The 115,000-nt window shown below is 37.5% G+C and overlaps 1 protein-coding gene and 1 long non-coding RNA gene across 5 annotated transcripts; one reads left to right on the top strand and one right to left on the bottom strand.

The window, feature by feature from the left end:
• Nucleotides 1–18,712: 18,712 nt before the first annotated feature.
• Nucleotides 18,713–19,164, bottom strand: LOC309476548. The gene is made up of 3 exons (XR_014198262.1): nucleotides 19,023–19,164; nucleotides 18,866–18,930; nucleotides 18,713–18,773 (listed from the first exon to the last, which is right to left on the bottom strand). It is a non-coding gene; the product is annotated as an uncharacterized lncRNA (long non-coding RNA).
• A 15,204-nt stretch (nucleotides 19,165–34,368) lies between these two features.
• Nucleotides 34,369–90,010, top strand: nr5a2 (nuclear receptor subfamily 5, group A, member 2). Of its 4 annotated transcripts, none has more exons than XM_082139850.1 (8): nucleotides 34,369–34,642; nucleotides 38,270–38,345; nucleotides 38,443–38,561; nucleotides 40,663–40,804; nucleotides 45,591–46,285; nucleotides 65,917–66,036; nucleotides 69,842–69,989; nucleotides 88,423–90,010. In XM_082139850.1, the coding sequence occupies exons 3-8, from the start codon at nucleotides 38,457–38,459 to the stop codon at nucleotides 88,668–88,670; spliced, it is 1,458 nt and encodes a 485-aa protein (XP_081995976.1). In that variant the 5' UTR covers nucleotides 34,369–34,642; nucleotides 38,270–38,345; nucleotides 38,443–38,456; the 3' UTR covers nucleotides 88,671–90,010. The 4 variants fall into 4 exon arrangements, with proteins under 4 accessions (XP_081995976.1, XP_081995973.1, XP_081995974.1 ...); XM_082139847.1 differs by lacking the exon at nucleotides 38,270–38,345 and adding an exon at nucleotides 36,228–36,350; XM_082139849.1 differs by lacking the exon at nucleotides 34,369–34,642 and adding an exon at nucleotides 36,322–36,350.
• The last annotated feature ends 24,990 nt before the right edge of the window (nucleotides 90,011–115,000 follow it).

The raw sequence follows: 115,000 nt of genomic DNA, 5'->3' as shown, positions 1-115,000 counted from the left end.
TCAAAATCATGTCTAACCCACTCCAAGTCTCCCGATATATACTGCACATCCTATCTTACTCGTGCTGCTGTTCACTTTTCATAAATCAACATAGATGGAAAAAAATAACAATAATATTTTAACAAATATGAAACTAAATGAGCTTATTTAATGGCTACAACACATATAGTAGGCCTATACAGACACTCTATTTGTACAAATTGCTGCACATTCATTTACTGCTTCTGAATTTTGCACACATAAGTTGAAAGGCATTTGTTTGTGCATAGTAAAACATATCTGCAACATTTATCAAGTTCACGGATATTGTGCGTGCATTTATTAATTATTATCATAATGAATAATGCAACAAGGACAAATCATGTAAACTGCCTTGTTTGTTTATTCAGAATGAAATGGATCGCAAATGGATCTGAAAGAAGAAACGTAAAAAATAAATAAAATAAAATAAAAATAAAACGTGAAAAATGATGAACACAGAAAATGAACTTTGGATGAACTTTGGATGGCCTAGGAGGAGTAGCCCTAGTAGGCTACAACTCTAATTTAATTCAACAAGGTTTTAGAATATAGAATATTTTTTAAACAAAATAAATATTTTTAAAGATTATTATCCCGGGCCGGTGTGATGCGTGCGAGTGGAGGAGCATGACACGTGACGTGTTGCATTTTGTAACACAAGTGCTGGATCAAGGGCCCGGGTCGGGTCGGGTCAAATTCGGGCTCGGGCAGAGAATCTAAACTCTGATTTATCTGATCCTGTCCATTAGCTTTGATCCATGTACGGCTTTTCAGAATGTCACCAAGTACAAATATTTGTAATAGTATGTAATTTTTCAGCACGAAAACTCTTGTTAGCTAGCTGGGAACAATGAAAAGGGTCCAGAGCAGCAAATGCAGTGAATGAAGTTCTTGTTCTCATGATTTATTTTTATGAATAAAAATGTTTCAAAACATCCCCCCCTCTGTTTTTTTCACAAATCGCACCCTGTATGTATGTATGTATGTATGTATATTAATTACATTCTTTTTTCTATACACACCATAAATTTCAATAGATTTTCTATAAATATCTATAGACAGGTATAAATATTTATAAATATTACATTTTCATTTACATTTTAATTTAATACATCTTCAACTAAATATTTGTAGTTATAAATAATTGTATAGGTTTTTTAGATATACATTTTTAACATAAATATAAAAAAAACTCACATGATTTTTAAATGAAAAAACATTCACTCTTTAGATCCAGCCCCCTTAATCCAATCACCTGTCATCAATCAACATATTAAATCCTCATTCATTCATTTCTTTCCGCTCTTATTAGTGTGTTATGCCTATTCCAGCAGATGATCTGCAGTGTTTTGGAGGGGGGTTGGGGACTTTGGTCTACAGATGAAAGGCCTGTTGCGGGGCATCGGTGGAGACGGAGGCTGGCCATCGCGTGTTTGGAGGGAGCAGTTGGGAGTCTGATGACAGAACGGTCTTTGGGAATTTAAGAGTATAGCTTGGAGTGCGCTTTTTCCCTTTGGACGACAGCTCCAGGAAGGAAGGGTTTTCTTTTCAAAGGCTGTGGCTTTATTTATATTACACATTTTCATCGAAGGGTGCTTTCAAAGGGAGATGGCTTTTTTTTTCAGTTCCCTGCGTTTGTGTTTTATCACTGACCATATGCTTGCTTCCGGAGAAGCGGCCCTTATTTCTTTAAAACTGATCTTCAAAATTCAGATCTTCATATATGGTACACATTGGCTCTCTCACGTACACACACACACTGAACAGTAAACACTGATTAGCTCTAGTCACAGATCTCCAAACAGCCCATCCGTCATTAGTCATTATTAGCCCAGGATGGCTAAATGATAAATTAGCTGTCATTCAAAAGAACCACATCATTTAGGACTGTATCATTCCTGACAAACAACAGTGTCAAGTGACCATTGGCCCCTCTGAGCGAATCACACTCCCTCTGGACGAAAGCGTTCAACAGGGCAAGGAAAAATCAAAGAGAGGGCGTTCACCTGTTCCTACCTGTCAGATAAATGAAGTGCAGAAAGAAAGCCCTGATAAGTTACTGTGCTTCAAATCACTGATGCCATCCTTTGTTGTCCTGCTAAGACTGATGAGCAGCAGTATGTAATTGAATCATGTAGCACATGTCAAAACAGGAAATGAGGTCAGAGGAAATGAGCAATTTCAGGAAGTCTGGTGACTACACTTCATCAGACATGCGACCGAGGTACAAAATACCAGCAACAAAAATGTACACTGTAAAAAATTATATGATCAATAAGTTATGACAACATATGTTTTTACATTGCTCATCAAAATCAAAATCACTTTTTTAAAATAAGTTATACAAGATTTTTTATACAAGATAAAAAAAATGTAAGTCGGTTTAATGTAATCTAAGTTAAAAGGACTTAAACATTCAAGTTGATTGTACTTAAAAATTTAAGGCAGCAACTTTTTTTTACAGTGTATTTTTATTTTAGGGTTATAATTGTACATATACATATTATATATCTAAATATATATAAAGCATATTATATATTTAAATAATATTTTTTTATTTATATATATATTTTTTATGTGATATTTAATATTAAAATTAATGTTTGTCCAACATTATTTTTGTTCTTCATCGGACATTCAACCGGGGTACAAAATGACTACCAGCAACAAAACTGTATTTTATTTTAGGATTTATGTATATAAAAACATTCAAATGTATATACTAAATACATTTTTTTTTGTTTTTTTTTACATTTATGTATATATTTAAAATTTTCATATATATATATATATATATATATATATATTTTTTTGAAATACTATAAATAATTTAGAAATAAAACATTTACATATTTAATATTAAAATATTTTTTGTCCAAATTCTTTATTATTGTGTTATTTTGCATTATTTTGAGGTTATAAATAAATATTTATTATATATTTAATGTATAGATTTATTTAGTGAATTTATATATATATATATATATATATATATATATATATATAAAAAGTGATATTAAATGATAAAACATTTAAATATTTTTTACATAAAACAAAAAAATTCTCCAGCAAAAAGTTTTTTTTCCAGCAGTTAAATTATTAGATTATTCTTCATCATATATCTAACTAGGGTACAAAAATAACATTTTCTCACAACTGCCAATGGCTGGTGAATTAATAAATATTTATTACTAGTCACAAAACTGCATTTTGCATTATTTTAGGAGTATGTAATTAAAAATGTAATTGTTTAAGTTATATATTAAATGTGAAATATATTTAATAAAAAAAAAAAGTATCCAACAAATTGAGATTTGTCTGAAAATGATTTAGCTATTTTTCTACACTTATACTTCTGTTGAAGGTCAATGTGCATGTGATCGTATAATATGAGATGACCTATAGTCTCCAAAAATTTCAAGAAAAACTTCCTAGATTAACTTTTAATGGTACATTCTCCACAGAGCCAAACGTTTTTGCAGCAAATGTTTTGAGTATGTCAGTAATTTGATTCACTTACATCAGCAATGGTATTATATTGCAGTTCCTAACAAATTACCAGCCAACTGGCTTTATTTACTCACCAAAGCCATTTTTGCTCGCATTTGGCGCTTGGGGAGTGTTAATTTCGGAGATGCATTTAATACTGTATAAAGTGTGAAAAACTCTCTGGACAGGATGATTGCACAGGAATCTTCATCCAGCTGGTATCTTTCACAACTGTGCCAGACAAGGGGTCAGTCTTTGCTCGGGCCTGTCCAATCCACTGAGGCGAACTAAAATGAAAGAAAAAGTTAGCTGTACTTTTAGAAAAGAGGATAACAATGCAACTTCAGACATCCCTCAGAAAAGTCTTTTCCCCTGCCATCAATTAATTACTTAGGAAAAGATGTCATTAGTAAGACTCTTGAGAAATCAAGGGCAACAAAACACTTTTTTTTTCTCTCCCGTCGTCGTGTTGTTCTTCCTGTCACTGCTTCATTAATTTTCTCGGGGTAAATCACGTCAAGAGTGTGCATGTGTAAGCTGTCAGGGTGTAGATGTATCTATTCATCACCTCGGGGAGCGTGTGTGTTCCTGAAGTGGGGCCCGTGGGTAATCTTGACGGGGCGGGGACGCAGGGGAGGTCCGGCACGCCTTGTAAACAAGATGCTAATGTCTGATAAGAAAAGCTCATGCCTAATGACAAATTGCTAATAACGGCAGGAGACTGCAGAGAGCGAGAAAGTGTATTGATTATCCTTATTACCCAAAGCATTCGTCTCGGGAGATGAACGGGTGAGGGAAGGGGAGGAGGGAAATTAGCCTCTTCCCCCGTTGACGGACTGATTGCTCTGGGGGCCCTGAATAGGACAAATGTGTTCACACTAAAACACAAAAACCTCAACCTTCTGCCTGCGGGACGAGGACGAAACAGACTAAAGATGATCAAGTGAAAATACCTTCTTGTTTTTGATCGCCTGTAGAGAAGATACCCTTGTTGAAAAGAAGTGCACTTGTAGAGTGTGTATCTTAAAGTCCCCCTGTGGTGAAAATCAAGTTTTTTATGTTTTTTATATATATATGTGGTATTTTTAATATGCTTTAAGACAAACCATGTGCAAATTCATAAGTCAACACCATTGCTGAGTATTTTCTCCTAACACTCCTTACACTAAACTGCATTTGAGTGTGTTGAAAGTTATAATGTTATTCTGTAACATTAGAATAACATACTGATCATATTCTAACATTTCATCATGTTGAGCTATATAACACTGATTAGTTTTATGTACATTTGCTCACCTCTACATTTGCGCGTCTCTGTCAAGTCGAAGTTTGTTGCGGACGTGGAGCTCTCGGCATCTCGAAAACGCCACGCTTGATCCTCGTTTTATTTCTCCTTTTGTCCCAAAGTCTGCTTGCCATGGTCCATAATGTTTGAATGAAACAACAACAGCGTGAGCGCTAATCCGCCTCGCTGCCCATTTAAGGTTTTCCAGGGAGTGACACGCTGCCAAGATGGCGACGGCCGGCTCCGCCCACTTTTGGGCTTCAAAAATGCCGCCAGACGTAATGCAGTTGTCCACGTCTGTCGCCATGGTTACTATGGCAGTACGAGTGGAAACCAGGGATAACGCGGATATTACGTCATTGACAGGCGACACTAAACAGGGACGAGACATTATTTAAAATTGGAATTTCTCTGAAATTAAAAATCTTTGGGAACTTTTGGGATATTGTAAGTACACAACTGCAGGAAATATATCACACTGTGCAAGTGATTTTTGGATATTTTATTACAAAACTCTTATATAAAACTGCAGTGAACCAAAAGCCCTATTCGCACTGGATTAGTATTACCTGGTGACCTCTAGTAATAATTGCGGATGTTGTCTGTGATCTTAATCCCGTGCGAATCGGCCATTTCTGTAATGTGTAAAGTAAACATTCCCCCGCAAATGACCAACCATATTTCGCCAAACAACGAGGTCCTGTGATAATATTAGTCCCGTGCGAATCGGCATCTCTGTGTTTTGGCGGGGTCGTATATAATTTTTTCAAGGTTTTTGTTTCCTGTGCACCTTTTTATCCATCTTTCGCGCAGAATGGCGTGTTTTGATAGTATTTTGGGTGCTAGGTCATATCGCTATAGGCTACCTACACCATACAACTATATGTCATTGTCATTTCTAAATCACACGAGGTCCCCGGATAATACTAATCCGGTGCGAATAGGGCTAAAGACAGTCTAAAAAACGCGGTTTGAAATCGCTGGTGTTTCTGACGTCACAAACTGCCTTGCAACCAACCACGTCAACGAGTGATCGTCAACGAGTGGATCTCTGAGCTGGTGCGAGTGAGTGGAGACGGGGCTAATTTGCATATTCATAGAACCACGTATACTAAATGAGGCAAGGATGTAGAGTTACAGTTAAACTATTTTAAGGCATGACAAAAACATTTTTCAAGGATTTTTTTTAAATTTTTTTTTATGTCATTTTGGTGATCAAAGATGAGTTTTAAGGGATAAAATGATTGACTACAGGAGGACTTTAACTTAATTAAGCATCTAAAAACGTTACATTCAATAAATATATTATTTTAAAGTATATTATTTGCATGATAAGTCCTCTTTTAAAAGTGTGCTAAAGTCTACTTCTTTGGGGGGTTTTTGCCGTCAGGAATCAAAGAGCGAGAGGTTTGGCTAATCCGTCTTGCCACATCTAAAAAAGCTTCACTTTCCCTGGGCCAGTTCCACTATTACTCATAAACCCTGGTTGGAAAATACTTTTAGTTAATGATGACCACCCTGAGAAGTCTTGGAGTCATAGTTTCAATAAATCGTGTGTTAACTTTCAGGTTTGGTGTTCTGGTGTGATTTGGTCACTCAACCACATCAAGTTTTGCAGGTATCTGCTGGAGATGGGAAAAATGCCTTTTTTGATGGTTAATCCACAATTAAATTTTTTTTTCCCTCTGAAGTGCTGACTTCTCCAGAGAGGACCGGAGAGGGCTGTCTAGGTCATCGTAGGACTGCCCGTCTAAGCAGCGCAAAAAAATGAGGTCACTCTTTTTTGCTGTTTCGTCAAAATCTGTTCCGGGGTCGAGTTGGAGACACGGGGATCCAAACCTGCTTTTGTTTCAGGGACACATATTGTGCGGGAAGACAAAGATGCAATAAAAGAAACTTATTTTTACAATTAAAATGATTAGTTAGGACAAGTTTAGTAATTTTTATCCAAGGCCTACATGACTGCTGTAATGTTCAATTGCAACTGTATTCATTTAAATTGGAACTGGCATGCTATTATCCATGTTAACAGTAATATAATATAATATAATATAATAAGCCATATAATATAATATTTATTTTATTAAGCCATTTAAGTAGCATAATTTTTTAGCAAATAGCCCCTTACTACATTGGCTACATGTGCTTATTTACATTAAGATGCAATGTTTTATTGTAACTTTTGTTTTTATTGTGACTTTATTAAGCTTTTCAACTGAAACTGGTATGATATGATCCATGTTTAGATTAGAATTTATTTGATGAAGTAGGCTAAGTTAAGTAGGCAGCAAGATATAGCCTAGTCCCTGAAATTTAGCTGCTTTTAGCTACGTGCTAATTCACATAAAGTTTCCTTTTCTTTTGTATTTATTAATCTTTTCATCATACCTTACTGACGACTTGTAGCCTATGTATTTTATTCGTGTTATTCAACATATTCAATTGAGATGACGTCTTCCGTTGAACAGCTTCCGTTTGTCTGGGATGTAGACTGTAATAATGGCTCCTAATCGATAACCATATTTGTCTTACAGTAAACGTGCTAAAGTATTTATGATTTATTTGATTCTCCGCTCCAAATAAAACAAAAGCGCCTGAACCGCGTCGAAGAGGTCAGCGTAATGAATAGCTTTATTGAAATCAATTGATAATGCTCGCCGCGAGAGAAAAGTAGTAATGGGCGCGCGAATCAATTCGACTGCATTATCACGCGACGCACTTTGCTGTTGGTCCGGCGGTGCGCGCATGCGCGTGGAGGGTCTCAGGTGGAGAGGCGCTCTAGTGAACAGATGTATTGTGATGCTGTGAGACAGATGTATTGTGATGTGCTGAAGGTCAGCCCTCATTGTGTGACGCTCCTGTAATAACGGGACTGAGTGACAGACAACGCGGCAGCTCGTGTCTATTTAGTCTCTGCGGCTCCACAGCAACAGTCCAATCAACCCCCACTACATGTCTCTCATTCATCACGACAAACGACTATAATTGTGCCCTACAGAGGGGATACCAAAGCGAAATTGTGAATTGTGAATATAGCCTTTAACATGGTTTACCATTGCATAGGCCTATGTATGCGTGACATGGGGGAACTTTGTGTGTTATTATAGGAAATAAATAGAAACATTTGCTTTTTTAGTTGTTATAGAACAAAATGTAAAAATTATTTAAAGAGGCCATCTGGGGTAAGTTGTCCTCCTAACTAAAGATTTACAGAATGTATTAATGACTATTGATATCATTCTTATGAATATTTATTAATATATTTTAAAGTGTCATTAATGTAAAACACTAAATCAACTATTCTGTTTAAAAATGAATTTTGACAATTTAGTTGAATAATTGAATAACCGATGTCAGACAAAGCAGAATCCCTGTAAAAATAGATTATCTTGTGACTTATTTAGGCATAAGCATATTTACATTTTGAATTGCCCATATTTTAATTGAAGATCATATAGCAATACTATGAAAGCAAATTAATGATTTCACTCAACTAACCTATAGGTTTTGATACAAGCGAAGATGTCTTAAATGTACATCATTCATGGAAATACTGAATAAAAAAACCCAAATTATTAAATGTAATAAATCCTACCCCAAAGGTCTAATTTTATTTTACTTCAAAATAAAAACTATAACTTTTACTCCACAAATACAAAAACATGAATGTGTCCACAAATCCCTTATTAAAAAAAAAAAAAAAAAAATCTTTGATATTCAACTGTAAGATGCACTGTTTTAGAAAATAGCACGTTGGATCCAGATGCAGTTTAAGAGTTTATTTAAACAAAACAACAGAGGTAAATCCAGGCAGAGAACACAAGATTCCAGGCAATGAACAAGATAATACCAGGGAACAACAGCAACTAAAAACAAACACGATATAATTGAGTAGGACAACACCAGACAAAGAGCATGAGAAACACTGGGTATTTATACACAGGACATAAGCTAAACAAGGTAACAAGGGGGCGTGGTAAATTGTCATGGGTTACACAAGGGTAACCAAGGGTTAGTACAAGACACACCTGGGGAGACTAATCAACATGAAAAACTACAAAGAACTACAAAACATGGCACCCGACAGGAAATAACAAAAGTCCTCACACAAGACAGGGGAACACACGCTGGGATCATGACATCAACATAATATAATGTCATACGCTATTTTCCAGATATACACAGTTAGATCAATTAACCTCAAAACTGCCTAAATCTCACAAATGTTGATATTCAGATGAAATGACTAAATTAAAAATAGCGTAGACATTCATCAAAAGTGCTGAGATGAGATTTTGTGTCATCTATGGTCAGGAGAAAAAATTAAGGTGGGTGGGTCATCTTGCCCCAGGGGGCATTTTACCCCAATTTACCCTATGTTTATATGTGTGTGTGTGTGTGTGTGTGTGTGTGTGTGTGTGTGTGTGTGTGTGTGTGTGTGTGTGTGTATGTGTGGCATAGAAATTGAATTATTTTAATCTGTTTAAGGATCTACCTTAATAATTATACTAAACATTTTATATATTCATGGTAGTTTTTTATATAATATAATATAATATAATATAATATAATATAATATAATATAATATAATATAATATAATATAATATAAAAGTAAGGAATAATTGATGACGACCATTTAATTATTAGAAAAATAATGCACACCTGAGGTGGTAATGCGGCCGTTACACCTCGGGTGTGGATTATTTTTCAATAATTCAACGGCCCGGAGTCAGTTATTCAGTTTATGCTATGGTTACCACACCTCAAAACATGTATTTCAAGACGTTTGTCAGGTTTTTGTCCTTAAAACGCTCTTGTGTGTGCGATTAATTTCTTACGCTTCTAATCCCAAGCCTACGTTGCTAATTCCAAAATGTAATTTTAGAGCTAAACGGAGGCTTCAGCCACTGATAGCAGTCTAATACAGTTATTATTGCAGTTAGAGAGAAAGAGAGAGAGAGAGAGAGAGAGCCTGGTGCATCTCTCAACAGTGTTCGCCAGCAGCGTCTCTACTAATAGTGAAACTGTAAGTATATCTGCTTCAAGAACAGCGCCGTAATTTACTCGCTAGAGAAAAATGCCATTTAGCTTTTAAGTTGTTAAACTATTTTACTGATAAAATCATCAGAGCAGCGCTGACAACATGTTTCTGTGCGAGTGTGTGTCCGTACTGTACTGTATGTGTGCGCGTTTGAGCGGAAGAAAGAGAGTACCTAACGTAATTTTGTGGTGAAAAACATGGAAATAATTTGTTGTTTTTATTGTTTACTATATTTGCTTGGTCAGTGTCATTGTGAGTTTTGGTTATTTTGTTGTTGTAGTCTGTAGGGACCTTTGAAATAACTGAAATCATTTGGCGAAGTGATATGGAACTATAATGTGGTCAAGACCTGCCTGGAACTACTTGCGTTTCCCTGAAAATAATTGCACACCTTAGAACGTTCGCCAACCAATCAGATTTAAGCATTCACCAGCCCCGTATTATAATATAATATAACATAATATAATAGATTGCAAAGACATTTTAAAACCATTTTTATTACTATGCACTGATGAATCATTGACAATTAGAACAGAAATGTGCACATTTCAAATAAATAGGGTGAGTCAACATGAAATCAAATCATGTTGACTTTAAGAACTCCCTCTATGACTTATAATAGAGCCAACTGTTTATTGTGCATTTAAAATAGCTTTTGAAGCCACTGTAAGGATAGGCTTTCCTTAGAAGAGACATTTCAGCGTCTGTTTGCAATCAGCAACACAAGTCACTTAAATCATGTGATGTCATCTCGCGTTGAAAGCGTTCAACACGTGGGAGGTATTGAGGCGGGAAACATGTTGAACAAGCGCCTTCCTCGCCGTGGTCTAGGAAATGTGGGAACAGGATGGGCAGCCGACCGCCCCATCAAAACACTGTGGTCAGCCACCACTTAAACTGCAGGCAGAAAATAAAGGAGGCCACGGGGAACGCTGGAGGTGGGGATGTGTTTAAATAAAGTATTTTCGATAAGTCGGTGAACGAGTAACGCGCCGGTGTTGTTGTTGAAACCATCCCAAGTCTGACCCTAAAACTTGGCCAGTCAAAGGCAATCACTTTCTCTCTTTTATTGACGCGGGTTTAGGGTTTTTCTCTCCTGTCGTCAAGCGTTACAGCCCACCACCACCGTCCAGCTGTGATATTAACTGAAAACGATTAAGGTGGGACCACACGGGACTTTGCGATGCGGAGATGAAAAAGGGCAGTATTTTTAGGAAATCCCTGCAGAGGATGTCGGGCGAAAGATTTACTTCATCGCTGTAAAGCACATTTAAGTGCCACCTATGAAGAAAATGATTTTGATATATATCATTTGTATCCAATTATGGAAAGGGAGATTTTTTGGCGACGCCATATTAATCATGACTCTCGTGAACGCTGAACAAAGCTTATAATGTTTCTCCTGTTTGCGAAAAAAAAAAATAATCTATGAGAGATCAGTGGCTTGACTTATTTTTGTATTTACCTGCTGATTCTCAATGTTCATCACAAGTATTATTTATAAATAATAAAATGAATAATAAATATAAGTAAAATAAATAATCATATATATATGTTAATGTTAATAATAAAAAATAATAATAATTACATTATTATAATTATCATATGGATTTTAAATAAAATGTACTCAAATAATACGGTAAGGTCAAATGTTCTACAGAAGGTCAAACTGAGGGAAACACTATTATCAATAAATATTAATACAAATATTGTATTGGTATAAACATGGTATAAATAGACTGAGACTAACAGGGTGATGGGACACAGGTGAATGTAGTCAGTGATAATGAGGTACAGGTGACTGTGATGAGTGATCAGAGATGATGAGTCCGGGCAGTGAGTATGGGAAATGTAGTCTGAGAGTGAACGTGAGTGTCTGATGTGGAGTGCCCTCTGGTGGCTCTCAAGGGCACTCCAGCTGGTGACCGTTACAGTACATATATTTGCAAACATTAATTAGATGCGATTACTCATGATTAATCGATTAGACAGCACTCATTTAAATTAATGTAGATATTATAAATTAATATAAATATTATAAAAAAATATATTAAATAAAAATAGACATGTCATACTATTATTATCAATAAATATTAATTTAAAAATAAAAATAATTGTTTTTATATTATTATTTTGTCGTACATTTAATAATATTTAAATATTCATATATTCACATTTATACATCTGAATCAATATATATATATATATATATATATATATATATAAAATAAAAATGTATCGTAAATATTACCCATTGCTTATATATTTGCAAATATAAAATTAAATATATATTTTTATTAATAAATGTAATTATAAATAAAATAATTAATTTATATTAATTTGAATATGAATTTAATAATAAATATTTAAAAACAATTACTAATCATTAAAGTATTATTAATAATTATACATTTTAAATAAAAATGTACTGAAATATATATAAAAAGCTGCTGCCTTAAATTTTTAAGTACAATCAACTTGGATGTTTAAGTCATTTCAACTTAAATGACATTAAACTGACTTAAAAATAATCTTGATTTGAATCTTGTATAACTTAATAAAACAGTTGAAAATTGCTTAACTTATTTTGATGAGTTGTCATAACTTATTAATCTTATTTTTTACAGTGTACAGTAAGGTCAAATGTTCACTGGGGACAAAGCATCCGTTCTGGTATGTCAAAAGTGAAGGGGACACTGAGGGAAATACTACTATTATCAATACATACATATATATATATATATATATATATACACTAAAGACCAGACTGACTTTGATTCTTGCTTCTGCACGCAAGTGTAACGCCAACAGATGTCTACAAACACAAGCTTCTTTCCTGCTTATGGTTGCTACGCGACACGTTCTGGCCTATCTGCTTCCTCTTTGGACTATGGCTCATTTCCGTACGACGGTGCAAAAATAGCCAAACCCTCTCCATGTTGTTTCTTCCTCTCTGCACTCCACGACATCGATCAAGCCTGTTCCTGGGCTTCCTATCTCTTCCTGTGGTCGACGAGAGTGAAGAACCAGGAGGCTTGACTTCGCCTTTGACCTCATTGGATTTTTACCCGCTGTTTCCTATGGAACTGAGGAGAATCTTCACTCCTTATTCACCTGTTAAGGCGAGGATTTCTTGTTTCATTTATCAGAAACTTTTCTCTTCTATAAGCTAGACTCTTTTGCTCGAGGGTAACACGACACCTTAAATACACCGTATAAGAACATCTGCCTCAGCACTCCTTCACATGAAATAGGTCCACGTGGGCCTCCTTTGCGTTTTTTTTTTTCAGACCTTTATTTTGAAACCGACTCCTGCCAAGTCTGTCTTGTTGTCTAAATGTGTTATTTCTCTGGTCTGATTAATGTCGTTCTCCACCACAAGATGATGTTTGAAACATGGTAATCAAGATGTAATCCCCAAATCCCTGTGTGGTCAACACGACTGAATCTGGAGTTTCTCATCGCTGGTTTTTCTGCATTTATTTCACTAGCCCTCTTGGAAAGGACGGGAGGCATGGAGCAGCGCCATGCCAGGTTCTGCAAACTGTGGCATATGCACTTTTTCCCAAGCCACAGCTAGACCGGTGCAGATTAATTTCCACTTCTATATTTTTACAGAAGGAGAAGTTAATAAACTACCGTAACCAGCTTCAGCACATACTGTATGGACAGAACCATGTAAAATATACATGCCTTTGTTATTGTAAGTGGCAGTGTTTTACTAAGCAACTTGTCCGTGATGGTTCTTGATCATCCAGGAATCTGAAATGATTCATTATTATTATCTAAATCTAGAAACAGTGAATGAAGGAAAATATCCCTTGAGGACTCCACACTGGTAACCATTTCAAACGTTTACACGACGTCACGCAAGGGTTATTTTTATCGGAAAACTACCCTGGCCATTTTTTTTTTTACGAGGTGCACATCTCCTCGAAGGAAGCATTGCTTCAGCTCTCATCTCAAGTATCTCCAGCGAACACAGTTGTTTGCCCTGTTGGTTTGCTCCACAGATATTTCCTGAGGAAAACAGACCCGTTTAAATTCGCTCTGAGGTTCAGACTCCTTTTCCCGTAAAACTCAACTTGTGCTGACAAAAAGAAAAATTCAGTTGCACTACAGATGCAGTTAGAAATGCAGTGGTATATGTGATATAAATATATTCTAGAATTTTAAAGCGGATGTATTCATTTACAACATAAATGTACTTTAATTTCAAATATATAGCCTAATAAAAATATTATATATACTTATATACTATAAGTCTCTCTGGAATACTTGATTTGAATTGGTATACTTGATTTAATACTTGATTCAAACTATATTTTCCAATAATGACCAGCTTGGTGTACATTATTCCTTTATTCCTTTTTTATTTTTTATAAAATTGTATTGTATTGTATTCCTTTTTTATAGTGGAAATATAATAATAATAAAAAACTTTATTAATTTTATTAAAGCTGCAGTCCGTAACTTTTTGGGGTTAAAAATTATACAAAATTAATTTTTGAGTAAGTACATAACCAGCCAGTGTTCAATATCTGCTTGCCTTAGCTCGATTCAAAACGGTAAGCTCGTAATAATGTTTTTAATTCCAGTGGTACTGGTGGATTTCTGCGGGAAATTGGAGCATGTCTTTGCGTCATTACGTCACATCTGTACACATAAAGAAGGAGTCTCGGCTAGTAGGCTATGAGTGTGTGAGGATGTTGGAGGTGGAGATTTATAGCCTTTTGCACTTGATATAATTAAACTTATCAATTTGATGGCGGATCCAGAAAGGTTCAAACGACAAGCAGTGACAACTGGAGATTCACCCGTTGTAAAATGCAAAAGACTTTGTACAGGCTACAGAAAAAAAGAGACTGCAACCGGCCCATGCGAAAACAAGGATAATATCGGAAGGGCATTAAATGTAGTCACGCTGATGTTGTTAACATTAACAATTTGAGAACAAAGTGTAATTTGCACGGTTTGACGTGATATGATAAGCGATCGTTAGATTTAATCAGCGCGATTTACCTCAATGCTTTTTTTCCCTTAGTTGGTCAGAACAAAAGTGAATGTTACTTACTTGTTCAGATTACATTTTCCGGTGAAAATTCTTATGTTGGTCATACTTCCAAAAAGTAGAATCTGTGATTGCGAATGCCAGGATCCACACCGGCGCGGCGACTGACAGCCGCACATTCTCCTCAAAACATTGGATTCATCCGCGCTGTGCCGTGCCGAGGCACAACCCACATAAAGTTGATAGTTCCGCGAATAACTGCAATTGCAGATTTCGAACAGAGATGGCGACAAAGAGGAAAAACTACGGACTGCAGCTTTAAAGGGGTGGTTGATTATGATTTCACATTTCTAACTTTAGTTAGTGTGTAATATTGCTGTTTGAGCATAAACAACATCTGCAAAGTTACAACGCTCAAAGTTCAAAGCAAAGGAAGATATTTGCTTTTAAAGAAATAGTTTTTTAAGGACTACAACTAACGGCTGGTTGGGACTACATAACATTCCTCCCGGGTTAGTGACATCACTAACCCTAAAATTGACATAAACCCCGCCCCCGGGAACACGCAAGCAACAAAGGTGGTGAGGCAGTGTTGAGAAGAGGAAGAGTTGTTGTAGTAGAGCACATTTGTGAGTCTGCTAAAGCTGTCGCATTCGTCTTTTCACATTTATTGCAATACAGTACGTAACACAAATGCAATAGCATGTCAGACTGTATGCATCTTACAACAGTTCCCACAAGAGCGATTTATAGATTATCATGACAGAATATGCTTATCAATGACTTGAGGATAGTTAACTCCACATCAGCTACATAAATTCATCAACTAACCATTCAGAAATGTCCTGTTGCATTCTACGTTGTCACTTCTTCTTGAGTCTCTCTATCATTGTCTGACTCCAGTTTAAACATAAAAGGCAGAACAGTTTCTGACATTTTAGTGCTTGTCTGTGTGAGATAATCTGAGGAGTGAACACACACACACACACACACAAGCTCTTGAAGCTCCGCCCTCTGTGCCGGGAGCAGCAGCTCATTTGCATTTAAAGGGACACACACAAAACAAAGTGTTTTTGCTCACCCTCAAAAAGGGACAATTTTAACATGCTATATAAAAATATCTGTGGGGTATTTTGAGCTAAAACTTCACACACACCTAAAAAGGGGCATTATACCACCACTTTAATAATAATAAAAACAACAACAATAATAATATGTAATAACAATATTATTAATAATATAAATAAAAAATAAATAATAAAGAAATATCACTTTTAATGTTGATTCTATAATTATTATATTTCTATTAATTTTAATTCATTTATATGTATTCCAAAATAATATATAAATAAATATGTTTATAATATTATTGTAACATAGTATTGTTAGATATAATATAAATACAAATAATAAATAATTTATAAATAAATAAAATAAATGATAAATAAGAAAAATGAAGAAATAGTATTTCCAAAAATTTGATTTGAATTAATTCATATAAAGTTTAAAATAATATAAATAAATATGTAATAATATATATATATATATATATATATATATATATATATATATATATTTATATTTATATATACACACACACTATTAAAAAATCAAAATAGTGGAAAATAAATAATAAATAAAAAGTAATGTGTAATAATATTATTAAATAATATGAATTTAATTTTAAAAGCGAATTCATAAAAATAATTTAGAAATAAATAAATAAAATATTACTTTAAATGCTGATTCTATAATAATAATAATAATAATTAGGCATATTATTTTTTTATTGTTATTATTATATTTATATTATCTTGATGATGATAATATAAATAATAATATAATTGATGATAATTAATTAATAATGTAATCAAAATGAAAATATAGTATTAATAATTATAATAATATGTAATAACAGACAATTTAAGAATAAGACAATTTATAAGAAATAAGTACTAAAGAAAAATGACTTTTAATGTAGAGTCTGTATTATTATATTCCCACGATTTTGATGTTTAATTAATTTATGTAATTAAAAAATCAAAATAGTGGAAATATAATAATACATCATGCAATAATATCATTCAATAAAAATAAAAAATCTATTTTAAAAAATGAAAACAAATGATAAAGAAATATGACTTGTAATGTTGATTCAAATGAATAGATGAAATAAAAATGTAGACACAATGCGAGCAGCTTGAGCAGTCAGCCGGGATGTTGTCTACAGTCGGAGCACTGATAGTCCCGGGATAAGAGGAGGACTTCTTGAAGAGGTGGAGAGCAGACTGAGAGGGCATCTTCCTCTCAGAAGATTCATCAATGTCTTTCCAAGCTCCAGAGAACGGACATGCTGCACTGTTAGACTTTTCAAGGGTTTTTTACAGTAACTTACTGGCAACACTGTTGCCAGTAAGTTACTGTAATTAAGAGTTACAGTACCAAACCGTATTTCAGTTTTGTGTAATACAGTGCATTACTGTAAAAACGAAGCTAATCAGTACAGTGCATTACTGTAAAAACTAAGCTAATCAGTACACTACTGTAATTATTTTTATTTGTACTAAATATAAATTAGATTTGATAATTTTGATATATGATTAATTGTATTTTTATCCTACATAAGTACTACTTTCATACAAACCAATTAGACAAAGTTATCACAAAATACCATTTTTTTATTTAAAACATTTCATATATATCACAAAATAAACATGCCAATGCTGGAAATGATGTGTGAAATTTTTACACATTAATGGGTAAGTTTAGAGACAACATTTTTTGTGTTAATGATTTTAACAAAGTAAATATGTCAGAGAGGTTAGCACAAAGATGTGTAAACGTGTTAAATTAACACATTATGTGCTGTCCTTCACTGCAAACATTTTTGAAAACATACATAAAATCATAAACAAAACATTAGCATTTGACTAAATGAATGTAGAGTCATTGGTTGTTTAGCTTATACAAGTATTATAATGAAATATCAACCATTACATTCATAAAACTGCAGAATATAAATACATTTTTAAGCATTCAAAAAGGAAATGTCCAAAACAGGACAAAACACAGTTCTTTTCACAATACAAGACACATAACCCCACCTTAAAAATAATTTCACTTATTTCCAAAAATGTGTTGGATTCATGTACACTGGGGCCAAAAGAAGTATTTAAGTGGCGTAATGTTTTTGAAAGAAGTCTCTTTGATGCTCAAGAAACATTTATTATTATTATCAATGTCTGACTGTCTACTCCATCTTTTCTACAGCATAGGAGTAAAAGTCATCATCAAAATAATCTTTAAAAAGCCAACACAATGTTTTTGTCCACCTTTGTGAATAAATGAACTTCTCCAAAGATTGGTTCCTGTTCAGAACTTGATTGACAACATCAGAGTGTTCCCTGGTCTGCATGCGTGCCCACAAACACAAATGTACTCAGTCCTTCAGAGGAGATCCCGGTTCCAAAACTATATGAGAGAGAGAGAGAGAGAGAGAGAGAGAGAGAGAGAGAGAGAGAGAGAATATTAGTGTCACATTATTTTTAACCTTTTTTGTTAATTTTTATTATTATTTTCACAAAAACTTAAGAATATATATTTGTAAACAGCTTTTGTCAATAAATAGCATACAAAATAACTAAATTCAATTATGCCAGATTAAATTTTAATACTTACAAATCCTAAATTCTGTCCAAAAATGCTGAGATGCATAGAAAGAAGTTGAACGACTGAAATAGATGATTTTAGCCCATTTCAGCTTGTCTGCAGTGAAGGAGTACCTGTTTGAGACAAATACACAGTAAGATACATGCAAGAAATCACTGTGTGATGATCGTTCTCCTTCCTACAGTAGTTAACCCACCTGTGCGCTGATATTAGGACCTTCCTAGTCAGGTGGAACTGCAATGGTAGAGTCGCTGGCTAATAAAATATAAAAATAATGCAAAAATATAAACTTAAGTTGTTTAGAATGCTAGATTTGGTCTTAGTGAGAGTTTTACTGCAGTGCTTACCTGGATACATTTAATCTGGTGAGACTGAACAAAGACAATGGTCCATCTTCTGATTGGTTCATTTGCTGTGTAATAAAGTTACACATAATGCAAAGGTCACTTATTTGATATAAAGTTAGCCAATTTTATAGAGATTTTATAAGATATTGTTAGCTACCTAGTCTGTACCAGTGGCTCAAAAGCAATTTTCACATAGTGTATGCTAATCATTTCAGCAAACTTCTCAAAATATATCACAAATGGGCTGGCCTACCTCTGGAATCTTGCTAAGTCACTGGCGCGAATTGGCGCTTTGTTGCAGTTGCCTTTAAACACAAAAATGGAAGTAAATATTAAATTCCATAAAATAAAAAAAACTATAATATGGTATAGTTTGCAAACTAATGCTAAAACTATAAAGGTTCTCATCAGTAGGCCAACATTAAGATATAAACAGAATTTCACATTAGTTTATTCACATTTATTGTTAATGTAAACGCGTTGCTCGTTGGCATATTTTAACTCGACAATTCAATAATCTAACAAAGTGTGTAAAATGAAACGTTAGCTCAGTTTACCATGGTAAAGTTCGTTACCGCCATGTTGACGACGAGTAACGTTAGGCTAACGTTAACGTAACATACGTTAAACTGGGCACAATCCTGTCAACATACACAGAATGTTTTTATTTTTTTTATTTTTTTTACCTTGCTTGCTGATCTCTCTCTCTCGGTGAAGTGAATTCCGTCTCTTCCCCTGGCCAGACACGAACGTCGCGATCCAACAAAAGAGAGACCCCATTACCTACACTGGATGTCTGTCTGACGCGACACGACAAATCCCAGACAGTGTAGTGATGCGCCGCGGCCGTTATATTTCAGACGTAGTCCGATACGAGTCCAAGCGCTCGCACTAGTTCTTACAAGGGATAAACAGGTTTGCATTTAAAGGTCCGGTCGCTTCAATGTGTCCAATATAGACAGCCTCTGGCTATTATAGCGTTGTAGACACGTGGTGTAAGGCAAAAATTAGGAAATAAAAAGCACGGTGGAATGGTGCCAGCCAGAGAGGCAGTTACGTCAAATACAGTAGTATACAGCAAATTTAAAAAATACAGTAAGTCTCTGTATGTGGTGTTAGACGTCACAGAAAATTCCCATGATGCAATTGGAATCACAGTTATTTACTGTAAAGAGAAATAGCAGTATAATACTGGGGGATTTAAAGTAAATAACTGTAGAAATTACAGAAAAGTCTAACAGTGTGACTTGTTTTATGTGGGAAGGGCTTGGCAGGCCAGAGGGGGCCTGCGGTCTGATTGTAAAACATGGAAGAGGAACATGTTAAACGTATTGATACAGCCATGTCAGGAAATCCCGTGACCCACCACCTCCTTAGTTTCCGCTCCAGTTTCCATTAACACAGGCCATTATAGTCGGGCTAGGTTTGCCTCGGTCGGAAAAATCAGTGCATTGCAGCCAGGTGAGCTTGGAAACAAAAATCCTAGTAAAAAAAACAAAAGAAGAATTTTTTTTATTCTTTAAAAGAAAACTAGCTTGAATCAAAATTCTAATAAATTAGCATATTTAATCAAATGGAGGAAATTTGAGTTTTAATATAGCTCTGAAGATCGAAGGGGGCAAAGTATCCTTCTGAACAGTGTGCTGCTATATAGTCCTCATCAATCAAAAGAGGTCAGACTGGAGACTATAGAGCCTTGATGAGAAGGAGAGAACCCGAAAGAAACCACTCTGAGCGCTGTACCTGTACTTCTAGAGTCTGCTAGAGTCAAGGTAAAGGGCCTATTACTGCACTGCCTATTTCTTGGACGTCACTTGATATCATACCTTTTGAAGGATGATTCAATTTGTTCTTCTTTCCTCTGCCCACCAGATCTGATTTCTAGTGCGATTTGCACCAAAAAAAAAGTTACTTTGATCCAACTGTGATATTCTCAGAAAGAAGTTCTCAAGACCAACAGTGAAAATGCTTTGAATTAGCATTTTTTATTAAATATTTTAATTGTAATATATTTATACATGTTATTAATGTTATTATGTGTATTTATAAACCTAAATTCTATATTACTTCTATATTATACTATATATTTTATTTTTTATTATATACTTTGCATATATATACACTATTTATACACATTAAATTTATAACTGAATGTAACAAATTATTTGTTATACTATATTTTTCTCTTATTTCATATATGTTGAATATAATGTACATTTTAAAAATAGAAATAAACATATAGGGAGGTCCAAAAGTCTGAGTGAAACCTGTGAAAATGCTTTTAATTCTTTGATTTGAATGTATTATTTAAGTTTCAATATATATCTCTGGCAAATCGATTAATTGTGATTAATCGCATCTAACATAAAAGTTTATATATGTGTGTATATCTATCTATCTATCTATCTATCTATATATATATACACACACACACACACACACACACACACACACAAACACAGAGAGACACGCACACACATATATATAATATATGATTTACACTCATATATAAGCACAAACATTTGTTAGATGTATATATATATATATATATATATATACCAATAGAGATTGTATTGAAGGCATAAAAACTGGAGTATTGAAAATGTATACAAATATATACATTTATGAATATCAGGATAAGAATTGTAATATGAAATGTGTTTGTTTTATGTTTTTTAAAAACCCTAACTGGCACTAGGCATCTGTAACTGTGCCGTGTCGTGCGATCACAGGAGGTCTGAGCATGCGGTCAAAGATTTTAAAGGGAGGATATCGGTGCGACCCTTGGGGGTCATGTACAGCTGAACAGGCTGTACCTTTTCCTGTTTGGAGCCATTTATCTTGTCTAGTGTTATCAGGGCATCGGCCGTGTCTGCGTCCTTTTTACTACACTTTTACCAAGTTTTACACGCAAACAAAATTTTAGGGTTCGACCACATACAGTACAACAACCGGGATCCAGAGCAACCGAAAGCTGCTCTTCCCAAAACAAGGGTCGAATGTCACTGGCTTTGATGGATAGGTTCCTATTGGTGTCCCATGGGTTACGGGGGGGGAAGAGCCGGGCCCCGGTCTCCTTAGATCTCTCAGCAGAGAGCCGAACACAATGGAGGACAACCCTCATGGAGTCTCGCTAGTCCGTACGGGTGCATGTGGCATTTGCAGGAAGCCAAGACTACAGGGTGTGGGGCCATGCTCTCTGCAAAGATCCGATTTCCACATTCTTCCCTTCTGCCACACCTAAGTCCTTAATTGTCTGGCCACAGACAAAGTATTTTGAGACCGCACCATCGCAAGCCAGCTTTTTATTCAGGACCTGGATGTTTCATTTGGGCCAGAACCAGAGGTTTGGTCGAGAACGGTCGGGTTGCGTGCAGCCGTTCTCAGGAGGAGGGAAAGAAAGAATGGGATTATTTGGGAATTCACGCCGGCGACCGAGAAGAATGTTGCGTGGAAGACGTATTCGTATTCATCTAGTCTGCAAATGAACAAACTAAATACACGGCATTTTCCACATTATCCCGATATTGATATCAATGTCAATTTCAAATGGATTGTGTAAGATGGTCTTTTCATATAAAACCCAAATCAATGCTTTGGTTACAACAGATAAAAAGATTATCAACGCCGCATACACCTTGCATGAGAAAGCCTTGTTGCTCAGCATTAGCAGCTTCCAATTCTTTTCCTTTCATGTCTTTTTCCCGCACCGCTTGTTTCTGATCAATAAAAGTCTATTTTCTCCCACACAAGGTTTCCCATTCAATACATCTGCCAGGGGTTTTAAAAACATAGAAGCATGATCCATTTATTATTGGCTGTTACCATGATCTATCTTCCCAGATTCCTGCCATTGAGAATGAGTTTTGTTTATTTTCTTTATACGCCCTTTATTGACTGCCATTGGTGGATGGCCGATCAATCATACCCTGCAAGACGTGCAATTCGCCAGCGCACACGCAGCCCGCCCTCATCGACCAATTAGAGCGGGTTTTGCATTAGTCCAACTTACGGCTGTTGGTTTATTTGTCGTTGATCACGTTTTACCAGTCCAGCTGCTTTATAATTCGGTCGAATGCATAATAAGGTATGACTGACAGAACTATATGATTGAATATTTCATCAGGTATAATTTGCTGACCCAAATGACCAGGTCAATATATATGTGTCAGAATGGCTGATTTCAATGGGAGTCAATAGTGACCAAATATGCTGTGTTGCTTTTGGGACCTCCTACGCTCTATCAGTAGGTTGTCTTTGTGATTGGCAAGTTTAACATATTTCAATGAATCATTTTGTTTAAAAACACTGTAATTTGCATTGATTTATTAAATGGATGTTTCATTAGACTCCACAATTTTTTGTACAAGTATCATTTATACAGAAAATGGCGTAACACGCACAAAAAAAAGGATGACTTAGGGGTACCTACATAGGATTTGTAGTTGTAATGTTAGCATGCTAATAAGCAAGAGAAATCTGAGAACTCTGTTTCCACCTCAAAGTAAATTACGACAATATTTTTTGTAATTGTGACTTATTCTTGAGACTTTATGTCTTACAATTTCAAGTGTATTTTGTAATTGTGACTTTTTATTTCACAATTACCCTTTCTTTTGATTGTGTTTTTTCTTCTTCTTTTTTTCTTGGAATTGCAACTTTTTCCAATAATTGTGACCCAAAGACCCGCACCCTTTAGTTACTGTTGCTACGTCCGACAAGTCATAGCGCTCTCAATTCAACACAGTGAAAATACATTGCGGAGCAGAGAGGACACTGATAATGTGCCGACAGACAGGACAGACCAGGTTACTCTTGATATGAAACCAAGTCTCAACTTCCAAATGTTGTGACTTTTTAAAGAAATGTAAATAATAATTACTGTTTTATGGCTATTTAATGTGTCATGACAGATCGCTGTAGTGCCTCAGTTAAAGCTGCTCGTGAACCGATCTTATCTTCCTTTCTATTTAATTTATAGCATCAAATAAACATGAATGAACACAAGAAGCACTGTTGTTTACCGTGAAAAAACGTCAGTACATATCATTTTTCAAGTTCAAGTCCACCGATGTTAATCTACTAACTCTCCTGACTGCTTTGTTGGACAAAATGGCAGATTTGGCGGATTATAATTGGTCAGATCGCCTGTCAATCAAAGTCCCTGCGAAGGTTGAGAGAAAACATAACCAGTTAAGTTACAGCGAAGTGATTGAACTGAGTTCGTCGGACACAACTATTTTCCTCAGTCATTTGTCTTGTCACAACACAAGGATTTTGCATAGATTAAAAATAAACCTTAATTAGAAATTAAACCTTAATAAAAACTAAGTTGGTTTGTGTGGAACCACAAACTGATTCTTTTATTCAGCAAAGATGCATTAAATTGATCAAAAGGACAGTAAAGACATTTATAATGTTACAAAATATGACATTGCGGGTGACATTGTTGAATTACAATAATTTCTGTGTAATTCACTTTAAAGTAAATCTGACATGTTTGGTTTTTTTAATTGAGCTACGTCTTCTCATTATGATTACTTAATAGAAATATAATAGTCTCATTCCCCCACTTCTTGGTTTTGACGTCACTTGCAAATAGGTGTATTGATTCGGTGAAAATATTCAGAAACGTGCATCTCCCGAATGTGCTTCGCAGAAGGTTCCTGGCGGTCAGCAGAAAGAATCGGGAGCGTTTTGTCCCTGTGATAAATGGAGCGCTCTGACAGGTCACTTCTCCCCCCCTCAACCCTCCCCGAACGCCACAATTTGTTCCCTACAGAGGGCGGGAGACGAATCTCTGCGGGTGACAGATTTATTGGTATCCACATGAGGCAAAACACCTCAAAGTCCCTGTAAAGGCCCCCGGACCACTGCGGAGAGAGATTGAACTCCCATTTATATCCAGTTGGATTCCAGTAAAATATTTCATGTTTCATCAGGGTCGCAACGAAGACCTGGAAGCCTGGATTTCGAGAAGAACAACATTTATTTTCGCACTAGGGCGACGAGCGCCTTTGAAGGGACTATTAAAATATTCACACTGGTTTTCCTGGTGTGGAGGATTTCTGGGTGTCTGGAGGAGCTGGAAGTCATTTTTTATTGGCCGCTGGTGCTCAAAACATGAATCAGGGGCCGCTTTGCATGTGCGACGGCCCACTTCTGAGTTCACAGGTGTCCCGGCCGCAGAATCCACCTCGGAGAATGGCTCTAATTAACGGTGGTGCGGCTCTCTTGGACAGAAAGGACATGGGTGGTCCACCTCACGTTTACCTCAATCTGTTCCCACCAGCCGTGCTACTCCAAAAATATACAACGTTTTGGACCAGGTTACCCGAGTCTGCCAAGCATCTCCCTTTAAGCCCAATTTACATTCAGGACCCCTGAAATACTCCGTCCAAACTTCCGTCAAACCCAGACTTCTTTGGGGAGACCACATCTCAATCTGCTGTCAGGAATTGAATCTGAGGGAGGGGAAAATGTGATTGTTTTCTTCGTAGGCCCAAATTGAAGACGCATGTTTGATTCGGGAAACCTTCCAGATCTAGGCGAACGGGTCGGCTGCCAAACAGGAAGAAGAGGCTGTACAGAGAAGGAAGAAATAAGAGCAATCTTCAACGCAATGCTTTGCCCGCTTGAGCCAAAACAAATACAATCTCACGGACCTTAATGACATGATGTCAATTGTGCGGCTCTTCAGAATGAAGACTTGAGAACATGATACGCTTTACTTTAAATAAGCATTTGAGGTTTCTGTCAGAGCCAATTGGAAAATGAGTATCTTTTGTTTACAAGTACATATTCCATGGCACGTAATGTTTAAAAAGAGATTCAAATCATTTAATCTGCTTGTAATGTATGTTATTAGATGTTATAGTGAGTTAAACTGGTCTATTAAAGGAATATAATGGGTTCAATACACTGTAAAAAAAACAAACTATTTTTAAGTACAATCTACTTGGATGTTTAAGTCATTTCAACTTAAATTACGTTAAACTGGCCGAAAAAAAATTGTTGAATCTTGTATAACATAAAAGAGTTATTGCTTAACTTATTTTGATGAGTTAAAGCAATGTAAATCATACATGACTCCAAAGTTTTTTATATAACTTTAAGAAACAAACTCACAATTATTGGAAGTGAAGTTGCCATTTTGAAAAACAAAAGTCGCCATTGAAAGAAATCGTAATAATGAGATATAAGCATAACATTACAAGAAATAAAGTTGGGAAAAATTATAATATTTGAAGTCTCAACTGTTAAATATAGTCACAATTACGAGAATTAAAGTCGCAATTGATAATAGGCTTAATAGCTCGTAACTCTTGCAGTCTTAAAACCACTGTAAAATATGGATTTCAACAGCTTTAGAGCTCAAATAATACACAAGTTTTAACAGTAGAATGATGTAAGTGCTTTGATAAAATCATAACCTTCACATTTATGCTTTAAAATCCTCCAAAAATGGGCCCCTTTCATTTTTAGTATACAGTGATTATTTATTTATTTGACAAAAATGTTGTTTTCAGCATTTATATATCAGCAACTATTATATATCATAGTTAACTGTTTTTGAAACCATTAGGAAAGTGAAAAGAAAATTGTGGATTTCCCTATAGTGCATAAACACATACATTCATAACTTACAGCCGTTAACACCTCTGGTAACGAGCCATGCTCTGTCCCGAGACAAACACGAGACATTATGAGTCTCTCAACATCTCCCTTGCGTCTCAGAGGTTTACAGTAAGCGCTGTGATGCAAATCTCCCAGGGCTTTCCCGTCTCAAAGAAGCTCCCAGCCAGAGACATGTTATTCTAATGGGTTAATGATCGGCTCTCAAGTTAGAGTGCCATTAAACGCAGGGCAAACTGTATCTCTTTCTGTCTAACACACAAGCACACACACACACTCAATCTACCCTGGGAAGAGTGTAGAGGGCTAATTGATGAAGATTCTTCCCTATCAAAACGGCCCACCATCATAAATGCCATTCCAGTGTGTCGCGCTGTTCAAACAGTGGCCCTGTGTTAATGGTTAGGTAGAAGTATTTGCTCTGCATTAGTCGGTACCTGAGCCGGCACAATAGTGACCCTTGATGATTGAGGAAGCAGACAAAAAGAGGATGACTAAATGGGTCTGAGTGCAACAGAAAGTCCTACCGCCGCTTGTCTCTCAGGAAAAGGTCAGCAAACATTTCAGCAGGTTAGACACCAATCATTCCTTGATGGCAAGATTGAGATTACGGCCTACTTTTGCTTGAATTAAGAAATAAGAATTTATAAAGAAATAAATGCAATTTTATTTAACTAAAATCGCTTTAGACAAATATGGCGTCTATTTTAGCAGAGTCAAACAAAACCTGGACTGGAGTTTGAAAGAAAATGGAATGGATATGCAAATAAACACAATTTGTTTTTCATACATTCCTTCTTTTAACGAAGATGCAAAGAATGTTCAGGCCTATACAATACAATAAATATTGTGTTTGGCGTTTAATGGTTAATAAAAACAAAATAATAAATAAATAAATAAAAAATGCCATTCATTTTCCATATACAATGGAAGTCAAGGGTACATTTTTGGAGGATTTAAAAGCATATTAAAAAACTTGCATTTAGTCTTCTGTGAATTTTTTTTTAACTTTTATTATTATTATAATTTCAATGGTTTTAGAGTTTACAGTGTTCCATTGTAATTGTGAGGTAAAACTGGTTATAACTTTTAAAATGTTGTACAATATCTTTATACACAGAAAAGATTAGTAAGGTTATTAGTTTTTAAATATCATGTTAAAACTCATATTGTTTATGTCTTGGGGCTATATATTGAAATGGTGAGTATTTTAACATTTACAAATTGGCCCCATTCACTTCCATTGCAAGTGTCTCACTGTAACCCAGATTTTTGCTTTTATAAGTTGTGAATATGAAAAAAATATAAGCAATCACATTTTCAGCGCATAAAATCTCAAGTTTTTTGATTGGTTTTAAATAAAATAAAACCCTATTGTTAGTTTAACTCAAAAAAGTAAGTTACCTGGTTGCCTTAAAATGTTGAGTTCATTGAAATTAAAAAGTTTAGTTAATACAATGAAGGAGATTGGTTTCAACAACAGAAAATATGGATGAAAATATATTTTTTTTTACAATGTGGCTACCACAAAGTTTTTCTATCTTGCACAGTGTGAGCTGTTAGCAGTATAAGAAAAAGTTAAAATATTATTAAATGTGAAAAATATTAATAACACATTTTCATTAAAATTATATTTTATTAATCAAATTTGATAAGTGCCAATTGCTTCCTTCCACTAGAAGATTCCGCAACCAGAACTATCTACTTTATAAACTATTTTAAAAAGCAGTTTATACATGCCTTAATAGATTCTCAATACAATCAACATGAAGTGCTAACGAGGAACCAAATAATGCTCAAATTCGTGTTGCGTCCAACTCCTGAAGCCTCGTAAGAGGGCACGTCTTGCCACCTTCCCAGCCTGATATATTGATCCTGGGCTGTTATGTGCAATTAGCTTTTATTAGACCTTACAGTTGACACAAGCAGATATCATTGAAAATGACAGAATGGATTTACAATATTGGCAGGGTGATAATTGCCCTTCTAGGGCTGCGCAAGTCCTTGGGAGGCAACAAAAAAGGAATATCTTAATGTTTCCCTGATGTGAATTGAGGAGACTTAAGAGGCTTCTAGTAGCTTCCTATCAGTTCTGAGTCATTAGCGGAGTGCTGGATCGGGCTATTGTGAGGATGTAAGATGAGGCTTTCGTGCTCCGTCGGCTCAGGTTTTCCGTTCTGCTCTGCTAGGCGAGGGGTGGGTGTACGGAGGGCTATTGCCCTGCGCAGGGGTCAGGTAGAGGCGACGGGGCGGCCTGTCAGAGGAGCTCATTCAGCTATGATTTAAAACAAACATGGTGGTGTTCAGCAAATTGAAAAGGATTTGGCCTGTTGAGTTTAAGGGGTTATTACAAATAAATAACTGTTAAAAGCTTTATTTATTTCAATCTTATTTATTTATTTTATATTTAAACAATGTTATTTGCATAAATCTTTATCGTATTTTTGCAACTTTTTTCAAAATGGAAAATACAGCAAGGACAGAAGATAATGGGGAACTGACTGGACATATGGGTCTGATTCGAACCTGGTTTATTTTGCGCTGTATATAATGAAGCGATATACAGCGCGCTCCGCTTTTTTTTGTAATCGCGGTTTTGAACGATTACGTAATCGTGGCATCCGTACTCGTAATCGCGATTAGAAATTCGATTAATTGTGCAGCCCTAACACACACACACACACACAGATATAAATATATATATATACACATATTATGTAACCAAAAACGTTTCTGTTAGATGCGATTAATCGCGATTAATCGTTTTGGCAGCAATAAAAATATAATATTACTAATACATTTCATATATTAAAAAAAGCTACATTTTTCACTAAAATGTTATTTTATTCATCAAATTCATTAAGCTCAAACTCAACTGTGAAATGTGACGAAATGTGAGCCCGATTCGAACCTAGATTTCCCACGTGTCAGCTCAAAACGCCTCAAATGTAAAAATGAATAGAATGTTTGCCATGTCAAATGTATAATTTTTGCTTTGCTATACTCATCGTCCCCTTTCGACATTTCAAGCATGTTTTTTTTTTCATATTTACAACCATAATGTTATACTTTCAGACATTCAGCTAAGATAATAACAGAGCGAGGACTGAAAATAATGGGGGAGGGGAGGCATGACTGGAAATGTGGGCCCGATTCGATCCTGGATTTCCCACATGAGCACCAAAACTCAATGTGTCAGCTCAAAATGCCTTCAAATGTTAAAACGTTCAAAACATACTTCATCCATTTACTGAAGAGTGTGATACAATCCTCATAATTTGCTTTCAACGTTCCAAACACACATTTGCAGCCATATTGAGACCTCTATCAATTTCTGACTCAACTCTAGTTGAGCAGGATCAAACCCGATTTCCCATGTTGTCGTTTAGAAAGTGTCAAACTGTGTTTTGTTTGCCTCTCGTGTGCTTTGTTTTGGTTTTCGTGGCGTCCGCAAACACCTGACAGAACCGCGAGTACTATTGTTCCACGAAGCTCTTGAAAATAGAAGCATATAGGAAGCAATGAACAATGACTGTTGCTTGACCCGCTAATGGATCCAGCAGCTTGTTTTCTCTCGTTTTTCTCTTCCTCTGCCAGAGAAGACGAGGAGAGAAACCGAAGAAAACATATGGGGTTTAATTAAACACGGACAGTACAGATCCGATCGGACGGGAGCTGACATTCCTTTTGCTGGGAACATGCGTGCTGCAGGGGTACAGTGCAGGAATGCTAATGCAAACACGTCGTAGGTAGAAACACGAAACAAACACGATAAGCGGACCGTATGACTCAGAGATGCCGTGGCACACATCCCAGCCCTTTCCCAGGCTCCGGGCGCTGTTTACTCTCCCAACAATGCCCGACAACACTCGCTCTCAGTCTCGACTCTCATCTCGGCCATCCCCTTGTTCTTACTGTTCATTGATGACAGCCACAGAAGGTCAACAAAACGACACACACACACTCGTTTCAATCATCTAACACTACACAAAACAAAGCGTTAGCACTGTCACAGCCAGGAAATATCTACCGAATCCCAACATCCCACGCCCTTTGGCTTTTTTTCCATCATCTCCCCATGTAGGTGCATTTCAACGGCTTTGAAGCGGAAGCGTGAGAACATGCTCATCGCATTTTACGCTTCAAATGTCAACATTATATCACACGTAAGGTTTTTAGACACTATTACAACTACTTATCGACAGGGGTTCGGATGGAGCAGCGCATCAAGTAATGACCCATCAGTTGACGAGCTTTGTTGTCTTGTACAATGAAAGACAGAAATACAAGTGGGAGAACAAAAGGAAATAGTTTTCACTAGCAATCATGTCAAATTTTAACCTTGGAATACAATAGATTTATTAAACCATTATCTTGGTGAATTTGCACATTTCCGCTCTGATTTCAGGTTAAACAGAACTCTGATTGGTCGCTGAAAGCAAGTTAAAATTAGCCAAAAAAATGTAATAAACAAATATGGAACGGATATGTTGAACATTTTGAATGATAGTTGTCCCAAATCAGTGGAAATGGGTGGTTTGTTTGGGTGCAGATTCTGTGTGACCTCAGCACGTGTCCAGTGATACTGCCACAGATTTTTATCAGAAAAAGAAATGCGTCCCACCTCGTTTTTACTGAATTATAGAACCACATCATATTGGACAATGATTTTAATAGTACAATAAAATTTAAACATAGCAGCATAAGGCAGTGCTAGATGCCAAAGTCACCAATGTGACCAATAAAATTAACAATAATAATAATGCTATATATATATATATATATATATATAACCAGTTTTCTTAAGTATCCTCGCAAGCACAGTCTTGAATAAGTTAAATGAAATTTTGCAAGTCACCACATAATTTTAGCAGATATAAACATGTCTCATGACTTGAATAGATTATTAAGCATGTCTGGCAGTGCAAGATGCCGGTTTCATTAGCTCCTGAAGCCCTCTTCTCCACGATTGAAACCTTGACCCCAGCCCTGCTACACTTAACCATGTTTTATTCTGCTGTAAAGACCTCTGTGTTTAGTGCAGGGGTCCATCCAGCATCGTAAAACACGGCTGAAGGGAAAAAAGAGACCGGGGACAGGGGTTAAGTTGACAAATCCCCCAGCTTTGAGCCTCAGCGGGCCAGTAATCTCTCTGGTAAGCAAAGAGCTCTCAGGTACCCCTTGTGTTATCAGCGCACGTCCACTTATGGTAGTCAAGACGGCCTCACTCTGTTGTCTTCTCCCTTGTAGCTGCTGTGGGACAGTGACATGAGGGTCATTAGGTCCCCGCGCTTCAGTCAACAGCCCTGTGTTTGCCAGGCCACTTGTCCCGAGACTCTTTATCTTTTGTCGCCAAATTTAGACGGCATTGTTGCCCCTCAACTTGCACGAAATTGCTCTTTTGTGTAGAGCGCTGCAGATTAAGTGAAACCGAGAGAGAAAGAAAAAGAGAAACATTTTTAATTCTGAAGATTTAAATCTGTCTAAAGAGATCATATCTTCAGAAATTATAATTTTAGATAGATAGATAGATAGAGAGAGAGATAGCCTGTCTATCTATCTATCTATCTATCTATCTATCTATCTATCTATCTATCTATCTATCTATCTATCTATCTGTCTGTCTGTCTGTCTGTCTGTCAGTTTATCTATCTATCTATCTATCTGACAGACAGACAGACAGATAGATAGATAGATAGATAGATAGATAGATAGTTAGATGGATAGACAGACAGACAGACTGATAGATAGATAGATAGATAGATAGATAGATAGATAGATAGATAGATAGATAGATAGATAGATAGATAGACAGACAAACAGACAGACAGACAGACAATAGATAGATAGATAGACAGACAGACAGAGAGACAATAGATAGATAGATAGATAGATAGACAGACAGACAGACAGACAGAAAGACAATAGATATATAGATAAATAGATAAATAGACAGACAGATAGACAGATATATAGATAGACAGACAGACAGACAATAGATAGATAGATAGACAAATAGATAGATAGATAGATAGATAGATAGATAGATAGATAGATAGATAGATAGATAGACAGATAGACAGATATATAGATAGTTAGATAGACAGACAGACAGACAATAGATAGATAGATAGATAGATAGATAGATAGATAGATAGATAGATAGATAGATAGATAGATAGATAGACAGACAAATAGACAAATAGACAGACTGATAGATAGATAGATAGATAGATAGATAGATAGATAGATAGATAGATAGATAGATAGATAGATAGATAGATAGATAGATAGATAGATAGATAGATAGATAGATAGATAGATAGATAGATAGATAGATAGATAGATAGATAGATAGATAGATAGATAGACAGACAGACAGACAATATATAGATAGATAAATAGACAGACTGATAGATAGATAGATAGATAGATAGATAGATAGATAGATAGATAGATAGATAGATAGATAGATAGACAGATAGACAGATATATAGATAGTTAGATAGACAGACAGACAGACAATAGATAGATAGATAGATAGATAGATAGATAGATAGATAGATAGATAGATAGATAGATAGATAGATAGATAGATAGATAGCTAGATAGATAGATAGATAGATAGACAGACAGACAAATAGACAGACTGATAGATAGATAGATAGATAGATAGATAGATAGATAGATAGATAGACAGACAGACAATATATAGATAGATAAATAGACAGACTGATAGATAGATAGATAGATAGATAGATAGACAGACAGACAGACAGACAGACAGACAGACAGACAGAAAGAAAGACAATAGTTATATAGATAAATAGATAAATAGATATATAGATAGACAGACAGACAGACAGACAGACAGACAGACAGACAATAGACAGACAGACAGACAGACAGACAGAGATAGATAGATAGACAGACAGACAGACAGACAGACAGACAGACAGACAGACAGACGGACGATAGATAGATAGAGAGATAGATAGATAGACAGACAGACAGACAGACAGACAGACAGACAGACAGACAATAGACAGACAGACAGACAGACAGACAGGGATAGATAGATAGATAGATAGATAGATAGATAGATAGATAGATAGATAGATAGATAGATAGATAGATAGATAGATAGATAGATAGATAGATAGATAGATAGATAGATAGATAGACAGACAGACAGACAGACAGACAGACAGACAATAGATAGATAGACAGACAGACAGAGATAGATAGATAGATAGATAGATAGATAGATAGATAGATAGATAGATAGATAGATAATCTTTATATATAATATAATAAATATATAATATAATGTAGTATAATATAATCATGAATAATACAATTTATACTTTTCGATAAATAAATAAATTTAGGCCTCTATAAAATCACCTACAGTAGGCTACATGGAACATAATACATATAGGAAGTTTGTTTGCATTTCTATTTATTTACATCTGTGAGGAGGGGAGGGGCCTGTCTCTGACTACATCCTGGAACATCTCCAGGTAAATCTAAATGTCTTATCCCGCTGAACACGCGTGTCCGGCCTGATAGCCACACATCATATAAAACATGCTCGCTGCGTGCTGCTGTTCGGCAGAAGCAGTTCAAAGTTTGCGGCCCTGTATCAACCTGCGTTCTTTTGATCTTGCATTTTACCACCTGTCTTATTTCCATTCAGTCATTGCCTCGGACGGCAGTTCTAACTCTCTTCACCTCCGGTTAATCATTCCTTCAGTCCTATCTGGCCGCTCTGGCTTATCTATCTGTGTGTCACTTTATAACTGGCTCTTATCAATCTTGTCTAACTCCACGTGATCTGGGCAAACCTATCAACCTCAGAAGTTTTAATATTGTTGAGTAGGTGAGATATGCAGGTTTAGTGCAGGTCACGGTGAGGGGGGGATGAGGGGTGAGTGGCGTGTGTGAAAGTAAAGGGAGAGATGTCAAAAACACCTCGCGGAATCTGGATGAAGCTTATTGATGAAGCTTAAAAAGTTTGGAAGAATGGAGATGTCCTGTGGGATATAGTTGCTCAGGTGGATCACTTTTGCTAGAAATTCTGTCCTATGTCCACTAGTTCTGAGAGTGAATTAGGACAACGGGACTCCAGTAAACACTTGGGTAAGTAGTATATTTGTTATGATGGAATTGACAATATTCATTCATCTTCACTGTAATATTCAACAGATTTGAACAGAATATGGGCATGTGTGGGAGATCAAATGAAAGATTTGAACTGGCCAGATGTGTTATCTTCTGAACATGTTTATGATGTTTTATCATCATTCAGTGGTATTTAGATTTTATTTTTTTTATTTTTTTAAAAACCAGGATGTAGCGTGTTATATATCGCATTCGCATGCAATAACATAAACGGCAGTTTAGGCTTTTTATTGTGCTGTTTTGTTACTGATAAGCCGGCTGACAAGCGGAAAAGAAGCGGAATGTATTAGGCTAATAATAATAATTTTGAAGTAGCACTAAGATTTTGTTATTATAGGATAATAGCCTATTTAATATTACGTAATATGATTTTTTTTTTTAAATAGGAAAATATTTAAACTTTCATGAACGGTGAAATGTTTGAAATATAAAGGTGTGTGAGATCGAAAAAGGAAGGAAACTAAAAATCGAGTTTTTAACGGGTGTAAGAATGTGTGTGAGTTTGTGTTGATTGTCTGTAAATACTGCGTATATGTGCCAACTATTTTCGTTATTATGCCTATGTTATCATGTCATATGTTTTGTCTAAAGGATTTTTTATGATTTTATGAGCTGCATTGAATTAGTCTATTGACATGATAACATCACGCGCAGAACTCGCATTTTTAAAAAGCGTTTCTTTCATCATTTTGCCCACATTATTCGCCAAAATATTTTGGGCCCACATTAAAATACAATTTAAATGAAAAAAATATAAAATTACTAAATGTTTAAATAGCCTATATAAAATAAAACAAATGACAAAACTATTATTTTCATTGTGCAATTTCATACACAAGACATTTACTAGTATTTCTTGCTCTTTCTTTTTCAATAAATTCAACTTTAAAACGCCACAGAGCATTTAAAGAGCATGTTAATGCCATTAAGGAGGCTATGATCGCGAATAAATTAAAAAGTCAATTTTAGAACAAATTTTGTGTCATTTTGTCCTGCTTTCTATTACCGTTCCTCTGCATCAGTATTTTTTGTAATACACACAAATATTTCACCCTCCGGTACATCATCACATACCTCCCGGTGCTCCAGTTATCAGCGCTGCGTGTCTCGTAATGTTCAATTAGTTTAGTTTGCCTGTGTTTGCAAGTGAACAGAGAGCGGAGGCGCTGATTCTCGGGCTCGATTCTGATTGGACGAACGCGTGACGCCAGCGCACCGATATCAGCGCTGATTGGTCGACGTGGTGTCAGTGCGGCGTAACAAAGCAGCGAGGAGCCGTTTGAACTTCACAGATAGAGCGACACAGAGCGCGCGGAGGAGGGGCTCGTGCGAAGTTCCTGACAGTTCGCGCACTCCAGTTTAAAGACCAGCATCATAGTCGCTGCAAAGACCACCCGAATGAACTTACACAGCTTGTGAACAACTAGCAGAAAAAAAGAGGGGCAGTCGAACTCAAGCCGTCTAGTTGATCCACGCGCACAGGATTAGTTTCGGACGTTTGGACGGTGTTTTTGAGAATCTCTGGTGTTCCTCTCGCGCGCAGGCGGAGCGGCGCGTGCTCATCATCGGCTCAGCAGAGCTGTCATGCTGCCTAAAGTCGAGTCAGAATCTCTGGGACTCGCTCGATCGCATGGGGAACAGGGGCATATGCCTGGAAACATGCAAGGTAAGCGGCATAGATGTCAGATAATGTCCGCCATGCACCTTCCTTCACTCATGCACATAATATTACGCGCCTCACCAATGTCAGATATTTTACGAACATGCATTGCATTGCATGCCACACATATAACTTAAGTTTAGCATTAGAACTAAATATTTGCGTTTACTTTTACTATAAATTACTCGCACTTAAACCGCGTAAAGATACATTTGGAAACAAAGTAAATTGCAGTGCAACAGCAGAGCGTGAATTATTTTGAGCTTAGTGAACTCAGACAAACTCAACATGATCTGCATCACCTGCCAATGAATTTGCTCTTAGTATTTACAACAGAAGGGGGGGAAACGAAACCATAATAATGACTAGACAGAGCTAACATTAATCTGCTAGTCCAAAATAGGATAGCCTATGTCAAGCTGCACTTTTTAATAAAGGTTCCAGTTAGGACAGAATGGATTTAGAAAATCACATCTGAAGAACCAACCCATAATGCAACCAAAGAATCATACAGCAACTCGATTGTCTCGTAAAGAAGAAGGTTTTTTCTTTTTTTTTCTTCTTTTTTTTTTTTTTAAGAGCGTATTTACAGTCGTAGAAAACAAATTGTATCTCCACGGGCATATAAGTGTCTGGAACAGACCGATTATGCTCTGTTATTATACTCGATAAATATTTTTAAATAGGCTAGGAGAGAGATTAAATAAAAAAATTCCAGGTGAGATATTCGTGGAATGTTCTGTAGTTTAAGAGCTTTTTTAAAATATAATAATGTATTTTCAAATTCAAATATTTAAATGTTGTTCTATTCTATTTTACGTTGCTCGAGCACACGTCATAAAACAAAGCCAGCGTAAGCCGTTATGAATAACGATTTGTTTACAAATCAAGGAACGTGTCAGACCGGCGTGTTTCAGTCACATTTTAAAATTAAATAAAAAATATGGAATTATCGACGATATGAAAATGCTTCAGACGAAATGCTCGTGGAATTATTTATTTTACATAAATGCCAGCCGTTTAAAACACACACACACAAAAAAAGAACACTTGTTGCGCTTCTGCAAAAATACATTTTTGCACATATTGAACTCATGGGCATATTAGAATAATAATAATGAGTAATTATAAACGAATCCGTTCTGTTTTATAGCTTAAAGTTTTGCTTCACAGTAGCCTAGATGTTTCTTTTTTAAACGAAGTTGTCTTTTTTTCGACTGTCTTTTTTCCCATTCACATTTCGGTTGACGTCAGAAACACTATGTGGAAGCTGATGGTTCTATTTAGAAAGCTGCATGACTTCGTCCATGTTAATGCTAATTAAAAGATGAAGCTGAATTGAAATGAGAACATATTTATATCCTTTATAGAGAGAAGAATATTCTCAGATAGACAAAAGACATATATATGTTTTGTTTTGGTAGCACTACACAATACTCGTGTATTTACATGTTGTTTTGCTTTTATTCGCCTCGTGGCTAAACGTTCCACTCCAGCGCGAGACAGCAGCCTCTCTCTCGCGCTCCCTCACCAATTTACAAGCCATCATGAATATTAACCAGATCGAAACTGAAGTTTTGCCCTGTCTGCGACCAAGACCCGACTCAAAGCTTCGGCTATTTCCCAGAGACCCAAAACTGCATATACTTCCAGAAAATTCACTCTTAAGGCTAGGATTTTACAAAGCTCACCATTTGTGATTCCTCTACTTTTGTTACTTGTTTGCAAAACTGCAGGCTACACGTTGAAGGTATCGGAGATATATATAAAAAACTTAAAGGAACTATTAGAATATTTAAAATACAAATATGTGCTGTACACGCCTAAAAATAAAGGTTCTTCAAGCGTTCAGGAATATTTATCTGGGTTTTTGAGCTAGCTATATGGTTGTTTAGATATTTTAACAGCTCTTGACTTTTTTTTAGGTTCTTCAGATGAGTGTGCATGTTTTTGGGTTCTACTAGAAAAGTAACCCATCTTTTTAAGTGAACATTAAAAAAGGTTTCCTATAACATCACTTTTTAAAATAATTACAAAAACATATTGTGTAACTTGGATTCTGTGATCCCAGTACTCATGTTTTGATTGTGATTTTCAGCCCCCCACTTTAAAATGATGGACTACTCTTACGACGAAGACTTAGACGAAATGTGTCCAGTGTGTGGAGACAAGGTGTCCGGATATCACTACGGGTTACTGACCTGTGAGAGCTGTAAGGTGCGTAACATCAGCTGTTTTTAACTTCTCAACTGGTGGCTCGTCGTGACCTACAAACGGGTCCCGGGTCTGTTCTGATCAGGTGAAAAAGTGCAAATAAAAAACGCATCGATGTTTGAACGAACTATATCATTTTCCATTGTTAGAACAGCAAAATTAATTGCTTTGTCTGTTTTTAAACGAGAGAAGAAAACTCTTTCCATACCTTTTGTTGTTGACCTCAAAGGCCACTCAAGTGGTATTTTTAAGCAAATTCATCTGTTGACAATTGGCAATATGTTGAAAAATTGCAAAAAAATTGCCCTCGAAAACCATAATATTTATTATTTAACTTGATTTTAGGGACATATTTATATAAATATACAGCATAATATAATTGTAATGTGTTGGGTTTCCACTTGATGTCCAAAACCAGTACAACTGATCTAATGTGCTCCTGTTATTCATTTTTTAAACCAAGTTTGTAAAAGTCCTGTTTTTTTATTTATTATTAAAAACACAATTAATGTGGACTTTTCCGAGTTATTTATTAGCATTATTTGGGATGGTGTTATGCAGGCTGCATATTGAGTAAACAAAGAAAATGTTCTAAATGGATATTTTGGAAAACCCAGAGTCTTTGACACACACACACACACACACACACACACACACACACACACACACACACACACACACACACACACACACACACACACACACACACACACACACACACACACACTGTACTCTTAAAAATAAAGGTTCCAAAAGTGGGTTTTCACAGCAATGCTTTATTAGAACCATTTTTGGTTTTCCAAATAACCTTTTAACTTTTTTTTTTTTATGGCTAACTAAGCCATTTTTTAAACTAGTGTAAAGATCATTTTACCTTTTTCCACTATAAAGAACCTTTCGTGGAATAGAATGTTAAATGTTCTTCATGGAACCATCAACGTCAATAAAGAACCTTCATTTTTAAGAGTGAAGCACAACGTGAGAAAATGATTTGCCATTTAAAACCATCTTTTTGAGTTTTGACAAAGATGATATTATAATTTAAAAGAATTTAAATATAATTTAAAATTCCATTTATGATTTTAATATGCTATATTTAATATTTTTCTTACATATTTAATTTCAGGTTTGACTAGTCTACAACATTCAAGGTTAAACACTTTATGTTACAGCCATGTGTGTGTGTGTGTGTGTGTGTGTGTGTGTTATTTGAGTTCTGGCCAGTATTGATCCTTTTAGTTTTAAATGGGCCGGTCTCCCTACGGTGTTGATCAAGAATAAGTTAATGCCGTTCTTCGTTTGATTCTCTCCTGCCCTGAAAATGAATTCAGAACAGTTGCAGGTGGAATCTTGTAATCCTACGGCTGTAAATTATGGATATAATTTATTGGATTTTATTTTTTTTCAGTTTCTTTTTTGCTTCTGCAGTATGAATAATAGGATCAACAGGAATTTATTTGGTAGACATTTTGATGTTTGCATGCCCCTGATTGGATGTTCAAATGAAAATATATGCTTTAAAGAACAAAATTAGTCAAACGTGAAAAACGCTACCAAATCTGAGTTTCCTTTCGCACTGAAAGATCTTGTTTTCTTCTAGCTTTTATGGCTTGCACAGCCTCTGGTCATAATTACTCCAAGAGGAGCTCAAGGAGAGACGTAAAATATGTAGTATTAGTATGTCACAATGCTAAATGCGGGTGAAGGGGATCTTTATATTAGCCAGGATATCAAGCGGGTCACCTAAAGTATTTTGTACACTCTATGGTCGGCATCTCACATTTCTCAATCTGTTTCTATCCAGCCTCAGCCTGTATTTCTGTTTGCTCATGTCAAGTGTGTGTGTGGGTGCACATGTCAGTTTTTGTGTGGGTGTGTGTGTTTGTGTTTATCCAAGTGAGCATCGACTGCTGAGGGAGCGTTTCTCTGCCCGTGGCTCTACTTTTATACGTGTCTACTTGTGTGGCAGTGTGTAACACCTCTTTTTTTTCCTGTGTGAATGGAATTTTTTTCATACGTGTGTGTGGGTTGTCTGTGGCTGAATAGCACATTAACAAACACCGGAGGTCAGAAGTTTGACATCTTCATTCACCTCACTCTGCAGGGCTTCTTCAAGCGCACGGTGCAGAACAACAAGCGCTACACATGTATAGAGAACCAGAGCTGTCAAATAGACAAGACCCAGCGGAAACGCTGCCCCTACTGTCGCTTCCAGAAGTGCCTCACTGTCGGCATGAAACTGGAGGGTAAGAAGTCTTTTTAGTTCATCCATGCATTTCTTCCTCTAACTGAACACAGCTTTAGCTCTTTAAAGAGCATTTCTGTCATCACTTACTCACCCGCAAACCCGTAGGATGTTCTTTCTTCTGTGGAACACAAAAGGAAGGATGTTCTCACTGCTCTTTTCCATAAAAAAAAATATGACCAAAAAGGTATAACAATTTTTTTTTTTCTACATTACTTTATCTCATCAAAATAAGTTAAGCGATTTTCAAGTTAAACAAGATTCAACTCTTTTTTTTATTTATATAATGTAATTTAAGTTGAATTGACTTAAAAAGCCAAGTTGATTGTACTTAAAAATTTAAGGCAGTAATTTTTTTTTTTTTTTTTACCAAAAAAAAAGTGGTACATGTGAATTGTGCACTATATTCCAAGTCTTCGTACAGGAATAGACAAAAATATAAGTCATTATTCACTTTTTGGAGCTTGACAGGAAAAGAGCAGCGTGAACATTCTGCTAAACATCTTCTTTTGTGTCCACCTGAAGAAAGAATGTCAAACAGGTTGGAAATAACACATAACCAACTACCATCTAAGAGTTCTGCATGCTTACTACATGATTCTTTCCTCTTAGTATGTAGATGTACGACTGTTAATTGTTTAACTGCTGGAGGGCAGAATTTCTAGCAGTGTCGTTTTATAGCTAGCTGGCTTTGATTTGCTACCGCATGCTACCAACAGGATACAAGGCCCTCCAGCGCACTGTCAGGCCCGTCCAAAGAGATGAGCGCTCGCTAATACTCCCCACAGGCTTCTTCTGATTGCTAAGGAAAGCTGCAGAGATGGAAAATGTTAACCAAAATGCTGTTTTGAATACAAACCGCAGCAGTAAGCTTCATGCATATCACTTGAAAACAGAACTACTGCTAATGGAATTATATTTATTAGTATAAAAACGTGCATAATTGCAAAATTTTGTGATGCACTGATGGCAGTTTTAATTACATTTTACTTAAAATGTAATAATTTAAAGTTGTTTTTAATATAGAAAAAGAAACAATATATTAGTAACAATAATAACAATAAAAAAATAATAATCATATATGCCATTATTCAGGGGCGACAGGCCCCATGAATTTTTAGTGATGGACCATGACTTATGACATAATTTTGTCACAAAATTGATCATGTACTGTATGACATCATTTTTTTTTTTAAATAATAAAAATATTTAATATATGAAAGCTGGGCCCCCTGACTAATAGGTAAGCTATAAATTGTAAATATTATTATTATGTGTATTTTTTATTTTTTTATTTAAACAACTTCAAATTCTTAAATCTGCCATCAATTTTATGACAAAATGATTCATTAGTGATGGACTGCAATCCATGACTTATGACATAATTTTGTCATTAAATGAATGGCATTTTTAAGAATTGATGTATAATTTTTAAGAGTAATAAAGTATAGTTTTCCTATAAGTTTGGGATCCTGCGCACCATGAATTTTGTAGTGATGGACGTACCGGAAATAAATGCTTCAGTTTAAATCTTTCTTTATGTATTATCTGAAGCTTTCAGCAAACAGATTTGAGTGCAATACTCGCCATAATTGTGCGAGTAGCAAAACAAAACATTCATATCAGTGTGACACAGACAAGTGGCCTTCCATGTCTCCATGGAAGCTCCATTATCAATATAGATAAGGAAAGGCTGCTGTTTTAAAGCTCTCAAAAAAGCACGGGAGAGCGTGTTATGTCTTCCTGGGAAGGCCTGTAATTATCTTCCTTTATATATTTGTGGCTCAGTTTCAGATTAAGAAAGAGAATCCAACCTCTCTGACCATCATATAATCAGCATCGAGCTGAGGAAGTGAAAAGAAAGCTACATAGCCTTGCCTGTGTGCTTATTCATTCCATTCAAGCCCAATGTTGTGCACAGTGGAGCGTAAAATAGTTTAGATTTCATCAAGCGTCTGTTATCCATATTAAGCACCTTGATGAATCTGACAATCTGGCACGGCTTTACTGTGGATATTTACTCCACGCTTTGCATTGCGCACTTTGTCATTTTTTGGGGCTGAGACTCGTTTGCCATCTCCAGCCTCTGGTGGTGGCGGCAGCAAGCTGTCCCATTACTTATGCATAGGTATCATAGCTATTCATGTGTGCGCATGGAACGACGCACCTTTAGAGTAGAGCTCCGGCGGACATGACAAACTGTGTGTCAGGAGCCGGCCAAGGGAGGCATTCATATGCCTGTGATAGGACAGGGATTCTCGCCCAAGCAACGCTTAATATTCCTGTATATTAAACACACATAAATCAGACAATAAGCAGCGCTCGAATCTGCCCAGACGGGCCCCCGTCTATAGAGACGCAAAACACGCACAAACAAACAACATCTATGGACTGCCAATTCAAGTAAATTAGATCAGGCAACTGCTTTTATTACCAAGGCAATTGCTTTCCGCAAGCCATTTGAATAAGTCACAAATTGGTTTTATAACTCATGTGTACACATACACAGACTTGCTCGATTCAGGCTACAAACACATACAGAATAGATATACAAAACTCACACAGTTTACATAAAAGAAACAGGCTGTCTTCAAAAGAGAATACTAGCCTACTTCATACTGAATACTGAACAATGTATACTATCATTTATACAAATTGTAGTAGGTGCATTATTCTGCAATAAATTATTGTTCCAAAAAGTAGTATGCTATCTCATCATGTTTAATGTTGAAAATAAATGTTTATTTTGCATTTTGATCAAATTTCTAGTATACATCTTTGGAATCCCAATTAAATTCAATAACATTTTAATTGCTTCTGATATTGTTTTAGGTTAATTTATCACACTGTTGCTGAATTCAGAACAGAATACTAGTATACTACTTTTACCACATCTTTCTGTGGCAAAAATAGTAAGAGTAGTATGCAAGTATGCGGTTCTGAATTCAGCACAGGATTTTAAGGTCAAGATGAACGCATTGCATTGTGGGATATAGAGCATGCTATTCAGGGTAGTGTGCTTTTTTTGTAAATGTAGTAGGCCGTTCTTTGCACAAAGTATATACTACAACAATAGTAAGCGTGGTAAGGTAGTACGCTATTCCGAACATAGCCAGAAACACAGAATGTCATTATACGCATACTGAAAATTGTCTATAGTATAAGTATGCATACTAAATACTGCAACAAGTTAAAGTAGTATGCCGTTTCAAACAGCCATAAATGCATTGAAGGTTATGCATACTGTGCATAGTATGCATACTATATGCTGCAACAATAGAAGTAATATAGCAGTATGCTATTCTGAATATTAGAAGAAATGTAGTTCGTGATTGTATGCATACTATATACTGCAATAATAGTACAAGTATACAAGTTCAAACACAGAAGATCATTCTATGCATAAAGAAAATGTGCATACTGTGCATAGTATACATACTATACAGCAGCATTATTAGTAATATTGTAGTATGCTATTTTCAATATAACTAGAAATCCACATGCAAAGCAAATGTATTAGTTTATAGAAAATGTGCATACTATGGATAGTACACATACTATATACTGCAGCAATAGTAGTGTGGTACTATTATGAATACAGCCAGAAACACACAGAAATTCCCTTGTCTTGTGCCAAAAAAAATCTGTATGACATGCATGTAAATAACCTTGTTTAATTAGACGCTGTGAGAAAAAAATCTTATCAGAAGACAAAAAGGAAGAGGGGGATGGTGTCAGACAGTGTGTGTGGGGGGGTTGGGGTACGACATGCATTCATGATCTGAGTCGCAGGTCTAATTGTGATTTCCCATAAGGGCCGACTATTAGTTTCCAGATCATTAATTACCCTGTTGCTTGGGAATCATTAATAGTTAAACTTACCACAGTTTTTCTGATTGGATACATTTTTAACAACCACATCACCACAATATCACCACCCCCACCCCCCCAAAAAAGAAAAATCTCCTACCAAGTTGCCCAGGAATAATTCTCGGATGTTACGAGAGCTGTCAGCGGGATCACTCTGGCAACACTTTGCCTCCCCTCTCTCACCAGATCAATCAGATCACACACATAGTGACAACCACACACACACTCACCGCTGTGACAAAGACCATTAAAATCACTCCCAAGGCAGCTGTTGGACGGGGGGTTTTCTTTTAATTGTTTAATTTTTTTAAGATCCACCGTTCGTGAGATATTACGGCTTAACGAGCACGTTCACGCTGGTCAAGTCGCACGCGCGTCTACAAACGCATGCTCTCCGCATATGCTGTGTGTTTAACACCCTGCTGGATCCTCCAGCCATCCACCTGCCTACAACGTGGAGCATAAAAGAGGAATAATTAAGCATAAATAATTAACATGGGACCCAGCAGACGAAAGTGGAGTCTACTGCCCTGTGGCGGGGATCAGAGTCACTTCCGGGCAAAAGGCGCTCTCTTCATTTATTTGCCATAATGATGATCTCGTCCGCTTGACTTTGTCTCTCTTCAGTTTAATATTGAATCATTAGCACCGTTTCTCTCTAAATTGTGTCCTCTGGCTTGATTATGCTGAGTTCGCTCTAGGTCTGGCTTTGAAAAAACGGGTCAGTTCACAATTCAAATTCACACATGAAATTTACACCGATTGCTTGTTGCAAATAAGCAACTGCCCTAAAAGCGTGTGGCCAGTTTAATGGCTTCTCTGCTGTGGTATAGATCAATTTAGGCTGCGTACCAAACTTCAAAACTTCTTTCCGATGAATTAATACCCATCTCATGTTGTGTTTTACCTTTTATAAGCTGTGAGGGCCGATCGAATGAGAGGAGGTCGCAACAAGTTTGGCCCCATGTACAAACGAGACCGGGCACTCAAGCAACAGAAGAAAGCCTTGATCCGGGCCAATGGACTCAAGCTGGAGGCCATGACGCAAGCCATGCAAACCGTCCCAGCGGACCTCACCATTACCTCTGCCATTCAGAACATCCATTCGGCCTCCAAGGGGCTTCCACTGAGCCACCATCACCACCACCACCACCATCACCACCACCATAGCTCCACAAGCGCAGGCCTGCCACCTGCAGACTTTGACCGCAGCCCCTTCGTCACCTCGCCGGTCAGCATGGCCATGCCGCCGCACCCTGGAGGACTGCAGGGCTACCAGCCATACGGCCACTTCCAGAGCCGCACCATCAAGTCAGAGTACCCCGACCCCTACACAAGCTCGCCGGAGTCCCTCATGGGCTATCCGTACGTAGAAGCCTACACGGGTGGATCGCCGCCCAGCTTCCCTCACCTGGTGGTGGAGCTGCTCAAGTGCGAGCCGGACGAACCCCAGGTGCAAACCAAGATCCTAGCATACCTGCAGCAGGAGCAGGCCAGTCGAAGCAAGCACGAGAAACTCAACACTTTCGGCCTCATGTGCAAGATGGCCGACCAGACACTGTTCTCCATCGTAGAATGGGCCAGGAGCAGCATCTTCTTCCGGGAACTGAAGGTACGTGATGCTTTCGTTGGTCTGAAAAGAAAGTCAAGTTTGGTGGTCGTAAACTTGTCGTTGTGAATCAGCATGGATGTCTGTTGGCCTAAAATTCAGGACAAATCTGGGAAAATACCAGAATTAAGTTGTTCAACGAATAGTACTGCAGTTTAGTAACAATATGAGACTTAAGGACCGTTCAGACCAAGGGCGATAACTATAACGATAACAATAACCATAAAGTTTTAATAATCGCTCTTATTCTACGGGAACTATTACAGTAACGACACAGAGGAACTAAATTGTTGGAATCACTTTCAGAACTGATGAATGATTAAGAATATTGACAGCCAATCAGAATCTTTCCTCCTTTAAAGTGGCAGATGAGGTGTGGATGCTAATATACCTATCGTTATAGCTAGCATTTTTGGTGTGAACAGGAATTTACTCATCAAGTACACTTACACCGTGTCCTAACCAGATGTGACGTGACACCGCGACGTGATAAAAGGTATATTTTCCATGTTAATCAGAGTTTTTGTCCTAACCAGCCAATCGTGCCAAGCGTGGCGATACGCAATGATTCTATTTTAGAAACGGCAACATACAAACTATGTCAATGATAATCTCAGGCATTGGTTATGTGCTTTATTTAATGTTAAAGCATCTAATGAGCATTTGAATATCATTTTCAATGAAAGCGACAATGGATAATTCAGATCTTGAAAACAAATTTAAGGATTATTTAAGGTTCAAAGTGTCAACTCAATGTGAACAAAAATCTGTATTCTATGACAAAGTCTTTCAGTCACTCGGTATGTATTTTTTTATTATGTTAAAATTGTGTAATAGCTATTTACGAATTTGATTATATACTTATTCAGAGACTCCACCCACACGCCCTTCTGATTGGCTGTGATTTTTTGATAGATATTGTCATGTTGCGTAAGGTGTGGACAAACAAATTGCTTGTCGCTGGAATCTTATCGCATCACGTCTGGTTAGGGCACGTGTTATCATGTTTTTGATTAATCTTACTTACGGTATAAAGCATACATTTTTCTCAACACTACAGTGCACTAGTTGAAGTATTAATATGAATGAGAAAAATGTTCCACTTTGACAGGACAGCTAATTAGTTTTCCGTAAATAATGTCTCAAGGCTATTTGTGAGGACTTTTTGGGATGGCCTGAAAAATACATAGTGTATTTGTGTTAGTATTTCGAATGATGTATTGACACACTGATCTATAATTGACGATTTACTACACCAGCTGAAGAGGCCAGTCTGGTGTCATTCATTTTTTATTTTCACTTGTTTTAACCTTTTTTTCTCTATACACATCTGCCTGACAGAAATATTGATGGGATTGAGAAGACTGTGAGGGTTTTAGTAACTCGTGCATGTCTGCCTTTGTGAAAGATTTTGGTCGTGAGCATGCTGTATTTTACCCGCCCGTGACATGTTTTGATATGCCACTGGGAAATCTGACAGCACCCAATTCAAATCATTCATTTTGTGCTCGTACAGCTACAGGCACCTTATTGTTTTCCTCTCATTACATTCAACAGCTCATGAGATGGACTAGAATGCATTTATACTGAGGATTGACCATGACTACATTTGAAATATGTAGTAAATTCTGACGTTGTTGCGATACTGTCAAAATAATGTCATGTGAAATAGAAAATAAATACGGTCATACAGTACATTTCAGAGAACAATAACATTTTTGCTGTTTTCACACTTAACAAATTTGTTTTCATCAATCTTTATCCACCAATTTACCATCAATCAGATGTTACATTTTCTTAAAACTATTAGATTTACATATAAAACTTTGTGTGCACAGTTTTTCCCCCAACATAATTAAATTATGCTGTTTTCAAAGCCGAATGTTACGCTCTTCCCTGTGCTCTTACCTATAGAGCTTTATTATCCATTCTCGTGCTCTTTAGCTCAAGCATTGTATTCCCACTTTAGCGTGGATTAGCATTTGTGTGTGGCTAATTGCTGTCTGTATCATTTACCTTTAATTGTATTTGCACTTCACCTTTCGCCACGGTGGAGTAGCCTCCCCTTGATGTTATGACTACTTTCTCGCCCTGGCTAATTGTTTTGCACAATAGATGTTAAAAGAGACAAGGGCGTAGCTGTCGAATTTGACATTAGCAGTCGTAGTGTGGCGGTGAAGTTGTAATTAGCGCAGCTCTCATGTGCCCTCGCTAAATCATATGCTGGAGCGCTAACGGGAAAACCACAAACAAAAAAAAGGTAGCACTAGAAAGTCTGAACCCACTCCTGACTCTAATTAGCGAACACTTGTACAGCTATTGTTACCCACGGAGCTTTGTGATGCTGATAGAGGTTTATCCCACATAACGTTGTGGTTTTAACAAGCTTCATCTATCAAGAGCTCAAATAAAGCTGGAACATTAAGGCAAGAGATATATATTCAGATTTAATGACATAGAAATGGAGTAAATGGATGCTGTGAAAAGCCTCCCCTCATATTTATGTAGCTATATTTCCTAGAATGTGAATTTAGTGAGTTGTGGATTTCTCCAAAGGTGCTACAGATCAACATGCAAATAAGTGAAATCTACAATTTCAATTTCATTAGCATTAGCAATGCTACGCTAACAGTTTAGTATGGTTATACAGCGGCACATGTGTAAACAATTGCTGCTAGCATATGCTAGCATGTTCGTAGCACAAACACACTCACACTCCAGCTCATAGAAAGCTCATATATGTGTAGTACATCACCCAACAACACCACAGACATCAATAAATGCGTTATCTACAAGATTAATAGATAAAAAGATGTTTTGTGAATATTCTGTGAGTTAGTTAATGACAGAGCTGTGGTGGGTAGCATATAATAAACACAGGAAATACAAGTGAATATAAGGCTTGTCTGGGAGGGTGGTAGTCGGCTATAAATATATCTACATTTACTGTCCTATTATTAGCCTCGTAAGAACAAAAGAATTTCTCCCGTAATACAGCCCGGTGTGAAACGTCTGCCAAGTGTTTAAAGATTTAGTTTCCATAAGTTAGACTTGGTTACAGCTCTCATAAATATTTGGTCATGATGGGATCTCTGAAGAGAGCTCACTATTGTCTTCAGACACATGAAAAAAAACAAACAAAAAAACATGAGAGGAACATTCCGATAGCCATTTCTCACACTTTGGCGACAGTGAATCTATAAAATTTAGGGGAAGAGGAAGAGGTGAAAAATTAGCTTAGCTACCAACCGACCACAGACATGACATATTTTGCAAACTTTTTAAAGAAAACCTTTTACTTTTAACCCTGTAAAAGCCTGACATATGAAATAAACAGTTTTTGTTTTACTTTATTAAACTATGAGTATCATATTTGATACATCAAACTTTTTTCTTTCTTTTTTTTTACTTTATTGCCCATATTAAACATTGCTGGCAATTTATGATACAGAAACACTCTCTCGATGAGAAGTAAAAAAAAAAGAAAAAAGAAAGGGGGATACATCAAACTTTTCCTCCTTATATACAGTAGTATGATATAGGACAGGAGTATAAAAAAAATAAAAAAAATAAAAATTTCTATTACGCATGAAGTTTATTTACTTAATAATTTTAAGGCAATGGGTTTCCTCACTTTTTTTTAAGTTAAGTCAACTGAGGAAATAAGATGACATTCTGATAGCTTGTAATGTAAATCAGTTAGATCTTACAGTTTAACTCGCATAAAATACATATAAATATCAGTTGTCACTAATATGTCTTAGTTAGATGATATTTAAATGATTCGTTTTATGATCAAAGCTCTATAGTTTTTATTGTGGGGGCAAAACATATAATGCAATTCAATACAATGATGATCGAGAGATGTGACGTTCCTCAAAAGCCTGAAGTATCAGTTTTGATATTCACATTTTAACATGATTTTTCAACAAAAAAAAAGAAAAAAAATTATACATGTAGGTAATCAAGTACACCTAAGTTGTTTCAGTCCAGTAAGTGTTTATTTTGAAATATTACTAGAAATATACTATATTCTTACTTGATAAAAATCTGTGAAGATTTCACACCAAAAAGACATGTACCCTGACCTGAAGGTGGACGCTTTTAGAATTGTATCAAAAGGACGCTTAATTGACAAAAAAGTATAAACTATAATAGATCAGATGACAGAAGGCTTGTAGTAGATTGTGTACAACAGGTTTTTCAGCAAAGTTTTGATCAAGTTTAAAGGCCTTATCATTTTGAGTACAGTAGGCTTTATAGGGTTAATGAGCAAAATGGCAAGTAAAACTACACAGTAAAAAATGATATGATCAATAAGTTGACAACGTGTTTTTATGTGGCTTTAACTTTTTAAAGTTAAGCCATTTTCAACTTTTTTTTATAAGTTGTACAAGATTTTTTCAACTCATTTAATTTAAGTTGATATTACCTAAACATCCAAGTTGATTGTATTTAAAAATGTAAGGCAGCAATTTTTTTGTCTCCCAGATAGCTCGCTAAAGAAAGCAATGTTGTACATAAACTAATTGTTCTTTGTGTGTTATGAAAATGCTAAACTGCTGTTTTATGTGTGTGTTTGAAGGTGCGTGCCAGCAGCATCCCTGTTGTCTGGCTGGTTTGTCATGTAAGGGTGGGAGTCATGTTTAGGGGGTTGGGGGGGGAAACAGATGCAAGCTTCCCAGTGTTTGCATTGACAATATGAGCTGGTATGAAGCCGGTGTGCGTGCTTGTCCTCCCCTGGCTCTGTCCTTAGCTGCCCGGCCCATAACGTGGAGAGTGATTCACATCCATAGAGAGATCACCCTTTCATTGTGGACGGCGGGCTATTGTTTGACGGATAGGATGCGTGCACTTAGCTTTTCCTCAGCACACAATGGCATTAAAACGCACAGATTCACCGCAGGCTTAATCGTTCTTGTGAGGATTCCGCGTAATTCGTGCGTCTTACACAATGTTCTCGGGTAAACTTACTCACCGCTGATATTGTGCCACAAAGCGACCCCAAATGGACTGCCTTAAATTTAGTCCTCCGAGCTGATAAAAGTCAACCGTGCAAAACTTACAATACCCTGACATGTGGCGCCAATATTTATTTTTATTCTTTCACGGCTGCTCGGGGACACTTTTTTCTCTCTCTCTCTCCCTCGTTTCTCTCTCTCTCTCTCTCTCTCTCTCTCTCTCTCTCTCCCTACAGTGAATTGAATGACAATACCAGGCCTGCCATTAAGTAAAGCAGCACTGTATTAGGGCCTTGTTCTCCAGCCTGCACCCAGCCGTGAGGCTCGTGCTTATTGAAAAAGCAGCTGTGAGGGGAGAGAGGACAGGAGATAGGGGACGTTCTCTCACTCTCAGTGTTATAGTGTCTAGATCACTGAAGCTATGTTCAACTGCACTGGGCATTTTATACATTTTTACAGTATCACTGTAAAAAATTGTACTGCCTTAAATTTAAGTACAACCAACTTGGACGTTTAAGTCATTTCAACTTAAATTACATTAAACTGACTTAAAACACGAGTTGAATCTTGTATAACTTATAAAAAGTTGAAAATAGCTTAACTTATTTTGATGAGTTAAAGCAATGTAAAAACATGTTGTCATAATTTATTGATCATATCATTTTTTACAGTGTTCAAAATGGTATATAAAACATTATATTATGCAAATTATGTTACACAACATATTTGTATAATTTTTTTTTTTTTTTAAATGAAGCTTCTAAACTTCATAGTAAAACCGATTTAAATATGTTTTTTTTTCTCTGCAGGTATTCCATGCTTTCAGAAAAAATCCCATATTGTGTCTATAGCACTTAATATATTCTGCGGATTTAAATGTATTATTATACAGTGGCCTCAAAAAGTTTTTGGGCTATTAAGTCACTCTCAAAAAAAGTCTGAATTTCATTGTATTCGGTAATAGAATCAAAATATCCAACCAAGTGGCATCTGCAAACAGATTGTGAAACGTTTTGCTTGAAAACTGTGTTTTCGCTCTTTTTATTTCAAATAAATGCCACTTGGTTTGATGTTTTGTTATTCTACTTTTTTTTTTTAAGTTTTTTTTTTTTTTTTTTTAAATTAATACTTTTATTCAGCAAGGGTGCATTAAATTGATCAAAAGTGAAAGCAAAGACAGGTATAATGTTACAAAATATTATTTCAAATAAATGCTAAATCCTAAAAAAACTGCATCACAAAACTGCAAATCAGCATATTAGAATAATTTCCCAAGGATCATGTGACACTGAATATGTTAAAATTGTTATAATATTTCACAATATTGCTGTTTTACTGTATTTTTGATCAAATAAATGCTACCATGGTGAACATAAGACTTCTTTAAAAAAATCATGTAGTGCAAGTGCCACTGCATATTAACATATAATGCTGTATTAATTTTATATTGACTGCGAGAGGATTATTTTCACCCTCCATTAATATTTTCACGCTATGCAACACTTTTTCTCATTCATTTTCTTGTTCTGTTAATCCGCCAGTCGGCATTTCAGAGGTTCAGGTCAGACACTGTCATTTCCGAGGCCGTTGTATATCTGCAGAAATTAATAAGGCGTTGCGGTCGTGATCTGTGAACTTGTGCACGATTTATACCCCCCCCCCCCCCCCCCCCCCCCCACCCCCCACCCCACCCCACCCCAGCTTCATCTCCACATATACTACCCAGACCGGCCACGGCGTCTCCTGCCCTCCCCGTGACTCGCAGACGGGCCTGAGGTCAAGCCAAGCGAGTGTCCTGACAAACAGCCTCGGTCGCGGACGCACCGCCGGAGATTTGTAACCGTGTCCCTGGTCCGCCGGATTTGAATTATTCCGCTTTACATCGGCGTGTGGCGTGAGGGGGGAGGGCCTGGGACGCAAGGTGGGGGCCGAACAAGCCCCAGAAGCGGCACCAAGGGCAGGGGTGCGTGGTGAAGGACAGGGGGGGGGAACAGGTGGGAGGTTAATGGCCCCTGGACCGGATCCACCAGCCGCTCAGACTTGATATATGGGCTTTGGGCCTGGTGCAGGCGTAGGCTTTCAAAGATATATTATTTCATTTGAGAAGCAGCATTCTCGTCCCTGCATTTGTCCACTGATAGATGATATCCCGTGGCTGGGCAGCAGCCACAATTGGAGATAGCGTGTGAGTTTTCGTAAGGCTCGTTCTTGTACATATTTTCTCTCTCTCATATTGTCCTGTCTCTCTGCTCGGCTGTCTTTTGGCAGGCTGCGTTTATTTTTTCCTAAGCCTGCTATTTCAGTGGTAACAATATCTGTTTGATCAGAAGAGATGGGCAGCTGGAGAACGTCCACAAAGGCCTTTTTTCATTCATAAATAATGCACAAATAGACAAAAACTCCATGTCTTGTCATGAATTCTGGAAGAATGCGGTGTTTTGGCACTTCATAAATATTGCAGCGGTGAAGTTGAGGTTTTAGCACCCTGAAGATACCAGAAAACGTAATAATAACATGGACGTACGAGGTGGATCACGGGTTGTTAGCGGAGAGATTTTTTTCATTATTTGCTTTCATCAATCAATTGTCTTGCACATTTGTCCGATTCGCTTGGTTGTAGCCAAGAAGCGTTCACTTAAACAGCAAGAGAATCTTACCGACATTGGAAGCGACCAATCACTATGGAAGACCATTTTTGCCTTAGAGTCAACGAATAAAAGGCTAACCGTCACTATATTTTGCATAATGACTTTTATTGTATTTTAAACTTTTTCTCCTTTTGTTTAATTACTTTGAAGCAAAAACAGACTTAAAAGTGATGAAAATAGCATCCAAAAGTACTGATTATTTCTCATAAATCTCGCTAGCGCTCAAACATTTGGGGTGAGGAAGATTTTTTTTTTTGAAGAAAATTAATAATGCCAAATAATCATATTAGTATGATTTCTGAAGGGTCATGTGGCACTGAAATCTGGAGTAATGATGCTGAAAATACAGCTTTGCCATCACAGGAATTAATCACATTTAAATATATCCAAATAAAAACAGTTATTTTAAATTGTAATAATATTTAACAATATTTCTTTTACTACTATATATAGACGATGACTTTTCAAAAATCATATCGACCCAAAACTTTTGACCAGTGGTGAACTTATTCAAAAATGGCCTAAAACAATAATATCAAGAATTCCAGTGACTAGTTCTTTCTCAAAAGTGCGCATTGTAGCAGCCTGGTACCTTTCAAACATGACTCTGGTTCCTGGAGGACTGATAAATGTGCATCCTGACTCCCAGAAGTCAGCCAATCAGATCTTAAAACAGCATTCACAGCTCTCTTTCACGGGGCATTGCATATGGTGCTTCCTATATGGCAGCTGAGGTCAGCTTCGTCTCTTTCTTTCTCCCTGAAAAATGCTTCTTGCACCCTCAAGGCCTAACCGGGCAAAGGAAGGAAGTGCGTAGACTTGTTAAAAGGAGAGATTTAGGGTTCGAACTCCCCTCAGGGCCTGTGGGAGACTCCTGGGAAGGGTTTGGAGCGGTCGGAGAAGAGTCTGTTCATCCACTTGTTGCTTTGATGAAGGATAAAAGCCTGTCATGAACTTCTAGGTCCTGCCCAGGAGCTGATGGACTCGTACCGCTGCTTCCATTCCTTCTGCTGAGCTCTGAAATGGGGAAAAAAAAGGAGAAATATAGAAATATGTTTTCTTTTCTTTATCTTCAGAGTGGCTTTGGTATTTGTAAGCACTTTGCACTCCAGAAAGGGACAAATGTTTGATATTATCTTGTGGCGATTAAGGTAAAAGCCTTTTTTATTGGCCGCACTGGATGCTTGTTAAAACCAGGATGTAGAGTGAAGCCCCAAAACACCCCAATCAGACCGAGCCGACAGAAGACAAACTGCTCCGAAGAGGCTGATTTAAGCTAACAAATCAACTCAATCAACATTTTCACCCCTTATGTACTAGTCGAAAAGTAAAAACGGCTGCGCATTTGCCCTCATAGTAGCTTTATATCAAAATAGCATCTTAATATCAGCCTTGCTTTTAAATGGCACGAGATCAGCATTCATGAGATGTTTCTTTAAAACATGCTTCAATTTATCTCTATTTATCATTGTACAGTAGTTGGAAATGCCATATAAAAAATATATATATAAAAAAAGCCTATATTTAATAAATATATATTTAATTTTATTATATAAAATATTGCTTTAAATTGTATTTTTTTATTTTATTATGTGATACTATTACATTGCTTAGTCTTAATGCTGGAGATGTAAATGCATACAAGGTAAAAACAAATACATACACACACACCCATATATATAGTGTGTGTGTGTGTGTGTGTGTGTGTGTGTGTGTGTGTGTGTGTGTGTGTGTGTGTGTGTGTGTGTGTGTGTGTGTGTGTGTGTGTGTGTGTGTGTGTGTGTGTGTGTGTGTGTGTGTGTGTGTGTGTGTGTGTGTGTGTGTGTGTTTGTGTTAAATATAAAAAAAATACATTTTACAGTATATATAGTGTGTGTGTGTATATATATATATATATATATATATAATAAAAAATGTATATGTTTGTGTTTTGCTTTAAATAGCGCATATATATATATACATATATATATATATTCACACACATCTATATAATATGTATATTACATTATATATATAATATTTTATATATATAAAATAAAATAAATAAATGCAAATATGTTTGTGTTTTGCTTTATATAGCGCATATATATATATAAAATATTTTCTATTACATTTATTATCTTATAATTTTTTGTTGTTGTTGAGTTTTCTTGTAGTTTTAATGCTATGCTCATGTAACTCATTCAATTAAAGTTCATGATGTGGAACTGTCCAAATGTCACTCATGGTTTAGCCTTTTCCCCTCTATAATTATTCTCTTCAGTCGTGTATATCTCACACTTGTAAATGTAATTTGCACAGCAGCTGTAATTTTGCACCTGTTTTACGTAATGGGTTCGAAACGAATCCATAAAACGCAAGCGCCCAACTGAACGCGTAAACTTTTACATGCACACTACAAAAGAGCATTTGTTGAATTCGGCCAGATCTGCCGTTGTCCCGTCCTTCAGTGTTTAATTAACTTGTCGTAATCAGCGCATGCAGGCGTGAGGTTTCTAGTGTCCGCTCTCAGTCTTACTCTGTCAGCAGTTGTCTACGACATCTATTTTTGCTTCTTATTTACAGCTGTCTATTCCGGACACGCTGAAAGGTCCCAAAGACAATAGATAAGGACTGCGGTCAGAAAGACAGGGAGCGCGCGGGCTAGGCTTACACTTATATTTAACTGCACTGTGTGAATGGATTTGCTCCTGATGAATGGCATGTGCAATTCAGCTGGAGGACGTTATACGCAGTTGAGAAGAAATGTTCACCAAGTCGTCAAGAGAAAGACAAAGCCACCTGTTCATTAAACCGACTTATATCTTTTATTTCTGCCTCACAGTGTAGGTTCAGTCTGAGACATTGGCACCGGCTGGCACTTTTAAACGTTTCCAAACACATTACATCAATGAGCGTAACTTGCAGAATAGTTTTCGTAATTACATTCTTTCTTTATCCTGATCCCCTGATGAAGATGAAAGGAAGGTTTGACGATTTCTGAACTACGGGAGAGGAAAAACTTTCAAATTCGCACCAGGCGAACAGTCAAGTAACCGACGTGTTGACAGCAGTTTTAAAACTGAGCATTGCATTACAATGGTGCAATGCCAAAAATGGCAAATCGCACTATAGGGACGTAATAGTTAAGACAGTAATGCTTCTGTCAGATTGAGTGAGCAGGCATTTGAATTCTTTCTATACCTGTTTGCAAGGCTCAATAAAGGAGGGTGGTCTGCAGCTGCAAGTGTGAGACATTTTGGCATGAGACCCATCTGGTGTTATCCATATATGTCACACATTACAAAGTTTTGGCTCAAAATCAAGTCATAATAGTTCTATGATCTGAATAAAAAGGCTATATTTGCTATGGAAAAATGGCAAAAGAAAATAAGTTTATATAGTATAAATATATATACTGTAAAAAATATATGATCAATAAGTTATGACAACATATGTTTTTTTGTTTTTACATTGCTTTAACTCATCAAAATAAGTTAAACAATTTTAAACTTTTTTAATAAGTTATACAAGATTCAACTTATTTTTTAAGTCATTTTAATGTAATTTAAGTTAAAATGACTTAAAAATCCAAGTTGATAGAACTTAAAAATTTAAGGTAGTTATATATATATATATATATATATATCCTGTATATCAAAATAAATAAAATTATCTATTATATGTAGGCCTAAACACTGTTTATTGAATACATTCATTTATAATTTTTCCTCCCATCTCATATTTTTTTACTTCCCCATGTCCATTTAGGGCCTCCGTGATATATAAAATATAAAATTCATACATATAAACAGAACAGTATCAGAACAATACCACTTATGACTTACTTAACAATTGCATGCAAATGAAATGCATTGATACATAACTATTTCGAAATAGGGCGTAAAATGAATGAAATGCCTGAATGTCAATATACATTGAAAGATCAACTCTTGTTTTCTGCCTCAATAAGAGCAGATGATGTGGAGGCGGTTACTAATGGCGATGCGTAAGTACGGGAACAGACAAACGCATAAAGCCACTCTGGTAGGCGACTGCATCTCCCAGCTAAATAATACAGGAGCCCCGGCCTACCTGGACCCATTTCCCAACAGAGCCAATCAAGAGTCATTTCCTGTTGTCTGTCAGCGTGTCACACAAAAGCCATAAATATTGACAGCCGTCGCCAATAAAGACACCCATAAATCGCAGAATTGAGGGGAAAATACGGCACGGGGGGAAATAAAATCAAATAAAAATACGGCGATCATTCTAAACGCGAGACACCGTGTGTGAATATGTGTGTGCGCGCAGCGTGCAGATTGAGAAGCTCGATCGATTCCGGCTCGACGTGGCGTGCACAACTCATTGTGGATTTGGAGAGCATTATTTTCTCACTGACTCGTGGAAGGGGGGGGTTGGGGTAAAGTAGCGTAGTGTGTGGTACTTCAGAGAGCCTCCCATGACTGCATGTATATTAGGAGTCTAATGTTCAGCTGAATAATTGATCAGGGCTGCTGTGTTTTTTTGATAATTAGTTGATAGCTTCTTAGCTTTAAGCCTTCGGATCCATTGGAAGAGACTTGTTTTGTTTTTTTCTATTCACTTGGTGAATTATTTGAAACAACTGCACAGGTGGACTTAAAGTGTGCTGATAAATGGCCTAAGGTTTGAAAAAAGTTTTTTTTGTTTTCGTTCGTTCTCATAACCTAATTTCATCCTTTCATTCTCTCTGGATTGTGCTGTTGCTCAAGAGACTTATTAGAGTTTTGCAAAGCATGCAGACCACAAAAAGACTGTAGAGTTTTATTGAATATCACTTCATTAATGAAAGGCTGCCAGTTTACTGCTCATGAATTTATCAAATTAATTAGTCTTTAATCATAGCGTCTAAAGGTAACAGAAAACCCTGTAGGAAAGTACAGTCACGTATAAATATGCACTTTGCAGTTCTTTATCAATTACTACAGTGTTCTGGACAAGTATGTGGCAGATTGCTTTATATTGATGAAGACCAGACTGTAAGAACCTGATTCAGTTTCATTCTGAAAAGATACACACCAAGTGTCCTTGAAGTTAAATGTGACTGCTGGCAGCTGAACACAACACAGCAGGTGTAGATTTATTTCTTTTTCCCTTATTTTTTTTAAAATCCCAGCAATAGTAAAGCCTAGTATACACCTGTATAAATATATTTCGCCCACTGCAAAGCCGATATCGGTTAAGCACTAATTAGAAGAAGCATTTATAGTCCCATTCATCTCGGTGATGTCCTGTGAGGTTTGATGTCCCACTAAACCCTGCTGAATGCCGACGTGTGTTGTTTTTATTGTGGGGTTGTGATCAAACTCTGGGTGTTTCACAGGTCAGGAGTCACACTCGGGAGAGTGTTAATGCGGTCACCGTGGGAACTGATCAATCTCTATTCCTCGTCGCGATCGATCAAAACACCCCTCCTCCAACCCTATCATCAGCCAGTCACTCCGTCGAGTTGCTCGCTGTCCACTTGCTAGCCTTGGACGAGTCCCAAACCTGCTCACCTGCACACTAACACATGAATTATGAGCATCTGTTTATCCCCCCTCGCAGAGACACACAGAGTAAGAATACCACGAGGTCTTCTCAAATATAGCTTCTACGAGGAATGCAAATGTTTTCCCAAAGATATCTCAATTTACATTGCTGTCAGGCATACGGTGAAAGCCTACATAATCTATGCGTCCCATGGACTCAACATCACTGGGACAAGATTACAGCATGGATAGTTAGCATTGCTGAGAGTCGGTTTCTGCGTCCAGCCTTTCTTATACTGCGGTAACACACCACACCTAAACATTTGGAGCACATTTTAATAATGTCGCGGGTATAAATTACATTTAGTGGTTTGAAAACCACTGCGATTAGCCATTTCTTATTCATATATCTATTCAGTTTACTTACCCTCGTGTCATTCCAAGCTGTACGATTTTCTTTCTTCTGTTGAACACAAAAAAAGACATTTTGAAGAATGCTGTTGTCCATAATGAAAGCATTGTTTGGCCAGGGTCCAAAAAAGTGGTCCATACGGCTATAGCACTATATTACAAGTCATACGATAGATTTTCTTGTAAGGAACATACCGAAATTAAATTTTTTATTCAGAAACTTGGGATTTTTTGGATTATTGAAGCATTTTTTAAGTCCCTTATTGACAATATGCTTTCATTTTATGGAAAAGAGCTGCTTTTCAAAACATAATTTGTGTTCCTCAGAAGACAGTCAGTCATACAGTGTGAGTACGATTTTAGGTAAACTGTGTCTTAAAAACTCCTGCAATGCTCTTTCACTGAGCTCTATCCCATATGAAGCAACGTCGGACTCTAAAATAAGTCCGGAGAGAGAGAGCGAGATGCCAGGCAGCTCCCTCAGAGGAGCACGGGTATGAAGCAATGCGGCCGCAGCGGCTGGTGGCCACCTGCTCAAAGTCCCAGCATGCTTATCAGACCCCCTGGCAGCGAGAGAGCAAGAGAGCAAACAGAGGCCCTGCCATGACAAACAAGCTGGGAGATTTCCACAAGATCAGGGAAAAGTGAGGCCAAATAAACCAAACCAGGCCCCTTCAGTCTCGAGCATCCAAAGCACGTCAGATCAGCTCCCACGGGACGGCTAAAGAGGAAGCCAGAATGCGACACCTCAGTACAAATTGTTAGCACTTCCTCTGGGGATTCGGGGAAACTTAGATTATCTCCCATGAGATTAACTGTATTTTTATAGGTTTCCAAATACTGTTAGTGTTGATAAAGAGATTAGGGAATTTGTTGGAATTAAACTTAGGCACATACCTTTTGTGCTACGGACATGAATGATACCTTTAACTGTGTGGATTATTGTGGACAGATGCGATAGTACAAGGATGTCCAAACTTGGTCATGTCGGGCCAACTTGCCTCAAAAGACCTGCCTGGAAGTTTCTAGTATGCCTAGTAAGAGCTTGATTAGCTGGTTCAGGGGTGTGTAATTGGGGTTGGAGCCCTCTTGGAGAAGGATTAAGGTGCGTTCATGAAATTTCAGCGAAATATCGCTGGCAAAAAAGCATAAATTGTCAATTATCAAGAGCGTATCTGTGAAGCACAGCTCACACAGAAGTCACTTTCAAACCAAGCAGCTTTCTGTTGGTCAACGTGGCGAATCCATGTGACCGACTTAGACATCCCACCCTGCAAAAACTCATGGCACAACGGCTCTTTTCTTTAAGGCTCTTCAGCCGTAGACCTTTAGCAACACCCTAAAACGCTTCAGAAAATAATGATCTATTTTGTTTCTTATATAAACTGCATTAACTGTATGAAATACTGTCAAAATTCACCAACAGAAGGGAAACATCCAACATCAACTGATATTTGCCAGCCTGACAGAGATGAAGTGTGCGTACAAGCGTATGAACAGATGTCCACAGACGACGACTCAAAGCTCACTGCCTGACGGCACCATTGAAGTGCACTTCAAACCTCACCTGTAGTTTCCCGACTAGCCACACTGATCCACATCCAAGAGGTCAAAAGATTTCAGATGGGATTTATTTTCCTTTTACCTCCTCATCTTTTTTTTTTTCTCCCATCCTCGTATTTATGCAAATGTGATTGTGGGCCGCGTACTTGCAGCCTGCCTTTAGTTGTAAATAAATCATTTGTCTCATTCTGTTCATTAATGGGCACTCAAGGAGATTCTATTAATCTGTTCATTAGGGCACTTCAAAAACAACAAAAAAATACTTATTAAAAGCAGTTCCAGCTGCGTAAGCTCGTTACTCGTGCCTTAACAATGCTTGTGGCACTCTACCAAAACCATGTGGGATAAAGAAAAAAACTCATATTGGCAATTTGGACTCTATTCTATTATCACCGGTCAACCCTTTCAGGCAGTGATGAATAAATATTACTTTTGGATATGCAACGAGACATATTTGCACATCATTTACATTAAAAAAGGGAAAAAAAAAGGCTGGAATTCTTTGCACATAATCACTTTACATTCATTTGGAAATTTCCGTAATGCCGTTGAGGGTCTAAGGATCTTCTTTAGGACCACTGCGGGGGGTTCAGCAATTGATCGCTACATTGATCTAGCAATGCCTGAATGACCGTAAAAGAATTAAATTGGTTTCTTGGAGGATATGAATTTTTTATCATAAGAGAAAAAGTAAAAGCTCTGATTTTGAAAAATTGGTTTTAGGTGTTTTGGGTGTTTTAGATGAGCACACCTTTTGAATCTGGAGTATGCAAGAAGAATTTGTGAATTGTGAGATTTCAGTGTAGGTCAACAGATTTGATGTTTAATCGCTGCTTATTCAGTCAGTTGAACAAAAGCTGTCTGAGATTCCTAATTTAATGCCTCTAGACTGAAATCAATAAGTGTGTTTTTCTTTGGCTGACCTCCAGGTATTTTTCCAGCACCTTACACGACCTGCTCATCTAGATAAACATTAACACACGATCGCAATCTTATTTTTAGCATGTCATGATTATACAGCTGAATTTACAATCTGTGAGTTTGCCGTGAGTATTGAGTTTATTCCCGGGATCCATGGTGGTGGTGGGAAAAAAAAATACTAATCACAAAAGCTTTACGACTGTGTAAAACATTGAAGTACAGCATATTTCGCCAATGTTGCTGGTGTTTTTGGTGGTATACATATTATGATTTTAAAACACAATGGGCCTCATTAAACTTAAGTAGAATAGCTGTTTGTAAAACAAAACAAAAATGCATTGTTTCATGAATAATAAACCTAAAATGTCTTAAATGTTTGATAGATACTGTATATTTAAACAATGAAAATGCTATTTTCTTTGAAAAATGTTTCTAAAACACCTCCTTTATGAACTGACAAATTCAATTCAGAAATGGTTTCAATAATACTTACAAATATTAAAAGTAGTTTTACGAATAAGTCCATGAATGCAAACTTTGTACGTATTTAATAGCAATTGTATATTGTTACAACAAAGGTGCTATTTTCTGTGTGAATTGCTCAAAAAAAAAAAAAAGCGTAAATTGACAAATTCGATTAGGAATCGTGTTAATTAAAAAATAATAAACGTTATTTTACAAATTGTTTACAAATAAATTATTTATACTCATGTTTCATGAATGAGGTGCAATGAACGTAAACTTTTATACGTATTTGGTAGGTTTTGTATATTGTGAAACAATATTTTTACACATTTACACAGAAATTTGTTCTGCTCGTGTTTCATGAAGGAGGCCTAATAAACACAAACCTTTGTACGTATTTAAGATGCAACTGTGTACATTTTTTGTAAAAAACGATTGTGAATTTTACCAATAACTATAACTGGAACAATCGGTTATCGGTGCCGATTAATCGGCAAAACCGATTTACCGGTCGACCTCTATTCATTTGTTTAATTCAATTCAGCATTAGATTTAAAAAATAATAATTAAAGATAGCAGAAATCTTTTTACAGAAAAACTTTAACATTTGATAGCCATTGTATATTAAACCTACAAAGTCACTAGCTCCAGTGTTAAAGGACATAGCTTGCCTGTTGTAAGTGCACATCAGAGCCGAGTTACACATAGCTGTGACAGTGCAAAGGGAAGCGAGCTGACATGGAAACAGCGGTGTCAGACGCACTTTAAAAGGTCAGAGATGCCTTCTCTGTCCATCTGACGTGTGTCTGGCAGCGGCCCCAGTCTGCTGTGTCTTCCCCTGCTTTGACTCGCCTCTGTTTGATGACCCAAATGCGCCAGGCAAAAGAGGCTCATGTGGCGACAAGGCCTTTGATGAGAACGCCTGTCAAAAAAAAAGAAAAAAAGACCAAATGACAGGTTTCTTTGTAGAACGGGCACGTTTGACTTGCTGGCAGATACATGAGATGTGTTAACAATTTCAAATGCATATATTGGCTACTTGGGCTTAAAAATCAGTCCTAGTATTTGAACCTGGAGAATTTATATTAGAAATTAGGTCATATAGTATTGACTCTACAGTAAATCAGTTGATATAAGGGCAGTGATGCCAAATAAGAAGAGATTTTATTGCTTTTCTGAGGCTTTTGCTTTGCCAGATTTGGAAATACATTCTTTCGATTGATTTTGCAGCATTGTTATGACTTTGAGAGCAGCACAAACAAGAATCACGAGCAGTCAAAACAATCCAAAACAGATATCGATGGAGTCTTCCAAAGCAGTAGAGGCATTTCATTCACGTTTTCGTTGCCTTGAGAAACCGCAAGTATTATTTTCACGTCCTTAGCTGACTCGCTGTCCTCACAGGACTTCATATTTGTTAAGTTTCAATACATTTCTGTATTTTAATTTTTCATGGGTGATTTGGGAATCAAAACCGTTTCATATGTTGTTCTTCGAATATCTGCACAGAAACATAGCAGTTTAAAGAATAGTCGGACAGGGACTCATTTTCAGTGCTTTTCCTCATTCTTGCCAACATCGGACTCAAAGAGCTCGTTTCACCTCTGTGTTTAATAATTGACCGAGGGGGCCATGAGAACCAAGCAGGGTGACAATGAATGCGTTGTTGGAGCTGTTCTCTTCCCATCCGAGAGCATCTCAACGGACGTGCTCCTAACTGTGCTACACTGAACATGCTACTTAATCATGAGGGATAAATGAAGCCGTATCGCTCGACAAACAGATTAATTAACAGAAAACTGTGACATTCGGTGAAGTTCACATGAGAATGACCTCTTGCGACCTAAAGACCAATATTGATTTCACACTGGTTGTCCGAATTACAAACGGCGAGACACAAGAGTCAAAGTTTGAAATAACACTCAAATGACAAATGGACACTTCGTCTGACTGAACAACAACTTTTGTGACTTAAAAACAACTTGAAACGGCATTTGCAACCCATTTTAATTCTATATGGTGTCATATTTCCGATATTAAATGAGAAATTTTAACAACTGAGATTATGAAAAGTTTCTTTATGACATGGTTGTTGGGGCGGAGTTAAACAATAAGAGGGCTTGATGACATCAGCCGAATAGGGAAGTTGTTTCAGGACTTTTTCCCTCTCAAAAAATATGCTTTGATTAGGGTTCAGTATGTGACTGGGAGCAGGTTATAGGGTAAATTTGTATTCACTAACTTTAAATATGCTAAAATATGTATTCAGATTAGGACAATTGCTACAGGACAAACACGATTTACACAGAAAGGTTTAAGTCCGCCAAGTATTTAGCATTTTAAGGCCCGGTTTTACAGACAGTGTTTAGATTAAGCCAGGATTAGGCCTTAGTTAAACTAGGACATTTAAGTAGCTTTTATAAATGTGCATTGAAAAAACAAAAACAAAACAGGTGTTCAACTTGAGACAAAACAATGGCACTTTAAACAGATTTTTTAAGAAATGTCAGTGCAAGTTGCATTCAGTTAAAGCTACACTGTGTCATTTTTTTAAGTTGATTCTTAGCAAAAAACACTTTGTTCTTTCAAAATGATATGTGCTCATTAATGTGTAATTACTTCTACCAACTAATCAAGTATTCTCGTAAGCGTAGAATCTGCCATTTAGAATACATACGAGCGAGTCGCTCGAATGGCGGCAGCCATGTTGTGCCTCCATCTTGAAAATACATTAGCCAAAGAGGGACATACCTGGAAATTCAAGATTCGCCTTTCGCGGTTTTACACTCAGTGGCACCGTGACGAATGCGAGGGGGAGATTACTCGCGACTGCCGGCAGATTTGAAATAATACGGCCACCGTAGGAGTTAAAACGCCCTCGGAATGGGAGGGGCTAGAAAGTAATACTCAGTTGGTAGTCATAAACAATTTCACCGCTAGATGGGAGAAAATCCTACACAATGTAGCTTTAAAACAGCTCAAATATGCATTTTAGTCTGAGATTATGCTTAAGCCTCATCTGTGAAAAAGTGAACTTAAGGTTAAATTCAAAACTCTGAAGTGTGTTGAATGTTCACCTACTTATAAAAGTTGTAATTTACCCAAATTACTACTTCTAGCCGAAGGTTATAAAGTATCTACGCATTCTTACACATTTGTTGGTCTCTCCTCAGGTTGACGACCAAATGAAGCTTCTCCAGAACTGTTGGAGTGAACTCCTCATCCTGGACCACGTTTTCCGGCAGGTGATGCACGCCAAAGAGGGCTCCATCCTCCTGGTGACGGGGCAACAGGTGAGTGTCCATTCCAGTCTCCATTCCTCCCCGTAGATCTCATCAAGCCTTTTTGCCAGTGTGGATCAACATCCTTTAAAGTGCTATCGACTGCCCCAGCCACTCCATTAAAAATAGATTACGCTTAGATATAAACTAATGTGGCCAGAATAATCAATTGTACACTTCTTATCAAGTGCGTGGTGAACGAATAAATAAAATGGTTGGTTAAGCATGCACGAGTCATCGTGGTGAAGAAGGGATGAGAGACACAGAGAGAGACGGACGAGGAGGGAAAAGCAGCAGAAGATATGTATGATTTACCTCAGTCATCTCTGAGGAACAGCGCTGGACGGACGCCTCAGGCTCAGCTGAAGTTTTCTCCACACATGGACCTTTAATTCTGTCTCCGGCTCCAGCACATGCACACACACTTCCAGAAGATGTTTAAACTGCTTATAAATAAATATGCTTCTGTCCGCCTGTCAGTAAGGCATGAGTTTAATTTTTAATTCTATGTTTTCCCTCCTCCATCTCCTGCTCAACAAAGTGATCTCCAACTGTAGTGACAGCTCAAACACTGGGACTCGTGAATTGCAGAGTTATTCCAAACAGTTTTGAAACAGAAGTGAATTGTATTGTAGGTGATTAATGATATGATAAATATGACAGGGATATGGAGAGATCATCTAAGGATAAGAGCAAAGTTCAAGAACTGATATCTGTTACTTTTCATAGCCGTGACCTAGTGCCGTGACACATGCTCTGGTCAATTCTACAGCGAACAATGCGAGTTCGAATCCAGCTCCTGACAAGTCAACTATATCAAAAAAGAAAAAACACAAATTAGACAATTGTTTAAAAATTTGAAATTGTTTTTTTTCTAGACATTAATGGGAACAGATCTCAACAATGTCTCACATTGTGCTTGGATTGAAGATACTCAAACATTTTTAATCAAAGTCTCCCAAGACCAAACTATATGCTATCTGTATTAATTTTACAGCTCTATACTTTTTCCAATGTCAGCAATTGTCTCATTTATTATCTCTGCCAAGGAACTCTTGGAGAAATTTCAGTAAGAGCACAACTGAAAACAGACTCAAGTCTATTTGAGGTCATAATTTGATTCGTTCGGTTGGTGTGAAAGTGGTTTCTAGCCTCCTGAGCCACGAAAGAGCAACCTCTGAGCAATACAATCTGAGCAAGTATGTGATGTACCACATCTGGAGATATTTGAGAGCTCACCGTACTCGCTATCTTTGATTTGTCTGGATTGCGAGTGCTCTGCGTAGCGCCTCTCTCTGTGTTTGATTAGCGAGGGCTGACGGAGGGCTGGGGGCAGGGTGGAGGACCTTGTTTGCATATTTTGCCTAATGAACAGCTGGTGCTGAAAAAAAAAGCCTTTGGGGAGGGAGAAGGCAAAGACTCAAACAGTTCATTACTTCCTATTATTCCAGATCAGACTACTGACAGCCCGGCCACACAACACACTCGCGCATGAACACAGGCTGGATTTATGCATAACAAACAAACGCTCCGCCAGTTGCGAAAGGAATATTGTAAATCAGTGGAAAATAACTTCAGACGGCCTCTCAGTGTACTGGCTATTAGTAGAAATAAATTATTAGATTCATACATTTGCATTTTTTTGGTTACTAGCTACAAGATACTCTTAAAGAAGTATATATATATATATAACTTTTATATATAAATATATATTTAACTATATAACTATATAACAAGACTGTCATCTGAACTGCCCACTGTCTGTCGTCTTGTTTGAGGGCATTTGTGTCATTGTTACTCCCTAGTGTTGATATGGCAGCAAAGCACTGTGTGGGATCAGTCCTAAAATGCTGCGACACATGACACTACATGGGCGACTTTCCAATATGTCACAGACATACATCTCCCCCTCCTCTCCTTTTTGTGCTGTATCTGTCTCTGCCTCTCGCACTGAAGGTCCCAGGCCTTCAGAAGTACCCAGATTATCATAATCATATTCATACAGTGCTCAGTATTTTCAGCCTTCACTGATATTTACAATGTCCGAATGAATTAGAGAATATTACTACAAACTGCTTGCCAAGTGTCGTGTCAACCCTCATTATGGAACAAAAATGTTACACCTTGTTCAAATCACATACATTGAAAAAAAAATTGCAGGTTCTCCCCCCTGAATCTTCATAGTCTGTATTTTAAAAATATTTATAATATTATTTAAATATGTATAACTTTGTATTGCATTAATGTTTATGTTGAATATTTTCAGTTTGCACTATTATTTGTATTATTTCTTAGTGTCAATTTGTGATCCCATCCCGCTACTTTTACTTTTATCTGGTTACTAACGCTTGGGGCACTTGGTGAAATCCCAGTTAATTGACAACTTCAGTAGCTTCATATGGGCTTTGAAGAGATTCACGAAAAACAGCCGGTGAGAAATGCGCAAATCTCCAGCCAGGACTTTAAAAAATTCCACTCATCATATTTACACAATAAATAAATTCCAAACCGCCCGCGTTTTTAATTGCAAATCCAGCTCAGAGGGAGCTCTCCTTACGCTTAGGAGGCCCGTAGTCTACCTTCTTCCAGAAACCCTGGCGCAGTCAATTATGGTAATGAATTGTCAATAAATATAAAAATTTAATATGGCCTGCTTACAGTGAGTGGCAGCTAAGGACTTGCCTCCAAGACAAATTTGCTGCTGCTGCAGATATTAAGTGCACCTGAAAGGGGAGGAGAGGGCCACAGGGGTCCCGCGCAGGGTTCGGCCCGGTAGCCTGAGGGACCTCCAGGGGCCCCCCGCTCACTCACGCCTCGCCAACCCCCACCGCCCTCGTCTGGTGCGGGACGCTGAGGTCCGAGGGTCTGGGCACCAGGGATGGAGAAACGTGCAGCTCTTCCCCGTTCGGTTTGATGCTGATTATCATTCAGACCTCGGCCCAGCGCACTGTCCCTGCTGTGTGGAGAGGAGCCTGGGAAGGAAAGAAAGGGAGAGAGGCGTATGAAACGTAGAGCTGGTTACATGCTTACCTCAGCTGGCGCTAAAAATCTCAGACTTGCAAGGTGGTGCCAAGTGCCGTCTGGCTCCAGTTTGATTGAACTTTTAAACTAAAAAATAGAATTTTTGATGAACAAGGAACAAGGCTGAAACTCTTATGTGAGTGTCCAAACAAATATGAGCACAACTTCTCAAAAATAAACTTAGGAATTGATAGCATTTCCATTTATGATCCATTTTCCTAAAGTTCTAAATAAGTAATTCAATAATTGCCTCAAATTGGCTCAACAAATGGCGTGCTCTTGGGGCAAGGCTGTCTGTTTGACCAAACAATGGAAGACGGGAAGAGTGTTCTAAAAACCTGTTGGAAAACAATCTTTCTTTTAATTTCACAGACAGTGATGACGCATTTCCACTGTACGTTCCTAACTTGGCATTTAAATGACAGAAAACAGTGTTTCTAATACAACAGCTGAGGGAATGAAGGAAAATTTGACATCTTTCTCACTTCTGACAACCATAATCAATCTTTCGGAAAAAAAAATATTTATTTGGATAGTCATAGAAACAGTACCGTGACGTGGAATGGAAAAATCCTATTTGTTTTAGTTTCCATTCACCACTATATAAGTTCACCTGACTTTCGCTTCTGAGAACACTGGTAATGTGAAAAGGGTCCATCTTCAAATTATTATTTGCAATTATATTCATTGTAGTGTCTGTACCTGAGATGTTTTAAACCTTCAGAGATCTGCCATGTTGCTTGTGGTCAAACCTCTATTGTTTGTGTGTGTGAACACTGTTGCCCCTTCTCTTTAGGTGGATTACGCGCTAATTGCCTCCCAAGCCGGTGCCACACTCAACAACCTCCTGAGTCACGCGCAGGAGATGGTGAGCAAACTGCGATCCCTCCAGCTGGACCAGAGGGAGTTCGTCTGCCTCAAGTTCCTGGTGCTGTTCAGCTTGGGTGAGTACAGAGAAAGGGATGGAGGGGTGGGGAGAAGCGGTCTATGGCCTCTGTGCATTCTCCAAATCTCACTTGCTTGCTTACTTCCAAGGTTCTTGAGGGACCTTGAGATAACCCACAAGACCGCTTCCTTTTGTATGATGAGACCATCATTATGAATGCCACCATACCCTATTCAGCCATACCATTGATGCCTGACTAGTCAGGTCTGTCTGAAAATCGTGTAGCTCAGAAATCTTATTCGCTCATCAATACATTACGTCGCTCTTTATACAATACGTCACTAGTTTACTTTCATCTAAGTTGCAGATTTAATTTACGCAAAAAAATCAGTTTATTGCTAAAACGTTCTACAAATAAAGCCTTGTTTCAATGTATTCGAAAGAAAACATCTACATTTTAATGGAAAATCTGCCCAAAATAGAAATGGAAGTCAAAGGCACTTAAATTGAATAAATTGTGGTTTAGAGGGCAAAAAAAAAAAAAAAAAAAAAAATCAAAATTTTTGGAATTTACAAAATCCAATTTTCGGGATAGGTTTTTGATTATTAATTTTTAGATGAGTTTTTGTTCTTTCTTTTTTTTCAGTGAATGTATTCGTACATTGTGTTTCCAGCATACTTTGTGCATAATTTTTTTTTTACAATTTTTTATGTGCATTTTGGAAATTTGATTTGAATCATGATGTTTCCATCCATCAATTTTTATGCAATATCCTAAAACTTGCATAAAATATGTAAATAAAAATGTTTGATGTTACTGGTCTTAAAGGGATACTCTACTTTTTTTTTGGAAATAGGCTCATTTTACAACTCTCCCAAAGTTAAACAGTTGAGTTTTAAACGTTTCCGAATTTCGAACTCCGGGTCTGGCGGTACCACTTTTAGCATAGCTTAGCATAGATCATTGAATCGGACAAGACCATTAGCATCTCTCTCAAAAAACTCTTCTGTAGTTACATTGTGTACTAAGACTGACCGAAAATGAAAAGTTGCGATTTTCTAGGCTGATATGACTAGGAACTATACTCTCATTCCTGCGTAATAATCAAGAAACTTTGCTGCCGTACCATGAGTGCAGCAGGCGTAATGATATGACGCAGCGCCTGAAAATAGTTTATTATCACATGGGTTAATGAGCTGATGAGTTGAATCAGGTGTGTTTGATTAGGGAGACAAAGAAAATGTGCAGTGTTGGGGTGCCGGCAGGACAGGTTTGGGAACCACTGCTATAGTCTACCGAGCTGGGGACTATTTTCTGGCGCTGCGTCATTTGGTCATTTTTTTGAGAGAGATGCTAATGGTCTTGTCCGATTCAATGATCTATGCTAAGCTATGCTAAAAGTGGTACCGCCAGACCCGGAGTTCGGCTGAATGGATTCGAAAACGGTAAAACTCAACTGTTTAACTCTGGGGGAGTTGTAAAATTAGCCTATTTCCCAAAAAAGTGGAGTATCCCTTTAACCTGCCATATTTGAATCATGACAGAATTTTCATTTTTGGGTGAATTAATTCTTATTATTAATGATTAAATAAAATAAATGTAAAGAAATATCTGATTTAAATAAAAATCAGATGATATATTAAAATAGATAGAACCATTAGCTTACTGCACATACTGTAACTGCTACACGAATTCTAGTTAAACTTATAATTTGGAAACTTACAAAACCAAGGCCGCTTTATTGGAGTTAAGAAAATCAGGAGGTCATTTGCTCCAAACTTGTGCATGCTGAGTGCATCCAGTTTTGCTTTTAAAACTGTCAGTAACCTTCAAAGCTTCGCTTCTGTTAGCCTGCTAGCTTTACATTGAAGCGATCAGCGGTTCCACGGCTTACAGGTCAAGGCAACTCTTGCCGCCAATTCACAAAAGACACAGGTCCACACCATGAAAGACCAACATGAAAAAACCAACCAAAGACCAACGTGTCTGTTTGGCCCCAAAAGAACATGGAATATTAATACATCCGCTTCGACATCATCATATCAGTCGCGATTGTACCATCCTGTGGTTCCAGAAAAGAGAATACGATGAGCAGAGGGCGTGTGTACTTTGAACTCTAGCTGCTCCGTTTGCTGAATCCCTGAACTACCATGAAACCATGAAGCCAGGCGTAAGCATCCACGCCAGCTCCCCCACCACACCTAGAGAAGATTCCTCGCATCTCACCCAGACCAAAGAGCAGCACTGAGAACACATGAAACTCCAGACCTCTCAGCCTTGCTGTGTTGATCAGGTTAGCGTAGCTGAGGTTCTGTGGTTGTGGTTTGGGGGGAATCTGGAGTGTTGGTGTAAATAATTTGGCGGAAACATCATCCATAATAAAACTCTCACCTGAGGGGAGTGTATCGCCCCAGGCACTGCCCCGTGCTAGCAGCTAGCCCCACCCATGCTGTGTGCCAGGCCCTGAGAGACTAAAAGACTAAGAGACTAAGCCTAGAGATCAAAGATGGCTCCGATTAATAGTATCCTGTGGGTGAGGGGTGGTGCGGCGGGGGGGCTCTATGTACAGACAAGTGCATGGATGAGAAAAACACTTTGCCAGTTGCTATTGAGAAGCCAGTCAGAGGTTAATTAAATGAAGCATGAAAATCCCATGGTGCCTTATGAAAACTACTGGAATTATGGGAACTTATCTTCTCTCCGTCTCAGCCCACTGCTCACTCTTCAACCCTTTACAAGCGAAGAACATGTTTCTACTGAGGAAAATGTGGATTTTTGCACCATATCTAGTAAACGTATGTCATCAAGGTGTCTAAACACATTCCTCCAATGTTTCTACAACGTTCCTTGTTAAACATACACTGTAAAAAGTTAAATGATCAATAAGTTGACAACATATGTTTTTACATTGCTTTAAATCCTCAAAATAAATGTTCAACTTTAGCAAGATTCAACTAAATTTTTAAGTCAGTTTAATGTAATTTAAGTTCAAATGACTTAAACATCCAAGTTGATTGTACTTAAAAATGTAAGGCAGCAACATTTATTACAGTGTATAGTCCGCACATTCTGTTGGCACCAACTTGAGCCCATTGTGAAATCTGTGTGGGGAGATATTTTGCCCTCATGCGAAATTTCCAATTGCATGGAAATAAATGCATGTAAAAAATCATACATTTAAAATGAGAAATGTTATATTTAAATTGATTCAAAATATATTTGTGTAAACTTTTGTGTTCAGGCCAGTGTGGCAGCTCTTGCCGTGATACTACAATTTCATCCTTTATGAAGCCAGTTTAAAAAAAATTAAATAAAGCTTAAAACAGAATCAGTTATCAGGTAAATGTGCTGTTAAGCCCAAGGCCACACACACAAGGTCAGCAATTGGAGTCCTTCTGGCCTCCGTGACATCAAAACATCAAATCCACTGGATCAGCCCTCTTACACTCGTTAAACGTAGTGTCTCTGTATTGCATTTACAAATGAAGCCTGTTAACGGAAATCAAAATCGCATTTACTCACGCCGTTCCACTCCCCACTGCTCTAAGTTAGTGTCTGTTCACACTCAGCATGGCCAAACCATCGCAATTTGTCACTGTCGGGACAGCCCAGGGGGCTCTTTGTAAAGCTAAGTGTCAATAAAGAGGAGGTGAGACATGAGTTGACCCGGGAGCAGTCACTTGTCTCCTCGATTTCGCCGGCTCGTCGAGAGGACCGATTGCAGTCAGCCGATCACTTCTCACGCTTTTCCGGCAGACGAAGCGTCTCTATCTTTCCCGCTGTCAGTCTCCATGTGTTGAATAGGTGCTTGGGCTCTAGCAGGAGCTGAAGGCTTTATCAATGGTTAAATAATTACGACCAAGACATTGATTTCCTCAATAGCAGGAAAGGCGCTGAAGGGTGAAAGATGTTCTTGTGGAGTTTAAGGGGGGTAGAGACGATCGTAGAGGCCACTTCTGAGTCGAATGCCAACATTTCAGTTGGAGACACATCTACGATTGTCTCGCCCACAATAAACCCCAAAGAAACATCTTACTAACATTTTACTAGCTATCTTTAAATGCCATATTAAAATGGTGGTAGTTACTGAAAAATGATGAGACATAACGTCAACTCAAGCACTCAACCAGCATTGTAGGAACAATTTTAGGTCAAATGGTGGAACTCATGAATAGACGGTTCCCCGAAAAATATATATTTTTTATCATATTCATCCTCATGTCTTTCTTTCTCCTGCAAAACACCAAAGTAGTAGTTTTTTGTTTGTTTGTTTTTGTCCATACAGTCAAGTGGGGTTCAATGTTGTCGATTTGGACCCCATTGAGTTTCATGGTAAGGATAATAACTGTTGAGATATTCTTGAAAAGTCACCCAGGTTTGGAATGACATGAGGATGATTTTTGGGTGAACTATCCCTTAAAGACGTTGGGCATTGAACAGTGTTAATCTTTACACAGTTATTTTGCAGATTTCACTAGTGGCTCAACGGATCACAAAACTCACAATTTGAGTCATATTAGGGTTTTTGAGTCACAGATCAGATAATTTTTCAGATCAGCAAGAAAAATTATATAAAGATAAATACGAGATAGAAAAATCACAAATAAAGGAAGGTTTAATAAGGATTTCTTGTGTAACTGACTGTGTTTACGAGAATACATGCCTAGACGTGTGATCATTTTGTGTGTTTGTGTCCTTTCAAGTGCAAGGAGATGCGAAAGAGGAATCAATTCGTTGTTCGCGCGCTGTCTGAAACGCCCCGAGATTTCACAACGAGTTCTTTGTGCATTGCAACACTATTGACAACTGACTTTTTTTTTATCATGAAATTTCGCGAATGTAATTGCGCCTTAAAATGACATCTGATTTTAGAAATGATTTAGAAATTAATTTTCTAAAACGTTAAATATTAAACTGATTTAACCAAAATATGCAAACTTTTCGTATTTACTGTACATCAACAGTATTTTTAAATTTAAATGATTGACATGATTGACATTTTTTCATCTCCTCTTCGCTCTCGTCAAAATGTGTTATCTACCCTGTTATCCACCCATGGCAACAACACTTGACTACGAGATGGGATGCATCTCAAGTCCCTGAGGCTTGGCTCTGGGGGTCTCGTCCAAACACCTCTGAACAACACACCATACAGTCACGGCACGCAGCTCTTTCCCCTTTACTCTTGCTTTAAAGCAGCAAAAAAGGCTGTTCCCACATAGGTAAGCTCTAATTAAGCCAGCCCGTCTTGTTTCCTTGATCTGAATCGATATGTCTACCCTTGTGCAAAGAGAGGGGAGATCAGTAATGCATGCACAAAGACTCATAACAGGTGCAAATATTAATTTCCTGAAACAGACCAAATAATTTGGAAGTCGGTTGGGATTGATTAACATTCGAGGGCTGGTACGGTTCAATATTTACGCCTTGGAGACCCCTGGCCGGGGCCAAATAATGGTGCATAAAACTGCAGCTATGTCTTAATTAAATGCAAGATAATAGGGGCAGGTTTTTCTTGTGAGCCAAGCAGTTTGGCACTGACGGGCTGTAAGTCATGTGGAAGATGTGAGGCCCGGGTCTAATCAATACACATATAAAGCAAGTGCATGTGTGCGCGGACACCCTTTGAAAACACATTGACGTGGCCATGCACATGTAAAATGTGTATGAAGACATTTATTTTCAGTGATTTATGACAATGTGCGGCAGCCCTTCCCCGATCTGACCGCTCACTTAACGTGTTCGCTTATTGTTGTCACCAAACACGCTCATTTAGATTTCGCTCAAAGGTGAAAAACCTTCCTGATATTTTACAAATCTTGAGCAGAGGAGGAAGTATTCCATGCAATGACCCTAATATTTAAGGGTTATTTCTTATGCCCACTGTCCTTTCATTCCACGCGACAGAAATCAAAAGCCTCACTTCTGCCGCTTCGGCAAGAGGCAGTCAATGAAACGGCACCCTCATTAGGAGCCTTAAGAGGCTTTCAGACTTTATCAGGCTTTAAAAGCCGCTGATATCTGTCGACACGGTGCAACACAGTGCTTTTAAAGGATGGCACTTTACCTTTAGCCCCAATGGCTTTTGTCACGCATTCAGTCAGTTTGCCGAATTCCGGCCATTCCGCTCTGATTTCGACACTTTGCTTGTGTGTCACGGCTGCAATTAGCTTTTATCTCTTTGTTTTTTTGTTCTTTATCTGTTACTACACATTACTTTATGATTATCTTTAAATTGCAAACAACTTTATGTGTGATTGCCGATCGTTAGCTATTAGCGTCGTTATCTGAATGTCTACAAACGCTTCAGATAAGTAACGTCGCCAAGTGTTACATAGGGATTGGAATCTACATCTATGGATTTACTCTTGATAAAGTCAAGATGAACTCTTTTTTGGGTGTATTACTCCTGACAGATAGAAGTTTCCCATTGTGATTGTATCGTTATATTTTAAGCTCAAATCTATAATCAGATTTAAGCCCAGACTTTTTAATTTCAGTTTCTGTTGAATGGATTTAAGTATGGTAAAATGTGGTGAATGGTATTAAGAGAGTACTACACTGTACAACAGCATTTTAAAGTCATGTAAAAATAAAAATAAAAAGAGGAAATTGAGAAAATAGGCCTTTACGAGAATAAAGTAATTCATTAATAACATTCAAAAGTAATATTTTGAGTATAAATTCGAAATTCTGAGAAGTAATCCATGTTTTATTTATAAAAAAAACATTATAATCATTATTTTAGCGTGGCAGTAAAATGTCACCATTACACTGGTATAGGTCAGTTATTTAGAATCCTTTATTTATTAATATTTAGATTTTTTTTTTTTAAGTCTCAGTAATTTTGTGCTTTTGTTGCTGTATTAGTTTTGATTGAATATTTTGACGGCTTTTTATAGTACTTCATCTTCAACTTCTTTTAATTTGCCTTTAATTTTAGTTTATGTTTTTCATGTAACATTTATAATAGCAACACTGGTATATGTAACTGAAAGCATAATCATATTACCCAAAATATTAACTGGAAAGGTAGGACTGAATTATGTGTTTTCCGATTCCAAGTCACACATGCTCCAGTTTACCAGCAAAACTTCACCGAATCAGAATACAATTGCATCTGGCACTAAAAAACCTGTCTCAGGTGAAAGCGTATCCGTGAATTGTTTGTAAAAGTTTTCCCCACTTTCAGAAAGAGCAGGCCAGCTGGATTTTCCTTCGACAAAAGGCCTGGATGAAGTGATTGAGAATACACTGAGCTATAGGTACTTGTTTTCCTTCTCCGTCTCACAACTCTTGCCTCTGTCCCGTCGGATTCCTCTCTTCCTCTGCCTCTGCCAGAGCCTTATTACAAGCTGTCAGTTTATTATAAAACATTAGGAAAGCAGAGGGACACTTGCTGTAACTGTCTTATCGATCTGGGGGATAGATTCTGTGATTTAACACCCAAGCCTCCCATATTTCCACATTTTCAGCCTCCTATTAAACCCTGTGCTTTCCTTTAGCTATTGATGTATCAACATTAACTGTTACAAGCAACAACAGAAAATCAATGAGCAACTTTTATTACTGGCTGCATAACACGCTAGCTGGCTCACGCTCCAGTACTTAGCAGGCAGGCCAGACCCGAAACATGCCCCACTCATGTCAGGTGTTTCCTAAGTGATATCTGCACTGGAAATATCAATCATATGAACTCCGGTTGTTCCTGCAGATATTTGCCCCAGAACAGAGCGCTTGGGTGCTATTTTTATGATACCTGGCCTGCGTTGCTACAAGATTCACCGCTAACAACAACTATCAATATCCGTAATGTGCCGGAATTTTGCATTCGATTTCATAGCTCGCACTTTTAGCGATCACTCGCAGCTCTAACTAGCAATACACAAATTCATTTCAAAGTATAATGAGCTGGCGTGCTATAAAATAATAATAGCTCGCCGTTTCTGTCTATCACATGAATCGAAAGGGATGCATTTGAAAAGGAACGCCGTGGCAAAAACAGATCACCCTTAAAGATTTATGAGACCTGCGGTCCTGCTGGGACAAACATATACAGGCTTTGTTTTTCCGATCAATGGGCTGAAGTTCATTATTCACCCTCACCGGTGCCGTGCTTTGCGTTTTTGTGCATTGAAAAGGGGCCCTGTTGTTGTTGCCTGTGCATATCTGAGTTTTTTTTTCTTTCTTACGTGACCTTTATTTCTTGAGGTCTCTCTAGCTTACTAGCTCGTCTACGGCTGCTAATATTGCACCGCGGGTGCATCGCTTCCTTATTCCATGCCAATTAAAGCCTGCGATTTCTCAGGGTACGCCACGAGATCCTCTCAGGTCTGCCCGCGAGCCCGGGACCTTCTCTGCTGAGCCAGTCTGGCCGAGGAGGCGCGAGCCGGCGCTGCTGGGGTAGGATGTGTCTATTGATCAGGGAGCTGCCAGGTCTTATTTAAACATTGCACACAAACACAGATAAGGGCGTTACACAATCTCCACCATACACTCCCCCTCTCCCCGGCCTGTCATCTCTCAATCGATTTCATAGAAAGAGTTCTGTGCCGCGGACATCTATAAAAGTGACCCGGTCACAGCAGAAGGTAAACACAGGCCCTTCTCTCAGCCCCCATGAGCCCTCGGGGCAAACATACACTACACAGCTGAGCAGACATGCCCCTTGAAAATAGTACTGTCTGAATAGTTTGTCAGCTGTTTGTGTGATTTGTTATATATATATATACACACACACACACAGGGCTTGACATAGGGATGTAACGGTATGAACATTTCATATCACGATTATAGTGACCCAAATTATCACGATTATCAATATTATCACGGTTTTGTTCAAATGAGATGAAAATGTTCAAAAAGAACTGATACGCACACTGAAACCATTTCAACAAGTTTTATATTTGGAAATCAACAAACAACAAATAAAAATGTATAACTTGTTGAAAAGGTTTCAGTGTGCGTATCAATTCTTTTTGAACATTTTCATCTCTTTTTTTTGAGCATACACGTTAAATGATATGACCGTTGTCAATAGCAACGCATTATAACAGCGCACATCTCTTGTATCACTGCGGACGCGCTCTCTCGTTTCATTAAAATGCTATTATGAATGAGTTTAGTGGATAATTCAGCAGCAAATGTTATTATAGTGAGAAAAAAAACCATTTCGTTTTGAACAAATAAAAGATAAAATGTTCCACATTGCTCTTTGTATTGTTATAAAATACATTGATGAAAAACAAATAAATGTATTTACATGCTATTAAATGAAAATACATTTATTTTAAATGTATAGCGCAGCTTTTTCATGAGGCAACAACACTTGATAGATAGGACAGAATAAAAACCATTAATAATCGTAATCTTTCATTGGGCAAAAGTATTATAGGCCTAATATGAAAGGCTTCAATATAGATCGCCAGAGCGGCTTATGCACATCCCGTGCGCAGAATGATGCGCTTGAAGCAACATGGAGTCATTGAAAAGTGCAGAAAACAAGGGGAAGAGATATTGATGCTTAGTGTATATCTAGTGTCATATCTATGCAACAGTTTATTCAGCCTTTTCTTTTAACAGTTGTAAATTTCAGTTACTATGCGCGTGAGGAACAATTCATAGTGCTCTCTACTCCAGTGTGATCTACTGATTTAGAAACAGAAATAAACTCAAGATAAAGTACTTTTATGAAAAACCATAGACCTTTTTCTACAAATAAAGTATAATAATGGGAACATTGATCTTTGGAGTGAGTTTCCTCGTGTTACTGTCGTAACAGAACGCGACGCGCTGTTTGAATGCTGAATGGACGGAGAATGACTGAGGACAGTGAGGAGAGAGATATATCTCCATCAACTTTAATGCCTTAAATATTCATTTGTACCTCACATTAAGCTATCGAATGGCTTCAGAAGTCTTGGAATATAGTGCACGAAAACTTTATGGTGCTTTACAATATGTTTTATATATTTAGTGGGGCTCATACAATAACAGAGAATATCGGACGTCACTGAGAAGCTGCAGCCGCGGCGGGGAAGTGAATCTCCCGAGCACTGTCACTGCTTTCCGCCATGTCTTCTCGTACACACAAATAACAACGTGCTATGCTGCGGCTGCGTCAGACTGATGCTGCCTGGACAGGATTTACCTAGAGTTTTCAAAAACACGGTTTTCATGATAATTAAATTTTAACCGATAATACTAACCGTCAGGATACTTTACCCGGGTTTATCGTGAAACCGCTAATCGTTCCATCCATAGCTTGACATGAACTTTTTACCAATGTTACTGGCCACTCAGCATTTTCACTGGCCACAATTTTGACATCGATACCATAGGGAAAAACGGCCATATAGATATTTTAAATATTATCTCATAATTTGGCAGCATGTACATTAGGCTGCTGTCACTTTAAGACCTGGTGCACGGGTCCATACTGTTAGACATGCGTTTTCTATCTCAACTGTTTGCGTTCACTTAAAACATAACTGACTGTTTTTACGTGAATACTAACCAAGACCGGCATTTTGACATTATTTTGTGTGTATTTCTCTGTTTAAGAGCAATAAGCAGCGACAAAGAACTAAATTTAGTACTGAGAGTCGGCTTTATGTGTGCGCACTTTGGATTTGAGCACAAAAGTAAAATATAAAAAAATAATTACTTTCCACGCCAAAATTCAAGCCCTGTAACAGCAACAATATTCATCAGGAGCAGAAGGAATGAGTGAGTGAATGGAGGCAGGTTCGTGTGTTAACTTGCTGTCAGAGAGAGCTGTCATGAGAGAGCAAGAAAGCGCAGCTGGTATTGTGTTTCTATTTTTTGGAAAATATGTATTGGAAGCGTTTTAGATATTTCAGTATCGATATGTATGTATCGATATATATAGTGTCAACTGCATGAAATTACAAAAAGGCAAAAAAGCAAAACGTATATGCATTGCATAATATAAAAAAGTACAAAAAATCTAATAATTAAAAAATAAAAAATAATTTTTTTTTTGCTGTATCTTGTTTTTGCTGTTGAAATTTTGCCTGGAACAATGGTCAATTGTACTGTTTAGTGTGTTATTATTATTTTTTTATTTTTTTTGTTGCAGAATGCCACAATTGGCCAATCAGAGCTGCATAATTAGAATTGTAACGTATTATAATACATAAAAACTGTGATCACAACAATTCTTCAAATAAGTAAACCAAGTCTTACATATACATTTATATTAACATTAAAAGTGATCCAGATTTCAAATTTATCTCGCAGACACAACTTTAAAAGTTGTGAGTCAACAGATAAAATATATACTGAAATCAAACATCTGTCAAAAGCAGTATCACAAAGACATTCATGTGTCCAGTGATGATTCGTGGCGCACGAGAGAGCAGCTAAGCCCTAAAACCGTCCCCTGTAACCGGAGAGCGCTATTAAACGTGACGTCACAAATGAGCCGACAGGTGCTGCAACCATGTCTCTTGTTCTCCTTTTCATCCACCTCTCCTTCCTCCCCTCATCATTGTATTTAAAGCAACAAAGCTGTGGAATGCCTGCACCGCCTTCTGATTGGAAAAAAAAATGCCCCATCATCAGTCTTCCTGTAACATAAAACCTGCGCGGATGGCATGAGGCTGGACGGGTGTCACACTTCAGGGACAAATATAGAAATGAGAATTTATCTAAACATTGTCTCACTTGGGGGAGAATGGCAGGAGAGACGTGAGGTCACTAAGAGACACAGGCGATGGCCGTGTGTTGTCTGTCAACAGTGGGAATGCTGGGAAGTATGGGCGAGTGGGGTGTTGTCTATTCCTGGTGTTTTCCATGCTTGGAGACTGTCTTGTTCTCGAACTATTATGTTTCTGGAGGGTTCCATTTTAATGACTGTATAGACAATGTGACAGAGGACAGGAAATGATGGAAAGGAGGAGAAGCTTAACATGTTAGAGCATGTAGGGGGTGATAGCATTACCTTTAAATGTTAGCACCATTCATGTAGATGTGCTATTATTCAGATTCAGCTTGCTCAGCGAGATTGTCTTTAAATTCTTCCTCTGCCATGACAGTAACTGACCTGAAAGAGAAAAGAAACGTTAGAAGTTTATGCTAATACTCGCTATAGCACCCCTTAAGGCATTGCTGAGAATGCAACACATACTCACATTTTGAAATGTGACAACACCGTGGTTAGCTAATGCGTATATGCGTAATGCAAATATATTCAAAACATATATGTGGCATATATATCTACATATATTTGTCCAGAGAATATATTAAGTGATTTATATATATTATATACAGTATAATATGACTGAGTGCTTGATCATAGGTATTTAATCTCTGAGCACATCACATCTCATGATGATATTTTATTAGTTTTATCCAGCTTGCCAGTAGTTAAGTTAAAGCTCCACAAATTAGCTTAGCTTTGACAGGAAGCTTACAAACATGTCATGTAACGTTACCCTCAAGGTAAAGACTGCAGCTTCTAAGCGGAATTAATTCATCCAGAATTTACACTTAAAATATAGAAGCAGATTTATATGAGAGTGAGAGTGAGTGTGTGTGTGTGTGTGTGTGTGTGTGTGTGTGTGTGTGTGTGTGTGTGTGTGTGAGAGAGAGAGAGAGAGAGAGAGAGAGAGAGAGAGAAAGACAAAAACGGAGAAAAGTTTGGGTCAACACATACAGTATTGCATGACTAACACTGTAATGATCAAACATGAATATAAAAAAATTAAAACTTATAAATAAAAGGAGGAAAGAAATCATGCTATGGGTTAACTGTCCTTCACTCAGGAAATATACATCCCCAGGCACTGTGTTGAATTATTAATTCAAATTTGTAAAAAAAAAAAAAAAAAGGAAAAGGGGTGGGGTAGAGGAGGGAAACGAGAGATATTGATGGAGTCTTGGCTTTAATGACCTCATTAGGTGTGTGGTTTCCACTATGGGCAGGATCTGGTCTGCAGGTAGAGTTTTGGGGGGGATACTTGACCCCTGAACGATTTTCTGTCACTTTATTATAAACAAGAAGAGCTTGACGCACCTCCCCAGTTCTGCGCATGTAATCACGAACTGGCACGAAAATGTGTTGAATACAAATATAGAGATGCTCAGAGGCCATCGTGCTAAGACAAAGACGGACACACGAAGGAGTCGACAGAGTCTCAGAAGCCTGTTTGGCTGTTCAGAAATGATCCGCCTCTCAAAATGATAGATAGACAGACAGACAGACAGATAGATAGAGAGAGATAGAGACAGACAGACAGATAGATAGATAGATAGATAGATAGATAGATAGATAGATAGATAGATAGATAGATAGATAGATAGATAGATAGAGACAGACAGACAGATATAGACAGACAGATAGATAGATAGATAGATAGATAGATAGATAGATAGATAGATAGATAGATAGATAGATAGATAGATAGATAGATAGATAGATAGATAGATAGATAGATAGATAGATAGATAGAAAGAAAGATATATTTATAGATAGATAGATAGATAGATAGACAGACAGACAAACAGAGAGATAGATAGATAGATAGATAGATAGATAGATAGACAGACAGACAGACAGAGAGACAGACAGACAGAGAGACAGACAGACGGATGGATAGATAGATAGATAGATAGATAGATAGATAGATAGATAGATAGATAGATAGACAGACAGACAGACAGACAGACAGACAGACAGAGAGACAGACAGACAGAGAGACAGACAGACAGATGGATGGATGGATAGATAGATAGATAGATAGATAGATAGATAGATAGATAGATAGATAGATAGATAGATAGATAGATAGATAGACAGACAGATAGGTGGAGTAAACACAGCAAACTGTTGATGAACCCGTTTCAGTTATATTATCTTCCAAACGCAGAGAGTTTTATCATGATCATTATCGTTGGTTCAGCCCACACCCTGAACCTGCTAGCTGACAGTGATTGTGCCAAAAGATAAGCAGATGTAAATATATTTTCCCTCACCTTAAGAGCAGGCAGAGTGCCTTTCAGCTAGCATTTGTAACAAGAAACGTTTGCCCCAGCTTCTCGTGTTTATTTCATTACACCTAAGGCGTTTTATACCCTCCCTCCCTGCATCGAGTGTGCGGCGTCAAAACCATCCTTGGGCGAATGGGACGTCTCTTCTACCTGCTCAGCGCCTCTATGAAGGGCTTACATTTGACTTAATATATCCCCAACTTTACCAGTCCTGTTTGATTCCCTTTCATAGCAGTCCGAGGTGACCAGGGACGAACAGACTGAGCCCTTCGCGTCTCTCCTGGCTTTACATGGCTCAGTCAGGAAGAACAAACCTCGGAGAAACAAGTGATGAGCTCACTGATATGCAACATTATGATGCGCTAAAGAGAATAAAGTTTGGACGGATCACCAGTGCGAATGATTTAGTATTTAAATACTTCCAAACCACCTAAACAAAAGAAAAACACACTGAGTAAATATTATCACCAGTGACCATGTGGACATTGGCCATGAGCAGAGCTTCAGGGGCTGGTTTAGATGAAACAGTGGTGTTTGGAGGTCAGCGGAGTTCATGCACCGCCCCATTTCCTGATTGGTGCGAATCTGGAAGAAGTTAATGATGAATAAAGATGAAATTTTGACATGCTTGGCTGACTATATGATTACAGCATGCTGTAAACCCAAAGGGAGGGGGCGTTCAGATACATTTTGCCCTTTGAAACTACACACTTTGCTCCAAAAGACTCATAAACTTTTGCAAATACACATTACTGTCCTGAATCACCCTGCTTTTAAACAATATTTGTTTCTGATTAGCTTCCAACAGGAAGTCATTCATTACACTGACATTGGCCTGCTAGGAACATCAATGGATTCATCATTTGCCTTTCAGATTTGGCATTATGATTTAATTGCTCATTGACTAAACAATTAGAGGTGAAATTCCATATCCTTGTATATCTTCATTTGCAGTATGCATACTAACAAATTGTAATCAATATGCCATTACTGTAGTGAGTTTGCATACTATATGGCAAATACAGATTGGCTGTATTTGTGCATCCATGCCAGTATACAAATGAACCTCACGAGGGCTTTGGGGGGTTGCCGGCATGAATTTCTCGTGGAATGATCTTTTTTCACTTAGAAAATCCTTTCTAATTAAGAAGAGTCCCAGCATATCACAGGGCGAGGGGTGGTGCTGGGGGTGTCTGCGAGTGGATATGTGGGGTCGTCTAGCATGAGCTCTAGTCAAATGAACAATGTATTCCTCAGGACCTAAGGGTTTAGAGGCAGGCTACATCCCGGCCCTAGTGCACACTAAGGCTGTTTCATGAAAAAAAAGAAAGAAAAAGTTGATAATTAGTCCCACAGTGGCTAAATGTTGAGATAGAAAATAAGAGTGCTTACCATGCGATGCTTCAACCTGACTAGATAACTGCTGCTTGTACGTTTTTTTCGGCGTTTTTCAGTCTCTGTCAGCAGGGCATGATTAAGCGTTTCTCGTTGCGGATAAATTAAACAAACATGTTAATTCTCTCCTCGCACCCGGCCTCTCTTTCGCTCGGGGCGAAAGAGATCAAGCCATTGTCATCGATCAGTCGACTCTTTTAACCCCTCCCCATGCTTCGGTTTTAATGTTCAAACGTGGCCACAATAATAAGCAATTATAATTTGACTTTTTTGGTAATGTCTATAATCAGTCTGAGAAAGATTATGCAGCTCCCTCGCAGAAAATATGGAACAAGAAAACAGTAACTTTTGGAAGTTCAGTGAATCGGTTCATTCAGTTTTTTAAAAAGTTTCTGAAATTAGAGATATTTATTGTAATTAGACCAGGCAGACAGACATACAGACCGATAGAACAACTGACAGATAGATAGATAGATAGATAGATAGATAGATAGATAGATAGATAGATAGATAGATAGATAGATAGATAGATAGATAGATAGATAGATAGATAGATAGAGACAGACAGACAGACAAAGATAGAGACAGACAGAACAACATACAGACAGATAGAGAGACAGACAGACAGACAGAAAGACAGAGATAGACAGAACAGACAGACTGATAGAGAGATAGATAGATAGATAGATCGATAGTTAGATAGTTAGATAGATAGATGATAGACAGACAGACAGACAGACAGACAGACAGACAGATAGATAGATAGATAGATGATAGACAGACAGACAGACAGACAGACAGATAGATAGATAGATAGATAGATAGATAGATAGATAGATAGATAGATAGATAGACAGACAGACAGACAGACAGACAGACAGACAGATAGATAGATAGATAGATAGATGATAGACAGACAGACAGACAGACAGACAGATAGATAGATAGATAGATAGATAGATAGATAGATAGATAGATGATAGACAGATATAGACAGAGATAGATAGATAGACAGACAGACAGACAGACAGACAGACAGACTGATAGATAGATAGATAGATAGATAGATAGATAGATAGATAGATAGATAGATAGATAGATAGATAGATAGATAGATAGATAGATAGATAGACAGACAGAGATAGACAGACAGACAGATAGATAGATAGATAGTTAGATAGATAGATGATAGACAGACAGACAGACAGACAGATAGATCGATAGTTAGATAGATAGATGATAGACAGACAGACAGACAGACAGACAGATAGATAGATAGACAGACAGATAGATCGATAGTTAGATAGATAGATAGATAGATGATAGACAGACAGACAGACAGACAGATAGACAGAAAGACAGATAGATAGATAGATAGATAGATAGATAGATAGATAGATAGATAGATAGATAGATAGATAGATAGATAGATAGATGATAGACAGATATAGACAGAGATAGATAGATAGACAGACAGACAGACAGACAGACAGACTGATAGATAGATAGATAGATAGATAGATAGATAGATAGATAGATAGATAGATAGATAGATAGACAGACAGAGATAGACAGACAGACAGATAGATAGATAGATAGATAGATAGATAGATAGATAGATAGATAGATAGATAGATAGATAGATAGATAGATAGATAGATAGATAGATAGACTTCATTGTTTGTTTACTTCTTTCCACAAGGGCTAAACTGTCTGGAGCTGGAGAATTGTAATTGGTCATCTTTGGTTAACCCCTCCCCCTCCCGTGTCCTGATTGTGCCTGCTGGTGTCACCCAGGGGTCAAACATCCTCACCAGAGCCATGAAGGACTCACAGCTTGTTCTACAGACCTCATTACATTGCTGCTGCTACAATCACTTCCCCCTTCTCCCCCCCTCTTTTTTTTTGTCGGCCAAGGCAGTCTCGATTATTTTTAGGGAAAAAGAGAGCAGGCAGTGAAGTGTCAGCTGGCTCATTAGATACGGCTGGGTGGGTCTGAGTGCTTTCACAACCGTTCGGACCCCAGCAGTCTCCATTAGGAGGGACTAGTGCGGGATGACCACGCTCCTGTTCAACCCCGGGTCAAAGGGATAAATAAAAGATCACATGAGGTGGCCCCTCAAAACCTGATTAAATAGAGCCACACGCCAGGGATTCATTAGCAGCTCCTGCCGCCACAGATCATCTGAAACACAAGAACACATGCAGCTCATCTCAACACGTTAGCACACCATAAATTAAAGACATGACAAGGAAAATGTCAACATTTAGAGCATAAAAAGTCTGATGGAAAAACTAAGAGTACATATGTAGCCTTAGTGAATATAAGGGGCTTATTTCAAAAACATAAAAAAAATATTTTTTCAATTATTTTACATTTCTCGTAATTATTCCACACTTTTGACTAGATTGCTTTCACAAATGGCTTTGCAGCCTTTGTTTCTGAATTCTGAATTTCGGAACATTTAGGCATATATGAACACTGCAATCGAGCTCGGATCCACACCAAGACAAATCGCTCTGAGATCGCCTGAACGAGGTGGTCTCTGCCCGATTGCAAACAAATTCTGGAGCGGTTCGCTTGAGGTGAGAAAGCAATCCGACCCAACGGACCAAGCAGTATCATAATTCATTCAGCGCCTCTTCATCTTAAAATGTTATGTAATTGCTCTTCTCCGTGCATTTCAAGAATGCTGTCCTGGCGAAGCCTTGCTTCCCGCTCTAACGGCAATTATATATTAATAATGCGGGAATGACGTCTACATCCGTATAGTCTATGCGTGTGTGTCTGTCGTCAGTTACAAATAAGCCACAATAAGCTCATAGAGCGAACTTGTCGATCATCTTGATGGATGATGCAGAAGAAACTGACCAATAAGAGGACAGTTTTACTCACATGTCACTTACATAAACACATTTTGGTACTCTTTGAACGGTTTCCTTGTGAAAACGAACCGTACCAAGAAGAAAGTGAAACATTGTAACAAATTAAGTCCCTGTTATGGAACAAATCAGCCGATCTACCGGTGTGAAAACGCCCTTAAGTAACTATACAATGGTCTTTATCTCATCTTTTTTTCAGACGTCAAGAACCTGGAGAACTTCCACCTGGTGGAGAGCGTCCAGGAACAGGTCAACGCCGCGCTGCTGGACTACGTCATGTGCAACTATCCACAGCAGACGGACAAGTTCGGCCAGCTTCTGCTGCGGCTGCCAGAGATCCGGGCCATCAGTCTGCAGGCTGAAGAGTATCTGTACTACAAACATCTGAACGGTGACGTGCCCTGCAACAATCTACTCATAGAGATGCTGCACGCCAAACGTGCCTGAGGACCTTCTCGTCTCGACACATCGCGCACTGCTCCCAGCTCCACCTCAGCCCAGCGTCATCACCAGACATAGCCTTCGAAAGACCAGATGCGCATGGGTTTGCGGTGGGACGGACGCTTTGGATCTTATGGAGAGGGCACGGTAATACCTGAAAGCGGTTTGGCTCGAAGGGCAGATGCATTTCTGATAAAGAAATGAAATGAAGTGTTATAATGACCTCTAGGCCGCGGGTTGTCGAACCATGACTGTCAGTCGATATTTGTTCTGTGTGCAGCTGATCGAAACGTCCACTTTACACTCAGACTCAAGGTGGAGGGTTTTGGATTACTAGGAAGGAACTGGGCTCTCTTTTAAGACTGGTTTGCCAGCATTGACCCAAAGTTTCCATTAGGACTGGCCATGTGGCCCTCCTCTGTCTGTTTTAAGGCACACAAGCTGGGCTAGAGCCAGTAGGCGGAGGGAAGACGGACAACCAGCCGTTGCCTGCGCAAACCACAAAGACTTTATTCCAACCCCTCACCAAAAAAATAAACGACGCAACGCATTTCTTTTTTTTCAAATTGGCAGTCGTTTCTTCTTCTTTGTCACTTTGAGGCTGCTTTTCGCCTATGTTTTCTCTCCAAAAGTGGAAAAATGGTGAATGTCACAAATCCTGTCGAGAACATGTCCGGGTATTATTTCATCTCAAAATCATAAGAAAGAAATGAGAAATTATATTTTGCTTAAAGAAAACGATGTCTAATATTTGGATTTGAATTATTTAAATTGTACTTTAAATGAAGTAATGAATAAAATGTAAGTAATTCATAATAAAAAATCATTTTGGAGGTACATGTGCTGAATTGTCATGACATAATTATTAAAAAGTAAATGATTCATAATAAAGCAGAATTTTGAGAGTTAAAATGCTAAATTGTCATGAAAATATTATTATTATATTATTATTAATTTGATTAAATAATTGATACTTTTTTCAGGTAAATTATCATCACATTACATAAATAAATTAAATAGCTCATTCGGAATTTTGGGGGGTAAAAATGCTAAATAATAATTCATAAATATGAACTATTTTATTAACTTAATTAATGCAAAACTTATAATACAAAAATAATTTCTCATTTTTTATTCTTTGATTTGATTTGGGGAAAAAAATGCTTAAAAACATTTACCTCACAACACACCTTTTTTTTTGTAACATTTTGCAGTTTGTTCATCAACAAATGTGAATGTAAATAAAGTGCAGTCTCAGAGCCCGGATGAAGAAATGCCGCCTCCGTCAACACAAGACCAAAGCCTGCAGAGAACAAAAAAGAAAGAAAGAAAGAAAAAAAAAACAACCTTAACTATCAGTATTAATAATTTGTGATGTCACAGTCATGTGAGTCTTGCCTTATTTCATTTCCATGCTAGCTAACCGTGCTGATGTGAATTACGATATGTAAAATAAAAAGTACATATATATATAAAGTATTAATGTTAAACAATTGAAAAGAAATGAGGTGTTTACATTCATGTGGGAGATAACTGTGATGCGTTCAATTGCAAAGCAATGATTTCATATAAAAACGAACGTTCAGCAAAGATTATATTCCTCTTGTTTGCTTTCTTAGGTGTGTACAGTTTTCATCTTTCTTGACCAGTACTTAATTATGTCGTGAGACACTAAATCAGAGAGGAATCTCACTTAATACTGAGTTTTTACTTCTTTTTTTATTTTATTGTGCTGGCTTGTTTCTGTGGGCACCTGTTTTTACGTTCTACGTTTGAAATGTACGTCACTGGTTAAGCTTAATTTATTGTTTTGGTTTCATCCATGTGTTCCTGCACAGTGCGGTGGGGTCATGACTAAATGTATTTGTTTACTGTAGCACGTTTTTAAAAATGTAGATACGAGATGCAGTTATGGAGCTAAATGGTGATTGAGTGATTCACATTAAACACCCATCAGTCCTAGCACTGTAAAATATCAAGAGCTGTAGTACATCTGGTGTGACTGACTGGTGCATCTTTTCTATCGTGAGATTTCAATGAATGTTTTCATGATAGCATCTGTGTTCTATACCAAAGACAGCGTCTGTCCTTCACTTGTACTTACCTGTTTGCTTCACAATGAACGGATGAGAGCTTTGATACTTGGGGACTGCCGTTGTTTTTCCTGAAGCCTTCATTTTGACTGTATTATATAAAATTGGTGTTAATGTCAACATGAAATCAAAATGAATCCAATTTATTTCCTCAATACACTATCTTGGTCTTGTGCACAATTTATCAATGCGTGTTATTCCGTACAAAAATATTTTTCTTCGTAATCGAACTGCCATTATAGGGCAGAAAATAATGTTAAGAATTCAATTATAAAGCAAAACAAAAGCAAACGAAAGCAAAACAAACAATTGAAAGCGAAACAAACGAATGAAAGCAAAACAAAAGCAAACGAAAGCGAAACACAATTGAAAGCAAAACAAAACCAAACGAAAGCGAAACAAACAATTGAAAGCGAAACAAACAATTGAAAGCGAAACAAACGAATGAAAGCAAAACAAACAAAAGAAAGCAAAACAAAAGCAAATGAAAGCAAAACAAAAGCAAATGGAAACAAAGCAAAACAAAAGCAAACAAAAGCAAAACAAATGCAGTAAATAATCAAGATTAACATTTACATAATAAACGGTACTGTAATAATTGAAAACTTACTATTAGCATACATCAGGATGCTTTTTTTTTATACAAACTTGACCTTCATTTCCTCATAAAATCTCCTCAAAAGTGGGTGCTGGTGGTTTATAAAGGGAGTAGTTTCCCACAATCCATTGCAAACTTACATTCAGCTCCATTTTGGCATGTAATGGACACTTTTTAAATCCAAAATGTCTCGCTTTACATGTATCTGATTGAATAACCTGCTGCACGTGGAAATATGTCACAATGAGGAAGTAAATTGGGTCGTAAATTTCATTTCATGTTGACTTTACTAAATCTGAGGTCAAAAAGTATCAACACAGTAAAAAACACAGCTGAGGTGACTGTCGTAACACCTGAAAATAAATGTCATGTGTTGATTTAAAGAGCAGTGAAAATGACCACCGTGGTGACTTGATATCCCAATCATCAAATGCTTTTTTTTATTCTTTTTTTTTTAGGAAAGTGATGTTTCTGACATGTTACACACCTTATCGATGTAAATTCTTTCAGACAACAATGGTGTAAAAAGTTTTTTTTTACAAGCACAACTGCTTTGATCAACATTTGCTGCATGGCATCTACGCCCCCATTTGTACATTAAGCCACTTCTTTATCGATTCTAGGGAAACTGATTTGTATTTGCTTCGTTTTGTGACTCTACTGTGTTGTGTGTGATCAGACCGACAATCTTAAAGGAATCCAGTGCCCCTCGTTCCCATTTTGTTCCCCATCACCCGGAAGTCCTGCAGCTGCGTTGGATATCTGCTTACCTGCCTGAATGTGTGGATTGGGATTCTCTTGTTTGTGCGCTGGAAACCGCAGTCAGACCGCATCTCTGATGTCACCTCTTGCCATAAAGAGTTTCCATACAAGCTCTTGGAATCTTTCCATCATATTTTAATAAATGACTATTATGCCAACAGTCGTCATTTTATTTCAATCTCTGGCAATAATCCATGATCAGTGACCAACAGTTTCTTCCTGATACAAAGATGAACAGATTCACACTTTGATACAGAGAATATTCAGATTCAAGAAAACATACGCAGAAGAACACGTACCTGATCCTGCTACACTCTCATTCAAATATAGTGTGCAGACAAACTAAAAATAAATGAACTGCGAAGAATCATTTTAGCTTATTCAAGATGAGACCTGTACAAAATAGAGTAAACCTTCAGTAAAACATTCAAAGCATTAAGTTAGTTTTTCACAAATGAACATATTTAGATTGTAGTTTGCTCACTTCAAAGCATGTACACAATATGTCGAAACATTAAGGATATCATTTACAGACTATCTGCACTTTACCAAAACACAAGATGCAGAGAAGTTTCAATGAAGACACATGTCGGCGTTCTGCTGAGGAGGTGAAATTCCTTCCGCCTCCATGGGTACATTCAGACTGCATTCGTTTGGAAGTCTGTTTTTAGGTGTCTTTAAGTTCTCCTGAAAGAGTAAGAAATAAGAAAAAAAGAAATTAGTAGAAGTGCACTTTTTATGAAAATAATATACTTTAAAAGGATATTCAAACTGGGATCGGCATGTAATGTTTTTAGACACTTAATTGTATGGTAATTGCAATTAAACTAAAATGTATTATAGTTCAAATTTATATTAAATGCAAATTACTTGAACTTGAACCACAATTCCAAATGTGGCCAAATTTATTCAAACTTTTAATGTAATATCAACACTATGATTTCCACATTGTTAGATAGATATTTCTCTCTATATAAACCAAACCAAAATGTAATTATTCTCACTTTTACACATTTACACATTATACTGTACAGTTCAGCAAAACTGACCAAAGAGTTGTACCCAATTCTTCACAGAAACAGATCTGAGCTGTTTTACTGTAAATCGAAAATAGACTGTGTAGACAGCATAAATTCGGGCAAGAGCCCTAAACCAACACGACCGCATGACTTGCTGAAGCCCTTCATTTTGAGAGGCGCCTTGCTGAGAGACTGTGAGAACAGACTGTGGCAGATTCATTCAGACCGCTTCAATCCATCAATACGCTAGTCAGACACAGACAACAAGAGATTAACTCTGGATTATTTCACCACAACGATGAGTAAATATATCCTGGAAGTAAATCGCAATGGAATGAAAGCCGTAATCAACACTATTCACTTAAACAGACCCTTGTGAAATAGAAGTACACTTTAGCATACTTTCTTTTGGAAATAATCGACTTTAAAAATAATCTACTGTACTTATGAGCAAACTGAATGTTTTATTCGGACAATTACTGTAGTTGAATTGTGAATTGCAATTAAAATGAAAATATCAGTTTAAATTTATATTAAATGCAATTAGTTGAACTTAAGAGCATTTTTTTACCACGTGAGTAGGACTAAATCTTTATATGTAATGTCATAGTTACTTATATTGTCGTTGAAATATGAAAGTGTACTGCCGAATATACCAATAAGCATTTATGATAAACTAAAAGACTTTAATGTAATTTCTGTCATGTATTTAAATATACTTGCAATTACACAATGTAATGATTATGTACCTAAGTAGCACGACAAAAGATCATTTAAAATTATCGGCCACCATATCGGTATCTATGTATTCATTTTTAATATTATCATTATCGGCCCGGAAATAAATTTGGCCGATATATTAAAGCCGATAAATAATGGATTATTTACTTCAGCTGAGACACTTCGGATGCGCACTGTTCAACATGATGGATTTTAATTGCTTGAAATATGATTGGAATCACTTAAAAAAAAAAAAAAAAACAGTTATGCGTAAGTCTGTCATATAGGCTACATACAATTATAATGAGAACATTCTAATTTTGTGTTTGGGACATGGCTTTTAATGGTGAGATTTTTGTTTTTGTAATCAGGCTCTCAAAAATTTTATAAAAACTTGGATTTAGATTTATCGGCCAATATACCGGTTATCGGCTTTCAAATATAAAGAATTATCGGTTATCGGTATCGGTCAAATCTTTTATATCGGTGCTTCCCTAAATACAATGATTTAAAATGTACTTCAAAGTAAAGATTTTAATTTGTCATTATTACAAAGTGCACTTTCTAAAAGTGCACTTGAGTATGTTAATAAACAGTCATGAAAGTGAAATATTTAAGTACACTTAAGTGGTCTTTTATTTCATTAATATTATATTATTTATTTTTAAATATATACTTTTTAAGATTTGAATTACCCTTCAAGTGCACATTCAATACAATTAAGCACACTTCTCTTTTACAAGGATTAGTCCAGCCAAAAATTAACATTTTGTCATTTACTCACTCTCGTGTTGTTCCAAACCTTTATAACTTTCTTTCTATGTGAAAAAAAGAAAAATAAGAAAATTGTGTTTTTGTCTATAGAATGAAAGTCATTTCTAAAACATCATCACTGGACCCAACTGACTTTCCTTTTCACAGGTTTAAAACGACACACGGGTCAGTAAAAAGTGACAGAATTTAGAATTTGAACCGTAATTGTAATATTCATGAACATATAATTAATTATGAAGTCCAGCTAACAACCTCATCACTGTAAAAGAAGAAGAAGAAGAAAAAAAGTTGCTGCCTTAAATTTTTAAGTACAACCAACTTAAGTCATTTCAACTCAAATTACATTAAACTGACTTTTAAAAAAAGAGTTGAATCTTGTATAAAGCTGAAAACTGCTTAACTTAAAGGTATAGCGGAGGATGTTTTACTTCCTGGTGGGTAACCTATACTATTGGTCCTCCTAATTGTCAATCATTCTGGTGAATCAATCAAACTTTTCAAAAAGTGGAGAGGGCGGGTCTTATCTAAAATTTGGAAAGATCCTCCGCTATACCTTTAACTTGATAAGGTAGTTAAAGGAATATAAAAAATATATGCTGAAATACATGCTGTCATAACTTATTGATCATATCATTTTTTACAATGTACATATTTAATAATACAAAAACGACATAATATCAGCCCTGTGTCTTTGATACAAACAGTAAAGGCCTATAAATAATCAGCATCCATCAATAAATAGACATCAGACCATGGTTATATGTAGCGAGAAACTTTTAGCTCAGTTTAAAATAATGCTCGGAGGCCTTGACCCAAACTTCCCAACTACTGAAATGGACGAATTAATAGATGCATATTAAATAGGAGCAGTCAGATTGTTATGCTAAACCTCACCTCAACATGCAAAACAAATGTGGTGGGTTTGAAATGGAACACAGCGAAGGTCATCGTCCTTTCATTTAAATGCATGTATTATACATAAGTTTATATATAAAAAAAGAAGGACCACAAAAGCACTAATGTGTATTTTCTATCCTTATTAGTCATGAGGAAAAAGAAGAAAAAAAAGAGAGATAAAAAAAAACTCTTTAAGCACCTGGACCTCGCTCTCAGCATTCCATTAATTACTCAGACAATGGCAACAACTTCAGAGGCAGATTTTTCAATTTCAGAGAGAAAAAGAGGCAGACAGACAGAGAGAGGGAAGAGAGAAGAGAAATGAAGGCAGGGAGAGGGGGAACGAGATAGATGGAGGGAGATGGAGAGAGAAACGCATGTATTCAGGCTCTTCATGCTATACCAGCACTTAAATCCAACGGACCTCCCATAAAAAAGACTCAAGGTTACGTCCGATTGAAAATCCTCACAAACAACCACTTCAGAAATCCATTTAGAGCCAGTGCTAGAACATCTAATTCAAACATGTTGTCCTGTTAAAATGGTCGCGTAGTTCCTCTAAAACTCTTTTTCTGCTGCTGCCGTTTGTAAAGGCGATTAAATTTCCACATTCTGAAGCACAAAGACATAATTACACAGGATCAGAAATGCAGCCCAAACAGAAGGTCAGACATGAAAAATGACCTCTTATTGTCATAAATGATAGGCCGTTTTGCCAAGAGTAATTTGTAACAATACCTCCGCTCGCAGTTCATCGAAACGGCCAATGGAACACGGCCCAGATAGGAAAAACTGGTTTGGTATATAAAACTGGTATATACAAAAAAAAACTGGTATATATATATATATATATATATATATATATATATATATATATATATATATATACATACCAAGAAGCTCACTTATCATTTCTTCTTCAAAGAAAGTTTTAATTGTCATCATTTCCTCACCCTCATGTTGTTCCAAATCCGTTTGACTTATGATTATGAAGAATGATAACAGACTTCTTTTTTCATTTTTTTTCATTTAAGAAAATACTCCATAAAGTAGTTCATATTTATGTTATTGGTTACAAACATGTATGGACCAATGTTGTTTGGAATCATCAACTAAAACTACTACAACTAATAAAAGCGTTTTTGTTCATTGAAATCAATCTGAAATGAGTTGAGTATATATTAGATGAAAAACTTAAACTTAAGGAAAGTTAGAAATGTTGGCAGCTAACTGAAAAAAGTTGAAGTTGAAGCACAAAAATGACTGGAAACAAATAAAAACTAAAACTGAACAAATGTTTTTATGTGGTAAATAGATTTGTAAAATATTGTTAAAATAGATTTGAAATATTGTGCACAAGACACATCAACCACTTTAATTGTGAGTTTTTTGTCATTTTTTGAGATTGTCTCCATTCACTTTTACTGTAAGAGAACAAAGCATAATGTACTAAACTAATTTGACCATATTTTATTATGCTTTTTTGTCCTTTTTAAAGCTTCCCTGCTGCCTGTATTTTATTGCAAGGAAAAGGGCAGCTTGAACATTCTGCTAAACCTCTTCTGTTGTGTTGCACGAAAGAACAAAGGTCATACAGGTTTGGAAAATATATGAGCTTTGAAATTAAATGATTTAAGATGCTATTTCATTACAACCCAGTTACTTATAAAACATACTGTATGTCATTTAGACAAGTAAATCTGGTTAAATATTTGAGGCTATGGTAACATACTAACTCTAAGCAGACTCTGTTTCACTAAAAACGCCTTTAAGAAGACAACTTCCAATCATTTAAATTATAGCAGTATTACTGCAAAATCTGCAACCTATAATAATTTAATAAGTGGTGCAGTTAAGCGCTTCTGGTTGGAATGAAGGCCAGACTCAGAGTGAAACATCGCTAATGAGATCCGATATCCCTAAAACACTTAACAACGTGCCTATGAATCCAAGAAAAATGCTTTCTAAATGACAAGCCAACAAACTGAAACCAGATAGCTAACCACTGTATCATGAACCAACCCAAATTCTCAGAAGTTCAAATATCTGTTTTTTTTTTTTTAAACTAATACCATTATTAAATAAAACAATAAATCGAGGCTAAAATTTGCTGCGTTCGTTTTGAATTGCATGCAGTTGGGATTTGGTGGGTTATGGATACCGTTGTTGGCGAAGACACACAAAAAGTACACAAACATATTCTGTTTTAAAGGTCTTCCTGGATCTTCCCTTTTAATATAAGGGGAGGGTGTATCCAAGGTCAGTTCCTGATTGTGCCTCCTCCAATGAGGTGCAAGATTCAATACTTAAGTGCTTCTTTGTGGTCTGACAATGAGAAGTGTCAGAATTTTCAATACATATGCTTGGAAATGTCACCCAAGGTCGTATGAGCACGGCAGGAGCTCGAGCAGACAAACATGAATATATAACGAAATCAAACACAAGGCATGACATGCTCTTTGTGGACACGGCTACAAAATCGTGCATGCTGTTTAACATAAATTTACAGCTACACAAATTCAATAATAACAGCCTGGAAAAAGCTGGTGAAGCTGAACTTTGCAGGTGTTGAACTTGTTCAGAGACTGATCGGGTCCCGCTGTTCAACCTTGAATTGTGACCCGCTAATAGAACGCTCAGGAAATAGCAGAGATTGGGAAGGTTCACACCGAGGCACAAGCAAAAATCAAACACAATAATGCAACGCTGCTACACACATGCTACACTTGTCAAAACTCCAGCTATCCGTCAGGCCTGCAGGCCGATCACATGTGGCGAACAAATAGGGATGTATGTTTGGGAACAGAAAATTAAGTCAATGACACTGCTCATAATCAGATGATTGTGGCATAACAGCAACAAAACTAAAACAGATTAACATTGTTATCATTTATAATGTTTACGTCTTGTTCCAACTGGTTTGAATTTTTTCAGTATTTTCTGTGTTAATCAACAGCATGCCACGGATGTTTCTGATAAATCGACTTATTTTGAAATTAACCTGGATCAGACATTATTTAAAATAGCAAAGCGTTATGTTCATTCCAATGCACTAATGCACCAAATAGTATCTCTATCATTTTTATCTTCTTCAAGACAGCCAGCAGCACCTGCTCGACAACTTTAGGACGTTCGCCAGACATACAAGATATGCAATAGTAACGCAAAAAACAGCACATTAGGATTTTGGTGAAGAAAGAGCATTGAAGAACCTTTGGCCGCCCGCCTTGCCTTCTTCTGATAAACAGCTGCTCGTACGCAGCAGATAGTTGATGGCAAATCAGCAGTTATTTAGTCTGCCAGTCGATCCTTGGAGACCGTTCAGTTCCTCTACAACACTGGTTCCCTGGCAGCAGCTACTTGATATCAGACAGCCTGTGTACGCCAAGTGAACATGACACGCTCTGAAAGAGGGCCACATCAGAGGGCCGGAGCCTGGGACCATCAAAGAGAGCGCGGAGGGAGCTCCGGGGGGAGCGCTGGTGTGCATCTGTTTCAGTATGCATCAGAGAGGAGGGCTGCGTTGTGTCACCTGCAGAGAGAACCAGGCGAAGCCCGTCAAGCTGTCGTTGACCTGTGGCAAGATTGTCGGTGCCTGCCGCCACTGTTAGCGTGTGTGCGCGTTCGCAAAAGGAGAAATCGTATCTGCTTAACATCAGAGAGCCGAAGGAATTCTGATTGACATTGTGTGATGTGTATACTAACAGGCTGTAGATCATGGGCAGATGTGAAATACCTCTCCTGAGAACTGTTTACTTATTTCTTCAGGGATTTTTTTTTTTTTACATGTGGGCCAGATTCGAACCCAATTTTCCCACATGAGCACCTTGGCTTAATTTGACTCGGGGAAACATGCTAATTGCAAGGCAACGGCTCTGACTTTTAAAGCGATAGTTCACCCAAAAATCACTGTTTACTCATTCTCATGTTGTTCCAAACTAGTATAAATTTATTTCGTCCACCTTTTTTGTAGAAAGACTTTGGACAGGACACTTTTCCTACTGAAAATCCTGGGAACATTAAGCAGCGACCTAATGAAAATCAAACATAACAGTCAAAAAAGTTTAGCTCCACCTTCTTCAGATGATAAATGCTTTAACTCTGTTGCAAAACCTATATTGACCTACTTATTTGGGGGCCGTTCACAGTTTTTTATTCCACTGCGCAACTTTTCCATTGTTTTTCCAATTTAAACATGCACATGCAAACTTTTGTTGCGCTCACAACTCGCGTCTTGTACAACATTTGGAGCATGACAGCAATCTTAAAACTTGGAGCTTTAAAAAAAATAAAAAATTCTCCAGACCTTGCATTTTACACTACATACATGTCTTGCGTTTTTCAACGCCAAAATTAATTCTGTGTGAATTTCTCATTTTGTAACATTCTATACCATTATTCCAGAATGCATTGCTCCAAGATCACTGGACAAGACAAAATAGTTACATTTCATTCAATGTGGCAATATGGGTAAAAATAAATAAAAATGATTTGACCCAACATCTGTGTTTATGCTATTTAGAGTATTTAGCTTAGCAACATGCTAATGTCAAACTGTTGAAATCAAATGTAAGTCACAGTCTCACAGATGAACGCTATTTGTTTGCATGCACAGTTTCTGACAATGCAGAATTAGTTTAAGGTTACATGATCGTTAGCATGCTACATTCAAAGAGACTATGCTAAGGTTTTGGTTTTGATATTTATTAATATCAGTTTGTCTAGTTTGATGCTACAATCCAATTTTTTAAATGACTCAAACACACAAAAATCTAAAGATTAAGTCATTTCCCAAGTGTGTGAAAAAAAGCGCAAATTAAAACAATATTTTTTGAAATGAGAGACATTTTATGAATTTCTTTTGGCTAGCGCTGGACACACATGGGGAGATCAGAAAACAAATGCCGTCTTTGATATACACGTCAGATTAAAATTTGGCACTCATGAATAATGAATGCGTGTGGTGGGGGAGCATCTTCAATGAGCCAGGAGAGAGCAGTGGTAGAGTCTGGCACACGGCTCTAATGACTTCACCCAGAGACCACCATGAGCCTCTGCGAGTCATTTCACACCACTAACAACAGCAGAACGCTATGGGAGCGCAAGCTGTTTAATTAAGCATTAGACTAATCTGCCTCTATTGAGACAAACGTCTGCAGGACTCTGAGAGGGGGATATGAGATTTTAAATGTTTCGGGTCAAAATGAGAGCGTGGTCCCGTTCTCTTAAACTGCTGACCTGCATTTCAGTGTAAACAGGAAATGACCATCAACATGAACGGAAGCATCTTCTTTGTCTCACACGGTTAAAAAATGATTTTCATGATTTGTTATCACAACTTTTTTTCTTTTGTCAAATCAACTTAAGATAATTAATGTGGTTCAGACAACATAATATTTTGAGTTTCTATTTATTAAACCAATCTCCTTCATTGTATATATAAATACAAAAAATATATCTTTTTTTTTTATTGAACTAAAAATTTGAAGGCAACCAGGTAACTTACTCTTTTAAGTTAAACCAACAATTTTTTTTTTTTTTACAGTGGTGTAAATGCAGTACCATTACAACACGGACAGTCCTCCTTAAGTGACCTGGGGTCAAGTGCTACAATGAAGACAAAAGAGATCAGCAAATCTCCAGTCTGTCCCTCTGATCTTTGATCTTATAATGTTACATGGTATTAGGGTCATATTTGGTACAAAGGTCAAATAACTGTCTAGAAGAGTCAACATAGATCATGTAAGCATATAGAAAATTAAAGATATACTCAGATCTAATAGATTTACCTGCTCAAAAGCTTCTGATTTCAAGCTCTGTCTGGGTGGGTGGACTAGGGTCAATACAGGGCCTGTAGGAAGTGACTTCATCAGTGAAAAGATGTCAGCTTGTTTTCCTTTTTTCTTTTCCTGTTGTGTTCTGATAGGAACTTCCTCTCCAATGGGGGTGGAAGTAGGTGTCACTCTCCAAACCACCCACACCACAAGGGGAAATGTCCATCACACGCCCGACCAGCCTGACGATACAGTCAACACCAGGGTAAAGATGAACAGACTTTAGATCCCATGAGTGACGATTAATTAACATTCTGTCTCCGTACAGATGACACCAGGATGACCGTTTCCCATTTTTCTCTTTTTTATCTCCAAATGTTTCACGTGACGTCCATTCAGAAAAGTAGCATGTTTGGAACATGCCTTTAGTGTCATTTCTGGGTGAACTACCGCTTTAAAAGACACCGCAGATGGCGCTGTAAAGGGAAAAAGGTCTCCACAACAAACAGTTTCTGTTGTTCACATATGTACAGTAGCCTCCCTCAATGGGCCTTCATGATCTAAAGCTGCCGATGTTTGTGGTCTGGCTTCTTTCTTCCTGCAGAGTTAGTCACAGGAGCTCAGGTGGCCGTTTTCATAGAGTGACATAACAGCTCTGTGCCTCTCTTCCTCTCTTCGCTGATAGATTGGTAGGAGCAAGTGTCCTGCTGGCGAAGCCCCCAAGCCACAGGAAACCTCATCGGTTGCAGTGTCTAACGAGGATGTGAGCTGTGGTGATGGCATATTAACGCTCGGGCCCCGATGGACAGCGAGAATAAAAAGACAACACGGCGATGATTCAATACGAATTGTTTCAGGTGAAACAATGGTCTCTGAGACTAGCCGTTCAAAGAGTGTGGGAGAGGTGAGTCCATCTGCACTCTGAGGTTTGAAATATTTGTCATTGTTTTTCAGCTATATGCCTCTTTATTTTGGTGTATTGTCAGTGGGATTGAAGGTTCAACGCGTTCAAAGCTTTTTTCCAGTGCTAAAATATTTGAAAAGTTGAATATATATATATATATATATATATATATATTCATACATACATATTCACACAAAAATTAAAAATATATAAATATTGAATAAATTAATAAATAAAATAAATATATTTTCAACTATTTTAGCTCAAGGAATAAATGTATATATATATATATATCAAATTTGCATTCGCAACTTAGCGTCAATTACTTCAAATTCTTCACACGAATTGTGATCTGATCTGTGGCCTAGCCCTAGTGGACCCTAATACCATTCCCTCAGCTTATCCTGTATCCATCATAAAAAACACACAAAAAATCAACAAATAAGATTTCAAAATTCATGGTATGGTATCTGATTTAAATGCCACATGCAAAAAGTTATTTAAAAGTTATGATAAAAGTTAAAAGAGACTAAAGAGCCCCAAAATACAATATTTGCGAAAGAGAAACAATAAAGTACCAAATTTTAATTTCAAAATATTTTAGAGACAAGCAGTTGTTACTGTTACTGTACAAGTTGTTACTGACAAACATAAAACGTTTGTCATTCTGCAGTCCTTCCTCTCTATCGGTGCCTTTTCATATTAATTTTTGTTCTTTTGGCACAAAAACTGTTTAATTAGCTTTGACTGAAGCACGATTGACCTCTCGTGTGGCCGGGGGAATGAGTCCTGACAGCACTGTGCAGGTGTGAAGTAAAACAGGAATCAGTGTAGCACCTCCGCTGGTGTGTCAAGAGCCTGCAAGTCAGGAGATCCCCATGGGGCTGAACAAGTGTGTGTGTGTGTGTGTGTGTGGGAGAGAGACACGACTAGCACGAGGTCCTGTGGCTGACAGCAGCTCCCCTGCCAGGATGTGTAACCTCACACGGCCAAAACAGGAAGCCCTGCCACTCACTTAGTGATTGACACACTGGCGGAAGTTCATAAAGGTTCCAGAAGGGCTGTAGTCCATGTTCAAGGGTTGGTGACTGGGCCACCTGGTACAGTGCAATGAGGACGAGAGTGCTCTCGTTACATATAAGAGCATACTTGCCTGTCCGCCAGTCCTCCTCTGGGTCAAATAGTGCTGTGATAAATACTGTCATAAATACCCTCATAAAAAGAAAAGTTATATGTAAAATAAAATATATAAAAAAAATTGCATAAAATAAATCAATAATATTATTTCTCTATTTATAAGCATCTCGACACAGCAACAGCCAAATCTGTTTGGAAAAAAATAAAAACAAAAAGTAAAGCAAAACAAATCTAAACTACAGAAAACAAACAAATAAATAATAAATAAAGTTAATTAATTAATTAACAAAATAATAAATAGATGAACCCCAAACAAAAAGCCCGGCAAAACAAAACAAAACAAAACAAAACAAAACAAAACAAACAAATATTTCTCTATTTTTTGAGCATCTCGGGAATGCAAAATTTGCTAATGAGTGAAGCAAACCTGTTTAAAAAAATAAAACAAAAAGCAAAGCAAATCAAAACAACAGAAAACAAATAAAATAAATAAAATAAAATAAAAGATAAATAAAATTTCTCAATAAAATAATGCTATAAATAAATGAAAAACAACACAAAAAGCACAGCAAAACAAACCAAACCAAAGAAAGCAACATTAGCTAATGGGTGAAGCAGACCTGTTTGAAAACATAAAATGAGAAAACAAAACACAAAACTATGCAACAGACAAAAGAAAATAATAAACATTAGCGAAGGGGTGGAGAGACTGGCAACCTGACTGAAAAACAAAAGTACAGTGAGGCCTTTGAGAGTCAAAAGAAACTCCAAAGAGGCTTTTTAAGCCAAATGAGATCAATATGTGGAGATCTGATCGGGGAAGAGCGAGAACAGGCTGTCGTCTCACAGCTGAGAGCGATCATGACTCTTGCATCATGGGATGTGTCACTGTATGACACAATGCCGGTTCACACTAAACTGCCAATTATCAGCAAGCCTCGCCCTCCTCTCCTCACTTCTCGCCGTGTACGCGCCCTGGCCTGTGACCTTGCCGAGGTGCTTCATGCACTGTGTACACTTCAATCTGATTCACACCTCTGGGAATTTGGACATTTCTATGTAAAGCCTCAAGTGTGACTTAAATTGTGGTATTAGATTTTTGTTTACAGTGTGCAAAAAAAGCAATGATCAGAACACAGTATCTCAGACCACCCAAACGAACACAAAATATGTGAAGTTGAAGTATGATGTATTCAGGGGGAAGTAATTTTAGGAATTTGTAATCAGAATCATGTTTAAAGTGTGATAAGTGCACTATAGATACAGACATAATTTTTTTGTCGGCCACCAGAGGGCTGCTGTCTTTGATGATCGCTCTGCTTCCTCTCAGTGTAACATGTTTTAAGTGAATATGGTTATTAATTACTTTTTATTACCATCCTAGTGATTTCAAGACACTTCAAATGAATAATAGGTTGCCAACAAAACTGAAGAATAACTAAAATGCTACTGTAGTGCTAGAAAAAGTAGTTTTCTATACTGTAATCTGTTGTTATATTATACATTATTTTAAAAATCCAACCTGAAATATATGTCATTTTTGATAGTAACTTGTAGTGGTCAAGATTTTAATTCATCCTAGTTTTAGATTAACTCAGTTTTGTTCACTGATTCATTATCCCTTTCTGAAGGTTACAACATTAGTGAGTCAGTGAATCGTTCACTTTACCAATGTGTTATTTTACTACAAAAAAGGTAGTTGACTTTAGCACCATTTTAAATTGAGTAGTTTGTAGCTTGACTAGTTTCAAGGTAGCTTCAACATTGCATGAGAAGAAACCAAAGTAAAAAACTAAATAGTATTTATCGGCACTGGTACAGATTTTTGAGCTCGGGCAAAAGGGTTTGGTATCATTTTAGTGTCAGGGGGAGCAAATTGATTTTCTTTTCAGATGTCAAATAACCTTGGATCCTTATTGATAGATGGGTGCAGAAGTGGCGTGAGGCCTTACCTGTCCAGAGAGGTGGACACTAGTGTCAGGACATCGCAGGTCTTCATTCAGGTTGTCATGGACACAGAGGAGGGACAGATGTCCTGCGAAGTCACATGACAGTCACAATTAATCAATGACCCAGAAAGGCAACAGACAAAAAGATTTGTGGCTAAAATATGCAAGATGTTACAAATAAACACCCGTTGCAAATTATAAAATGCTTATCAAACTGGATGTAACTCTTCCGTCTTGCCAAAAAAAGCTAAACAATCCATCGTGCAAGCTAATATTTCACTGCGCATCAATAAAGTACAAGCTATATTTTTAAAACCTTTATCAAACGCCCTTAGAAAAAAAGACACAAAACATCTATATGGCATAAATTCCTCAAATTTATGGCCGACTTGTGTTTAGACGCTATGATAGTACTGTAGGGATGAGCACAATCTTTGCCTCCCATCCCAGAGGGCTCAGTCACCAATTGGTGGGGTCTTTGTGTGCCCATAAATCTGGGGACATTTCATAATACGCACTGAGTCATCAGGCCAGTGAGCGGCATGTACAGAGTACATACCAGGCTTTGTGCATCAGTGCTATATGGTTTCATTCAAGAGTCACTTACTATTAAAGTGAGAAGTCAGATAAGTGCTAGAGAAGCTTATCCTTCACAATAAACAATCACAGACTTCAACATACAAAGAACAGTCGAGTTGTGTAAGTGGAGCAGACGTGTGAGAGCTCGGCTTCACTTTATGTCAAATCTACACATTACAGTACAAGGCAAGCAGTAACAGATCTCTTTGTATGTGTGAAATTCTACATTTGAGGATGTCCCAAAGGGAGGTTTCACCAGATTTAGCCAAGTAAACCCAATTTCGTCCCCAAAGAATAGCCCCCTCAGCACACAGAACTGTCGTGGTGGGAAAGCGGCCTGCGTCAGGATTAATCTCCTGCAAAGGAGGGTGGGTCAGGGCAGCCAGAACTCATTTGGTGTGTTGCTATGAAATGGCTGCCCATCAGGAATATCTTCATCTATCACTGTCTCATCTACATGGGTGGAAATGGAGGGATGAAGGGCTGTAAGGAGAGAGGGAGGGTGAAAGAGGCGTCCAGAGGAGAGAGGTCAGTGCATTCAAGGAGTCCATCATTCTGATGTGTCAAGCGTCTCTTAACCGAGTTTGTGGAAGTGTTGGTGTGTGTTCAGCGATATGAAGCTTAGCTTCACCATGCTGTTCTGAGATTTTTTGTGACTAATAAAATGTGAGAAAACACACCATTCCACAAAGTTACAAACAGCCAAAAAACAAAACAAAAGGAGGATACTACGAGAGGCACTAAATACAACGTCAAAAATAGTGATTGTTTCCGAATAGGTTTCTAAAACACTCCCCTCCTCTGCCATCATTCTGGGCTGTTACTTTCTCAATTGACAGTCTTACATCAGCACTTTAGAAACTTCAAGGTTTCAACACTGGCCCAAGATCTCAAAGTAGTTATGATAAAACAGTACCAGCTGAGGTAAACAGCTAAGGGTAAACAGAGTGTAAAACCCAGAGGCAGATTTAGTTCTGGACCATCTGTTCAATTCATAGCGATCAGGCAGGCGTAATGGCAGATATCTGAGTGCAGAAATAGAGAATGAAATACCTGCAGGTGCTCAAGAGACAATGAAAAGCTCAGTTTTGCTGTTGTTTCTTATCCGCTGTTATTGTTATTGCTGGTGACCAATACTGGATGATTGAGAAATAGTTTTTTTGAGACTAAAATGTTATAAAACAGATCCTGAATGCTGATTGGTTAATAATGGAAGCTTGTTTCCGCCAAAGAATAAAAAATAAAAAAGGTAAATGCGACTTTATATCACAATTCTGACTTTTTTTCTCACAATTGCGAGTTTACATCTCGAGGTATAAAGTCACAATTGCGAGTTATAAAGTCAAAATTGCGTGATATAAAGTCGCAATCGTGTGTTATAAAGTCAGAATTGTGAGATATATATATTTTTTCCTTAGAATTGGACTTTATAACTCGCAGTTGCAAGTTTATATCTCACAGTTCTGAGAAAAGATATCAGAATTGCGAGAAATAAACTCGTGATTCTGACATCTTGTCTCAGAATTGTAAGATATAAACTCGCAAATTGCGAGTTATAAAATATTTATATCTCGCAATTCTGAATTTACGAGACGCAATTGAGAGTTTACATCTCGCAATTCTGATTATATTTCTCAGAATTGCGTGATATAAAGTCGCAATTGCGTCTCGTAAATTCAGAATTAGTGAGATAAAAAGAAATCGCAACCATATTTAATAGAGCATTCTAAGCTCAAAGTGTACGCTAGGGCATGCGTAGTGTGATGTAATTTCATTAGCATGTTGGTACGCAAGCAGCCAGATTTTTCTAACCACACATACTCTGTACGCTCAGCTTGCAGTGCCTTGGATTTTTTTCCGCTAATTAGTTTGTCTACAAGGTGGCATTACTGTCCCTGTACGTTGTTTCACAACTGAAAAAGAAACGAAACAACAACAAACCACTGGAGATGCAACAACAACAGACAGCCGCACTAAAGAGCGCTTGTGTGAGAAAAATAAGAAATACACGGAACTCTAGTTTAAACTAGTACAAAGACATTTTACTGTTAATAATTTTTGTAGAGAAATAGAGCAGACACTGGACAAGGGTAACATTTTCCAGTCAGCATGTGTCAGCCGTCTGGGTTTGCGCACGCTATCAAATGAACTTTGAAAGCTGTGCGTTCAGCAGTGTACGCAAAGCATCCACTATATATTGTGTTATTTAGCTGCGCCAAAAAACTGTGTAGTAACAGCTATGAAGCAAACCACCAACAATACATAAAAATAAGTTCTGTGAGGTCTTATTGTACAAGGGACTATTGAGAAATGAGTAATCGAAAAAGTCTCTTCAAAAATCTCATCTGTTTCTCAGCCTGATTTCAGTTTCTACATCTGCAAATGTCAATGTATGGACCTCAACATAAGCGGACATGAGGTATTCAATAATTTCAGAAGACCTGGTAAACCTTCAGAGTTGTCAGGAAGTTTTTACTTTCTGGAAATATCTGACTGTGTTGTCTCGGCCTGCTCTCTCCAACTTTGAGAGAAGCCAGGCACTACAGGATAATCACAGTTTAATAGGAGCAAATATTGAAAGCAGGAGCTGACCAACCAGATCCCCTTTCCTAGTGCTCTCTCCCAGTGCGCCTGAGAAAAACGCTAGCACATGGGTGCCTGAGAAATCGATAATTCCATGATATATCAATTAACGTGAAAAAATAGAGGAAACTGTCGTATTGACGTTCGTTCATTGTTTGAGTTGGAATCGTCCAGTCGAAGTGTTGGAAACGCAGCTCTGTTGAAAAATCTGACAACCTTGTTCAAATCATGTACTGTATACCGATCTAGAGTTTCAGCATGAAAAATGAGACACAAAAACGTCCAAGACGAAGTCCAGATGAATGTATTGATGTCCTTTTTGTAATGTACAATGTGTTTTTTACGTACTTGTTCTTTAGATGAACTTGTGAGGTACGCTTTCCCTCTCAGGCGTCCTATTTGCCATGCAGAGCCGTTGCATGCTGGAAGAGGGAAATGTCCATAGACTGGGGCCTCTTTCTAATGATTTCCCACACCTGCACATCTGCTGCCGTTTTAATTAATACTCTAAGGAGGTTTGTCACGAGTAATCAAAACATTGTCACTTATGAAATCCTTCATTATAGAACAAAAATCAATACTTTACATGAGTAGAATGAGGGCGCTCATAAAGTAGCCCACATCACAATAAAAAAATATAATTAAGAAAAAGCAGGATAAAAGTGTAGAAAGACTTTATTTGGGGCGTTCGCCACTCCAGGGTTTTTTTTTCTTTTTTTTCTGTGAAGCAGCAACACGTGGTGAAGGGCTGGGCATCATTTCATGCAGGCCTTGGTCTTCAGCTTCATATGGGTGGAAAGGGGGGGGGGGGGGGGGGGACGACAAAGGCAATAGTCGCATCAGCTCTCTTCAGCTCTGCAGCATCACCACAACCTCTCTCCTCGCTGATTTATGGCTCACCGCTGACCTCTGAGGTCGTAACATGGTGATGGGTGACTGGCTCTCAACGGTAAGCTACTGGCACTTGACAAAGTGCCGAGAGCAGAATGAATTTACTCCTCTTTTCCTCAATCATCAACAGGCGCACGCCGGCTTTCTGCCCTGACCCCCTCTCATCCTGACTGCTATAACAAGATCTCCCATCTCATGGAGGTGCGAGAGAGAGGGAGGCTGAAAAATTTACTGTCATTCCTACTTTCCAATGAGCTCCGGTGAGCACTTCTTTCACCTTCAAGTTGCTTCGCGTGCTGGGGATAAGGAGGGGAGGGATGGTTGGTTGGGATGGGGGCGAATGCACTTTGATGCACCTGTCTAACTTTGGGTCATTCACTAGAGGTACTTCAATCTGCGTTTGCTTCCATCAACTTGATAACGGCACCTGAAAGCAAGTTAAATTTAATAAGCAAATAAATCTCCATAAACGTGGGCGTTTCACGTACCTCGTTCATCAGCGGTGTCCACCATGGATGTGCCAGTTATCCGCAAACAAATACTTACAGTACTAACGCATTCATTAACGACATATGCAAAAAATCCATTCGGTTACTTCGCCTTTTATTGTCGCTACACCAGCCCTAGGAGGGGGATTGTAAATTTAGGCAATATAAAATGCATAATTTCCTAAAGTAGGGTTTTAAATTATCCGGCAGTGCAAATGTTGGCCCATTGTGGCAGGCGAGACACAGTGGGTTATAATTGAAAATAAAAAAGCCATTTAAAAGACATTCAATAAGCCACTGGGAAATTGATCAGGCTATAAAATCTGTCGCTACCGGGGCGAGAGGCTGGCACTCTTGCAGAGACGCTGCTTCGGTCCTGACACAGCACTATCCCTGCAGGCTTCACGGTCTGCATGCCGACATACAAACAAGGGATGCCGCGGAAGTACACTTCCCGACGGAGATGCTTTCCCTATGTCCTCAGGCATGCATTTAAATTGTGCGAAAAAAAACAAAAACAATGCTGTAATACGTAGTGGAAGCTTCAGACTCGCTCTAGAAAAATTGGGGAAAAAATATTTCCCTCAGTAGCGAGTGGTAAAAAAATGACAGAAGAGTGCAAAACAGGGCACAAGTGCACGGGGGAGAAAAAAAAAAATTCCGCACCTGCTTCTTTAACTTTCAATTCAGCCAAGCATCTCTGCTTCACAGCCCCTGGCTATTGCCTTTCTCAATCTGTCCCTGGGGAGGCAGGAGTTATGGGCCCTGTCGATTGAGGAGAAAGGGATGTTATTCCCCTGTCACCCTCACCCGGTCCGCCAGCAGCCCTGCCCTGATCTATGGCCACCGTGGCGGGGTAGAACTGTCTTGATGCACCATTGGTTTCCAGTGCTGTCACCCCCACCCCGACGCTCAAACTCATACTACCTTTACAACCCCCTCACGACCCTTTAAAACAGCCCCCCCTCCATGAGTCTAGTTGGGGAGTTCTCAGAGGGCCAGGAGTGTGACACGATGAGTTTGAGGAGGTCACCCCTAAAGGGACATGGTCTAGTTGGCGTCAAAAGCGGGATTAAGTGACACCTGGTGGGTGTTTACCTGAGATGGCAGACTGCACAGTGGTGTGGACAGCTGATCATGGCACTGAGAAACTGTGTCTGATGGAGATTGTTATCTTTGAGGATTTAACGTAAACTGTGGTGTAGAACAATTTCACAAAACTCATTTGAATACAAATTAATCATAAGCTCTGTTAGCGCTTTTCCAAAACCTACTGGTATCTTATAGGCAGCTAATTTCAAAGGAACCATGCTACCCATAATCAAAACTCGTAATAGAAGTCTTTGTAGGCACCAACTCTGTTTACCCTTTCACACGCAAGTTTAAAATATTCTAGCTGACCCCCCAGAGTACGTTTTTTAAGGCAACTGTTATTTTAGAACGCATCACCTTATTATTTCCAATGGCGACGCATCATGCTTGTCATGTGACAGACCGTAGCCACAATAGTGCTGTATGGCAGATGTATTGCTTTCATTTCCTTTTTCTATGCTAAGCTATGTTATCAACTACCTGATATTCTGATTCTCAAATACGTGTAAGTGAATGTGTTTTGTCGTTTAAACCTTTATAACGATCATGTTAGCTGATCTATAACACGCGATGGGCGCCGCCATGTTAGTTTGTGCCGCAGTTCAGAGGATAGTATCTGTCGGATTTATTACAACGCTAATTCATCCACTTCTCCTGAAATACATGAAAGTATGTGGCCGATGAAGTGGGAGAAGAATAGAGTACATTTTATAGTTACTTACACAATGTGTCTCTGATATGAACAGAACACATCATCAATTTATAATTAAAAGGATTTTTATTGTGTATTTTACAAAATGTATTGTTTTGCTAGTACTTATGTGTTTTTAATGCCTGAAACCTAAATAAACATTATATGGTTGAAAACACTGAATAGTTATATATTGAGCGCGTCCATCTCTGGCTCAGCACCAGCCAAAGCGCAAAAGCACATTTAAATTCAGCAGTTGATCATGTGACGCACTGAACGCTCTAATCACACCGGTGTGATCTTACGGGTTAAGGGTTATTAGTGCAACACACTCAGCACACAACCTGACTAACAATCACAGTCATTAGCATGCTGCTATGCTAATGAGCATATACACTTCTACACTAGCACACACTTCACACACTAGCGTAACATACTGGGTAAAATTACAATATGTATATACAATTATATTATTACAAAGGGTGTATTTTTAATTAGATATTATATATTAATACATATAGATTTTGTAATCAAATTGGAACAACTGAGAACTGGAGCAGCCTGAATGAATGAGTATATCGAATCTGAATGTAAAAATGTAAACGAGTAGACAGACACACCTCTCCTTGTAAGTCCAGGAGCATTTTGCTTCGATATAAATATGGGGGAATTGATGTCAGATCTCCATACACATGAGAAGACTAAAGGGCACGCTTCCATTTGACATGTGTCGAGAATTAAGAAAAGGGGTGGAGAGATGGAGGAAGGCCTCGGCCCACGAGATGAGAGATGAGATGGAAAACGTACCCTCCGTTAGCCTGCGGGCGGAAGGGTGACGCTCGGCCGACTGAGATGCGCATAAGCGACTTTGGATATGAACTATAAAGCAAAGGATGAAAAAAGCTGAAAAAAACTGGTGCAGGTGGTTGTGAGACAGTGACCCCGCGGGGGATGATCTGACTGAATAAATAGACAGATTAATAAATAAATATCTTTTAAAAAATGGAAGACTGAGGAGGGCTGCCATCTATCAAAGATCCTATTACCACGAAACCTGAAGCCATATGTATAAGGCAGCCAGGATCCTAAGCAGATACAACTTTTCCTTACAATTTGTTATCTCTGACATTCATCATGCCAACACACACACTGATACACAAGGAAACTCACACACCGGTTTGAATTATACAATAGATATTGACTTGTATGTAATCTTCTATTTAAAGTAAATCAGTAAAATCAGTTGCATACAATCATCCGGACAGTGTGATCACAAGTAGCTTTAGGAAATAAAGAGTTAAAAAGTGGGAATGGGATGATTTTTTTTTATTATTTCCTCAGAGAGAGAAATGTAAACAGAGATCTAACCACAACCATATTTTTGTAATCTGTTTATTTGGGTATTTATGTGAACAATATGTAGTTGTGTATTCAGCTTGTGCAATCAAATGACACGGTCTTCATTCAGGACAACAACAAACATCTTATATAAAATGTCAGACAACTCAGTTTTCAAGGTCATGTGTTGTCAATCTTTGTGAGTGTGTGTGTGGTAGAGGGAGGGCGGATGACAACAGATGGATTCAACTTCGCTAAAGATCCACTTGTAACACTGGCAGAATTATACGCTGATGTGTTACGTTGCATGTTGGTATGCAATAACAAATTATAGCATTTCAAATTTGTTGTGACACCAAACATAAACTTTCATTTGCAACGCTGAAAATGTAGGAATGCAACAACAAATTACTGGCACAACCATATGCTGACTAATTGAGATATATACTTATGACTTATATTGAGACTTGTAAAAGTTTCATTTCAAGCAAAATGACAATCCCTGTTTTGTTTTTTTTATATATTAATTTATTGTTATAAATATATACAAAGAATAAAATATATATAAAAAGTCATCAGAAAGTATTTATAAGAGCAGTTACTATATATATAAGTTTTTGTATTTTCAAATATTTTCATTTGTATTACCATTATATTATATATAAATATAATAATAGTAGATTCAAATTGATGAACATTTTGACTTCTGCAAAACAATTTCATAACAGCATTCATTTATAAGAACAGTATTTTTTAAATAAGAAATAAAGAGTATCTCTAATCCTTCATTATAGGAATAAAATTATATGATTACAGTAATATTATCTTATTAATTGATTAGTTTATTAATTGATCCATTTATTCATTCAAATACGCAAAATCTCTTGGGTAAGTATTACTTTGCGACCGTTAAATTTGTATAAAGGTGTGTAGTATGAATATAATCCGGATGTACTACATTCGCCATGTTGTCACTGTCATGTGACCTACCAGCGTCAGTTGCGTCGCGCAACTTCCTTCAGCATGTCTTACAGAATTTTTTACAACTAAAAAGGAGTGTGGAAATGAACTTTCTGCTTTTATCAAGCTTTTCAAGTTGCCCCTTCAGAACTGCAGCCTTTTGATTGACTTGTATCTCCATTCTTGAGGTCACCTATTCAAAAGGCGGCAGAGAAAAAGAAGAGGAAGAACGAAAGCATACAAAATAGTACTGTCCCTATTGACCTTCAGCTTTATTGTTGAATGTACTGAAGATATAATGTAAAATGATGAAAGGGACAGCAAAAGAAGGACAGCAAAAGAAGAAAACGACTTCAGTTTAAACTTGGTCAAAACTCCTTTGTCGCGCTTCTCTTTTCCACAAACACTTGTCTTTTCCTAATTCCTTTATGCATATAGCATGTTCTCTTTGCCGTAGTTGGCAGATTGAAACAGTTGCCTCAAAGGAGGAAAAGACATGAATTGATCAAAAGCGAACAAACGCTTTCTCTCACGCTCGCTCGGCTTCAAGAATTACTTGACCTTGAATGGAAGAGACACAACAATCAGTTATATACAATCAGGACATACGGCAGCATTTATTGTGGGTTTGGCCCTATTTGTTACAACACAAGGCCTTTCACAGTTGGGCTCATATGCGTATGAGCGGCTCTCTCCCTCTTGGTTACATTATACATAAGTTTTCTTCTTAGCACTTAGTCGTGTGGCTGGCTGACTGGTTTAAAAAAATTGCACGGCATTAAAAACAAATATTCAATCATGGCCCGCATCGCAACCGATTACGGCAAGAGTCCGGGCGAGTCTCGTCAAGATGATTAGTTGCATCGCTCATATGCACGGGACGGCCCCTTCTGCATCTGCATATGGTCTGCGCACACATAGCGGGCTAAAACTGCCATTTCATTCCTCTCAGAGCGAATTCACCTTGAGTAACGGGCTGGATAATACCAGCTGCCAATCAATATGAATTAGTGCACATGTGATTCTGCTCTCTGATTGGCCACGTCATAATTAGTCAAGTTTTTGTGCAAGAAAAGATAAGCCAGGG

Source organism: Leuciscus leuciscus (genome assembly GCF_965113295.1).
Source record: "Leuciscus leuciscus genome assembly, chromosome: 15".
In the NCBI taxonomy this organism is placed as follows: Eukaryota; Metazoa; Chordata; class Actinopteri; order Cypriniformes; family Leuciscidae; genus Leuciscus; species Leuciscus leuciscus.
This window is presented reverse-complemented; position numbering and strand designations above follow the sequence as displayed.

What these genes read in the sequence shown, in the direction of transcription:
- nr5a2 (XM_082139847.1), top strand. Translation starts at nt 34,588, where the DNA reads ATGTCCACTAGTTCTGAGAGTGAATTAGGACAACGGGACTCCAGTAAA. An exon ending in TGTCGGCATGAAACTGGAGG is followed by an intron (nt 40,805 to 45,590) that starts GTAAGAAGTCTT and finishes ACCTTTTATAAG; the next exon opens with CTGTGAGGGCCGATCGAATG. An exon ending in TCCTGGTGACGGGGCAACAG is followed by an intron (nt 66,037 to 69,841) that starts GTGAGTGTCCAT and finishes CCTTCTCTTTAG; the next exon opens with GTGGATTACGCGCTAATTGC.